This window comes from Rhinopithecus roxellana, chromosome 18 (genome assembly GCF_007565055.1).
Source record: "Rhinopithecus roxellana isolate Shanxi Qingling chromosome 18, ASM756505v1, whole genome shotgun sequence".
Lineage (NCBI taxonomy): Eukaryota > Metazoa > Chordata > Mammalia > Primates > Cercopithecidae > Rhinopithecus > Rhinopithecus roxellana.
In genome coordinates, this window is record NC_044566.1 from 21,586,782 (window position 1) to 21,730,960 (window position 144,179).

The following is a 144,179-nucleotide window of genomic DNA, read 5'->3' on the forward strand; positions in this document are numbered from 1 at the left end:
ATGGGTTGAGGTATGGTCCTTTTGTACCCAGTTTGTTTGGTTTGTTAGTTGTGGGCATTTGTGAGACAGGGTCTCTCTGTGTCCCTTAGGCTGGAGTTCAGTGGCACGATCTCAGATCACTACAGCCTCAACCCTTCCAGACTCAAGTGATCTTCCCCACTCAGCCCCCTGAGGAGCTGGGACTAGGCACATACCACCACACCAACTTAATTATTTATTTATTTATTTATTTTTATAGAGATGGAGTTTCACCATGTAAACCAGGCTAATCTCAAACTCCTGGGCACAAATAATCCACTTGCCTCGGCCTCCCAAAATGATGTATTACAGGTGTAAGCCATGGCTCTCAGCCTTACCCATTTTTTGACAGGTTTTTTGTTTTTGCTTTTGTTTTGTTTTCGTTTGTTTTTCTATCATTAAGGGTGCTAAATTTTATCAAATGGTATTTCAACTTCAATTAAAATGATCACACAGATTTTTTCTTCACTCTATTAAAATAATGTATCACATTGATTGAATTGTTGCTTGAAAGTACCATTTTAGAACATTACGACACATTTGCTATTTATATTATCAAGATAGTATTATATGTAAAGGTCTTTTGAGCATTTATTGCAGAAACAAAATATAAAAGTTAAAAATAACATAAGGGGCTTATTATCACTTTCAAAATGAGCAAAATAACCATTATATTAAAATGTACTCTATCATGAAAATTTAAATAATGTTCTATATGAACCATAGATGTTTTCATGATGTATGAACTCTCACACAAAATAATCCAATATATCTACTTCTTAGAAAGTCAGAAATTACTGTCAAGAATTCCCTACTTTACAAATGTCCTACTCATTCTCCTTCACACAAAAATAAATAAAGCAAATTACCAGTAAGTTAAATACATCACCTAAAAACATGAGTGTTTTCTTCATTTTAATTTTTTCTAGTTTTATATTTGCAAGTCCCTGTCTCCCAAAAAGCCCAGGTGCCCAAGACTTTCAAATGTGTAAGACCTTTGTTAAATGTCATAATTTTCGTTTCTATTTGTCTAACTAATGAATCACCACCTATGTGGGTAGCATTATTTCTAAACATACTATGTAATTTGTGAAAATACAAAATAAGAAAACATAGTAACAAACTTTTCTAATAATTGGGTAGGTTGTTAAAGGACATTCAATTATTTAAAATAATTTAAGAATATAGAAATAGTGTATCACTAAATATATATTAGGATATTAAAGTTCTTTAGCTTCCAGACTGAAAACTTCACAGAAATGTAGTTAGAAAATGCAGTAGTATTAGTTTAAAATGTGCTGTATAAACAATTTTGCCATGCTAGCCTACAAAACTTTCCAATATATTATCATGATTCTTATTTTACATTGTGAAAATAAATACACACATATATTATACAAATTCCCCAGTTTCAAAGAGAAATTAGTAGCACAGCAAACATTTGAATCTGGCTCTTTCTAGGTTTAAATTATATGTTCTTTTTATCACACATTCTACCTAAAATGCATATTGAATGCAGTTTCAGATTCAGGTATGTTTGCAGATAAATAAAAAAAAAAAAAGGTTAAAGTTGTTGCAATTGTGAGATAAAATATTTTACAGCATTAATGAGTAGAAAGTTACTCTAGTTAGAATTTGTGAAAACCAACTGTTCTTCAATGTTGAATATATGTGAATAACTAATTTATTATTTGTTATACAATATTTTATGAAAAAAGTTTAGTATCAACAAAGATTATAGAACTGCTACTAGGTGAGTATATAAGTAGAAATATTTTATCTACAAGAACTTCAAAAAAATAAACTTAAGGCAGAGATTGTATTTACCTATGAGTTACTTTACGTGGCTCTTAACTTGGTGAACCATAAAAGAAACTACTTTGATATTAAAATATAATTACTATTAATAACTCTCAGGAAACCAGCCAAGTGTACCTTCCTTTTCAAGAAGATATGTAATAAATTAAATACATGTAAGTAATCTCAAGTTTGTAGTAATTTTATCCCAATGAGGAAAAAGAACAGTGGACTCTGCTTAAATTTAGAATGTAGAAACATGATTACTCTTGCTAAACTGTTGGTAAAAAGCAAATTGAAAACTAATACCATCCTTGAGTTCTTACTGGTAAGTTTTATATTTTTGTTTATTCCATTTGGCAACCCTTATGTATTGAGCTGTATTTTTCATCCATCTCTATGCTACCTGTTGAGGATACAAAAAAAATGTTATGATATTCTTTTTTTTTTTTTCTAGAAAGTAACAGAACAGAGAAGGAAAAAAAAAAAAATTATTTAAGACTGAATAGTGAGCTGAGTGCTGTGGCTCAAGTCTGCAATCCTAGCACTTTGGGAGGCCGAGGCAGGCGGATCACATCACCTGAGGTCAGGAGTTCGAGACCATCCTGGTCAAGATGGCAAAACACCATATCTACTTTAGAAATACAAAAATTAGCTGGGCATAGCAGCACATGCCTGTAATCCCGGCTACTTAGGAGACTCTGGCAGAATAATTGCTTGAACCCAGGAGGCAGAGGTTGCAGTGAACCAAAATTGTGCCACTGCAATCCAGCCTGGGCAACAGAGGGAGACTCCATCTAAAATAAATAAATAAATAAATAAGAAAAGAAAAAATCCTGAATAGCTTATAGGTCCAAAAATAATATCCTCCATAAGAAAAACTGAAGATGATATAAGTGTATTTTAAAACTCATATTTTTTAGGAGACTGAATGTTTACATGCATCCAAAATTAACATGTTGAAATCCCACCCCCCAGTATGATGGTATTTGGGGCTTTGGGAAGTAATTAGGTCATGAGGTTGCAGCCCTCATGAATGGGATTCGTGCCCTTATACAAAGGACCACAAAGAGCTCTCTCACTTTCTTTGCACTATCATGAGAACACAAGGAGGTGGAGTCATTTTACCATTCAAGTACTAACTAGACCTGACCCTGCTTAGCTTCTGAGATCAGACAAGATCAGGCACATTCAGGGTGATATGGCCATAGATGAGAGGTCAGTATTCTGCATCCTGGAAGAGGGACTTTACCAAAATTTGACCATGCTGGCACACTGATTTCAGCTTTCAGAAATGTGAACAATAAATTTCTGTTGCTTAAGACTCCTAGTCTATGTTACTTTTGTAAAGCAGCTCACATGACTAAGACATAACATAAACCATTTCCTACAATTCTCTTTGAGCTCCAGCTACATTGACCTCCTTGCTGTTTCTCAGGTACAACTAACAAGATCCTGTCTTTGCCTTGGCTATTCTCTGGAATACTCTTCTTTCAGATATTTTCATGACATCTGCAATTTTATTCAAATATCACCTTCTCAATGAAGTCTACCCTTTCCATACTGTTGAAAATTTCAACAAAATAGTTATATTTCTGATTCCTTTTCTCATCCTTTACTCCACTCTCTTTCTTTTACATCAATTATTTTGCTAATGTATGTAATTTACTTTGCTTATTTTCCTTTGCCTCAGTAGAATATAAATTACAAGAATAATGAGATCCTCATCTATTATTTTCATTTTTGTAACAAGTTGTTAGAACAATTATGACTGAATACATAAAGCCATACAATTTTATTCCCACTTGTCAATCCTTTCATATAAGACACAGAGAGACAATTTTCCTTAAATATTGATTTAATGACTGGTGTTCTACATAATCTTTCTTGAATCAAACTCACCTATGTTGTGTCATCTAAAATTTTGGGTTGTAATTTTATTGAAGAGAAGCAAAAATGAAAATATTAATATAATCTATAGATAGACACAAAGAAAACATATATGCATATATGGAAAATATATCTCAATAAAATACCTGAAATTGTGGGCCTATTATATTGTTATCCTAAATGTTTCCTGAGGAAAAGATCTTAACCTTAGAGTATGTTGCTTCCAAGACATGGTTACATATCAAGAGCAGGAGAATATGACTTATACAAAGTCAAAACATTCCACTTAAAATGAAAACAGAACAATAAATAAATAGTTCTCATATTTTTAGGATTTGGAAATTTGGAAATTATCTTCTGTTTATGCAGTGTTATAATAAATATGCTCATGTTCCTTTCATACCTGAGTGAGAATACCAATTACATTTATAATAAAAACTAAGTATCATTAAATAATATTTAGCTGAACATTCATTCCAGTGTTAAAAGCATGTGGCCATTGTCTTAGAAAGAACACCTTTAGTTCTTCTCTAATTTAATTATTAACTTAAATTACTAAATTTATGTTTTGGAAGAATCCATATCATGACAAACTTTTTCTTACTAAAGCCAAACTCTCTCTCTCTTTATATATATATATGCACTGACAGAAACCTTTAAAATGATTGTTTTAAACCTACATTGTTTTTTGACATTCCATAATCATTGTATGACAAGGTAAACTTTATAAAAGAGGTCAATGAAATTTTTTGGCTTTTACTTTTTGGATACTTTCCAAGTTAAAGATCTTATATTTTTTATCATGTGTTCCTTGTGTGGAATAACAAAAATGTTCTCCTTAGTTTCAATACAAGAATCTGTTTTTCTCTTAAATCAATGATTTTGTCTTGGAATTGTGATAGGCTGAGTAATAGTTCCCCAAAATATCTGAATCCTAATCCCCAGAACTGGTAAATGTGTCTTTATATACCATAGGAAATTTTGCATATGCGATTAAATTCTTTTGAGGTGGGGAGACTATCCTGTGTTATTCCAGTGGGCCCTAAATGTAATCATATGTGTCCTTATAAAAGGAAGAAAGAACAAAATTTGACCACAGAAGAGAGAAAGTGAGGGTACCACAGAAACAGAAGGATAGAAAAAGAGAGAGATTTGAGAATGCTATGCTGCTGTCTTTGAAGATGAAGAAAGGTGCCATGAGCTTAGGAATGTAACAATTGTAACTCTCCAGGCTGAAAAGTCAAGGAAATTGATTTTTCCTTAGAGCCCTCCAAAGAAAATGCAGTTCTGTTAACACTTTGTTTTTGGACACGTCAAATCCATTTCAAACTTCTGACTTTCAGAACCATAACTCAATAGATTTCTGTTATTTTAAAACTTTACATTTGTGGTAATTTGTTACAGCAGCAATAGGAAACTAATGGAAATGCTGAATCATTTAACTATTCATACTAGCTTTTGTTACTTCTATAACATTGCAGGACCAAATTGCTCCCCAAATTTATGTTATTTTATTTTTCAGAAAGGGATCTTGCTCCATTGCTCAGGCTGGAGTACAGCATTATGATTATGGCTCACTGCAGCCTCAAACTCTTGGGTAGAAGTGATCCTCCTGCCTCAGCCTCTCAAGTAGCTGAAACTACAGGTGCATGCCACCATGCCCAACTTATCACAATTTTAATGAGCACACTTGGTTGGTCTGAATAGCAAGCATTTCACCCTAGACAAAATTCTTAGTTTCATCTAAATTTTCCTCCATTATTTATCACTTCTGCTGATTTTCAATCCTATCTGATAGTATTTTGTTGTATTATGTTCGTTATTGTTAGATCAGCTAAAGACATCTAGCAATTTCATTTGTTGTCTTTGATTTCCTATCTTATCATTTTAATCTCAAGAATTTGGAACTTTGTAATGTTATTTCCTAAAATATGATGGTTCATAGTAAACTTTAAAGTATCACACCATGGGGAGTTTTATCTCCAGGTGGTGTAAGACACTACCTGGTAGTAAGTTAAGGACTTAAAAAGATACCATAAGTCTTACACACTCTACAGTACTGTTAATAATTCTGAAGCCATAATGCACTAAATATACTGTTATATATTCAGGACAAAACAAGCTTCTCAGCAGATTTCAGGACCTATGTATTTTATTTTCTTGCAAAACAGTAATGAAAGAAATGATGTAAAAACAAACACCCATTGATCATGCACTTTGTGTATATTATTATTTTGTTGAAGGAAAAAGTATTTTATGTCAAGGAGATCAGACATCATTCATCTTTCATAGATTTAAAAACACATCTACACTAAATTCCATCAATGTGCAGAAGATTTTAATCTCTATTTTTAATTTAATATTAAGGAATTGGAACTTAAATACTAAATGAAACTATTTTCATGCCCAATTGAACATTTCACCACATTTTCTTCTAATATCTTTATTGTTTTGACTTTCATTGTTAGGTTTTTATACACTGGCAATCCACACTTTTACGTAGGGTAGAGATAAAATAATGACAATGTTTCTGAAGAGATGCTTTATGAATGGAATCTGAATGAAAATGGAAACAGTCTAATATTAAATAGATTTTGATATTATTAATTATGAACCATATTTTCAGTCCATATTGATCTGTTAACATTTATATTGTCTTCTCTGTGTGTACCCAGTTATTAGAATTCTCCTTTTCTATCTTTTGAAATGCCTTTGAGTACCCAAAGGTTTCTGAAAAAGTATTCAATTTTTCAAACTGCGTTCTTGAGATATAACAAAGGCATGCTAATTCAATTTCACTGCAAAAACTATCACTCAGGTAAATAACCATTTATCTTTTCTTAAAAAATGAAGTGTTGTTTATCTTCATTACTTCAAGTTAAAAAATGAGGTGGATAATTTTACTAGGAAAATAACATGAAATTATTTTGAATGTTTCAATCTACTATTATCCATTTGGTAAATTGTCTTTTAAAAACAGTAAATGCCAATGTGCTCTCGGTCGATCTGTAATTTATTCTTTTTTTCTCACAGTGGGACATCACAATAGAGAAATTAAGTAATTAAAATGAAGAGAAATTTAAGTTAAAATTAAAATATCACTTCATAATAGGTTAGAAAATTAAATAAATCTTTGGATGGAACTTTAGGAATACCTTTTATGTAGCAAAAATTAAAGTTTATGCTTCATTGACAAGATGAAAAGTATATACTTCCCAAGGTGCAAGAATGTCTGTCTATGTTATTTTCATTGTCTCAGCACCTGGACCATGATGGGCACACTATATGTACTTGATACACCTGTTAATTAGCCAAATAAATAAATAAATACAATGATGAATGGACAGCTGGCTAAGTGGTTGGATTAATAGACTACACTTTTAACTCTGTAATTTTATTTATTTCTACATAATTACTACGTAATTCTGAAAGAGGACAGATTGGAGCAGTCAGTGGATACTTGAGAATATAATAAAATACTAAGGATCTTAATAAAAGTAAATGGCCTTGGCTCTTTGATCAGCAAATAATATGTTATTAACATAAAAATAAATGCCGGGCGCGGTGGCTCAAGCCTGTAATCCCAGCACTTTGGGAGGCCAAGACGGGTGGATCACGAAGTCAGGAGATCGAGACCATCCTGGCTAACACGATGAAACCTTGTCTCTACTAAAAAATACAAAAAACTAGCTGGGCGAGGTGGCGGACGCCTGTAGTCCCAGCTACTCGGGAAGCTGAGGCAGGAGAATGGCGTGAACCCGGGAGGCGGAGCTTGCAGTGAGCTGAGTTCCGGCCACTGCACTCCAGCCTGGGTGACAGAGCAAGACTCCGCCTCAAAAAAAATAAAAAATAAAAAATAAATATATTGACAGTGAAAAAGAGAAAACAATGGGAAATATTGTAGAGGGAAATACACTGCTTTTCTAAAAAAACTCATAAGACACACTAATGGTGGTAAGACTAGTTTTTGTTGATAGCAAAATATTTTTATATCACTATCTATCTTGATAAACCTCAGTGATAAGCATACAAACATTTATTGTATTTATATATACTAAAATGAACACAGATATTAAAATTTAAAAAATATAGTTCAATTAACAATCACTAAAAATATAATAAAATGCTTAGCTGTATGTTTAAAAAAACCATGCAGTACTTTTGCATGAAAAATACACAACCCTGATGAAAAATGTTAGAAAATATTTAATCAATGGAGAGACATACAGGCTCACAGATTGAAAGATTTAACATAAAATAAAGATGGCAATTTCCCAAAGTTGTATATGGGTTTAATACAATCACAATCAACATCTCAGCAAGATTTACATTAGATATTGATGTGATTATTTGAAAATTTATATAGTAAGACAAAGAAAGTAGAATAGCCTAAACAATTTTTTAAATTAGGGATAGTGGGAAGGAGTCACAATACTCAATTTCAAGACTTACTATTCAGCTACAGACTAAGAATGTATGGTATAATTAGAGGTATAGACATATAGATCAATGAAACATAGTAGAGATCCTGTAAATAGACCCACACAAATATGCCCAACCAATCATGATAAATAAACAAAAGCAATTTAGTGGCATAAAGTTAGAGTTTTTAATGAGTGGTGGCAGAGGAATTGGACATTCACAGGATAAAATTATAAAACAAAACAAAATTTTAAAAAACTTGACCTCATTTTATATATTTTACAAAAATTAATTCAATATTATCATGAACTTATACAACAAAATAAAATTCTGAAACATTTAGAAAAAAAGATGAAAACACTTTCAGGATTCAGAAATAGGCAACTATTGTTTAGAGTTTACATCAAAAGCATGATCCTTAAAAGGAAACATTGGTAAATTGGGCTTCATCAAAATGAAAAACTTTCACTTTGTGAAAGACTCTGTTAAGAGAAGGAACTGACAACACACTAGAAAAAATAAATATTTTCCTAATTCACATCCCAAAAAGAACTGCTGTCTAAAATATATTTTAAAATTGTCAAATCTCAACACTAAAAAGTCAATATGATTAGAAAATAGGAAAACATAGTGAGACATTTCAATGAAGAAGATCTAAAGATGGCAAGTAAGCACATTAGATGTTTAATATTATTAGCCACTAGAGTAATTCAAATTAAAACTTCAGAAGACAGCCCTACACACATCAGAATGGATGAAACAAAAAATATTGACAACACCAAGTGCTAGCAAGGACACATAGAAATGACATTACTCCCACCTTGCTAATGGTAATGTTAAATAGCAAAAATGCTCTGAAAATATTTTGGCAGTTTTTTAAAAAGTTAAACATGCAACTACAGTACAAACCAGTATTATAATCCTTGGCATACATTCAAGAGAAATAAATGCATTTTTACACAAAGTCTACACATGAATGCATACAACATCTTTATTATTAATAGCCCACATCTGGAAACAACCTGAAGGCTCTTCAAAGGGTCAATGGTTTAACGATATTTATCATATTCATCCCATGGAAGAGTTCTCAGGAGTAATAAGGAAAATCACTGGGACACATAACACATAACATTCCACAGAATTATGCTAAGTAACATTTTGTCTTGCAAAATGACAAAGATATTGACATTGATATAATAGAAATACAGGACACCATAAGAATTCCACATGTTACCTTTTATAACCAACCTACTTTCCTCCAACCTGAACCCCTGTCTAAAATTTGTAATCTATTAATCTATTCTCCACCTCAACAACTTTGCCACTTTGAAGATATTACATAAATGAAATTCTAGAGTAAAACTTTTTACGAGTGGTGTTTGTTACTTAGCATAATTCTCTGGAATGTTATGTGTTATGTGTCCCAGTGATTTTCCTTATTACTGCTGGGAACTCTTCCACGGGATGAATGTAATAAATATTGTTAAAACTCAAATGACTAGTCTTGGGGGGCTCTCCAGGTACACATTAAATGCTTTGAGGACCATGTTGTTAGGTACAATGGAGATTTTTGTAAGTTTTTTTTGTTGCGGTTGTTTTGGTCAGGAGTAGAACGCTTAGACTTAATAACAAATAATTAAGTAAATAAATTATCGAAAATACTTAAAAAGTATATTTTCAGCTGGGCGCGTGGCTCACGCCTGTAATCCCAGCACTTTGGGAGGCTGAGGTGGGCAGATCATGAGGTCAGGAGTTCGAGAGCAGCCTGGACAACAGAGTGAAACCCTGTCTGTACTAAAAATACAAAAAGTTAGCCAACCGTGGTCGTGGGCACCTGTAATCCTAGCAACTTGGGAGGCTGAGGGAGGAGAATCCTTGAACCTGAGAGGTGGAGGTTCCAGTGAGTCAAGATTGTTCCACTGCACTCCAGCCCAGCCTACAGAGCAAGACTCCATCTCTACATAAATAAATAAAGTATCTTTTCGGACATAAATATCAACAAAAATGACAGCTACTCATTTTTAATAACAATTCCTTAGCCCTATATCTCCAGCAAATTATTATAAAAATACAACGTAAAAGCAAGAATTGGTGACATAATCAAGTGTCACAATTTATACTTCAGGAGATATGATTACTTAAGGAAGAGAGAAAAGGTAGTTTATTCGCATTTTTATTTTACTAATAAGATTATCAGATTATTATATGGCTAAGGAATTAAACACAAAGCAATGAGAAAGCTATAGTACAATAAAATTCTGCCCAAATGCATACTAATGTACTTATTAAACATCATCCAACATAAGACAGATGATTAAGAGTGATTAAAAGTAAGTTTTTGTCTTCATTTGCTGAAAATGAATCCATTAAACAGGGAAATTAGTAGGAAATTAATTTTATATACAAATTATTTTCTCTTTAAGCACATGTGAGACACAGAAGGTAAGAATATGATGACAAAATATTTGGATATTACTTGGAATAGAAAATAATAACTAATGAAAGAGAAAATACATTTTATTTCTTCACCTCAAGCTTCTGCAGAATTTAAAATATGTATTTTTGTGTTCACTTTTGTGTATCTTTTCTGAGTAATAGATATCACATGATTTCCATGATTATTAAAATACTCAAACATCAATTACGTGTTTCAGTGTTTTATGTTTTTTTCTTTGCTTGCCTTTCTAAACTGCTTTAAAATATATAATCATGATGTGTACAATATGTGACTTTATAAATATATGAAATTTTTTATGATACGCATTCCTTAATTTTCTATTTTTAATATATATTATCTTGTATTGTTTACTTTTATACTATTAACTATATTGCCCTATTACTGCAATTTATAATTTTTAATCCCTTATATCTTGAAGAGTTTAGACCACAGGTTTTCCTGAGTGCAACAATTTTCAAATTAATCCATTTGGGATTATGCAAATTTCTAACTGCTAAATTTCTGGCTCCACTATAATCACAATATTAGTACTTTTACTGAATTAGATTAAACATTCAGAATCCCAGGATAATAGGAGTAGATTAAATGCATATGATTTTGAATCTAATTAATTTCCCCATCTACTTCTGGTGGTCGCTAGTGTTCTGTGGTTTGTGGCCACACAGCTCCAGTCTCTGCCTCCATCTTCACTTGGTCTTGCTTTAAGTCTCATTATATACTAATCTGATACATTATATACTCAGCTGACACTCCTTATTGGTATATTAATTTTTAATTAAATTTAAAACTGCTTGCTTTATCATGGTCGAAAATATCCAATATCCAGTAAAATGTATTCATCTCAGAAACTTTTTATAGAGATTTCATAGAAAATATCAGTTTTAAAGGAACTGTATATTTATTTTTAGTCATTACATAAGAGAATACCACTATATGATATGCCTCTTGTTGTTGAAATTACTAATCCTTAACAAATAAAACTGTTCATACAACTTAACAGGTAGCATTTTCCACCTATACCTCTATTGCCCACAGATGGAAGAACAGTCTCCTATTTTTAAATACGAAAAGCTCATTCATAATAAACTAATGAAGTTTCATGTTTTGATTCTTCAAGGAGTATTTGAATCTCCTGTCATTACTGCTCTAATTTATAACCTCTCTAATTCACAACTCCATCTTTTCCTTCTCCAATTAACAAACACATCTAGTTTCTTTCATTTTACTCATCATATCGCACAGCAATTATGTTTTATCTTTCTCTTTTACTATATTGTCATTCCTTTGTGAGTAGAAACATTATTTGATTATATATTAGTGAATCTTATCTTTCAGATATTTAACAGCACTTCTGATATAGCTGACGGTTAAATATTTGTTAAATAAAGCATAAAAGACATTTTGCAGAACTCAATGTCCAACATGTTGTATTTCATTCTTCTGCTAACATTTTGTATGTGTTTCCTAGGGCTGCCATATTAAGGTACCACAAGGTAGGTGCCTTAAAACAACAGAAATTTGTTCTCTCACAGTTCTGGAGATCAGAAGTCTGAAATAAAGATGTTAGTAGGGCCATAGTACCTTCTAAGACTCTAGGGGAGAATCCCCTTTTTCCCCATCTACTTCTGGTGGTGGCTAGTGTTCTGTGGTTTGTGGCAGCCCAGCTCCAATCTCTGCCTCCATCTTCACTTGGTCTTGATTTCTCTTTAAGTCTCATGATATACTTATATATTCTTACAAGGATACAGTCACTGGATTTAGGATGAAACCCAAATCCAGGATAATTTCATCATGAGGCCTTTAACTAATTACCTCTGCAAAGACTATGTTCCGGTAAGGTTGCATTCTGAAGTTTCAGGAGAACATGAATTTTGAAGAGACACTATTCAGCCTACTACAATGTTTTACATTGATGTGAATTTAGTTGCTGTGTCAAAATATTACTTGATCATTAAAAGACAGAATTTTATTTGATTTAATACATTCTTTGTATCATAATAAAACTAAAAATTTCAAAGGATGGAATACAAAAGATAACAGTACGATAGATCATCTATTTTCGCTCAAGTTTAAGATGTCAAATATCCTGGATCATTAAGATTACAGGGGCCGGGTGCAGTGGCTCATGCCTGTAATCCCAGCAATTTGGGAGGCCAAGGCGGGTAGATTTCTTGAGGTCAGGAGTTCGAGACCAGCCTGGCCAACATGGTGAAACCCCATCTCTACTAAAAATACAAAATAACTAGGCATGCTGGTGCACACCTATAGTCCCAGCCACTGGGGAGGTTGAGGCAGGAGAATCACTTCAACCCAGGAGGTGGAGTTTGCAGTGAACAGAGATAGTGCCACTGCACTCCAACCTGGGCAACAGATCAAGACTGTCTCAAAAATATACATATTACATAAAGGTATAAAGGTTTTGCAAAGTTTTTCTTTTAGATCTTGTAAGTAGACAGAAAGGGAGGTATGTACAGGATATTGGATATACCCTAGAGGTATTTTGAGTTTGTCCCCAGAACACCTCAACATTGCAATAAAGCAAATCACATAAAATTTTTGGTTTCCCAGTGCATATAAAAGGGATATTTAGACCATTCTGTGATCTATTAACTGCACAATAGCATTATGTTTTGTCTAAACAAAATAATGTATATATCTTGATTAAAAATAAAATCTAGAATAAAATAAAATTAAAAATAAAATTCAAAATGCTAAAAAATGCTAAAAATCATCTGAGCCTTTAGTAAGTAATAGTCTTTTTGTTGATGCTGATGGCTGCTGACTGACCAGGGTGGTGGTGGCTGAAGGTTGAGGTAGCTGTGACAATTTCTTAAATAAGATGATAATGAAGTTTGCCTCCTTAATTGGCTCTTTCTTTCACTAAAGAATTATCTGTAGCATGTGATGCTTTTACCACAGCATTTTGCTTGCAATAGAACTTTCAAAATTGGAGTCAATCCTCCCAGAGTCTGCTACTGATTTATTAACTAAGTTTATGTAATTTTATAAGTTATTTGTTGTCATTTCAACAATGTTCACAGCGTTTTTACTGGACAATTTCATCTCAAGAAACATTTTCTTTCCTCATTCGTAAAAAGCAACTCCACATTCCAGTCAAGTTTGATCATGAGATTGCAGCAATTCAGTCACACCATCAGGATCCACTTCTAACTCTAGTTCTCTTACTATTTCCACTCCAACTGCAGTTACTTCCTCCACTTCTCAAAGTCATCAGTGAGGGTTTTAATCATCTTCTTCCAAACCCCCGTTAAGTTTGATATTTTGACCTCCTCCAATGTATCGCGAATGTTCTTAATGGCACCTAGAATGGTGAATTCTTTTCAGAAGGCTTTCAATTTACTTTTCGCATATCAACCAGAGGAATCACTATCTCTGCCAGCTATAAGCTTAATTAAGGTATTTATTTATCAAATAAGACTTGAAAGCTAAAATTACTCCCTGATTCATGGGATGCAGAATGCTTGCGGTGTTAGCAGGTATGAAAACAATATTAACCTCCATGTACATCTACAACAGAGCTCTTGGGTGAACAGATTCGTTGTCAATGAGCAGTCATATTTTGGAATTAATATTTTTTTGAGCATTAGGTCTCACCATTGGGCTTAAAATACTTAGTAAACCATGCTGAAAACAGATGTGCTTTAATTCAGGATTTGTTTCATGCTGAAAACAGATGTGCTTTAATTCAGGCTTTGTTTCATTCCATATTAGATTTGGCATAATTCTTAGGGCCCTAGGATTTTCAGCATGGTAAACGACTATTGGCTTCAACTTCAGATCACCAGTTGCATTAGCCCCTAACAAGTGAATCAGCCTGTTCTTTGAAGCTTTGAAGCCAGGCATTGCCTTCTTTCCAGCTGTGAAAGTTCTAGATGGCACCTGTTTCCAGTAGAAGGTTGTTTTATCTACACTAAAAATCTATACTTTAGTATAGCCATATGTATCAATTGTCTTATTTAGAGCTTCTGAGTAACTTGCTGCAGCTTCTCCATCTGCACTTGCTGCCTTACTTTGCACTTTAAAGTTAAGAGGGAGCTTATTTCCTTAAACCTCATGAATCAATCTCTGTCAGTTTCCAACTTTTCTTCTGCAGCTTCCCCAGCTTTCCCAGCTTTCCCAGCTTTCATAGAATTAAAGAGTTACAGTCGTGCTCTTCATTAGCCTTTGGCTTATGGGAATGTTATTCCTGGTTTGATCTATCCAGAGTAGTGAAACTTTCTTCACATCACCAATAAGGCTGTTTTGCTTTCTTGTAATGCATACATGGAATAACACTTTTAATTTCATTTTAGAACTTATTTACATTCACAGCTTGGTTATCTGATGCAAGAATCCTAGCTTTTGGCCCATCTCATGCCTTCCTCATTAAGCTCAATCATTTCTAGCTTTTGATTTAATGTGACAGACAGACTGATCTTCCAGTTACTTGAACACTTAGAGGTTATGATAGGGTTATCAGTTGGCCTAAGTTCAATATTGTCTCTTAGGGAATAGGGTGGCTTTAGCAGAGGGAGGGAGAAAAGGAATGGTCTATCAGTGGGACAATCAGAATGCACACAATATTTATTGATGAAGTTTGTCATCCTATATTGGCACAGTTTGTGGTTCCTTAAAACAATCACAGTAGTAACATCAAAGATCCCTAATCAAATATCACCAACACAGATATAATAATCATGAAAGTGTCTGAAATATTAAGAGACAACCAAAATGTGATAACAAGACATGGGTGAACTTACGTTATTGGAAAAATGGTGCCAATAGATTTGGTAGACCTAGGGTCGCTATAAAAATTTGTACAACAGACTCTTATGTGTGAAGTACAAAAAAGCAAAGCACAATCAAACAAGGTATGTCTGTGTCTTTTTTGTCTGCATCAATGATAAGTAATCTTCTTAGAAAACTCACTTATTTCTTTGTGTTAAGATGGCCTGTCACACTCAATGAAGTTAAATATTTAGTTACATGTTGCATTAGTCAAGGTTCCCTAGAAGGACAGAACTAATAAGATACCTATATATGGGAGTTTATTAAGAAGTATTAACTCACATGATCACAAGTTCCCACAGTAGGCCATCTGCAAGCTGAGGAATAAGGAAGCCTGTCTGATTCCTAAAGCTGAAGAACTTGGAGTCTGATGTTCAAGGGCAGGAAACACTCAGCATGGGAGAAAGATGTGGACTGGGAGGCTAAGCCAGTCTAGCCATTTCATGTTTTTCTGCCTGCTTTATATCCTGGCCACACTGGCAGCCAATAAGATGGTGCCCCCCTCTCCTCAGGTTAAGGGTGGGTCTGTTTTTCCCAACCCACTGACTAAAATGTTAATCTCCTGTGGCAACACTTACAGACACACGCAGGATCAATGCTTTGCATCCTTCAATCCAATGAAGTTGACAGTATTAACCATCGCAAGTCCACCTGTTGTCTACCTGAACCTATAGACATCTCCTGAGATCATACATAATCTTCAAATAAAGACAATAATAAGGTCATACTTATGCCTAACATAATACAACTATCCTTCATACAACCAGAAATGCACCAATCCCCAACCCAAATGCTATTACATAAAGTTAACAATATTTAAATGCTGATATGAAGTCAATAAATCTTATGTCACCATGCTAAAGAAAAAAATAAAATGAAGATATTTTCATAGTACAACTGTATACATGCGCAAACATGTTTTTAACAAAAGGAGGAAATACTCATGACAATTACTGTTCTCATTTCTGCAGCTGGTCACATAGTCACAGCTGGTATTGATGACCACTTACTTCTACTACCCATTCTATATTCCCTTTGTCTGCAGCAAGGACCTCAGCAGGTCATAGATTTTTTTCCTGTTGGAATGACCCAAACCTTCATTCCTGAAGGGTCTGGGCCATTTGTAGTCCTGCCTGGATTGGGCTGTTGTAGTTTCTCATTGACCTTAATCACAGGGCATGGTAATACTAAGAGACGCCCTAATGGATCTCCTATATTCCATGCATATTCTTCCTTGCCTCCATTCTGGGTAGCCGACTGATTTCATCTTGATAGTCCAGGTCAATTACCCCAGCCAACATTTTAACTTCCTTCTTAGCCGGTGACTTAGAGGTAGGAGGAGTCCAAAGTGTCCAGGCGGGAATCTTACCTCCCAGATTAATGTAATCATTGTTGTGAGTCCTGGTGGCAGCGTTCCTCCCTCTGGAACTAACACCTAAAAGCCAGCAAAACGTAATGTTGCTTCCTGTCCTCGTGACATTATGATCTCACCACAATAACCTTCACCCTCCCAGTGAGGGAACCAACGTGGGGGTTCTGCCAGCTGCTAAGTATGCCTATTCCAATTATGCATTCTGGCACTGAGGAAATGACCACAGGAGAAGTCTGGAGACCCACCGGACCCACTGTAAGTCGGACCTAAGATAAAACCCCATTAATTACATGACCTTCATAAGCCCCTGCTCTAACTGGAGGACCATAATGACCTTTTGGTTCCTCCAGAATCAATGTCAGTTCTAGCCAGTGTCCAGTATCCCCAAAACTGTCTGATCATTTCCCTTTCCCCAATGCACAGTTATCCTAGTAAGAGGCCAGAAGTCTTCTTAGGGAAGAATGGGAGAAAGAGTAACAGCATAAATTGTCAGTAGTATGGTGGGGTCCTTCTTCAAGGGGACAGGGTCTCTCCTTCATTCAAGAGGTTCTGGCTCTGTAAACTGGATCAAGTCTGGAAGTTGACTGATGGGGCATGATTCTCTGTTTTTATAATTCAAATTAGTCTTTTATTCCATTTAACCTGGACGTTTTCTGCTTATATAAATTAAGTAGGAATGCAATAGGCTTCCTATCAATTTCACTTCTAGGAACACTGTGATTAATTAGCCAATGCCAGAGCTCTGCATGACTCGGACTGCCTTGCCTCTGCTGTCCATTACGGTAGCCACGTTCACATTGCCTTTGACAGCTAAGTACCACTACTTGGCCCCTGCCACCTCGGGATCTAATTATTCCCATTGTATTTAAATTTTGTGGTTGAGTGACTACAATTGCTGTTATATCTGACATACAGCAAGGAGCTACTACAGGGCTCTTCATAGATGCAGGTGCTACACTCACAAATCTACTTTGCAAATTATTACTCAAGGGTATATCTTCTGGACACTCCCAGCTGAAATGACTAATCTAAAGTGACTAATCCACTCCACCATCCCATTGTCCCTAAGTCATCTGTCTTCTGCACAGGCATTCCCAGCTTGCTCACACTGGGTCATCTTTTAATCCATATTTCAGCCAACCAAGCAAATAAACCATTAGAATCTTTTTTAACTCCATGAGCAGCAACATTAAACGCAGAGTCCCTACTTAGTGGGCCTAAATCAATAAACTCAGCCTGATCCAACTTGATATTCCTTCCACCATTATCCCACATCCTTAATATCCATTCCCATGCCTGCTCTCCAGATTTCTGTTTATATAAATTAGAAAATTCAAGCAGTTATTTTTGAGTGTAGCACACCTCCTCATGGGTCACACTCTTAACCTCACCTCTAGGGGCCTGCTGGGACTTTAGTTATAGGTCTAGGAGCCAACACGGTTGTTGGGGGTGGCTCCTGAGGAAAATGAACATTAGCTTGCTTGGCAACTGCCTCAGACGGCACCATCACTGTTGCCTCAGGCAGCATGGGGTTTATCTTCTCAGACAAACGTGGAAAGGCTGACGGCATCATGGATTGAGGAGGGGATACTGCCACTACTGGGGATACAGAAGCTGTTTCTTCTGATCAAAAGTTTCATCAGAGTTTACAAGCTCAGTGTTCCCAGTTTCATCAGGGTCCTCCTACACATTCTCATTCCAAAGAGCAGGGTCCCATTTTTTTTCAATCAATGCCCTCACTTTAACAGTAGACACCTAGTGAGGCTATGCATGCACCTTTCATTGCAGGTCAGCCACTCGCATGATAAGAGCTTGTGTCTGATTTTCCACAATTTCAGCTCTTTCTCTACAGGAGATAAGACTCTCACTCAGGGAAACCTTAGCAGATATGAAGTTCAGTATCTGCTTCTGAAACTGGAGTTACAATTCCTGAGTTCACTTTTCTTCATCACTTTGTCCAATGAAATTAGGAGCAACCCACCAACTTCATTATGTTCATTTTTTCTCCAAATATAATCAAAGGTATTATGTATAGAGTTATTAAACTCTGCCTCTCACAAGCAGTGAGTTGGGAATGTCAAATGCATTTATTTTGCATAACTCTAAACAGTTCACACCAAGGACAATCAGTGTTCTCCACTCTATTAGAAGTAGAGTCCTTAGCATTTTGGGGTCTAATCATATTAAGCAGCCAACTCCAGAAACCCCAAAACCAACAAAAGAGTTTCATCCTTAACATTCTATTCCTCTAGAACCACTCCTGGTACCAAAATCTGTATTTGTCAGGGTTCTCTAGAGGGACAGAACTAATAGGATATATAAATGTCCTGGAGTTTATTAAGTGGTATTAACTTACACATTCACAAAGTCCCACAATAGGCTGTCCGCAAGCTGAGGAGCAAGGAAGCCAGTCTGAGTCTCACAGCTAAAGAACTTGGAGTCCAATTGTGTCCGGAATTGGTGGGTTCTTGGTCTCGCTGACTTCAAGAATGAAGCCATGGACCATCGTGGTGACTGTTACAGCTCTCAAAGCCAGGGTGTCTGGAGCTGTTTGTTTCTCCCTGCTGGGTGCGTGGTCTCTCTGGCTTCAGGAGTGAAGCTGCAGACCTTCGCGGTGAGTGTCACAGCTATTAGGTGGCACCTCTGGAGTTGTTCCTTCCTCCTGGTGGGTTCATTGTTTTGCTGGCTTCAGGAGTAAAGCTGCAGACCTTTTACGGTGAGTGTTATAGCTCATAAAGGCAGTGCGGACCCAAAGAGTGAGCAGCCCCAAGATTTATTGCAAAGAGCAAAAGAACAAACCTTACACAGTGTGAAAGAGAACCCAAAGGGAATGCGGCTGCTGGCTCCAGAAGCTTACTTTTATTCCCTTATCTGGCCCCACCCACATCCTGCTGATTGGTTCATTTTACAGAGAGCTGATTGGTCCATTTTACAGAGAGCTGATTGCTCCATTTTGGCAGATGCACAATGCTGATTGGTGCATTTATAATCCCTGAACTAGACACAGAGTGCTGATTGGTGCATACACAATCCTATAGCTAGACATAAAAGTTCTCCAAGTCCCCAACCGACTCAGGAGCCCAACTGGCTTTCCCTAGTGGATCTCGCCCCAGGGCCCTGGGTGGAGCTGCCTTGCAGTCCCACGCCACATGCCTGTGCTCCTCAGCCCTTGGGTGGCGACCCGCCGCAGGGGGCATCACTCAGTGCCGGCCCGGGGCATGGGAGCCCACCACGGAGGGGGCGGGGCTCAGGCACCGAGGCTGCAGGTCCTGAGCCCTGCCCCGCTGGGAGGTGGCTGAGGCCCCAGAAGAATTTGAGTGCAGTGCAGGTGGGCCAGCAGTATTGGGGGACCTGGCACAACCTCCACAGCTGCTGGCCCAGGGGCTAAGCCACTCACGGCCTGGGGCTGGCAAGGCCAGCCAGGCCACTCCAAGGGCCCTCTGAGCCCACGCCCACCTGGAACTCGCCCTGGTCCGCGAGCATCGCGCACAGCCCGGGTTCCCACCTGCACCTCTCCCTCCACGCCTCCCAGCAAGCAGAGAGAGCCGGCTCTGGCCTCGGTCAGCCCAAAGAGGGACTCCCACAGTGCAGGTGGTGGGCTGAAGGGCTCCTCAAGTGTGGCCGAGGCTGAGGAGGCACTGAGAGCAGGTGAGGGCCTCCAGCAAGTTGTCACCTCTCACAATGTTTGAGGGCAGGAAGCATCCAGGCCGGGGAAAGGTGTAAGCTGGGAGGCTAAGCCACTCTAGCCTTTTTACGTTTTCTTTTTTTCTGCCTGCTTTATGTTATGACTGTGCTGGCAACTGATTAGATGGTGTCCACCCAGAGTAAGAGTGGGTCTGCTTTTCCCAGCCCACTGATTCAAATGTTAATCTCCTTTGTCAACACCCTTACAGACACACTCATGATTAATACTTTGCATTCTTCAATCCAGTCAATTGATACTCAGTATTAATCATCATGTGCTTTGAAGAAATAAAGTGTTAACATTCTAATAAGTTATTAATAATGAATTATTGACATTTGAAAACAGAAGAGACTGTTTACTTTGTGGACACTGAATGTACAGATAAGAATTAGCAGCAACGCAAATGAACGATGGTGTCTAAATGGAGAATAAGGGCAAAATAAAATCAAACAAAGCAAAAGTAAACAAACATGCAACAATAGCAGAAACAAAACTTGTTTTCCTGACCGTAATTAGCCTTTAAGAGTAATAATGCTAATAGAACGTGACAGATGCTTGGTTGATCAACTCCTTCAAATAAAAAAAGTATAGACAATCATTTAAACAGTAAACCGAATATATCTCTACTCCCTTCAAAAACTCAACTAAATTTGTCAGAACAGCACAATAATGAGACAAACCTGTGACACACTTAGAGAAAGTAAAAAGCATATGAATAATGTTAATCAATGTAGCACAGAAATATCAAGAAGCAAACTGATTGGCAGAACACCATTATCAGAAATTGGGTTAGTATCTTGAATGTAAAAGAAAAAATAAGTTGTTTTGTTTGTTTGTTTGTTTTTCCCAAAGAGTGGGGTGAAATTTTGTTTAAGAAGCAGTTATTTCTCCTGATGTCCTTCCCATTCGTCATAACTGAGTAACTGATTCTATCTTAACCAGGCAGATGATTAGAGATTAATTGTTCATAAAGAATGAATCAGAAAGACTCTGAAAAGGTAGAATCAAAGCAGAACCCAAAAAGCTTTCTGATGAGGGGAACCAAGTGAAATTCTGGAAGTGAAAGTGGAACGCTTTCAGTCCTATTTGCTGACTCAACCGCTAGAAACAATCTTATAACCTTCAATTCATGAAGTCTAAACTCCAAATAATAGGAAACAAAAATAAAGATAGGAAAATAATTTACAAATATTTTTAAAAAATCTTCAAACTGAAGAATATGAAAAGTAGGAAGGGCATTATTAGGAACATACACAATGAATGAAAATGGTCTTGCACTAGGATACACCATCATGAAACTGATGATTTGGGACATAGACAAATTTCCCACAAGTTTGCAGAGAAAGGATTAAAAAAAAATTGATACATGCAATACATATAAAGCATTTAAATAGTGTTTGGAAGATGGTAAATACTAAACATACATGTCTGTTTTTATTTTATTTTATTTATTTATTTTTTGAGACAGAGTCTCACTCTGTCGCCCAGGCTGAAGTGCAGTGGCATGACTTCAGCTCACTGCAAGCTCTGTCTCCCAGATTCAGGTCATTCTCCTGCCTCAGCCTCCCAAGTAACTAGGCCTACAGATGCTCACCACCATGCCCAGCTAATTTTGCTTTTGTATTTTTAGTAGAGACAATGTGTGTGTTTTTAAAATAGTAGCAGTAATAGTAGTTATTGTAATGTAAAGTATTTACAATGAAATATTTCTCAACGTACAGTTGAGGAGTTACTTCTTTAGAATATCTGATATTATTTGGAATTGCTTAATAAATACAGGATTACTTGTGTTAAAATATATTTGCAATAATGTTTACTTTATCCATTAAGATTCTGAAATTAAAATGCACACAGTGTCATGTAGAGCAGTGTAAGATTATATTTGTAAATTTATCTTTAAATTGCAGATATGGCTTTGCTAGCTCTTTGTAGAGATGAAATTGTTTCCTGCTAAAATCACCTGAGGATGAAATTAAACATATTTTAACTGGGCTGTACCCATGGGAGGTCTCTAAAGAGTCTGTTTGTATAAGAAATGTATGAATTACTTTTCTTACCTCCTGAGGTGCTCCGTGATGATGACCTCTATTGAAAAAATATTAAGTGCTTTATAACTCCTTAGAACAGAGAAAGTTAAGAAAAAAGTTCAATGAATAAAATGAAACAAACTTAACCTTCAGAAAGCATTCAAATGAGAAGAGTTTTTGAAATTTTTGTTCAGTTATTTAAGCCATTAATTATTAGTAAGAAAGCATGCTTTTAATAGAAAGGGTTATCTTTGTGTGCATGTGCATATGTTAATTTAATGGGTTACAAAAAGAAAACCTCTACTTGTATCACAGCTGTTGACATATGACATTCTCATTTTTAACATACATAAATATTAAATTTTGCTACTTTAGTGCTACTTAAGAAAAAAATTACTTCCATAAATGGAATGACACTGAATTTTGCAAAACTTAAAAAAAAATAGGTATTCGTAAAATACCAAAAAAATTAAGGTAGCACTGAATATATTCATTTTGATTTATAAGTTTATGCTATATTTTCCAGACCACAAACATTAGTACTTTTCTTATATGACTTGAAATCTTACCTTCTGTTAATCTACACAACGTTATATTACAATATTTCTATATTTACCTAATTGTTTCATTGAGATAAATACATTGTAATAGAGTTGTGAAATTTTCTGAATTTCATAGACATAAGTCTCTACTTACGTAAAATTTAAATGATCTTATTATATGAATTTCTACTTTATAAAATGATAGCTATGATTTCTAATAATATTATATATTAATATGCATTACAAACTGAGCAACAAATATGGATTTCATGTAAATATGTTCCTTGCTTTTTATGATTCTTATGTTTTAAATATAGGATAACTATCTTATTTATTTAAAAAGAATGCAATGAAATTAGCAAGAATTTATATTTTAGAAAGTTAATATGGTACTTGCTTTGGATTGGCTGTGTCCCCACCCAAATCTCATCTTGAATTGTAGCTCCCAAAATCCCCGTGTTTCATGGGAGTGACTTAGCAAGAAGTAATTGAATCATGGGGACAGGTTTTTCCCATTCTGTTCTTACGATAGTGAATAAATGTCATGAGATCTGGTGGTTTTATAAAGGGCAATTTACCTGCAAATGCTCTCTTGCCTGCTGCCATGTGAGGCATGCCTTTGCTCCTCCTTCACCTTCCACCATGATTGTGAGGTCTCCCCAGTGATGTGAAACTGTGAGCCCGTTAAAGTTCTTTTTTCTTATAAATTACTCAGTCTCAGGTATATCTTTATTAGCAGTGTGAGGACAGACTAATACAGTATTTTTCCTTTAAAAAGACACTTTATCAAGGTGAATGTCTTAGAGATCTGCTGTACAGCCTAGTGTCTCTAGTTAGGAATACTGTATCGTATATTTAATATTTTAATGAAATAATACTTCTTATGTAGTGTTCTCATCACAAAACATAATAATAATGAATAAAGAGAGAGAAAAACTTTTGGAAGTGAAGGATATGTTTACCACAAGGATTGTGATAGCTTCTCAGGTATAGACTTGCCTCCAAACTCATCAAGTTGTATACATTAAATATGTACAGCATTTTGTATAACAATCACATCTCAATAAAGTCATTTGCATAATGACATAATAATTCTAATTATTTCCATTTTTCTTCAAATTTGGAATAAAGCTGCTGTTTTATTGTGCTGGATATGTTATCCTTTGAAAACTGTAGTACCAATAACATAGCAAGTAAGTATCTGTAAGTCTTATGTATCAATGCCTTCCTACAAATGGGATTTTAAGAAATATTGTACAAAATTGTTGTACCATAAAACTTCTGTGAATGAGACTAAACTAGAAAAAAACTATTTTAAAATTCACATGGAACAACAACAACAAAAGGCCAAATAGTCAAGGCAATCCTAAGCAAAAAGAAGGATGCTAGAGGCATCACGCTAGCCAACTTCAAACTATGCTACAGGGCTACAACAGTAACGAAAACACCATGGTACTTGTACAAGAACAGACACATAAACCAATGGAACAGAATAGGGAACTCAGAAATAAGACTGTACATCTACAACTGTCTGATTTTCGACAAATCTGACAAGAGCAAGCAATGGGAAAATATTTTCCTGTTCAATAAATGATTCCCTACTCAATAAATGGTGCTGGGACGACTATCTAGCCACATGCAAAAAATTGAAACTGGACCCCTTCCTTACACCATCTGCAAAAATTAACTCAAAAAGGATTAAAAACTTAAATGTAAAGCCAAAAGCTATAAAAACCCTGGAAGACCACCTAGACAATACCATTCAGGACATAGGCATGAGCAAAGGTTTCATGATGAAAACACCAAAAGTAATTGTAACAAAAGCAAAAATTGACAAATGGAATCTAATTAAACGAAAGAACTTCTGCACAGCAAAAGAAACTATCAACAGAGTAAACAGACAACCTACAGAATGAAAGAAAATTTTTGCAAGCTATGCATCTGACAAAGGTCTAATATCTGGCATCTATAAGGAATTTAAACAAATATACAAGAAAAAATCAACCCCATTAAAAAAGTGGGAAAAGGACATAAACAGACACTTCTCAAAAGAAGGCATACATACGACCAGCAATCATATGAAAAAAAGTTCAACATATCTGATCATTAGAGAAAGACGAATGAAAACCACAATGAAATACCATCTCACACCAGCCAGATGAATAGTATTAAAAAGCCAAAAAACTACAGATGCTGGCATGGTTGTGGAGAAAAATGAACACTTTTTCACTGTTGGTGGGAGTGTAAATCAGTTTAACGATTATGGAAAACAATGTGGCAATTTCTCAAAAATGTAAAAGCAGAAATGCCATTTGACCCAGCAGTCCCATTACTGGGATTACAGTCAAGGAAACATAAATTGTTCTGTTATAAAGACACATGCATGTGTATGTTCATTGCAGCACTACTCACAACAGTAAAGACATGGAATCAACCCAAATGCTCATCTGTGATACTCTGGATTAAAAGTAATATGGTACATAAACACCATGGAATACTATGCAGTCATAAAAAAATGGGAGTATGTCATTTGCAGGGACTTGGACAGAGCTGGAGGCATAATCTTTAGCAAAGTAATACAGGAACAGAAAACCAAATACTACAGGTTCTTACTTATAACTGGGATCTAAATGATAAGAAAACATATAGGGTAACATAGAGGGTAACAACACACACTGGGACCTTTCATATGGTAGAGGGTGGCAGAAGGGAGATAATTAGGAAAAATAACTAATGGACACTAGGCTTAATACCTGGACGATGAAATAATTTGTACATCAATCCCCTTTGACACATGTTTACCTATGTAACAAACCTGCACATATACTCCTGAACTGAAAAGTTAAAAAAAATTCTGTGAATGAAATACAGCATATGGAATCCTAAAATATAAATTATAGTTAGAAAAAAGTAAAATACAATTGTTTGCACAAGCTCCATTTATATATAAATTATCTGAAGGCAAACACAAACTGAAGTGTCAGTGAAATATTTGTGATGATGTACAAAATAAAATAAAAACTGTAAAGAATTGTAAAATTCTAGTAGAAAGAAAAAAGATCAAATTTAGTAGCCTATACAATGCAGGAAGGGGCAGGAATGAGTTTTCCATGACAGGTAGGACACTTTATCTTCCAGCCCCTAGAAACTTTCAGGAGTGGTGGTGACACATATAAAGAATAATTAGGGTCAGGCATGGTGGCTCACTCCTGTAACCCCAGTGCTTTGAGAGTCTGAAGAGGGCAGATCACTTGAAGCCAGGAGTTTGAGACCAGCCTGGCCAACTGGTGAAATCCTGTCCCTAGTAAAAAATACAAAAAAATTGGCTGGGCATGGTGGTGCATTCCCACAATCCCAGTTACTCAGGTGGCTGATGCAGGATAATTACTTGAACTAGGGAGGCAGAAGTTGCAGTGAGCCAAGATTGTGCCACAGCACTCCAGCTCAGGTGACAGAGTGTGACTCCATCTAAAAAAAATAAATAAATAAAATAAGATAATTAAAAATTAAATCATGAGATTATTTTACGTGGAGAGTTTCAAGATAAGGTATTTGATAACCAAACTAGAAAATACTTGCATTAAGAGGTATTAGTCTGTTTTCATGCTGCTAATAAAGACATACCCAAGACTGGGTAATTTATAAAGCAAAGAGGTTTAATTGACTCACAGTTCCACATGGCGGGGGAGGCTTCACAATCATGGCAGAAGATGAAAAGAGAGCAAAGGGACTTCTTTCCTTAATTACACAGGGCTTAAGACTCTCACACTGTTCTGACCAAGATGGCTGTAAGGTTCTCCTCAGCTTGACCCAACTTCAGACTATTTTCTTCTGGACTTGAAGGAACCTGATGTCTCTTTTATTAGATTACTTTGCCCTTTGAATGAAAACACACCAATTATATTTATGTTTATGAGTTCATAATGTTATTATACCAAAACAAATAATGGTTATTAATGTTATTCAAACATCATCGTTGAAGAAAACTTTGTAGATAAACTCATCATATTAAAAACTCTAAGTAAAGAGATTTGTATAAACGTTTTTCTTGCCTTTTCTATACACACCGAGCTTGGTGATAACCAAACAGTTTTTGAAGGAAAGTTAATTTTCATAGAACTATTACAACTACTATCTGATAATAGTAGCATCTGAGGATGCTTAAACTGGACCTGGTAGGAACCCTAGCTGCTGTTCCCCACACAGTCCCCCACTCCAGCAGGAAACAGCCAGAATGATCATTGCCTCACTTTCATAACAGCAGTTAGGATCTCCATTCCTGAAGGGACAATGAGAGGGGAGGAAGAAACTGGTCAGGTAGGCAGTTAGAGTGGGTCCTTGGTAAAACTCCTTTAAACAAAGAGCATCCTAAAAATCAAACTGCAGGCCCAAATAAGAAAGAGCTCATATCCTCGAATGGAAACACCTACTCTGTAAACTGACATGAACTAATTCCACTCCTTTTGTGGACACATTTCTCTCTCCTTGGCATGTCTTAATCTCTTTTCACCTATTTTACATATTCCTACACTTGTAGAATTGGCCATGGGGCAAGTCTTCATTTACATAGAGATAATCATCACTTCAGCCCCTGATTGTTCCCCAGCCACGGTCCCAGGCCAAGCTTTCACCTCTGCCTCCAATTGGTTCTTTACACTATCCTACCTCTTTCTTTTTTTTTTTTTTTTTTGAGACGGAGTCTTGCTCTGCCACCCAGGCTGGAGTGCAGTGGCCGGATCTCAGCTCACTGCAAGCTCCGCCTCCCGGGTTTACGCCATTCTCCTGCCTCAGCCTCCCGAGTAGCTGGGACTACAGGCGCCCGCCTCGTCGCCCGGCTAGTTTTTTGTATTTTTAAGTAGAGACAGGGTTTCACCGTATTAGCCAGGATGGTCTTGATCTCCTGACCTCGTGATCCGCCCGTCTCGGCCTCCCAAAGTGCTGGGATTACAGGCTTGAGCCACCGCGCCCGGCCGCATTAGTGTTGCTTTCTCCAAGATGGTCTGCAGACCAGTCAGCACACTCTTGCCCTTCCAAGTCCATAAAAACCCCAGACTCAGCTTCATAGCTGGCAACCCTTTTTTGGGCCCACTCTCTTTGCTGAGAGCTTTTCTGTCACTTAGTAATCTGACTTTGCCTTACTCACTCTCTGTTGTCCATGCACCTTATTTTTCCTGGTTGTGGGAAAAGAACCCAAAGCTCACCTCCAAGGGGAAATGACAGGGGGAAGTAAAAGAGCTCTAAGACTCTCTCCCACTCTTTGAACAACAGGATTGAAACAACTGCAACAATAATAGGAGAATTTATGTCAATAAATTAAAATCAAATGTGAAAATAAGAAGATATTTCTCCCTAGCATTTCACTGAAGCTCATTAAGATATTAATCAGAGCCCCACCACTGCCCTCCAGAGAGCTGGGACCATAAGGGGGATGCACGGTGAGGTCTGGTTTGCAGTCGTGGAGCCTAGGGGCACCACCTGGGTTGGGAGGCCACATAGAGGTGGTGAAGGTTAACAGAATACTTAAGTGCTGAGGTGACTCAGAGCAGAGAGGTAATCTGAGTTGGTGTGGAGTGAATCAGGGAAGGTTTCCTGAAAGAGTACCCATGCTGGATGCTCTTCTCAATCAGATCTGTATACTAAGCCTGTGAGCCAAGGTTTGTACAGAAAGATCAAAATGGTTTCAATGCCAGAATAGGGTGAAGGCAAGAATGTCCGCCTCACAGGAGCTACCAGTTTTCTAGGGAAAGTGCTTCTGGAAAAGTTGCTAATATCTTATCCTAAGGTGAATCAGTATATGTTTTGGTGAGGCAGAAATCTGGACAGACACCACAAGAGCGAGCGGGAGAAGTCCTCAGTGGCAATCTGTTTGACAGATTGAGAAATGAAAATCGAGATTTTAGAGTTAAAATTACAGCAATTGACAGTGAACTCACCCAACCTAAACTGGCTCTCAGTAAAGAAGATAAAGAGGTGATCAGAGATTCTGCCAATATTATATTCCACTGTGCAGCTACAGTAAGGTTTAATAAAAGTTTAAGAGATGCTGTTCAGTTCAATGTGATTGCAATTGGGACAGTTTCATTTGCATAACAAATAAAGAATCTGGAAGTGTTCATGCATGTATCAACAGCATATGCCTACTGTAATCAAAAGCATATTGATGAAGTAGTCTATCCACCACCTGTGGATCCCAAGAAGCTGATTGATTCTTTAGAGTGGATGGATTGTGGCCTAGTAAATGATATCATGACAAAGTTGATAGAAGACAGACCTAACACACACATATACACAAAAGCATTGGCAGAATATGTTGTACAACAAGGAGTAAAGCTAAATGTGGAGATTGTAAGGCCATCTATTGTTTTTGCCAGTTGGAAAGAACATTTTCCAGAATGGATTGATAACTTTAATGGACCAAGTGGTCTCTTTATTGTGGCAGGGAAAGGAATTCTTTGAACAAGGCATGTCCCCAATAATGCCCTTGCAGATCTTGTTCCTTAGATGCAGTTGTCAACAAGAGTCTTGTGGCAGCCTGGTATTTCGGAGTTAATAGATCAAGAAACCTCATGGCATATAATTGTACAACAGATAGCACTAATCCTTTTCACTGGGTGAAGCTGAATACCATGTAATTTCCCACTTTCAAGAGGAATCCTCTGGAGCAGGCCTTCAAATGGCCCAGTGTACATCTAACTTCCAGTCACCTTTTATATCATTACTGGATTGCTGTAAGTCATAAGGCCCCAGCATTCCTCTATGATATCTACCTCACAATAACTGGAAGAAGCCCAAGGATGATGAAAACAATAACTCATCTTCACAAAGCTATGATGTTACTTGAGTATTTCACAAGTAATTCTTGGATTTGGAATACTGAAAATGTCAATATGTTAATGAATCAGCTAAACCCTGGAGATAAAAAGACTTTCAATATTGATGTACAGCAGTTACATTGGGCAGAATATATAGAGAACTACTGCACGGGAACTAAGTAGTACATATTGAATAAATAAACGTCTGGCCTCCCTGCAACCAGAAAACATCTGAACAAGTTGCAGAATATACCTTATGATTTTAATACTATCCTTGTGATCCTCACCTGGCACATTTTTATTGCAAGATCACAAAAGGCAAGAAACATCTGATACTTTGTGATTAGTCTGTGTTACAAGTTTCTGTCATAGTTTCACGCATCCAGCACTATGAGATACTGAAGACCAAGAATTCAGCATTAGAACATCTATGCATATGGTGGTCTAAATGCACAAAAGCTAAAATGTACTTAAGTCATTTCGCCTTTCGTCAAGACATTAAACCATCTTAGATTGGAGTGTAAAGTAAATTATAGTACATTTTATGTAACATTTTAATGTTTATGCTCATAAAACCTAGTAAACACACTGTGTTATGCCAGCTCTAATCTACAATAGCTAACCAAAACATGACTTAATATTTTGAGCCCCAGAAGAAAGGGGTGGGATGAAGGCAAGAGTGGGGAAACAGGAACACTGACCAGTATAACTGCAATTCTGAAGCATAATTAAAACATGCCTTAACATATAGTGATTTTCTAATTCTAATGTTCAGTGCAGTGGAAGACATTTATTTGGACAGTAATACTAGTTAAGTTGGTAGATATTTGATTCTTCAGTGTTTGATTTTTTTTCATTAGTTGAAGTGGGTTTTAATTTTGTAATTTTGTTAAAATTATAACCCACCTATTTTCATGTCATCATGTAAGTTAAATGATATCAAACATGAAAGACATGTTCTCATTTTTCTTTTCTGATTAAATGTCTGATGCATATCATTTTTCTATAAGCAATCAGCCGCTTTTAAAATCAGAATGCTATATTATTTTAATGACCATACTGGATCTAAACAGGTTTGAGAATCCATGTAACAATATATGCTATGTGTTTTTTTGATGGAAAGTGAAAACAAATTCAGTAAAACTGTTAGTATCAAAAAAACCAGAAATACAGTTTTCTTGCCCACATTATGATCAAACAAAAATCCTGTGAGGTTGTGTTTACGTTTTGAAGCAGGAGAATTTCTTGAGACTTTGCTGGAAGTGGGAGTATTCACCATACTTGCGTTCTCCTCCCTGTATAAATTTTATTCATAGGACTTTAAAAAGGCATGTGCTATCTTTCTGATGAAAACTGAAAGTCCATTATGGAAGAATGTATTTGCAGGTAGTAATAACATTAAGAAAATGTTCTCGTGTGTAAACGCGTACTAATTTTGACCTTGAAAGATGAATTCCTTCAAGAAAAATAACATCATGCTTAAGATAATGTGTATGAAATTAAATAAAAGACTTTATTTACATACCACATAAAGTAGCAAACTGTTGAATGAGTTTGAAGATATTTATTTTTTATGCATGTGGTTTTAGCTTTAGAAAGAAATGCATTATAGAAACAAGTGATAGCAAGAAAATTGATGTATATTTTAAGGATACATTAAAATTCTCTTTTAATCATAATAGTAAACTCTACTTACTGTTTTAAGATACATTTGGTTTAACAGCTTATTCATCATAACACTTCTAATTAAGTTGATCAACTTGTACTGTATTAAATAATCACCAATGTATTTGGAGTATGTTTAAAGAGAGCAGTTCACAATACAAAAAGTTACATGGAACTTTACATCTTAAATTTCTTTGTCAATTTAAATGCAATGTATAAGAAGTCTATTTTGCTACTGTGAAAAAAATTAAATGTAAAGGAAATCACCTACTTTCATGCAGGTGTATAATCTTGTAAAGGAAAAATGCTTCCATGTTGAAGCCAGACTTTCTGTAGTAAAACTCTTAAATATTACTTTAAAAGAAATATGTGTATATATATATCTCTATATTCTTTGGAATGATACTAAAGTATCTGGCCTTGGACCTACCTTATATAAAGGTATAACATACCATGACAATGTCTGAAAATTGAATAAATAATGATGCCTTCGATTTAAAGTGGCCAGCATAATATATATCGAGTACTCCATCTCTCCAAATGTATTTCCATAATGTGTTGAAAATATGCTAATATTTGTATGATTTTTATATTTCTGCCAAATAGACTTAGAATCAGGTGAATTGTCTTTGTGTCTTGCAAGAGTTGGGGACAACTTGGGCAGGCCTATGAAGTACACAGGGAGTGCATGTCTTCTGAAACTTTTTTTTTTTTTTTTTTTTTTGGGTTTTTGGGACGGCGTCTCGTTCTTTCACCCAGACTGGAGTGCAGTGGCACAATCTCAGCTCACTGCAAGCTCCGCCTCCCAGGATCACGCCATTCTCCTGCCCCAGCCTCCGTAGTAGCTGGAACTACAGGCGCCCGCCACCATTCCCAGCTAATTTTTTGTATTTTTAGTAGAGACGGGGGATGGTCTCGATCTCCTGACCTCGTGATCCACCCGCTACGGCCTCCCAAAGTGCTGGGATTACAGGTGTGAACCACCGCGCCCGGCCTGAAATGCTTTATTGTTCTTGTAATCTAACTTAAATGTTAACTGGTAGGGTGCTGAGGCCACTGCGTTAATTCTGTGTGTTTAGAGTTCTGTTGTCAAAAGTAAACTAATGAAGAAATTAGTTTGTCTTTCTGGAATTTAAAGTTCTAAAATTAGTATAAAGAGTATATAGATCGTTAATCCCCACAACTAGACTTTGAACTTAAGTCACACTTAAACATTTGAGAAATCATTCGTGTCATTTACTAGACATGATTTTTAGTTCTGTTTGATTATGTTTTCTACACAAACTCATTATTTAACAGGATAGCCTACTAAATTAAATGTTTCTTATTTCATTTAACTCATTTGATTAAATTGCATTCTAAAACATTTGGAGTTTTTCCCCCTATTCACCCTTAATCCTGGCATATGCATTTGTAAATTGTGATGATATTGGGACTATATTTAAATTTGATTTGGCAACATTAACATGTCCTAAGACTCAGTGCAAAGAAGCATGGCAATACGTTCTTTGACTTAAGGAGTGCATAAAATAATCATTTTTGAACCTGCATAATAAAGCTTGAAAGCAGGGAAAAGAATTTCCTTTTCTGCCTTTTTTATGTTTTTTGTTTGTTTGTTTTAAATGTAAATTGATAATCTTTTATAAGAAGTAAATAAAAGTATTATTGGGTGTCTTTGATTGCAAAGCAAAAAGTAATAAATGAATCCCTATATCTCCATTACAGTATTTATTGTATTTTTATGTTCTGAAAATTATCCGTGAAACAATATGGATAAGATTACAGGAAGTAGTCCTTACTTACACTTCTTGTCTGTTTGGGGTGTACTTGTTAATTCTTATGTCCTAATTTTATTTAATTCTGAGTTGCTCCCACGGCATTTTAGGGGAAGCATACAAGCAGGATGAACACTTTGTGTTAAAGTGTTATTTTTATGTATTACCTGGAATGAGGAAGGTTTTTTTTCTGTTTTCTAAAAACAGTAACCAAGAAACCTCCAGGGTGTCATTAGGTTCCAGCTGTTCTCCTCCACATTGAATGATATCCTGTTAATTTATAGGTATGTTTGTAGTAATTCATATGTCTGTTAAGTATAAGAGATAATTCATTAGTAATAGAAATTAACTGAACCCTTTTGGAGCAGGGGAGAGTACCAGGCAGGGGTGGGGTAAGTGTAAATGGCCTTCTGAGCATGCTCTTCTAGGCTGACTGCCAGCCCTGACTTGAAACCATTAGCACTGACTTTCTCTGTTTAGAGAAAAACTTTCCAACCTTTTGCACGAGAAACAAGAAAAAGGAATATATGCCACGTAACTGGATTACAGAAATGAGTTAATTAATAGTCTCTCTGATAAAAGATATATGAAATATTTTCTTATGGAATTAATATTTTTGGTTTTGAAGCATTTTCTTGTGGTAGAATGTTTTTGTCTTTTTTCCTGGTGGTACCCTTTTAGCACATATCTTTGTTACCCTTAAGATCCTAAACAAATCATCTTTGTCAGTTAAGCATAGTTGTGCAAAAATTGTTAAATAATTCCTTTGATTTGTCTTTATTAAATAAAAAATATGAGAAAAATATATTAATCAGGGAAGCATTTATTACAATAATTAATATAATTGCTGTTATTTAAATATAGTATTTTAGAGGCCATTTTATTTACAAAACTATCCAAACAGCATAGCATGAAAAAAGGGAGCATTAACATAACGTTTTTCAATAAATTTATTGCACCTTTGCCCAAGAAGTTTAAAAAAAAAAAAAATGGTAAATAGTGTAAAGTCATGATATAGAAGTTAAGAAGAAATTATTTAGGCAGATAGTGAGGGTAAGGAAATTAGTCTTGGTAAGGTTTTCCTTTTAATGAAAAGCGGCCCCCAAATCATTTTATTTTCTAAGAGCAACCAGTAAAATCAAGCTGCAGACACAAACAAGCAAGCTGGAAGTTTGCTTGGGCGAATGCTGGCAGCGGTGTCAATAGGAAAAGGCTACCTGGGAAGAGGCATATTCAAAATGGTGGTTCCATCTTCCTTTTTCTTTGTCAGCCACGTGTACAGTAAGACGCCGACAACATGGTGCCAGCCAACTGGAAAGTCATTTTGCATAATAAGATTATGCAAGATTAGTATGTCACACTTGGTCCAACCAATCTGTGGGCCTTAAGTAAATCAGAATCCGCCTCCTCAAGCCTATCTATAAAATCTGGTGCACCCCGCAGTGGGCTAGATTTCCCTTTGATGCGCCCCTCTGTCTTCTGAGGGAGAGCTGTTCTCCTTTCTCTTTCTTGCCTATTAAACCTCTGCTCCTAAACTCACTCCTTGTGTGTGTCCATTTCCTTTATCTTTTTAGCGCGAGATGAATAACTCCAAGTATTTACCCTCCATAAAGGGCATCCTCACTTGCAAAAATATTTCCTAATTGTATCAAGATAAGGATGTAATCACTTCAGTGCATGCCTCAGACTACAAAATATATTTTTAAGTGCTACATTTATTTATAGTGCAGCCTTTCTCTAACATATTCAATGTATTCAATAACCTATATTTAATTTTAAGGGAACGTGTATTACTTTAATGTGCAATTCCTATAAAAGGATAAATTAGATACAGAAGGAGCACCAATTTACACCTGTCCTTAAATCTATAACCCTTTGAAATAAAGTGTCAAATCGATTTTAGGTAGCACGAATAAACTTCAAAATTGGGTTTCACATGCTGGTTTGGTAAATGTAAAATGTATGTTAAACACGTGGTTTAGATTATGAAAGACTAGAACATCATGCCATCTACAGACAAGTAAATACTTGTAAGCACTTCTAAAGTGATGATAGCCTCCTACACAAAACAAACATTAGTAGAAAGATAAGTCTGTGGAACAATGGGCTTCATTGCAGATCTTGAGTTTGCATTTTCAGTTAAAAATGTTTTGTTAAAGTCCTAATTATAATTTATCTGGAAGTTGTAATGAATTATGATTTAGTCATCCAAATGTCTTTCAGTGTATGTATGCAGGGTAGTGGAAAGTATATAAATCCAGAAGTAGTATAATTAAAAGGATAATGCCTACAATCATAATATATGAATATTTACAGGAATTTTCTTCACTAAATCTGATACATGAAAAATATATGCAAACTTATTTTTATTGGCTTTCTTATATTACAAAAAACTACCCAATAAGTGTTAATTATTACTTTTAGGGCAACATTTATTTATTTTTATTTATTTATTTATTTTTTTTTTAAGATGGAGTCTCGCTCTGTCGCACAGGCTGGAGTGCAGTGGCGCGATCTCAGCTCACTGCAAGCTCCGCCTCCCGGGTTTACGCCATTCTCCTGCCTCAGCCTCCCGAGTAGCTGGGACTACAGGCGCCCGCCATCTCGCCCGGCTAGTTTTTTGTATTTTTTAGTAGATACGGGGTTTCACCGTGTAGACCAGGATGGTCTCGATCTCCTGACCTCGTGATCCACCCGTCTCGGCCTCCCAAAGTGCTGGGATTACAGGCTTGAGCCACCACGCCCGGCCAACATTTATTTTTAATTGCAAATATTTTCATTACAAGCAACAGAAGAGTTCACTGATAAAGATGAAGAATATATACAGAAAAAAAAATACATAATTCCTTAGAGTAATTTTATTTTCTCTTATTGGAGTTCACTCAGTGACAAAAATATTTTATTCCTTTTAACTAATAGGCATCATAACAGTTATTGCAACATATTTTCATTTTTGTGTTGCCAGTAAATATATTTTTGTTCATTTTGTTTGGGAAGCACCAAGAAAATATGTAATAATTTTTCATAAAATATTTTAAATAAAAAAGTTATTTCCATAAAGAACACATGCAGAAAGTAAGCTGGTAATTTTTGGTTGAATACCAAGATGAGCAAAAATGTGCAATATTGTGCATATTCTGTCACTAATTTCCAATTGCTCTGTAAGTATGAAAATAATGTCTAAGTTGCTGTAATTGCTCAAGAATTATAGAACTTTCAATTACATATTTGCCATATGAAAATAAATGTACATGTGAAGAAAGATCTGAAGAATGTACCAAAATGTATGAGATGCAGAGAAATATACTGTTGTTTCCACAGTAACATCATGTTCAGCCAGTTGGAGCACCATGGTAGCTATAAGAGGAAAAATATGGAGGACATAAAAAAATATAAATTTACAAAATTAAAAGATTCATATTGGTAAAGTTGGCACCTTGATTTGGGGGCTGCTTTTTCATTTCATTATAAAAATCCACATTTTCCTAATTCTGCTTCGGATCAGGACTCTCCTGGGTTTTACAGAGTTTGGTTTTCTATTGTTCCACATTTTATGAAGACCATTGTCATTTTTGAAATACGCTAGGATGGTCTCTATAAAGTTGTTGTAATGATTAAATAAAATGAGACAATTTATGATAAAGTGTTCTGTAAATCGTAAAGAGCTACACAAATTCATCATTTTAATTTTTTCAAATTCTGACAATAAAACTTTGACCCTTCTTTTGTTAGTTCCTAATTTATAATACGTCTTTGCATAAAAATAAATTATTTAGTTTATTGAATTTTGAACCAGAAACTCATACCTTTAAATTTTTTTCTAAATATTTAACTTTAGATTTCCTTTTAACAGTAGAAAAACTAAAAATTAATACATAGTTTACATGAAGAATGTAATGGAGGCAGGAAAAAAGTGAGGCTATGTGATATCAGTCTTCTTCGGATAACAAAAATTTAACTGAATCTCATGGTCCAATGCCGTAAGGATAATTTCTTAGTTTTTTTCCTGGCAGAGCTGATGTAATAAAGCAGGCTTGAGATTAGCTATTTCTTCACATGATGATTAAATTTAAAGAGAGTAACATTTTAAACATTGCTTTATGTTTTTAGTTTAGAATTAAAAAAAACAGTTGAATCTTCAGTATTTAATTATAACTTTTCTACCACAATTTGAAAAGCATTGAAAATTTTATGTGAGTCTTAGCTACAGAGTTAAATGCTACTTTTATCTATAGTCATTTTTCTCTGCATGTTGATGTCAAGACATCTAGGTCAACTTTCTCAACACAACAGAAAAAATATATTAGAATTGTTTATTTATTTTTTATACGCAATTATTTATAACATGGTAGTATAGAATAGTGGTTAAGCATTTAGTGTCTGACATGCCCTGCCTGGCTCCCAATCATAGCTCAGATATTTATCATTTGCAAGATGGGGTGAATTACTTGTGCCCTCTGCCTCATTTTACCATCTGCAATTTTGAAATTATCATTTGTAATTGGAGTAATTATTCCTGGTAATTCGAAGATTGAATGAGTAAAAATGTGCAAAATAATTAGAATAATGTCTAGCATGATAAAATACCCAATAAGTGTTAATTATTATTTTTAGCACAGCACTTATTTTTAACTGAAAACATTTTCATTATAATTAATAGAAAAATTCACTGCTGAAGATGAATAATACACACAGAAAAACAAATATATTATTCTTTAGAATAATTTTATTTTTTCTTATTACAAGAAAGAAACGATTACTTTCTCAGACTTGTCTATAACATGTCACACGCGTAGTATCTATTCCAGCCAATTGTGCACTTTTAATGCTAAAGAAATCTTTGATCGCAGATCTTCATTTGATTCTCATAGCATTTTTCCATAGTTCGTTATTTTTACCTTATTTTCCTGTATTTTAATGTCTATTATTTCCTCATGAGTAAAGTATATTGCAATTCTCAGAATACTGTTATCCAAGGTAAAGACTGTATGTTTCCTTTCTGATACTTTGAGAGATTACTAATTTTTAAGTAGAATGTTTGACATTTCCCAGATGCATTATCATGAAACTTTTCTACACTTGAGTTTATTGGCCTTGTGCAAATTATTAATTCAGGTAATATATAGCAGACACTGGTAACAGTTGAATAATAAAGTAAAAACAGAATGATGATAAATAGTAATTGTTTTATGTCTCATAAACCTGGGTTCTAATTTTGGCTTCTGTCAATGATTAGTCATATTAATAGGGCCAATCATCTGAAAATCTATATCAATATAACTGTAATTAAATAAACAGAAACTTTAGAATACATGGTAAATAATGGTTTTAAAGTTGATAAAATACAAATGAAAAAACACATTAATAAATAAGTAGAATTAAGAGCAAAATTAATAGTAGATACTTATGATTCTATAGAGCTTTGAATGCCTTTTGCTAAGCAGTTATACCAATTCCTTGAAGCTAAAAAAGTCAACAACCTATTATTAAAACCTCAAAGAGTGCATTATCATCTTGTAACTGGCCAGAAATAAATTAATAATCCAGATTTTAAAAATATGTATTGAAACTTCATCCTCATTTTATGCATGGATGCCATGGTGATGCGAAAGATTTTATTTTGCAAACCAACTAATCACCGAGGCCAGGGAAATGGAATTCTTTGGCTTCTAGGTCCGAGGAATCAGGCTCGCTTACTGCTTTTGTTATAATAGAAAGAAGTAGCTTAAGGCCCTTCTCCAACCCATTAAAAAATGGGTTTTCTATGGGAAACTGAGGTTCTGCTATCACAAATAGAGAAAGTGATGCTGGTTGATTAAGAAAATATATATCCAGTATCTATGGAAAATTTTAGATAAGGTATTAGATCAACTATTTGGTAACTAATTTAAAATAACATTTTTTAAGAAGTTACTTTTTATCTATCATACTTAGATGCCTGAGTACATGGTGGCAGGTTAATTACTGCTTCCATTTGCCTTGAAATTGCCCCAAACATCTTAAAATTAAAGGAAAAAAGTGTGAATTACTTCTCTTCTAAATATTGCATCAGGTTTTAGCACACAGGCACTTCCCCACCTCACTGTCCTGTTGCTATTGACAATTAATTAAACTGGCAATTATAACTACTACTGCTTTTGCAGCTGCTCTTAGAAAATTTTAGCTGATGTTCTGATTCATCTATCTATTGGTAGATCAATCGATTGATTAGTTTCCTAATAACAGCCCAATGAGAAAGAAACTGTCATTATTCCCAGGTGAGTGAAAGGAGACACGAAGAAGGCAGGCAGTATCAGTCTGAAATTGCACAACCGGTAAGTGTTGGAGACAGGCTTCCACTCACACAGCGTGACCCGCAGACCCTGCAGTCTACAACACCAACCTCCAAGCTATTCTGCCTACTTCAGTTACAGAGGTTGGGAGTTGGGAGGTGAGAACAGTAATTTGTTATATAATTGGTTTGCCAAGATATTTGGGGAGAAGTATACAATGATATGTTCACAAAACACTTTTATCACAATGTGCTCTATTTGTCAAAACGCTACAGAGAGGAGATGAATTCAGAAAAAGAATTCACCACTTTGCAATAGACAGATAAAAGAATCCAACTTTTTTGAACTTTAAGTGTTGTTGGAAGAGGCATCTTTCTTATTCCCAACTATTTAAAACTAAAACAGAGAAAAACTTTGATCAATAAAAGCAGATTGAAGCCCATCTTTGTTTGGAAAATCAAATTAAAAGTATGATCAATATACTTGCTATCCAAACGCTTTAAGATGCCTCACAGTAAAAGTCCATCTAAGTGTGTGGAATGAAGTGTATTCTTTCAACTGGACAAAACTGCTCAGTGAAAAGAGGACAAAGTCATGGCTATATCGCAATTCTTGACAAGTCTAAAGTACTCTCAATTAATTTTAGAGATGGCAAAATGATTCGATTAAATTGGCAGTTCTAGGAAGGAGGAGATTCAGCATTCAGACAGGCAGTCTGCCCAACATGCATTCTAGTGAAGTTTCAAAAGTAAAACACATACTAACAATATGCAGGCTACCATAAAAAGAATGAAGGTTGTATTACACCTAATTTCACATCAACAACATAATTTGGCAAGAGAGAATAAAATAATGGTTTCAGAATTCTAAGCAAAAGAAATTCTGGATCTAAAATTTGGTATTCCATCAAATGTCCACCAAGAGGATAAAAGAAATATTTTCAGATATACTAAGACTCAGAAATTTTACTTCTTTCAGAATGTTACTTAATGAAAAAGTCAAAAGAGAATGCATTCTGGAAGAGAAAAGAAAGAATCAAGAAGAAGAAAATTTGCCTTCCAAAATGCATTCTACTTCAGAGTATAAAGAATAAAAGCACTATGATAAGAGCTGTGCACCTCTCCTAGAAAATGACTGTTTAAACAAAAGTTCACAAGATTCTGAGAATAATTATTCTGTAAATCAGTAAATTTTCTGAAGCCCAATTAGGAATCTGGATAGTAGTAGGAATGAGAAATAAGCAAATTATTCTTCTGTCAACATGAAAAAATAAACACAATTAATAAATCTCATGGGTCTGAGAATCTATAAAAGATAATTCAGATAAAAAAGCATAGACATGATATAATTTTGAGTTATTCTTATCATTTAGAAAATACTGTCAATCTGATAGTAATGCTTTTAATATTTAACTGCTAAGCCTACTTTTGGTGATAAATCATTTTGCGTGTTTTTAAATAGGTCTAGTCCTCTAAATACATTTATATAATTAAGGCTTTGTAAATGCTGTTATCAGTTTTCAATTATTTAAACAAATCTTGAAACAAATCGTAAGTTACTGTTGTATTTACAGAACAAACTTTTCGTATGTAAGCCTTAGCAATAGAAAAGGGAAGGGATAGCTTAAAGAAGTTTGACGGTAAATAAGAAATCAGTCAATTGAGGATCTTAAGTTGATCTTAGTTAACAGATCAATAAATACAAGACACATTATTTAAAATTAATAATTAAGAAAAAGTATATAGAAAACAAAGTCAATATAAATCCGTCAATCAAAAATTCTAAAGCATGAAGGAGATGTCAAATTATCTGTATAATATAGTGATTTGATCATATTTTGTAAGAAAATGACTAAAAATAAAAAAAAACTAACGAAGAATACAGTAAGCAAGTTCGACTTTGGGATAATATATTAGTTTTCTAAGACTACCACCAAAAGTATCACAAATCAGGGTTTTCCATAATCTCCTTCTCAGGTTCAATAATTCTATAATTTTCTGCAACAGTTTATAGAACTCAGGAAACACTTTACTCAACTTTACAAGTTTATTATAAAGAATATTATAAAAGATATGAATGTACAGCCAGATGAAGACGTACATGGAACAAAGTCCAGAAGGGTCCTAATACAGTCACTTCTGTCCCTGTGGAGCTGGAGTACACCACCTTCCTGGCATGTGGATGTGTTCACTAACCCAGAGGCTCTCCAAATCCGACAGGTTAGGAATTTGTATAGAGGCTTCATTCTTGTGACCATGATGGATTTACTCAATCTCTAACCCCACTTCCCTCGCTAGAGGATGTGGGGGTAGGAATAAATGTTTTTAGCTTCTAATTATGGCTTGGTCTTTCTCGTGACCTGCCCCCACCCTGAAGCTGTCTGGGAGCCCACCAAGAGTTGCCTCATAAAAATGAAAATGTTCCTGTCACCCAATAAATTTCAAAGAACTTAGAAGATCTGGGTAAGATGCTTCTATCACTGCCATCACTCAGGAAATTACAAGAGTTTTAGGAATACTGTATAAGCAACCAGGTGCAGAGATCAAATATGCATATCTTATTGTGTCACTTACCTGTAATCTTTCTAGCAGATCTTTCTAGCCCAGCCATATCCTTGATGTTCTCTTTCCAAAATTCTTTGGTATTATTTTGCAATATAAATAGGCTGGTAATTTTCCAAGTCTTCAAGTTCTGGTTCATTTTTGCCTAACAGTTCTTCAATTTATCTCTCTCTTCACTCAGGTTGCTATAAGCAACGAGGAGAAACCAATAAACACCATCAATACTTTGTTTAGAAATCTCCTTAGCTAATTATTCAAGTTTACCACTTAAAAGTTCTATTTTGCACAGCCAAGTTCTTTGCCACTTCATAACTGGAATCACTGTTCAGCCAGTTCCCAATATCATATCTTCATTTCTGTCTGAGACCTCACCACAAGCATCTTTAACATTCATATATCTACTGATATTCCATTCATGATTATATATGCATTCTCTCTGAAAATAAAAGCTCTCAGCTCTCCTTTTTTCTGTGTACTCACCAGAATTACCTTTAGTTGTCCGTATTTCTACAAAATTTCTTCCAGGCAATGTAGGTTTTTTCCCTAACATGCACCTCAGTGTTCTTCCAGCCTCAGTTACCCAGTTCCAAAACCACTTCCACATCTTTAGGTATTTGTTACAGGAGTACCTCACTCCTGATATCAAAACATGTATTTATTTGGTAAAACTGCAATAAGAAAGTACCCCAATTCTGGAAGGTAGCAGTCTGAGATCAAGATGTTGGTTGATGATCAAGATTGAGACCTCTCTTTCAGCTTGTAGAGACTGTGTATCTCCTTGTCTTCACGTGGTTATCATGCTGTATCCATCTGTGTCCTAAATGTCTTTTCTTATAAAGGCACCAGTCATATTGGATATCAGAGCCTACTTTAATGACCTCGTTTTAACTTAACTGAAGTATACCGATTTAAAGACCTTATTTCCAAATACAGTCACATTCTGAGGTTCTGGCTGTTAGGATGTCAACATATAAATTTGGGGAGAACACAATTTAGCCTACTAGAGGGCTATGGTAGAGTTTGGCAGTGATTACCAGATGTCTGTTCCACATCCATCATTTTCTTAGTAACAGAGCCACAATTTTATAACAACAGGCAATATTCCTAGTTAAAGACTATAGTTTTATGGCTCTATTGTAGGTAAGTTTGGCAAAATATATATTAGAAATGTTACCTGCAAATTCCAATTGCTGTTTGGGGAATAGCTCTTTGCTTGAAGATGGAAGTCAGTTAAATATATTGTGCCTAAAACATAAAAGTGTCCAATGTCTCAACAGGTAGCTGTCACACTATCCCTGGAGAACTGATAACCTGAGATAGATTTGGTACAATTATTCTGAATATAGCAACTTAAAACAAATATTCATTTCCTGTTTGCAGGTTGGCTGGTGGACTGCATTTTCACTAATCTGAGCTGGGGGTCAGCTGGACTTCAGACTTTCAAGTCTATTCCAGGTGTCTTCATTCCAGGATCTAAGCTAAAGAATTTACAACTTCCTAGTATGTGTTCTTCTGACTGGGGACGGAAGACATGTATAGAGAGCTGTGGAAAATTTCCATACTTCTTTAAAACTTTTCTTGGAAGTAGCATAGTAGAATTTCCACTTATATTTTATTGGCCAAAACAAGTCATATGGTTAAGTCCAAGTGATGAGGCACTGAAAAGTTAGAAACAAAGGAATGCAAAATTCTATTCCAGGGAGGGAGGAAAACATTCGGAACAATATCCACAAGTAATCCAACATTCCCCAGTAGTCTAACACCCTGCCACTTATAATAGATAAAATAAATGTTTATTTTGTTTAGATTCCTATGATTTACTTGTTACTAGTAGCCTGGTACAATTTTAACTTATAACCAGAGCTACAGTCTTTTGAATTTCACTTGTTAACTCTTCTGTGTTAACAAGTTATTTTATGCTGTACATTTTACGTTTCATCATTGTATTATTAATGTAAAAAAGCCTTTTTTCAATCCCAGAACAAAATTTGAACTGACCTGTAGATGCCACAAAAGGGAGGTTCCACCAGACAAGACTTTAGGAGAGTATGTTGATGGAAAGAAGATAGCAACCATAGGATTCGGTTGTAGACATCCAGAAGATGGTGCAAAACAGTAGCTGCATTTCCGCAGAAGCCCAATGGATGTGGACAACAATGGCATAACAGAGGTAACAGGCTGCCATGAGCTTTGTAAAAACAAATTCATGACACTAATTGACTTATTTAATATGAGAAGAATCAAGATTTTGCACACTTAAGTTGAGGACAGATTTAAATTAGCCAACCAAATAAATGTATGTAATATAACAATACCCTTTTTGGAAGCCAGGGAAGCAGTATTTTTCACTGGTAGAGGTCAAAAAATTCTCCCTAAGTGAGTGTTGTATACTTTGTGAATGTGTGAACATATGAATGAGTTAAAGGGCAAGTCTTTTGGAATTTTCTTTGTAACTCTGAGTAAAACAGTAGTGTCAATATTTCCTTGGGTTAATGTAAGCAGATCTGCCATTAATACTAGACAAAAAAGGAACTAATTCATGAACTTTCTCATATTTGACATATTATGGTAAATTATGCTGAATGAATTTTAAAAATTAATAATTTTGAAATGTAAATTTAATTTACTTAAAATATATCAGGACTGTATTATAGTTTAAAAGTCATGAAAAATTATGAGATGTTTACCTTTATTGACAAAATTAAAACTATAGAACTTTTGAATCAGCAATCTTAATTTCATACTTCAGTGATAATTCTATGGAAACAGTATTTCCAAAGAGATGAATTAATCTATGTAGCCTATTAAAGTTGCCTTGTGAGAGTGAGATAATTCTATAAATATATAAAGAAGTTTATAATTAAACAAAAATAACCTTTCAGAATGTATTGATACTGCATGATTAATAATTGCTTTCTAAATTTATGATGCTTACTGTATGTACTTGTATTACATTTCAAATATTAACATAATTTTCTCAACATATATTTTAAAATATGTTTTCTATAAGATCCATGCTAGAGAGTATAAGTCTCTATATGAAGCTGACACTGTAGAACCTTCTCCTTTTAGGGAATTTATACTACAATCTTAGACTGCCTTCTGATGCTAATTTAATCTTATTTCAAATAGAACACTTAATTAGTAAAACAAATCCAACTTTTACAGCATGTTTGGATGAAAAAACAATAATGACTACATCCAGAGAAAAAGTATCCAATATAGAAAACAACAAGTTTATCTATCTTTCTCTACTTACATTCTTACCATTGTTTTATAATTCCGAGTTGGATCTGTTTCCGTACTCAAAAACGGAATAGTACTTGCCACTCTTCAAAGACAGGACACTTTTTCAGAAATGTGTGTCTTTTTTCCTGTGGTTTTCTCTTTCTATCTTCCACCTATTAAAACATAGATAGCATTCAATACCTCGGTTAAGTATGATAGTTTATGTGAAGCTTTATATGACCATAAAATTCATTAAATTTCTTCCTTTGAAGTTTATATATTTGCACATCTCATCTAATTCCTACAATAAACCTACCCCCTTTGGTAGGCATAAACACCTTCCACTTTATTGATAAGAAAACAAAGTTATATAAATCATAGACCTTTATCAATGTCATTGAACAACAACAACAAAAAAAATGTATTAAAGTTTGCTTTTATTCAAGCCTGTGTCAGTTAAAATTCTAGCTCTTTCTACTATCCTAAACTAAAATGTTACTTCTCTCCCTCCCTCTCTCTCTCTCTCTCTCTCTCTCTCTCTCTCTCTCATTCTCTGTTGCTTTTATGACAAATGGATTGCCTTCCAGTTCCATGTGGTGTATCATTTTCAGTAACTTATTGATGTGTTTTCTGTGAGAAGAAAACATATTTTGTGATATCTATAGACCCAGCACTCAGCAATTTCCTGACACACAGTAGGTGCCAAATGAATATTTATTAATCTGACCTGGAAAAAGACTCTATTTATCAAGACGTGGTCCCCTATCTAATCTATGGAAAAGTATCTTTTGCATTTTTGGAAGATTTTCTGGGAAATAAATTGCTTTTGAATGCTCACATTATTCCAGTTTGGCATGCTTGGAAGGATTATGAGAAGCCCTGTAACTAATATAATAAAAGTAGGATGACTTAAAGATTCACTGACTTGTAGAGCTTAAGAAAGCATTTGGCAACCTTAACTTAGCTCACTGATGGGAACTAACACTTTTCATAGTTCTGTCAGAATGCCTAGGTACTTCTCTGAGAGATGCTGCAAGAATTTTTATACATCAACCGTAGTAGATATAAATTATTGTTGTTTCCTTCATGTCTTAAAATGCGTAACTGATACTGATCTTCAGGGATTGTTATCAGATGTATTTCATGGCCATTACCATGTATTCGGGAAATACAAAAAGAACATCTTTAAGTGCAGTGGAACACCACAGTGCACGGCATATCAAATCATTTACACTTTTTGGCAGCTTCCTGGAGTATAGCAATGTCATTTCCTGCCATTAACAGATGGAGTCTCAATGTGAAAACTGCTACTGTAAAACCTGCAATATGTCAGGTTAAATATTAAGTGAAATCAATGTTATAGGGTGCTATCATCTTACATATTAAAATTGTACATAATGTGCCGATTATAAGCTTCATGAATTCACTTATTTAAAAAATAAGATTTATGGCAAAAACTTCACTATAGATAAGGCACATTACGAAAACAAACTTATGTCCCTGATGTGAGTGACAGATGCTATCAAAGCTGTACAACATCATGCTTCTCTGATTTTCAAATTAAAGATGTACAAAACAAGAGCATTTTTATGGGTTGCTGTTAAGGTTGATGAACCAAGAAGTTGACAGCTTTTAAAAATGTTTTAAGTGTGTATAATTATGTGCATTAACATCAAGAATTTCTCTTCCTGCTTTTTCTGGATAAATGGTTTCGTGTCAAACACATTGTTTCAAATTTCAAAATTTTAAAGGGCGAGTGGCTTGAAATATATGGGGCTAAGACACATATTTTTGTCCTTAAGTTTAAATTCAAATATGTTTGTAATTATGAAAATAATTTGACTGCCAAATTAGACTCAGTTCAGAGATTCTGCCCATTATCTTAATTATTCAATAAATAAACAAAGGAGAAACAGGGGTCAGAGTGATTCCTTCCTTCACATATCAGACATAAGCTCTTTGGCCCTGGGCAATGTATGGGGCCTTTAACAGCGGATACAGGTTAATTACTATTTACATGGTAAAACAGTGCTACTGTGTATCCCAGACTTTCTAGACTTGGTATAGCTTATGGAATATGCTACCAAAAGCCATACCTCATCAATCCCTATATCCTAGTTTTGCTTTGCCTATGCAATGCTAAACCAAGGGTATCCTGCTAAATGAATTTCCTAAAAATTCCTCTTCATCTAAAATATATTTTGCCTATTTATAGGAGATTGATCATTAGCAGCTTTTTTAAAAAAAAATAAGTTGGGTTATCTGCTTTCATTCCTTTCAGGTAGCACCTTCCATTAGTTAATCAAGAAATAAGTTAAAGGCCATGTGTATTACCTTCTTCTCCAACCATCAGCAAGTCAGTGATTAATTTTGTATAAATTCTGTGATCAGGTAAAAAAGAAAGCTACTACTTTGATAAGGGATCACAATATGTATTCATCAAACAGAAAAAAGGAAAGAAAAAATATAGTAAATCAGTTTTAATACCTATGTTTATTTAATTAAATTTAAAAGAAATGAAATGGTTCTAGACCACATTAAGTATTTGATAAGCTTATCAACATGCATGATATAAACATACTTATATAGAGTGATGTCACATTCTTGTAAAATCATTATGATTTTCAGACAACAAAAAAACTGCAATTTATAGAGCAATTCTGGCAATTGAGTCAGACAGTCTGAGGAAATGATTCAAGGGAAAAAATTACCAAGTACCAGACAGGCACTTAATTTGTAGAAGCAATTAAAAAGTTAATCAGACCTCATCCTCTCATTCATATTACACAGACCTTGAAAATGTGCAATTTGCATTCCTCATTGAATAATAGTAAAGTGTTCGCATTTACCTTGCCAGTGTACAGAGCTGGCATCGTAGATAAGCAACCGGTGTAGTCACACAAAACCCCAGTGTAGAAAGAGTTTAATGCTCTGTGGTTGCCATCTTGAAATTCACAATAATTTTATCTTTGAATGTGTGCTTTGTATGTGAAGTCAGATGAGACAATGAAGCATATGCCGGAACTTGGAGTCTCGGCTCACACATGGCTGTTCCACACTGCCTTCCTCCACTCCTGGGTTGGGTTCTTAGCAGCCTGTTTCCTGACTTTTGGTGCTCCATGCCCTACCCAGCTCCCTCTTCCATCAGCAGCCTGTGATTCTGCCACTCTCTGCCCCAAATGGAGTGTGGGTGTGGTCTTAGGGGAAGTTGGGACCATCTTGGTGGGGAGCAAGGGAGTATCTGGCAGCGCCACCACATGTTCGTCAGAAGAATAGGTGGGAGCCTCTTGCTCACACCCACACCAGGTACTAATTGTGTTGTATAACACAATGCAATAATCACAGGAAGCAGTTGCCAAGTTGAAGGCTATCCTTCATAACAACAACAAAAATAACGTTGGCTTTATCAAAGCCTGAAAGCTTGCTTAAGAGACTCCAAAATTCTAAGACACAGGCCTCAGAGGTGTTATCTAGCTAGGAACAGTATCTGTGGAGTCCAGAGGAAGGGCTTAATAGAGATGAGATTCAGGTCAGCGCAAGGGCCATTGCTAGGGGGAAGCTTGTAGGACTAGCAAGTAAACTGGAAGAAGCAAGTCTTTTTTCCCTTTTTGGCTTTCAAGGTCTCCATCTGAAACCACCAAATAGCAAAATATAATGGGGAACCATCTGTCAAAGGAGGAAGGTGATGTGAGCATTGGGGTAAACAAAAACTTCGTCTCTAAACTATCTGCAGCCTCAGTGATCCTACCCACACTTGCATTGATTGCTGTAATGTTTCATTAACTTTTGCTAGTGGAAATGGAAGTGTTAACAGGTGACCTACGAATAGATCGTCCCATACCAAAGATATAGGAACAAACTAATTTCTCCGTAATAATTAGGACAAGCTATGCTAGCCCATGTAGTAACCTTCTTTGCCTTTGGCCAGAGATATACGAGACTAAAATTAATAAGTGTATCTTTTAACTTCAGGTTCAATTTACATCTTATAATTAGTGACATAAATGAGGCTTCAATAATCCGTTCCAGGAATGTGGATATATGGCAAATCATTTGAAGATCAAAAATTTAAGTCCATTGATAAACTCTTTGTTCTGTTAAATAGTATGTACATATTTAAATCTGAATGTTGTGTTAGTTTTCTTCTTTTTTTTTGGAAATGGTCTAGATATAAATTTTATCAGATGATGTCTTAACGTTAAAAACATTTTGATTTTTATATTGTTGTATTATTATAGTAGCTACGTATGCCTTTTAACTGTGTATTTCTGTACTAGTCCATTCTTAACACTGTTATAAAGAACTAACTAAGTCTGGGTAATTTACGAAAAAAAGAGGTTTAACTGACTCACAGTTTCAGGCTTAATAGGAAGCATGACCGGGAAGCCTCAGGAAACTTACAATCATGGCTGAAGGGAAAATAGAAGCAATCACATCTTACCATGTTGGAGCAGGAGAGAGAGAGAGAGAAAGGGGGAAAGTGCCACACACTTTTAAACCATAAGATCTCGTGAGAACTCACTCACTATCATGTGAAGAGCAAAGGGGAAATCCACCCCCATGATCCAATCGCCTCTCACTAGGTCCCTCCTCCAATTCAACATGAGATTTTGGCAGGGACACAAATCCAAACCATATAAATTTCTTTCTCACTTTTAAATGTGTTGCACTTTTCTGGACCAGAAATAATGGGTATATAGGCCAAAGTTAAAGGTTTTGATAACCTTCTGTAGTTCTCACTTCATAGGTACAATGCCTTTAACTGATGGTGCCTTTTGGAGTAGAGTGGGATAGCACATGTTCTTAATTTTGCAATTCATTTTACTTTCTGTAGAAGCCTTAATTTCTACTACTTGCTATTTTTCCCCTTTCTTCCTAGTTCCACTGGACATCTTCTCCTTCCAAGTTGTATCACTCCCAAATGTAAAAGATTGCTACTTCTGAGTCTAGTGTTTTTGTTCTGCATTGTTCCACATGTATGATATTTTTGAGGAAATGTTGAGAGATTTGAAATCAGGCAACTGTCGTAATTCTGTAGGAACCCAAGCATTTCAGGTATTTTGAATCACACAAGACAGCATTATTTTTACTATTATTATTTAAGCTTTTGTCGTCAGTCGACATTCACTAAGAGTTTTGCACATAATTGCCTGTTTGGGGGTCATAAGTTTCTTCAAAATATTCACATTTCTATTTGGAATGGTTTATTTTCTACCTGAAGTAACAGCATTAGTATGACTATTGCAGGTCTATATATGATTAATTTATATTTATTTGTTCAAAAGTATCTTGAAATTTCACTTTGAGGAATATTTTTATTAAATTTAGATTTCTGGGTTGAAAGATATTTTTTCATCATTTGAGATAGCAATTTCAGGCTCTCCTGAGCTCCATTGTTTCATCTGGAAAATTACCTCTTAAATTTAGCATTGTTCCTTTAAAGTAATATTTCTGTGTAGCCCACATTTCAAATTTTATCTTTTTTTTAATGTTTACATACTTTGGTATGACAAGCTTAGATGCAGTTCCCTTTTTATTTATTATGACTTTTTATTTATGATTTGTAAAGATTGCTCTATCTCAGGATTGATATTCTTTAATAGTTTGAGAAAACTTCAAACACAAGTTTTGTATTGTTTCAATTCTTATCTTCCAGAATTTCTTCTAGAACTATGTTAGCTTACACTGTATCAGATTTCTTGCTGTTTTTCATGTGTTCTTTATGTTTCTGACATTTTACTGTCTATGTGAATATTATCTATTGATATCATTTTCAGTTCACAAATCTGTCAAATGACTCATCTGTTAAATTTTTTTATGGATTTTTTTAAACAGTTATATTTTACAACACTTAGGTTTAAATTTAATATTTAATGGATTGCAATTCCTGGTGAAATTCTCTTTTTATTTACTTCTTAAAAATATTAATCACAGTTATTTAAATATCACATTAATAAAACTTTAATACCTACTGATATGGTTTGAATCTGTGTCCCCACCCAAATCTCATGTTCAATTGTAACCCCAGTGTTGGAGGTGGGGCTTGGCAGGAGATTGTTGGATCATAGTGGTGGAAGTTTTATGAATAGTTTAGCACCATCCCTTTGATGTTGTTCTCATAATGGACTTTTCACGAGATCTGGTTATTTAAAAATGTGTGGTACCTTCACCCTCTCTGGTCCTGCTCTTGCCATGTAAGATGCCTGCTCTCACTTTGCCTTCTGTCATGAGTGAAAGCTCCCTGAGAAGTTGCCAGAAGCTGATGCTGCCATGCTTCCTGTAAAGCCTGCCAAACCATAAGCTAATTACATTTTTTGTCTTTCTTTTTAAATTACCCAGTCTTAAGCAGTCTCGGGTGTGTCTTTATAGCAGTGTGAGAACAGACTAAAACACTACATTATCTCTCATTATTTTTCATTTATTTTCCCTAATGACATCTATTTTTTAACAAAATGTTGACAATGCATAATTTTGTAATTTCCATATCTATGGTTTTAATGCTTTAATTAAATATTTTAATTAATATTTTGATATTTATAAAACAAATAAAATTTTAAATTATAAGCTACTGCCAGTACTTATAGATAAAACCAAAGATCTCTCAAGAATTTAGAAGTTAGGACAGAAATTTGCTTTCCTAGTGAGGTCTATAATATCAGCAAAATAATGTATTAGTATGATTGCTGAGCCACAGTGTAGTATTAAATACTAATACTTAAGTAACTCTTTTATATGAACCTTAGAGCACAAAATTCAAATTCAAAACTCTTCAAATCCCACATTCTACACATCTACTTTGGCTCACTCATGATTGGCAAAATTTAGGTTATAGGGAATGTACTAGCAATGAAACATAAATAGCTTTATCTAATTTTCTTTAATCTCATTAACTAATAAAAAAGAACATTCCCCATAAAAATCTTAATGAATGAAAGGAACATATTTTTGTAGTACATTTGGTAAACAATGAAGTGATCTGACAAATATAAATAACTCTCTGCTCAAGACTTCCTAAATCTCTTGCTATTGGTCTCATGACAAAATGCTTTTATTTTCGTTGAGTGAATTTATTGGGCTATCATATTATCTATGTTGAGTTAAAGTCTTTGGTTATTCAACTTTAAAAAGATAAACTATCAAAAGAATTACGCACCTGTCCCCTAAAAAGTCACAACAATAGGACAGAGAGTTCATACATACCCAAACCCAGTTTGGACTATTTGCATCTTACATTAGTATGGTACATTTGCCATAATTATTGAACTAATATTAATATATTATGTTAACTAACATTCATATTTTATTCAGATTTCATTAGTTTTTCCTTGCTATTCTTTTTCTTATTCAGGATGTTATCCAGAATATCATATTACTTTTATTTATTATGCTCCTCTCAGCTGTGATAGTCTCTTAGACATTTCTTGTTTCTGATGACCTTGACAGTTTTGAGTATTGCCAGTTGAACTGCTTTAAAGAATGTCCCTCCATTGAAAATGGTCTGATGTTTTTCTCATGATTAGACTGCGGTTATAGGTTTGGGTGAGGAAAACCATATAAATAAAGTGTCATTTCATGGTATCATATAAAGGAAACATACTTTCAGTGTGAATTAGCACTTCTGTTGTTAACCTTCATCAACTGGCTAAAGTAGTGCTTTTCAGATTTCTAAAGTATAAAGTTACTCTTTCTCCCCACTTTCCCTACTGGACTATTTGAAACAGTCACTATGTGCAGTTCATACTTAAGAGTACAGTGTGGGCCTGCTATAATTGCATATTTCCAATTTCTCTTTTCTGCCTCTTGTGATATTTCACTTATTTGTATGTAAAACATCATTTAACACATTACTGTTATTAATTTAAAGTTATTTTTTAGATCACCTATGACTAAGTTAACATAAAATAATATGTTATATTTATTTAATTCTTCTCTGATACTCTTTGTAATCCTTCTCTGATGTTCTTTGATTCTTGCTTCAGAGCCAAGTTTCTAAACTGTATTATTTTATTTCTTCATAAATTCTTTAACCAATTTTGTAGGGCACATCTGCTTATGATGAATTACCTTGGCTTTCAATTGTGAAAGTCTTTATTCTTCTGAAACTTTGAAGGATAATTTTACTGGATATAGAATTTCCTGTTGGTGTTTTTATTCATTATTTTATTTCTGGCAAAACTTTAAATTTGACTCCACTTTCCTTTGTCTTGCATGGTTTCTGGCAAGCAGTCTGCTGTAACTCTTCCTCTTCCTCTTCTATAAGTAGGGTAGTTTCCATTCACTATCCCTAGCCTCTTTTGAGATTTTCTCTTTGCCTTTGGTTTTCTGAAGTTATGTCTTATTACTAGCTATGTTTCTTTTTTTATTTTGCTGGCTGTTCTCTAAGCTTCCTGGATCTGTGATTTTATGTCTGTCATTAATTTTGAAAAGTTTTCATTCATTGTTACTTCAAATATGTCTTCATCTCCTTTCTCTCTTTCTGCATTTTCCTCTCTGTCTTTCTCTGTCTTATTTTTTTTTTTTTTCTCATCTGCTATTCTATTTCCAGGCGGGCTACTCCTTTTTATATCATTTCTTTGATATTGTTTATTATTATTGTTGTTGTTTTCATGTGGGAATGTTTCTGTTTATGTATCTTCTGGCTCACTAACTCCTTCTTCAGACATGTCATGTCTACTGATGAGCTCATCAAAATATTTCTCATTTTGCTACTGTTTTTCAGTTCCAGGACTTTTTTTTGTTTTGTTTTGTTTTTTTTTTTTGAGACAGAGTCTTGCTCTATCACCCAGGCTGGAGTGCAGTGGCATATTTTTGGCTCAATGCAACCTCCACCTCCCAGGTTCAAGCTCTCCTGCCTCAGCCTCCCCAGTAGCTGGGACTACGGGCATGTGCCACCACATCCAGCTATTTTTCGTATTTTTAGTAGGGATGGGATTTCACTATGTTGACCAGGCTGGTCTTGAGCTCCTGACTTCAGGTGATCCACCTGCTTCAGCCTTCTGAAGTGCTAGGATTACAGGCATGAGTCACTGTGCCTGGCCAAGTTCTAGGACTTTATTTATTTATTTATTTATTTATTAGAATTTCTCTCTCTCTTCTCACATCATCCATCTGTTTTCTCTCATTACTTTTTTCCCATTATTTCTTTTAACATAGTAATTATAGTTATTCTAAATTATCCATCTTATAATTTCAATATCCGTGCATTTTCTGAGTCTGGTTGTCAGGGTTGCTTTTCTCTTCAGATTATATTTTTTCTTGTCTTTTACAATGTTTTGCAAGTTTTTCCTAAAAGCTGGACATGATGTATTGGGTAATGGGAACTGACATAAATAGGCATTTAGCACGAAGTTTTATGTTAATCTGGGTAGGAGGTGGGTTGGGTTAAAAGTTTTTTTGTAGCTGTAGGTGCTAAAATCTACAAATTTCCCTAGTGTCCTTGTTGTTGTCTCCCTCTTGACTTTGGGTTTTCTAATCATTTTTCTCAGAAAGAATCTGTGTCTTCTTTCTCTTTTACCTATAATCCACTGTTATTATACTGGTGTCTTATTCTAGTTGGCTGTAAGGTGTGTAAGAGGAGGATACTCTATAATCATAAGAATAAATCTCAGTATTTTCATGAGCCTTCACAAGTGTTTCTCTGGAGATATAATTTCCTGCCTTATCTCTGATGCCTCTTTCATTTCCAGGCTGCAATGTTCCCAATGTATTTCATTTAAGTTCTTCCCCATTGTGACTATGTTTTCCCTAATGTTTTTCAAAAATGTCTGCAAAATGCTATTCACTTAACAGAAAATAATACAAAATAATGTAGAGATCCAGAACCACAGTATAAATGGTAATTCCTGTTAAAGAGCGGCTTCAATTTTTAATAAATGATTTTCACCATCCTTAAGAATTCCAAGCCAAGGTAGCACAATAGAAATAATGTCTCTGAAAGCCCCAGTTCTGTTCTATCAAGTAGCAGATTTGTATGAACTATTAAACATCATGGTACATTGCTATAGGGTATTTTTCTAACAATAAGTCATGTTTCAATGGATGTACCACGTTCTTAAATTATTTTTCTTACCATTGCACAGAAACCTGCACTCAAGCAGGGCTTTCAAATGAACAACCAGAACCAATGCTGCAATTTCTTGTTTCACTGGATTAAAATTATCAGGCACTTTTAAGATACCTATGTTTTTGTAATACTTACAATTTGACTAAATTTCAAATATCAAATAAAAATGTAGCAATTCTAAAGGAGGACAAAATATGACTATTTTATTCATAATTACATTATCTCCAACATTTTTGAATTATTGATACATCAATGAATTAGCCAAAAACATATGATTTAAGAATACATTTTAAACTGCAGGGCAAAGAACCTGTAATACAGATACACAAAGGAGTGAGATCAATAATATCACAAGGCATAAGTTCTACATGAGAAAGATATTGAGATTATATAGCTTTATTTAAATGAGGGGGATTGTTTTGGAAAAAGGTACTTGGATCTTCCAAAGTCAATTCAGGAAGATAGCATCACCCCGTAACATTCTTAACCACTTCTGGTTGATACAGTGGTTAACATATCAAACAGAGTGCTGTGTCATTTTCATCCCATTTTGGAAATTTCTCTTTTATATAGATTATCAGGATATCTGGGGTTTTTATCAAATCTGAACATTTATCAATAACCCACTCATAAAATAACTAGGTTTTATTTCTGGACTTGGGTTTTAAGCCAAGCAATCTGTTTTTTAATTTTCTTTTCTTTTCTATTCAGTCTTTCAAATAGCCTGTCTTCAGTTGTCACTTCAGGATATTTTTTAGTCTTATTTTATAAGTGGTCAGTCAATCATGGTGGTCCAATTCAGCAACCACTCTTAATGTAGGAATAAACCAGCATGGAGTGTCCAGTGTAGGTTTAAACCAGCAGCAGATGCAATATCAGTAGATTTTGATGCTGTTTTGTCAGAAGCTGATGTCACTCTTTAATCACAGAGTTTGGAAGGCTACGTGGTATTTCACTGTGAGATGGTAAGTTTTTGTCAATTCGTTGCAACCACTTTGAAAATCAGACTACTATATAGCCTTGCATGACTTTGCTGATTAGACTGTCAGCTCACCTGTTTTTAACTTTCCTTCTGCATTTTTCTGAGAAGCTAATAGCGTGAGTAAAAGCAAAACCAGTAGTTCCATTCTCTTTCATTCCAGCCAAGTATAAGGTCTCTGGGCTCCTCTGTTTGGCAATTTTTCACTGTAGCCTCTCTAAAAGGCATTTGACTAAATAAGTCACACCGGTAGTGATAACACCCTCATCAACCCAGGCACAGCGGTATTTCTGATCAAGTCCATTACAGGGACGATGCGGGGAAAAGGTATTTTTTTCTGTTGGCAAGAAGTTTAACCTCACACAAACCTTCATTTGCCCCCAGCAAGAAAGAGATTTATCCCCTGTCTAATGTCATAGGATTTTGCCAATAGACTATAATTTGTTTGGCCCCTTCATCCAAGCATCAAGATCTTCATTTTACAGTCTAGTTAAAATTTACTAATTAAGGGTCATAATTTAGTGCAAGGACAAATGTGTCTGAAAAGGTGTTACTGACCCTTTATGTTTACAGTGCAGTCCTATAAACCTTGATTGCTCTATTTAACATAGAAAAGAGACAAATTGATTCATCTGCGACCACTAGGACTTGAACTATCTAATGGGTATTAATGTCTCTTGTATCCCCTAACCAATTAGATTTTTCTTTTGGCTAATTAATTTTTATAGGGCCCATAAAATCTTCTTACTCTGGGGATTGTAGGCAAGTTTATATCAAAAGGCATTAGAACACAGGGAATAAAATCAAAGCATGTTGAGTTGAGCTTATATATCTCCAGTTATTTGTTATTCACAGTGTATTCATTTACGTAATTGGTTAAAATATATATGGTTAAAATATTTCCGTACCAAGGTAAAATTTCTCTTACATTGACCATAACCTCTCCCATCTGGGGTACTCATTAATTAATCAATTTGGCTGAAGGATGCATATTTTCTCATTCTGAGCATCCTGGAATGTTCTTTCTAATAAGCTGACACCTGATGTTTTCATCTGGTGGAAGGTCAATTTGCAACTTGCTTGATGAAGTAAATGTTGTATAGGACATCAAAACAATCCCAAACATTATAAAATAAGTTCCTTTGACAAAAAATAATCACAAAACTAAACAAAAATAATATATTGAAGGGAACCATAATGGGGTTCCCGTTAAGGAGCAATTTTTCTTATCTCTCTAGTAAAGACATTTCAACTTCCCTAAGTATTGTAAACAGAGTTAATGTAGGGTAGTAAATACACCTAAATGTCTCAGCTGGGTTCCTTCTATTGGCTGTAGTCTCTGCACCATTAGAAATTATATCACATTGTTATGAGGATTTGTATAATAATAATTGAGGGTTAAACAGGTAAGTTGAGTTCCTATTCTATTTTTATTTATTTTTTTTTTTTACCATTACAAAGCTATGCATCTGCACTGCAGCTGTATGGCCTCAGAAGACTAACACAAATATTGTTTCTCAACAATTGTTATATGGTCAAAGTCTTACTGCTGTGACATCCCAGATGAGGGCTAGGTGAGGGGCAGGTAAAGGATGCTCCCTAGGCAGCGGCTTGTGCAGCAAATGGAGAGTGTCGCCATTCCCTGAGATAAGACACCTACTCTTAGTATAACTGGAGATGAAAATGACATGGCAAGTTCTGTATATGTAAATTTTGAGGTGAAATTAGCAAAGATAAATATTCCATAGGTAAGCTGGTGTTCACTATTTGAGAGATATGAGTATATGCATGCTAGTTGAAATTGTAGAAATGAATGAAGTTCCACAGGAAGATTAAGTAGAGTAAGAATAGAATGTTTTGTTTTTTACTTAGTTTTTATCTTTTCTTAACCAGGTCCCGTGAGATAAGTACATCTCAAGGTTTAAGACAGTCACCATTACAATGAACTAATCTCCTGTGTAACTACAGTGGTATTAGCTATGTTGACACAAATAATTTAGAATTAATGTCATGACAACTTACATGAAATACAAAGAAAACCCTTCAACAATGTAATTCTAAATATCACTGTCTATTTTGCTATAAATTTGTAGATTTTACTTCTATATATATGTAATTAATTAATTAATTTGTTTGTTTGAAACAGAGTTTCACTCTTGTTGCCCAGGCTAGAGTGCAATGGAACCATCTCGGCTCACTGCAAGCTCTATCTCCTGGGTTTAAGTGATTCTCCTGCCTCAGCCTCCCTAGTAGCTGGGACTACAGGCACCCACCACCATGTCCAGCTATTTTTTTGTATTTTTAGTAGAGACTGGGTTTCACCATGTTGGCCAGGCTGGTCTCGAACTCCTGACCTCAGGTGATCCACCCGCCTCGACCTCCCAAAATGCTGGGATTACAGGCATGAGCCGCCGTGCACGGCCTCTATGTATATTTTAAACCCAACAGTATATTTTGTGTCTCAAACATGCAAATGTCTTTTAAGTAAATTAGGACAACAAATAGTATTTTATATTTGTGCATATTTATTGTCACTGGTGTCCTTTAATATTTACCCTACATTCAAATGTCCATCACGTTCCATTTCCTTCATCTTAAAAACCTCCCTAGAGCATTTGTTTTAGTGAAGGTCAACTGTTTTCAAATCCTCTCCAATGTGGTCTGTCTGAAAACGCCTTTATTTACTTGCATTTTCTAAGGATATTTTCATTAAATATATGATCCTGAGTTTGTTCTATCATTGTTCAGCACTTTGTGCTTTTTTCATTAACCTCTCAGAAGTAAACCATCATTCATTTAGTAGCTTTCCTATGTATAATAGGTCATTTTTAGCCCTCTTCGGGCGTTTTCAAAAATTTTATTATTTTATGTTCACCATTCAATTATAATGTGTCTAGGTATGACATTATTTGTATTTAAAATGCTTACAGTTAATCAATCTTGGAATTATAGCTTTGATGTTTTAATTTTAAATTTTGGGAACATTTTGACTTCACTTCATTAAATATTTTTCCCCCTTTGCCTCTGTCTCTGTCCCTCTCTCTTTCTTCCCCCAACTCCCTTTCTTTCCTTACTGAGTATCACTGATGCTCTGTTTCTTTATTTTTGACTATTTTCTCGCATTCCTGCCAATCAAACAATTCCTACCAATATATCTTGAAGTTTATTGACTCTTATTTCTGTTATCTCCAATCTGCTGTTATGTTTATACAGTAAATTTTCAATATCAGATAATATATGTAGGTTCCATCTGGTTCTTTTATATCTTATTATTCAGTGTTTTAATTTTGTCTAAACCAAAGTTACTGGTAGACTTTTTTGACCCTTTCAGTGTGATTTTAATTTTTGTTGGAACTTGCTTATTTTTGTTGTGTCTTTAGTCACTTTTTCTTATCCAAGGGTGTAAGTCCTTACTGCTAAGGCATGACTTTTCTGAGGTGTCTGCTGAATGTGCAGTGTACACAGTGAGGTCTCTCTAGCCAGGCTGGGACAGGATCCCTGCACTTCCCAAGCCTGCATGACCTCTGACACCTCTGCTTGGCTCCCAGTCCCTCAGAAATAACTCATCAAAAAGCCCCAGGAACATTCACCCTGCCTGCGTGCAGCTAATTCCCCAGCCAAGAACCAATGGTAACCCCTGCTCACCCTCTGGGGCTTCAGCACTGTGTAGTCATGTTCCCTCTCATATTCTGCCCATAAATTCTAGCTTCAGTAGCACCGAAGTCCTGCATTTTCAGTTCAGCAAAACTGCATACTACATTTAAGCACGACGCCCCAGCTCACGGACAGTGTGTGTGTCTTTTTCTTCTTCTAAGGATCACAATCCTGATCTGGATGCAATCTAGTGTCTGAAAATAGCTTTGTCATTATTTTTCTAGATTTATGGTTGATCTGATAGGAGGGAAAACTAGGGTAAGTTATTCCAGTGTGGTTGTACATTCACATCTCTTGTAAAATTTTTTTTTCCTACATGGATTTCATAATTTGAATCTTTGAGTTGCAGTCTTTGATGAAAATTACGAAATCCTTAGTTAGTATTGTAACCACATACAAGTCCCGGTGCTCACTGCCTGAGAAGCCTATTAAAAGGTAAGGTTTAGTGAAGGGAAAGCAGCTTTGTTAATCAAATAGCAGTTTGGAAATGGCCTGGCTCATGCCTCTAAAACACAATTTCGAATGAATTTAAGAAGAGAAACTAAGTATGAGAAGCACACGAGAATGGTCCAGGATATGGGGTCTGCATGTGTTGCTTCAATAACCAACTTGAGTTAGTGTCCATCTGAAGTACAGGCTGACACCATCTCAGCAATGACTGGGTTGTAGCGTAATCGACTTGAAGTGATCTCTAAATGGGAGGAAATTCCCCAGCTGAGTATCCAGTCCTGGTTCATTTCAATATTAACCCTGGAAATTTTAAGGCAGCAAATAATTAGATAACCAAACGCAGTGCCAGGAAGGGAAGGGAAGGATTTTTGAAGCACATCTCAAAGCTAAGACTAGAGAAGCAGAAAAATGTTTAAAAATGCATCTTGAATCTAAACTGCCTGGTTACATTATGTCATCAAATATTATTTCTGTGCCAGATTTTTATGCTCTCTCAAAATATGGTTATATTAGATTTGTCTCACTATCTACTGTTTCTTGCTCTGTCTTCTGAAGTTGTCACTGGTTTTCCTTTGTTGCATTATTTGTGTTGAATTAAGAAGAATCTTTTAGCTTGTTAATTTTCAAATTTGTATTGGAGGCTATTTTCACTACAAATTATCTAAATTTTTTCAAATATGTTGTATATTCTTTATATTTTCCAGTTTTGAGCTACAATTGTGAATATTCTTTTACCTTCTTGAAGTTAAACTGAAACAGAATTATATTTATATTAGTGCCTGTGTCTTAGCATTCCAATATCAGAAAGCAACTTTTGTTTCCCTAGACATGGAGGCTGTCAGAGCCCTCTGCAAACTCAATCGTCTTTCAGAATAGGCAAAGGGCTCCACAATAAATGTGGCTCCAAATACTAAGTTCCCATTTTTTGTGTGTTTTTGTGTTCTATCATTGTTGGTTCAATATATAGGTAAGATTTTTCCCAGGAATCTTTATGTAGTGCCTCATATACATTTTATTTATTAATACAGCTATTATGTTTACTATATTTTTAAAATATTTATTTAATGGACAAATGATATGAACTGATGTCATGCCGGAATATATAGAAAAACAATGGCATGATAGTCCATGAAAATGTACTCAGTACAATTAGAAGTAAGAGAAATACAAAATAAAACTACAATGAAATACCACTGCACACCCTCTGAATTAATTTAAAAACATTACAGAATACCAGTAAACATGTGAAGCTATAGGAACTCTTCTGAATTACTTGTTGTTGTTTAAAAATTGAGGACCGGAAGCAGTGGCTCATGCCTGTAACCCCAGCACTTTGGGAGGCCGGGCAGGAGGATCACAAGGTCACGATATCGAGACCATCTTGGCTAACATGGTGAAACCCTGTCTCTATTAAGAATACAAAAAAAAAAATAGCCAACTGTGGTGGTGCACACCTGTAGTCCCAGCTACTTGCAAGCCTGAGGCAGGAGAATCGCTTGAACCTGGGAGGCAGAGATTGCAGTGAGCCGAGATCACGCCACTGCACTCCAGCCTGGGTGACAAAGTGAGACTCTGTCTCAAAAAATTAAAAAAAAAAAGTTACATGTGTTTGATTTTTAATGATATTGAAAACATACTTTTTACATTTATTTTCTAGTCATTTGGTGCTAATATATACATATTCAATTGATTTTTGAATGTTGAATGAAATTAACATTAATTCTAAATGTTTAGATTTTTTTATTTTGTGCATATATAATCATGTACCTGCTAATATTAGTTTTTTTCTTTCTGAAGTTAATACATTTATTTCTGAGATTTATACATTTTATTTATTTTAATTGCTATAGTTCCCAGAGTAAGAATACTAATATAATGTTGGTATTCTTACTATATCAACAATGGAATTGTTGAGATGGACAACTTTATCTTGCTTTTGTGCTAGTATGGAAAGACAGAGACATTATATTTTTATTTAATTTTCTTGCCATTAAGAAATAAATGATTAACAAAAGTTGAATTTTGTCAAGTAATATTTTCTGTACCTATTAAGATAAACTAAGTTCTTCCTTTTATTTTAACATAATAATACATTTAAACACATTAGTACATTTGATATTAACACACTAATATGTGATAATAAGGTAAATCATAATGATTTAATTTCAAATGTTGAAACCTTATGTTTCTAAAGCAAGCTCCGCTTCTCTATTATATATTATTTCTTCTGTATATTGTTACATTTGTTTTGCAAGAATCTTCTGTTTATGATATTTTGCAACATTGTTTTCATCTGTGTTCAAGAAAGATATTAACCTTTAATTTTTCTCTAATATCCTTGTCTGATTTTGCTTTTCTTTTTTTTTTTTTTGCTCTTTCACAAAATGAATCAGAACATTTTCTCTCTTTTCTATTACCTGGAACACTTATATAAGATCAATATTATTTTTGAAAACTGTTTAGATAGTCCCTAGTGAGTATATTTGGAGCTAGAATTTTCTTTGTGAAATTTAGAAACTGAAATGTAACTATTTATATTTTGAATTTATTTTTTGACTGGGTGTGTATTTTCCAAAAGATTTGTCCATTTCTTGTCATTAGAAGACATGTTGTAATAAAAGTAGACACAATCCAAATATTGCTCAGCTGGTGAATTGATAAACTGAAGTATATTCGTACAGAACAACTCAGAAATTTAAAAAGGCTAAATCATTGATATTTGCAACAACATCGGAGAATCTTAACTGCTAGAAGGCAAGGGAAAGAAGCCATCCTCCAAGCCTACATATGGTATGATTTTATTTATATGATATTCTAGAAAAGATCAAACTGTAAGGAAAGTGTTTTTGAGTGACTGAGATTGGGAGGAATGGGCATACAAGAATTTCAGAAACTCTTGGAATTGTTCTTTGTATTGGTTTTGGTCATGATTACACTACTATATACATTTTTTTTAACCTTCGAATATTATATACTGTAAAAGAGTGCATTTTTCTTTATGTAAACGATATTTTTAATATAAAAAAGTACAATGAAACAAAAACCCTATGCTTTGAAGTTATGCTTAACATCTTGTCAACTGTAGTATCTGTCATGATATTTCCTTGTCTCCATCATTTATCAGTCTCTATGACATTTCTTTTCTTATTATAATTTGGGTTAAGTAATATATGTGACACTTGAACATTATGAGGCCAATGATGATTATAAAAATTGTAAAGTTGTCTGGCTTTATTTGCTTGCTTTGGAAACTCTAAGAAAAGGAAGTAACAGGTTTAGGTCAGCCAACTCTCAAGCCATAACATGCTCTGAAAAGCAGAGGAGTTCTTGGTAGCATTAAGGAGGCATAAAACTCTTATAGCCTCAGGCCTGACTGTGGTGAAAATCAGGCCAGGAATTCAAAGGTAAGGGTAGGAAAGCTAATAGGAGATTGAACGCTAAACCATGATACATATCCTAGGTCAAAAATAGTGTCATGATTGGTATGAGCACATACCCTTATTCTGGTATGTGAAATTTTGGACAGCAGACTGAGAATTTTGAATGCTCAGGTTTTCTTGAAGCTTCTGTTTAAGTAGCTACTTTATTTCTTTGTGAACAAGAGCAGGTTCCCCTTATCTCAAAACCTTGCAAAGATCACATTTGAAGAAGTTGCTTTACCAGATGACACTTTTCCTCTTCCTTTCTCCAATTTACTAAAGAGAATAATTCGCATTGTTTTTAGACCAACTGTTCTGTGCAGGAGACGCATGAGGGGAAAAGAAAAGGTATACTCAATACTTTTAAGGGTAAGCAGCCTTTATGCAAAGTATATGGCAATATAGATATAATAAGCAAATGATATAATAAGCAAACTGATATGGAAAGGGGAGAAGGGAAAAGATAATGTATATATTTACACTCACTATACTATGGAGAAAGCATCACCAGACCGAGAAGCAACAGCTTGGGCTCCAGAGTCAGACACTACACTCACCCAACTATGAAGGATTCATCACCAGTCCAGAAAGCATCAGCCTGAGCTCCAGAGTCAGACACTGCACTCACCAGATTATAAAGGATTCACCACCAGACCGGGAGGCAACACCTGGGCTCCAGAGTCTGCCACTCATCCGTGCACAGACAAGAGAGGTCTCATGAAGCTTTGGCGCAGTCTGGGACCCTAGTTCTTTTTGTAACGAGTTGCTTGGCATGAAGCCCAGTCACAAGGGCCCTTCCCAGCTGGGCTCAAGGAACACAAAAAGGTCAACTTGCTTTTGTGACTGCCTGTTGTTTTTCAATAACTAACATATAGGAATAGATTGAAATAGAGACTTCTAAGAAACAGTGTTGGATGAATGCCTCAAGGGGCTCATACAGCTTGTTCCAGAACTTGGTGACCATTGTTTGTGTCCATGTTTAATTGAGTTTAAATTTAATATTTAACTTCTCTTCCACACCAACCTCTGTGGAGAGAATCTGTATCAAGTAAGAAGTAATGTAAACTCCAGAGGAAGTCTAGGGCATTGCTATCATGTATTGAGATGAAATTTAAGAAAATATAGTTAGTTTTCAAAAGATATTTTTTAGAAGTGGCAGAATGTAAAGTTGGATGGCAAAAAAAAAAAAAAAAATTAAGCTTACTTTTATTCTTCCATTATACAAGATTTAATTTTAGCCAGGATATTGGAGCTGTGCTAACATGTTGCCAGAATGACTTATTGAAGTTTGGATATGATGAGCTAGATGGACTTGACAAAAATGCCTTGCCATAGTATTAGAAAGAGTTGAAAAGCTATGGGGGTTGATATATTAGAAACAACTTTCCTGTGAGACCAGAGTCATCAACTGACTGACATCAACAACAGACAATCGCAAAAACAAGTTACTCAGGGGGGCTCAGAGGACCTGCCTTTCAAAACTGTTTGTCTTAGCATAGGGTCACCTCAAAAGCAGCAGCCATGGTTAGTTCATTCATGAGACTTTTGCAGCAGCACTTAAATGGCTAAAGAGGGAGGCTGGCTGACATTTAAGCTAGCCAGGTATACTATCCACTTGGCTGTCTCGTGCCTCTTTTTTTAGTGGATAATCTCTGGTCGAACGAAAGATCGGATATTTCGAACTCAGAAACACAGTCTGAATGCATCACCATTCTCAACATTTTCTTTTCTCTTTTCATTTGTTTTTCCTCCAAGTCCTCGATCAACCAGGCAACCTATTTACTATTTACCACCTGGGACTCCATCTTCACCTGTACCGTGGGTTGCTTCTCCCTGAATTCAGACAGAACGTCTATACACTTACCACTCTCAAATTTGTTCATATCCTTTTATCATCATATTATAGGCCCAGTCCCTGACTAGGTCAACTGCGACTATCAATGTATTATATCAATCCATTGATGAGCCAGACCCAATTAGTTCCTTCTTTGGCGATTGTCCTAGGAGAGACATTATGTGTCCACAAGCGCAAGCTGAGGAAGAGGCACCAATTCAACAGCTAGATGCTATGGGATCTAAGCCACCTACTTATATAATTTATTTTTAACTTCTGGATTTGTTTGGGCCTAATTCTGGACATGCATCTTCAACACACAATAGATTATAGCTGTTCCCATTCAACTGAGTGACTCAGTGAATCTGTGAAATTTTAGCTCATGATGCAAAATACCACTTGTTACTTAATGCAGGGTAATTAGAAACTGCTGCTTTCAAGAGTGATTGACTCTGTCATAGCATTATGTTGCCTCAGAATCCTAGAGCTCTTTCTGGAAGTCTTATTTTTTTTTTTTTTTAATGAGGATGACAAGTGGCCTGAGACACCACTTAGCATCCCCATTCTCTTTAGATCTTCTGCATCATATGACCCAAGTTGCAGAGCAGATTTCACAGCAACCTGAACCTCCTCCAGTAACCTTTCTCCTTTGAGATCTACTAAAACACATCTAAATCCAAGGCCTGTCTCTTATTAATTGTGAGACACTGAAAAAAATTACCATGTTTCATCAAGGCTCTGATTTCTGAATCATAAACATGATGAAGAAGACTGTCCTATCTTCTGAAGTTATTGAGAAGAAAATTATAGGCACAATATTTTTAAATGACATTTTACCACTGACATAATCTATAACAGTTTAAATTAAGCTATTAAAAAAATTAAGACTTGTCTCATTGGAGTCTAATTACTAAATCCAATTGATATTTTTCAGGATATATTTATTTTAGTTCACCTTTCAATAATTTCTTACTTCTTATCTTACTATGGATCCTTCTTTATTTTTTAAGGCTCTTTCCTTTAATGTGACCTAAAGAATCTTTGTTTTCTGGTTTTTCTTCTTCTCCAGAAAGTTATTTATAAGATAGTGGTAAGATTGTAATTTTTGGTCTCATTCTTTTTTGGTAGCCCTTCTTTCTCCCACACATAGAAAGAAGATATCGCTAAGGTTTCTGTCTGTGACCTTTTTCAAGTCTCAATCTACATTCTTCAACTTTGGATGATATAATATATGCCCAACATCTTGCTTTTTACCTATACATTGAAGACCTTCAAATTTATATCTCTATTCCAAATGTCTCTTCCCAGAAGCAAATTCACATGTCATTCAAGATCTTGCAACATTGTCTTACAAACTTCTCACAGTTTTACATGCAATTAGCAAAATTATTTCCACTATGTTTCACCTATATCAGATTATATGAAAACATGCATTATTTTTATCTTTCTAATTTAAATAACCTTTCTTATCTGTGGTATCAAAAATTAAAACTCAGCACTTCTGAGGACTCTCCCTCTCCAGGGCCTGATAAAGTTCAGAGGAAGTAAATTTTCCAGAACCCTGTGGTTCAGTCCTGTAATCTTAGTTTACACTGTGCCCTGCAGGAACATATATTGTCTGAGACCTGAGGTTTGTATGCAGGTGGATGCTTTGGCTGTTTCTGTGTTATATCTGGATACAAGGAGATTTGCAGAATTTGGCAGTACCTGGTCAAGCCAGCCTTCCTGGACCACAACCTGCCACCATCCTCCTCCAAGATCCTAGATGTTCTACACCATCTTTAAAAAGGAATGTTAATAAAAACCTTAACACCCACACATTCAAAATCACAATCTCCTTCCTATTTTGGCTCTTGAGGGCTCTCCTTTCACCCTCATTGGCAGTTTCTGCCTCTTTCTGCCAATCACTTTCTTTCACAGCTTCCAGCCCTGCAAAATTCTCCGTGGTCTCCCCATCTGCCCTTAATTCTTTGGGGTGGGAGTAGTTGAATAAGAATTGAAATGTTATCTTTTTTATTTTCTTTATAACATATCTTGTTTCATCAGTATATAATGCTGCTATTAATTTAATCAGCCAAATGTGAGACCTTAAGAATCATTTGATGTTTTTCCTTCTCAGTTCATCATCAACTTTTAATGTTTCTACTCTAGATGTCTCTCAAATCCTTCCTCTGCTCACTGTCTTTACTGCCATGAACTTAGCGAAAGGTCCCATTATTATGCCCTTATTCATCTCCCTGCCTCCAGCCTCAATTCCTTTTAATCAATGTTCTAAGCTCTCGATGGAGCAATATTTCTAAAATACAGATCTCATCTTGCTGCCACCTACACCACACCCACCTGCTTTAAACCATTTATTGGATTTTTTAAAAAAATTTCCTTTGCCTAGAATTTAACTAATTACCTAGTTAATGATAGTTGCTATGTACTGAAGATTCCCTCAGTGCCAAGCATGAGTACAGGCTGTATATTCTTGATCTCTTTTGGTCTACTATATCCTTGTGATATATATTACCCCATTCTAAGATGATGAAACTGAGAATTGGAAAGCTTGATTAATTGGCCCAAGTAATCTACTTTTACTGATGGAGATAAAACTCCTATCCGGATCTCTCTTAATCACTTATCACCCACATATAAATCTTCCCTACTGATCCACGTCTTTGCCAGTTCCTGTCACACCACATGTGTTCTAGTCAAACCAAAGTACTATTTTGTTATCCATTTGTTTGCTTCCCCAAGAGCCTGTCATAATTTTATCCCTTTAAATGTGTACTTCACTCTGTTTGTAACATTGATCATGGGTTTCTTTCTTAGCCCAGTCCAAATTGAACTTAGGGCAACAAAAGTGTCATCAATGCTAGGAAAATGTCATCAATGCTAGGAAAAGCAATGTTCATGTTAGGTGCCCCTCTTAAGCAACTAGAAAGTCCTATGCACACCACCGTCATTTGCTCTCTGCTGTTGCCAGTTTTTTTTTTTTTTCCTTTGAGTATTTTCACAGTAGGAAGGGATCTTCTTGAGAGTGAGAGCTCTCTTTTTCACTTTTATATAACACCAGAAAGATGACAATTGGTAATAGGCATATGGACACAAATGAAGACAACTTTACTAAGTAAATGAAGAAACGAGTAAATTAATGAATTTTGATGTTGTTCAGACTATACTGACCTTTCATTCTTTAGTTACCATGCAGACTGGTGATGACATCCTTCATGAGTCCAGTGATGTCTTTGGATCATGATGTTCTTTTTTCGATTGTCTCACTGCCTCTGTTAAGGTTTCTGTATAGGTTGCAAAAACCCAAAGCTGTAATTTGCTTCTGTTAGTTTCCTTTTTGAGTCCCAATGTTCTCAGTTCATTCACTTCAAACTTTCCCTATTTTATTGGAATCATTAATGACCTAGTATTTCATTATTATTTTTGCTCTCTATTCATGAATCAGTCATCTTCTTTGACAAGCTGGATGAACATTTTTTTTTTTGAAATTTTAAAATTAAGACAATATTAATTTTCTTGTCAACATACCTATCTGTGGTCAGCAGAATTCTAGGATGGCCCCTAAAATTCCTGTCGCCTGATGGACACTCTGTGCATTCCCTTCTGCTTGACTATGGACAGAACCTCTAAATTTAAAGGGATAGTAACTCTTGTGATTATGTGACATTATATAAGACTCCATCCATTACAGCAGACCTGAGGGAGAGTCTCCTGCTGGCTTTGAAGAAACAAGTTTCCATGCTGTGACAGAGGCATGTGGATGGAATCTGAGAGCAACCTTCAGGGGCTGAGACTAAACTCTGTCTGACAACTATCAAAAAACAAAGTGAGGGGGCGAACTTTGGTTCTACAAACAAAAGGAACTGAATTCTATCAAAAAAAACATGCCAACTTGAACAGTGGACTCTGAACTTCAGATGAGATAGTAGTCCCTGCCAACTTTGAATTCAACCAGAGAGACCCTGAGCAGAAGTCCCTGCTTACCTGTGCAGCACTCCTGAACCATGGAATCGGTCATGTAATAAACGTGTGTTCTAAACTGCCACGGGAGTGGTCCTCTGTTATGCCACAATAGGAAATGAATGCACTAGTCCTCATTTCTGTCAATAACCCTGTGGATATTGCTGGTATCGCACTTTCATGCGTCTTAGTTAACAACGGGACAGATTGTATTGTCATTGTATTGGTCTCTTCCTTTTTCTAATGGAGACTAACCTCAATGCTGCCTTTATACTGTTTTTCACAGATCTCCATGAAATCTGAGAGGTTTTGCTTAACAATGCTTTACTCTGCTCCACTGGTTAGATACAATCCTGTCTGCTTCTAACAAATTGCCACCATTTATCAGCAATTAACACCGGCCTAAAATAGAAGGGAAAGAAACCCCAAGGATTAGAGAGGAAAATTTCACTTTCTGACCTTCCAATCTGTGCTTAAAAGGCAAGCATTGAATTTGTGTATTGCTAGAGTGTTATTAAATGGAATCCTTAACTTGAATAATACAAATATATATTTGCATAGTAATTTGAACATTAATCTTCACAATACAATGAGAAGTCATGAGATATATTATTATCTTCATTATATCATGTATTTGATTTCAGCAAGGTTATTTAAAGGATAGTAATAAAGCTGATTGTGGAGTTAGTTTCTTTTACTATAGAATTCCTACGCATGCTGCATGCCTGCCCTGCTCCCTAAGAAAATATAATCACTTATTTATGTTTTTTGTTTCAAACATCATAGTATTCATAAACTCTTACTGAATTCTGTCTTTTTTAAAATGCTGCTTCTTTTTCCAAATATTTTTAGAAAAATTTTCAAATATGTAGCATAGTTGAAATAATATTATAGTGTCCATTAATATATCTGTCAAATGTCTACCATTGACATGGTACTGCATGTTATTTATATCTATGCAACATTTTATCCATCTATTATTCCATTTTATTTATGATGTCTAAAAAGTAAAATTTAGAAGTCAGTTCAGCTTTCCATAAATAGCATGCACATCGTTACTTAGAATTCACCATTTTAATTATTTTTCTTTTGAGATTTTACTTACAATAGAAAGCACAGATCTTAAGTGTACAGTGTCTCAGGTTTGATAAAGGTATGTACCTTTTTAAGACACCCAGAACAAACTGATCTATTGTTCCAGATTATAAATATTAAGATCTTTTGTGTAACATCTACAACAATATTCCTCTAGCCTTAAAGTACTTGCCAAACTCAAAACTTGCTTAAACTGTCAGTTTTCCTTCTTAACTTGAACCTGCAGAACATACTTTTCCAGCCTTGCTTACCCGGAGGCCATTTGCTTTAGAAAACTACTTTGCTTAGCACCACACATTCTTGTTTCCTTGTTCTTTTTACTCCTGATCAACCTGCTTCCCTGAGACATATAAAACGTTTGCTTATGGTCAGAAGGCAGGGGAGTATTACTTTCACAGTGACCCTCAAGTTAACCATGAATAAAGACCTTCTTTTTGCAGATCCACTCTGTGGTGCTTTGTTTCAGGGCATTTTGACAAGTGAACATAAAGTTCTTTGCTTTAGATCACAAAATGGTACTAAGTTATTACATAATTAATGGGAATGCTGTTTCCAATTAACCAGTATATAGATGGTAAATTGATCAGTAGATGTGCCTTATTTTCGTATGTATATTTCTGTTTTTGTTGTTACCGTTGTTGTTGTATTTGCTTTTTTTTTCCGTTTGCTAATACTATCTTTTTTATTTTATTAAAGGAAAAACACTTCTAAGCAGGAAAGAACACAGAAAGACATAGGAAGAGCATGGCAATAATCCTAATACGACAGAAATTTGATAAAAATTGGATTTTAGACACATGTCCTTCTCTATCAGAAGTGAAAATAATCCCCAAATAGGCATTTGAGGGTGAAAAGAAATTGCAAGTGAGTAGTAAAAAAATGTGAATGAATGCATGTGAATCCTAGTGCTTTTAAGTGTCTGGATCAGTCAAGACTCGGTTCATAAAAGTCTATTTTTTCTTTTTTGGGGGGGACTGAGTCTTGCTCTGTCGCCGAGGCTGGAGTGCAGTGGCACGATCTCGGCTCATTGCAAGCTCCCCCTCCCGGGGTCCATGCCATTTTCCTGCCTCAGCCTCCCAAGTAGCTGGGACTACAGGCATGTGCCACCATACCCGGCTAATTTTTTTTTTGTTTTTGTATTTTAGTAGAGACAGGGTTTCACCATAATAGCCAGGATGGTCTCGATCTCCTGACCTCGTGATCCGTCCACTTTGGCCTCCCAAAGTGCTGGGATTACAGGCATGAGCCACTGCACTGGGCCATGTCTAGTTATTTTAACCAAGAGCTTGTTGCCTATAAAATTTGTGAAAATTTCAAAAGTCCAGATTCTAGGCTGAATCTCAAAGAAACTTTCTCAGAACATATACAACTTGCTCTAGGTTACTCTTTGTATGTTGGAAGCAATAAATCAACAGTTGCCTAAAATTCTGTGTCAGGGCTGAGAACAAGACACTTCACAATATGGCAAGTTGGTCATTGAGAAAACTGCAGGGGCGAGAAGGTTACTCTGACCACCTCCCACCTTTCTCCCCTGATGCATGGTCTAAAGAAAATTCTTTGGCCCTCCTTACCTGGTAGTAGGTTGTAAGAACCTCATTTCCAGGGCGTTCTACCGTATGTCCACAGGCCAAGAAGAATCTGAACATATAAGCCTTGCTAAGTTCCTCCAAGTTTATCACCAGTAGTTCATACCCCATTTTTGTCCAGTCATACTTCTACACAACTATCCAGTTTTATTGAACCTAATATAAAAATAGAGTTTGCCGTGGATCCTTGGGTCTTCACTTCTGAAGGCTCCCATGTCACATTAAACTTTGGTTAAATAAATTTGTTATGCTTTCCTCATGTTAATCTATGTTCTGTTATAGGAGTGTAAGCCATTAACCTTGACATGAGTGAGGAAAATAAATTCCCTTTTCTCCCCTATCACTATCAATGGCTTCTTGCCATCTTGGAATCCGGAGAATGTATAGTATAGCTCCAATGCAGGGATTAAAAGAATAAAGAAGTTGTCACTACAACTACTTCTGCCCTTAGTACTGCTTCTGCACACCCATAAATGTGGAAAACTCTCTCTCTCTCTCTTTATTTTATTTTATTTTATTTTTTGGCAAACTTGCTTTCTAAAAAAACAGAGTGAACAACAGATAACTCCCGTGAATTCTAACTGGAGAAAACAGATTCTATTTAGAACTGAAAATGGAAGTACAAACTAGTATGGGAAATAAACCTCTTAAGACCACAAATATCTTCAACTAGAAAAAAAGCAGGAATGGTTTGAGTGAGCATATTGCCATAAATATTTTAATCTATGTATGGCTAATTTTCACTTTGTCGTGTTACATGTTCTTAAATCTAATTACATAGTTGTGTGGTTTATTGTACATTTAAGAATGCATGCAGGAATATTCAGTTTTTAACTAAGAAAAAAGGTGTCCTTCACAAATATTTTTTTGAACAGGTCATGTTCACATAATTTAAAATAAATTTGAAATTAAATTGAAGCAGTGGATGGCAAGGCAATGGATATGAAATTAAAATGACTGCTCCTTTTGAAGTTAAAAAGTATATAAATTAAAATACGATTCCAATGGACTGGTGTAACAAGACCTTAACTAGTGCCTAGAAGCAAAAACAGTTTCCACTAATTTAATTAGAAAAAAAATCACATGAAATAATTGAACAAAAATGACCACTTATTTCCCAAAGAGTTTCAGCTATAGCCTTTGAAATCAGGTCATAAGTGGAACTCCAAGCTTCTCTTTTCTTTATAGAGCTAGTTGATGCCAAGTGGCAAAAACTGAGAACAAAGGGGTTAACCCAATTTCAAGTTTGTCTTTGATGCACTTCTGAATCTCCTCTTGTGGGAAATGAAAGTGAATTGCTTTAAGTAGTTACAGAGTGGAAATAGATCAGAACAATCAATCTCTGGCCTTGGTAAGAAGATGGTTTAGCTTATTTCTTCTTTGGAACAATATGTCTTGGTTGATTGTATCTGTTTGAAACAAAAAGACCTACAGATATCTGAAGCAAATGCATCATCATTCAACAAGTACAGTCATCTCCATAGAAAACTACTACTGGGAGATTTTATGTTAATCACAATGTCAACAGGGTTTATGTTTACTGGAAAATGTTTCTGTAAATTAGTATTCCCTGTTTCATGTGCTTCTTTATTGAATACTAACAGGCTAGAAAAAGATACAAAATTGGGCTCTAAGTTAATATGCAAGTTTATAATGGGAAAATACTAAATCAGGTTTATAAATAGAAAGAAAACCTCTGTTTTCTTCTTGATAATGAGAGATATTTCATTTCTTATGAATTGCCTCCCTATTGAATAAGGTTTAAAGTGCACACAGTACCCATATGGTCCCCAGAGATCATTTATCATAACTCTTTTCAAATATAACCTCTCTTTCACCTACAAAGAAACTTAGACAACAAAGGCCACTCCTTATGTTCAGCAGAGCATATTTGGATGCAATCTACTATGGCGGAGGTTATGGAACCCTCCTGACCTATAACTAATTCATTATCATAATGCCAAATTTTCACATACACCCACATAAAAAATAACTGGAAAGACGTGCAACAATTGGAGCAATAATGGTAACATCAGCACTGACTTATTTAAAAAGTTCAAGATTATTAAGAACAGAACAGCAGAATACTTCCTGCTTCTTCCTATGTACTTTCAAAAAGAATAGTAGAACAAAAAATCTGCAGCTAAAATCTACAACTTAACTGGGGGAAAAGGTGTCCTTAGGAACTTTAAAACGTGAGAAAATGGTGAAAAACCATTGGCTGCTACAATATCCACATGGCAGCAGCATTTGTTTAGGAGAAAACAGAGCTAACTAAGGCAGCTGGACATCTGTTGGCTTGAAAATAAGATATTAATTTCTGTGCATGAATATACTTAAAATGTTTAATTTAGAAGTTTTTAATTATAATTTAAAAATATATAGCCATGGAGAATATTAGTGAACCACCTTGTTATTTTGAAAAATTGTAAATAAATATCAAAAAATTAGCACTATCCCATTTTCTTGTATGAATTGAACTTTATGGAACCACGTATTTAAAATGAGATACTTCAATTTATATAAATTGTTCAACTTAAAAAATATGATAAATTACACTGTCATTATTTTGCAACCGCACACGAAGAAACTGATCTGTAATTATTACTATTTAAAAACATTGCAGAGAGAAAAACAACATAGTAGTGTTTGCTTCCTGAAAGGAATACACAACGTATAAAATAGTATTGAGCTCTATTTTCTCCCAAAATGTCATACTTTGTTTTGAGCATGACTCTATAACCTTTGTCAGAACATACAAGAAGCAGTGAAAATGTTGTATGACACTATAGGGGTGCTATCAGAAATGTCAACATAATGCGACTCTCTGTAGGATAAATGACCACCTAGAAGTAATGGCATAAATTTTAATACGTTGTGAAAAAATTTAGTCTACAGATACAAGAAGCTAAGAGTAACTTTGGCAGGATAAAAACGGAGAAAATCTAATCTATGCGTACCGTAAGAATACAGTCAAACTCAATGATAAAATTTCAACAGCAATCAGAGAGGTTAAAAACACTTTAAGAGGAACATGATCATAGGAATGACGGCTGACTTCTCATCTTCGATGCTAGAAAGCAAAGCAATGCTATCTTTAAAGCTCGTGAGAAAGGGATAAAGTTACCTTTGAATACTCTATCAAATGAAATAATATTCTAGAAATAAGGATGAAATAATGACATTTTCATATAAGAAAAGCTAAGTGAATTCATTTTTACCTGTGCTACTAGAAATGCTAAATAAAGCTCTTCGTGCTTAAGGGAACAATTAAGTGATAGAGACTCTATCAATAGAAAGAAATGCAAAATAATTGAAATAATAAAGATATGGACAAATATAGACTATTTTAATTTTTCCTTCAATTCATTAAAAGTACTTTAACTCTTCAAAGAAAAAAATTAGAATGTGGTGCACTGTATATTTAGAAGTAAAACATGTTACAATAATATAAAATATGGTAAGGAGTGCAATGGGATGATACTGCAATTAAGTTCTTAGAATTTACCTGAAATGGTACAACATTACTTTTAGTAGACTGATAGATTCATTAGACATGCTTTAGCCTCTGGAGAAACCACTAGAAAAATATACAAAAAATTTCTTCTAAAAAGCAAATTGCAGAAATAACAGAATATTCAAGCAGTTATTTTTAAAAGACATAAAAGAAAAAATAAGCAGATAGCAGAAACATAAACAAATTGAAATAATTTTATTAAATATAAAGAACTAAATACTGCAATTTAAAGTGATTCCATGTCAGACTTGCCTATTCTATGCAGAGATAAGCTGAATGGAAGAAGATGAAAAAAGGATAAACCATACCAAGTAGAAGTTCAAAAAACATTGGATATATTAATATTGTCAAAAAAAGACTTTGAGGCAAGGAGTGTTACCACAGATTAAGAGATAACATATAATAAAAGAGTGATTTCTTTAGAAAAACCTGGCAATACAAAATTAGTGCATATCTAATAATAGAGTAGGAAAATATATGAAGTGACAAAAATAAAAAACAGAGAAGGTCACAATCATACTTAGAGGTTTTTAGCACTGTTTCGTCACTAATTAATAAAACAAGTACACACAAAAAAAATCAGATTTGGGGCCGGGCGTGGTGGATCACGCTTGTAATCCAAGCACTTTGGGAGGCCAAGGCGGGCAGATCACTTGAGGTCAGGATTTCAAGACCACCCCGGCCAACATGGTGAAACCTTGCCTCTACTAAAAATACAAAATTTAGCTGGGTGTGGTGGTGTGTGCTTGTAACATCAGCTACTCGGGAAGCTGAGTCTTCACTCGAACCCGGGAGGAAGAGGTTGCAGTGAGCTAAGATCATGCCTTTGCACTCCAGGCTGGGCAACAAAGTGAGACTCTCTATCAAAAACTAATAATAATAATAATAAGATTTATGTCTTTGGAACAACATTGTCAGCATGAACTAATTTACATTTATAAGATATTATTCCCACCAACTGCAGAATATACATTTTTTTCTAATGCACATAGAACATTCAGTAAGCTCTACTATATTTGGGCCATAAAATCAGACTCAAATTTCAGAATAGTAAAATCTTATACAATATTGTTCTCTGTCTGTAATGATATAAAATTAAACTGGGCACAGTGACTCACGCCTGTAATCCCAGAACTTTGGGAGGCCAAGATGGGTGGATCTCCTGAGGTTAGGAGTTCGAGATCAGCTTGATGAATATAGTGAAACTTCATCTCTACTAAAAATACAAAAATTAGCTGGACATGGTGGCAGATGCCTGTAATACCAGCTACTCAGGAGGCTGAGGCAGGAGGATACCTTGAGCCCAGGAGGTGGAGGTTTCAGTGCACTGAAATCATACCACTGCACTCCAGCCTGGGTGACAGAGGAGACTCCATCTCAAAAAATAATAATAAAAATAAAATAAAATAAAAAATTAAATTAAATTAAAAATCAATAAAAATAAATTTTAAAAGCATCAAATATTTATAAATGAAACAAGAACCTATTGAAATAACCCATTTGTCCAAGAAGAAACACAATGAAAATTTAAAAATATTTAAAATAAATGATAATGAAAACTGCACTTGTCAAAATTTGTGACACGCACTTGAAGGAGTACTTGGAAGGAAATTTATAACTTACATGTTTATATCAGAAAAGGAGAACAGTTTAAAATTAAGGAGCTTATGTCCTTATTAAGAAGCTAAAGAATTATATGATCGTCTACATACCCAGAGAAAATTTATATGAAAAAAACTCTACTCCTGTTCATAATAGAATTACTCATACAAAAATAATTGAAGAAAAATATCTCAGCCTAAGTATGGGCACCTGTAAAAACTTATAGCTAACATCGTACTTAGTGATGATACATTTCTTCTGAGATAAGACAAAAGGCATATTTTCTCTCAGTGCTTCCATTCAACATTATATCCATGGTCCTGGTTAGCACCATAAAGCAAGAAAAATTAAATAAATAAATAAATAAATACATCTTTATATAATAACAGGAAAAGGAAGTATTTTTACACAGGAGGTATAATAGACTATTAATGAAATCTTAAGGAGAGTACTAAATCTTTGAATTAAAAAATGAATTTAGACAGAATAGAAGGTTTATGAAGAAAAATCAGTTGTATTATATATACTAATGACAATTGGAAAATGAAATTATAAAAGACAATTTACATTAACATAAAAAGAAAATACTAAGAAACATGCTTGTTAAATGTGCAAGACCTCTACATTTAAGAGATGAAAATATTACTTCTGAAATTAAGGACGCCAGTGAATAACACAATAAAATATATTTATACATTGGAAAATGTAATATTTCTAAGATGTCAATAATCTAAAAAAGTGTGCTATAGATTCTAAGGAAATCCAACCAAAATAACAGCATATGTTTAGAGAAATTGACAAATTATTTCTAAAATTTATGTAAAAATGTAAAGTACCTCAAAGAGCCAAAGATATCTTGACAGGAAAATCATAGATATACCTGACTTTCTGGCTATTTATAAGTCCACAATAATCATGCAAGTGTGTGGTTGATATAAAAGTAAAGAAATCAGCCAGTGGAACAGAACGGAGAATTCAGAAATTAACCTCACAAATGCTATCAATTAAACACAGACTTGCTAAGGCCATTCAACTGAGAAACGAAAATCTCAAAACATGGTGGTGGAATAAGTGGATGAGCATTGGGGAAAACACATACACACACACACACACACACACACACACACACACACACATCAAATAAAAAACCTTGATCCTTACTGCACAGCACAAGTAAATATTAATTTGGAATCCTAATAGATCTAATAGTAAAAGTAACCTTTTAAATTTCTCAAAGAAAACATAGAATACTTTTGCAATTATTTAGTAGTCAGCGATTTCTTTGAGAAACATAGAACACTAAGCTTTTATGAAAAATACATAAATTGGATATAAACAAAATTTAATTGTTTTCATTTTATAGCACCATTAAGAAAATAAAAATCGGGCCTCATATTGAGAGAAAATATTTCCATATCTAGTAGGTATAACACTTATGAAGGACTTATATCCTAACTTCCAACCTGTAACATGTAACCATATATAATATATATTATATATTATATGACATACATAATACATGTAATGACATAAAGAATATATAATCTCACCTGGTGAGCTGGCTCATGCTTGTAATTCCAGCATTTTGGGAGGCCAAGACGGGCAGATCACGAGGTCAGTAGTTTGACACCAGCCAGGCCAATATGATGAAACGCCGTCTCTACTAAAAATACAAAAATTAGCCAGGCATGGTGGTGTATGCCCGTAGTCCCAGCTACTGGGGAGGCTGAGGCAGAAAAATGGCTTGAACCCCGGAGACGGATGTTGCAGTGAGCCAAGATCGTGCCACTGAACTCCAGCCTGGGTGACACAGTGAGACTCCGTCTCAAAAAAAAAAAAAGAATATATAATATTATATATATGGTTGACATTTTGTTACTGATATATAGAATATTATATAAACTATATGTTTTATCATATCATATACTAAGTTATGTTATATATTACCTATTATATAATTTATAATCTGTTGCATGTATATTTACATATGGTTGTAGATAACCATACATAACTATATAGTTATATTTATATAGATAATTTGTAATTTATACAAAATTATAAATAAAGTAGCCCAGGGTGGTCTACTTTTTGGTGTCCCTCATCTGTCATACAAGTGGAGCAAGTGCAGTCAAGACTCCATCTGCCCTATATTTACATTACATTATACTGTAGTATACTATATTTTACATTAACTGTTTAATATATTGCATTCCTTTTTACATATTTATCACATATTGTGTCATATAAAATAGATATATAGAATATATGACCTATGTATCAAAAATTAGGAAGCAAAAACCCAATTTGACTTTGACCATGATGTGAAAAAATTAGAAAATGCATATACGTTGAGGATAACAGTAAAACATTTTAAAAATCTGCATTGATAGTTGTTTTATAAAGTCCAACTTACACCAACTTCAAGACCATGCAATTCCACACCCAACTACTTACACAAGAGAAACAAAGGTGTATGTCCAGAAGAACCATTTACACATTACTTATGTTTATAGAATCATTATTAATAATGGCAAAACACTGAAAGCAACTCAAATGTCCATCAACATTAGAATGGATAAAATGGGATACATTGGTATACTGCAATATCAGTCAATAATAATAAAAGACTGATACATGGGGCCAGGCACAATGGCTGACACCTGTAATCCCAACACTGGGAGACCAAGGTGACAGAATGCCTTGAGCCCAGGAGCACGAGACCAGCATCGGCAACATATATAGCAAGACTCCATCATCACAAAAATTACAAAAATTAGCCAGGCATGGTGGCTTGCACTTGTGGTCCCAGCTACTCGGGAAGCTGAGGTGAGAGGATCACTTGAGTCCAGGAGTCTGAGCCTGCAGTGAGCTAGGATAGAGCCACTGTACTCCAGCAGGGGCAACAGAGTGAGACCCCACTTTAAAATAAAATAAAATAAAATAGTAAGACTGATACATAGGAAGACATGGCTGAATTTTATAAACATTTTTGAAAGGAATATTTCAGTTGCAAAATAATAAGTCTGATTTCATATATATGAATTTCTGGATCAGACAAAATTAATTTTTGTTAGAAAATGTGAATGATGGGGTGACGATAAAAACTGGATGGAGGCATAAGGGAAGTCTATGGGGTGATGGAAATGTTTTCTGTTTTGACTGGCGTATAGTGTACATGATATACACATTAGTCAAAACTCAAGGAATTGTCACTTAATCTGTGCATTTCATTGTATGTAAATTTTACCTTAATTGAAAAAGTAGATGGAAAGAGGAACAGATACAAATATTAAGAATACTTAAACACCCTATTGCAATATATGGACTTTCTTTGTATTGAGATCCAAAAATATAATATGTTAAAATCACTTGTAAGACTCTTATAATATGAATACTGGCAAAACATTATGGCATTACTGTTCATTTCTTAGGGTGAAAGTGATATTTTCAGGACAGTTCTTCAAGTGGTTTTGGACTGAGTTAGTTGTCCCCACCTTCTTGCTTATAGTTCTCAACAATAAGTGTAGAATGTGCTAGGAATGCAATATCCTTAGACAGAGAGAAACTGCCTGGAACTTGTCTCTCTCTCTCTCCTAGGAAATGTAACATCTTGAGTTAGGGAGAAACTATCTGGAACAAACTGGAGCTTTGTTCCTCTCTCCTTTGGGAGCAGGATGGGCTTCAAAGCTTTGGCCAGTGAGTCACATGCTCCTGAGATAGTGGCCCAGGGTGGTGTACTCAGATGTTGTGCAAGTGGACCACATGCAGTCAAGACTTCATCTGCCCTGGGTAACTTTCCTGAACCTTGGGGATCAGCTCACAATGGATCCAAGACTTCTTATTTCCCTTCTTACCCATCTATAATTAATAAACCTGCTTTAAATAACTTTTGCACATGAATATGTTCCTTCTCGCATTGGTAACAGTGCAGCCCAGGCTGCAGCGGGTGGAAGGGTTTGGACTCCAATTCCTGGTGGTTCACATGATGATGATCCCTGCAATCCTCCCCACAATGGGAGTGCTCTTTTGGTGAACCTGCTTCCCAGAGTTATGTTACATTTTTTAAAGCCTTTATATTTTAGAAACATATATTGACATACTATTTGGTGTCTGACATTTGGGAATACTAACTGCATTAGATGAAGATAAACTAAGATTGGCCATGTATGAATCATGGGTGTAATGAGTACATTATACCACACTCTATAGTTTTATTTATGCTTTAAAACTTATGTAATATTTTTGAAAGCATACCTTATTGATTGTGCATATATAGTGTAGCATTGTGGGTACAAATATTTAGAAGACTCAGTTATTTTCAAGAAACTTATGATTTAGATGAAATGCCAAGTGATAGTAAAACCAGCTGAAATAATTTTAACACAATTACTTTTGTATGATAAGAGATTTTTTGGGAAGACCAAAGATCCTGATTGGTTGAAAACCAGTCCCAAAGGAAAAATATTCTTGAGTTAGGGTGGGTGGAACAAGGGGGTTGAAGAGTGAGGGCAAGAATGTCACAAAAAGAGGGGAAGTCAAAAACAGAGAAAACACAAGTTGTAAACTTGATACTTGACCTTACACTGAATTTGCCAACAGAGAATCAGTTCAGGGACAAGCTCTACCTTGCTAATCAATGCACACAGCTTGCCTATGACTGTTCAGGATCCATGCTGCATACTATGATTTAATAAATAGAGAACAGTCAAGTCTTGGAAAAAAAATTAAGAAAGGAGTAAGATTTTTTAAATAAGGATAAGGATCTGAAAAATAAAATGAAATTAGACAAATTTGGATTGTAAAATGAGACAAATTTTTGCAGACGGGAAAAAAGACATGGGGGACAAAGAAAGTGGATGAGTCATTAGTAGGGTCGTGACTACCTGGAAGAATATATTTCGGCTTAGTAGATAAACCCTAGCTGTGATATAAACTCATGTTGGAAGAAATATTTTTTCCATCATTTTATTATGATGCACAGGGTGGCTATGAATGGATTAAAGATGTCCCATGATCTTTAACCACATTATCCGTGGAACCACTCAATGCAGCCTGGTCCAGCCAGGAGCATGTTCCTCCAGGAACTTCAAACAGTATACTATTTTGTCACAACGTGAAAGAAACATTGTGAAATATTGTTCTAACTGAAGGCTTACGAACTTCCAAAGGATTACTGGGCTACTCCATTTTTGGTCCCTGAATGGAGGGATAAGAGGCACCTGTTGAAGTGTGGCTGAGAAAAAACCAAGTTCAGGTATTGGGGTTCAGTGGCACTTTACCTTGGCCAGAAGGGCCAATTCAAATTTGGTTACTGGTAATTAATGTAAACACTCCTTTTTCAGCTTCTACTTTTGAATCTAATGCTTGTATTTGAGTGATTTTTCCCCAGGAAGAATATAATATATAATAGCATTATATTGATAGTAACTGTGTCTTATGTAATGATATTTCCATATCGTTTCCTCAACTAAGTATGTCAGCCTTTCTGCATATCAGCAAAGCATAGCCGAGCAAACCAAGACCAGAGTTCTGAATTCTTAGTAACTCCTTTTAGTCAGCTATTCTGTACACAAAGGCACTGTAGAAAGGACATTTAAAAAATTGTATGCATTATTACATTCCTTTGTTTAACTTTTCTCTTTTCTGTCTGTCGCATTACTTTTAAGTAAAAACAGTGGAGGTCATTGTTGGTTGGCTGACTGACCCTATGGACAACCACTTTCTCCAAATTTAGCTTCCAATCACTGGTCTAAAGTTGCTCAAATAAGTCTATTCGGGCCAATAAAATACAAAAAGCTTTGTGAAGTATGGCTTCCATGAAAGTCTATTATGGGGCAAATAGGCTGTGAAATTATTGTGTCCGTCTTTTGTTCATCTGGATTGCAATGCCCTAAGTGATGTTGAAGTGAAGCAGGCACCTTGCAACCACAGAAAAGCTCACTCCACTTGAAAAATAACAGAGAAAGGAATTCTAAAGGATGCTTACGTACCTGCTAACACTGGAACTCTTGTATTAGCCCAGGACTATTTCAAACTTCTGTATATGTAGAGGCAGAAAAAAGAATATCTGTTTAAGACAGTTTATCAGGTTGGTGGTTGTGAATACTCAGTTCTTCTGTCTGAACAGATTTTTAAATGCTTCTGTTACAGGTTCAATTTATAGTCTCTCTAAATTTAAAAAAAGAAAAATACTCTAGTTGGTCAGTCTACTGGCTTGTTTTAGGAGGTAAGAGTGATAGTTTTCTAAATAATCAGTGGGGACATTAAGGTGAAAAGGTTTTCATTGCCTGCTTCATCTTCAGCATCACTTAGTGCACTCCAGGTCAGAGAAGAACAAAGGACAAAATGTTTTCACAGCCTATTTCTCCCTTTATGGGTTCTTAGAAGCCTCATTCTGTGAAGTCAGCTTATATCTCACTGGTTAGAACAGAGTTATCTGGACACCCCTAAAGCAGTGATTACTATTTTGGACACTGTTAGTGTCAGGAAAGAGAACAGCAGGTAATCACTGGTGAGGCAAACCTTGCTCAATTTCTCCATGAGGTGCTGTGTCTATATGTGCACGTGGGGTCAATATTTGAAATTAAGACAAGTCTCTAATGAAAACAAGTCTAGAGCCACATTTCGTAGTTCAGCGTGGTCCCACACAGATAATTTCAAATTATTTTACAAAATCCTGCTAATAATGAATGTCAGAGTATAATAGGCTAAGAAACTGGACTTATTAAAATAGCAAATTTATTGAAATCAGAAAGCAAAATGAATATTGTGAAAGAATAATTCAGTGCCTAAATCAAAGTTTTTGTTAAAAAGCAATATACAATTTTTTCCTACTTATCAAAATTACAGGTCAGACTCCCAAATATTTTTTGACATTTTTATATTTTCTAAATTCCTCTACATATGTATTATATTTAGAGAATAATTTGAAAGATAGAGAAAAAACTTCCTTTTGGGCCAGGCCTCAGACTCACTAGTAGCTGGGATTACAGGCACATGCCACCAGGCCCAGCTAATTTTTATATTTTTAGTGAAGACATGGTTTCACCATGTTGGCCAGGTTGGTCTTGAACTCCTGACCTCAAGTGTTCCACCCACCTCGGCCTCCCAAAGTGCTGGGATTATAGGCGTGAGGCACCGCACCTGGCCCATTTCCTTCTTGTTAAATTGATATTGTAGATCAGCTCACTCTGCCATTATTACTATTTTCATGCTATGACATAGGCAGGGAGCATATATCCAGAGAATTTATAACTTACAAGTCAAGATTAAAAACTCAAGAATAATTTTCTTCCCAGAATTCATTGACTCAGTTACTACTGTTCCAGGTAAATTTTTGAGTTAATGTACAGTTTGACTTCTTTGCAGCCCATTCTACTTAAAAGAATAAAAATTAACATTCACAATTTGGAGGTTAACAATTTGCACATTCCCTATCCATACAGAATAGGAATAAGGACAAATGGATTAACTTATTTCCAAAAGCAAGTTGCTTGCAGAAATTCACATTGCTCATACTATTTATTTATTCTTTCAAAAATACTCATTGAGATCCAACAAGAGCCAGAAATTATATTCAGCACAGGTTATGAAATGATAAAGAAAAGGTATCAACTATACCAAGAAACCTATATCAGGGCTGCCCAGTTTTCTCCTGGGCCCACAAGTATAGTAAAACCTGGCAGCACAATGTGGCAAGTGCTAGGACAGAAGTATACATGTGATACTATGAATGGACTGAGGACAGAGAGTTAAATGTTCTGGAGCTGGAAAGGAGAGGCAACGGTGGTGAGAGGTACCACTAAATCATTTTTAGTGGAAGTGATGAAAGCAACCTTGACCTTTAGTAAACCAAAATTGTCCTGAGTTTATGGCTTAATAATAATGTATTCTCAACAAGAAAAATTTCTTACAAACCCATGCTGTATACATCTATACAAACACAAAGAAGAGATATATTAAAAATGTACATGAGTTAGAAGATATTGGAAGTCAAAGTAATTTTATTCAGCAGTCACAATATTATAGAGTTCGTCATTATGAGTTCTGGGTAGCACCCAAGTTGTTTCAAAGTTAGATTACGGATATTGTCTTTAACTTGTGTTTGTACCTTTCTTCCCATGACAATGACACACTATTATCAATAAGACTACAAAATCTTTTGAAATAGCTGGATTTAAACAATACATTAACGCACTTACCTTGAAATATCATTTCCTATAGTTCCTCTTCCTCTTTACTTCTACTGATTCCTACGTATGAATCAGTCTCTTGTTTTGTTATCTCAGTTAAGAGCAACATTAATTTAAGAGAAATTAGGTAAAAGAAAAAAAAAAAAAGGCCTATTGACAATTTTTGGGTTAACTTGAAGATTGTTTTTGTTTGTTTGGTTGGTTGGTTGTTTTCTGGAGACGGAATCTCACTCTGACTCCCAGGCTGGAGTAGATGCATTGGCGTGATTTCTGCTCACTGCAACCTCCACTTCCCAGGTTCAAGCGATTCTCTGCCTCAGCCTCCGGAGTAGCTGGGTTTACAGGCATGCACCATCACGCCTGGCTAATGTTTGTATTTAAAGAAGAGACAGGGAGTTGTTGGCAAGGCCTGAGTCCTGTCCTCTTGCTCTCCTCCCCAAACAGCGTGAGCTTCACCACTCGCTCCACCTTCTCCATCAATGACCATTCCCTGGGCTCTGTCCAGGCATCCAGCTAAGGTGCCCGGCCAGTCAGCAGCACCAGCATCTATGCAGGCCCCAGGGGCTCTGGTTCGCGGATCTCTGTGTCCCTCTCTGCCAGCTTCCTGGGTGACATGGGGTCCTGGGGCCTGGCCATGGGGATGGCAGGGGATTTGGCAGGAATGGGAGGCATCTAGAACGAGGAGACCATGCAAAGCTTGAACGACTGCCTGGCCTCCTACCTGGAGAGTGAGGAGCCTGGAGACTGAGAACTCGAAGCTGCAGAGCAAAATCCTGAAGAGCAAAATCCGGGAGCACCTGAAGAAGAAGAGACCCCATATCAGACACTGGAGCCATTACTTCAAGACCACTGAGGACCTGAGCCCTCAGATCTTCACGAATACTGTGGACAATTCCCGCCTCCTTCTGCAGATCAACAATGCCCATCTTTCTGCTGATGACTTTGGAGTCAAGTATGAGACAGAGCTGGCCATGCGCCCATCTGTGGAGAGTGACATCCATGGGCTCCACAAGGTCACTGATGATGCCAATGTCACTTGGCTGCAGTTGGAGACAGAGATTGAGGCTCTCAAGCAGGAGCTGCTCTTCATGAAGAACTACGAAGAGGAAGTAAAAGGCTTACAAGCCCAGGTTGCCAGCTCTGGGTTGACCATGGACGTAGATTCTCCCGAATCTCAGGACTTCACCAAGATCATGGCAGACATTCGGCCCAGTATGATGAGCTGGCTTGGAAGAACTGAGAGGAGCTGGACAAGTACTGGTGTCAGCAGATTGAGGAGAGGACCACAGTAGTCACCGTGCAGTCCGCTGAGGTTGGTGCTGCTGAGATGACACTCACGGAGCTGAGACATACAGTCTAGTCCCTGGAGATCAACCTGGACTCCATGAGAAATCTGAAGGCCAGTTTGGAGAACAGCCTGAGGGAAGTGTAGGCCCGCTATGCCCTGCAGATTGAGCAGCTCAATGAGATCCTGCTGCTCCTGGAGTCAGAGCTGGCACAGACCCAGAGAGAGGGACAGCACCAGGCCCAGGAGCACAAGGCCCTGCTGAACATCAAGGTCAAGCTGGAGGCTTGCCACCTACCACAGCCCACTGGAAGATGGCGAGAACTTCAATCGTGGTTGTTTTGTTTTATGCCACCACCGGTGCAGGCGCCAGAGAAGAGGCAAGTAGGCAAGGTAAAAAATAAACTTTATTAGCTAGCCAATGTGAAGGAGGAAAGAGCGAGGTTCACGGGTTTCCGGCAGTGGAGGCCAAGGAAGTCGCTCCTGTGTTCTCCGGCAGGGTTCCTAGGTCCGCATATGAGGAGAGGCTGAGGAAGTTCGCGCGGCACGTCTGCCGGGAGTGGCTTTTCTGTCTAGGGCTTGGGAATGGGAGGGCAATAGGCGAGACACGGGCCTGTCAGGGGCGTTCAGTAGGCGCGGCCAGGTGAGTTTCGGTTTCCCCGATCGGAGGTCACGTTGGGCCTGCGCAGTTGGTCTGCATTTTTCCAGGGCGCAGGCTGCATTTTCCCGCCCACGAGTAAGTTGGTGATGAAGAACCTGCAAATGCGCCATCTTAGTCGTCTTTGTTCGCAGGGTACTCTTTGGGGAGTAGGAGGCCAATAAGAAGTTCAGAGGTAAAAACAAATAAATTAATAAAAAAAAATAAAGTAGAGACAGGGTTTCACTGTGTTGGCCAGGCTGGTCTCTAACTTCTGACCTCAAGTGATCCACTCTGCTTTGGCATCCCAAAGTGCTGGGATTACAGGCATGAGCCATCGTGTGCCACGACTTGAAGATTTTTCTGATAGAACTGCTTTTTTACAGAATATGTTATTTCAACTATTTTCCTTAGTCAAAAAGATGAATCCCATAATAACTGAAGTTTAAAATGTATGGATATTTTTGGAACATAGAGACAACACTCAAGTTTTTTGTGATATTCATTCATAAAGAGCTCATAGATCTCTGTTAAAATTTTGAAAGTGATCAAACACAATCACTTTATTATTATTAAAGATTATAATAAAATGCCAATCATGACAAATTAGTTTTTGATAACTACTAGGCAGCATTGTTTGAAATGATTTAGGATTAATATTTAACTGTCTATTCAAAATCTTTTATAGTATAAAAGATTCTTTATGAGCTTGTTGATTTTGATGTTTGAAAAGTGCTTACTACAGTTTCCCTATTATTAAGACAAAGGAAGAAAAGAAACTTGGTTAAACCAGAGAGAATGTTAAAAATTATGACCGGGGAAGTTTTATTTGTGAAGGCTTTTATAAAATATTTACCCACAAACAAATACAATGAAGGGACCACAATGTTGCAACACTCAGATTCTTCAGATGCCAATCTCAGTCAGAGCTGCCCTAGGCCTTACTCAAGAGAAAGTTACACATCAAAGGAAAGGTGATAAGGTTCTCATCACACAGTTAAAAAACCTTGCAACTCTCCTTGACTTTCTTTTCTCAAGATGGTTTTGAAGTGATTGAAATAGGTAACATTCTGTCCAAATAGTGTTACGTGAAAGGAATTTCTAAAGGAAATCTAGCTGCTGCCAACAATTTGCCCACATAATTTTCTTTTGGTCTTTGTATGTAGCATCGTTATTCAAGTAATATTTATTGATTTATGAACATTCTTAATTGGCTAGGTTCTCTATGAGTCATAATTAAGAAAATACAGTACCTCACATTAAAAAATGTTCTGAAACCAGAAGTTTTTATTTTAAAGAAATACATAATTTTCAATAATTGTCAGATTATTATTGTACATTATTTGCCTTCAAGTGCTGAGTATTAAGAAAAGAGACAAATGGGCCAGGCGCAGTGGCTTATGCTTGTACTCCCAGCCCTTTAGGAGGGCTGAGGCGGGCGGATCACGAGGTCAAGAGATCGAGATCATCCTGGCCAACTAACATGGTGACACCCTGTCTTTACTAAAAACACAAAAATTAGCTGGGCATAGTAGTGCATGCCTGTAGTCCCAGCTACTTAGGAGGCTGAGGCAGGAGAATTGCTTGAACCTGGGAGGCGGAGGTTGCAGTGAGCCGAGATAGTGCCACTGTACTCCAGCCTGGGTGACAGAGTGAGACTCCATCTCATAAAAGAAAAAAAATGACAAAAAAAGAAATTAAAAAAACATTTTGCCATTTCAAGATTGTTTTTTATATTTTCAAAATGCTGAACAATTATGTATATTACCTGGCTGACTGGCTATTTTATTCAAGCACTTAAGGAAATAACCATACTTTTTTTATCACACACACTTTCTCCATTGGTTTGGGTGTGTTCGTATAGTTTTTCTCTTCTGTGGAAAGAGATGACTGCAGACTTGATTATGAAAGAATCATACTTGCATGGGAAATAAGGTTTTACTGCTCTATGAAAAAAAATTTTTTTCTTCCTAAAATCTAGCTATGTAAAAATTTCTTTTTTTATTTTTCTTTTTTTTCCTCTGTCACCCAGGCTAGAATGCAGCGGCGTTAGCTCAGCTCACTGCAACCTCTGCCTCCCGTGTTCAAGTGATTCCCTTGCCTCAGTCGCCTGAGTAACTAGGATTACAGGTGTGCACCACTACACCCAGTTAATATTTCTATTTTTAGTAAAGATGAGGTTTCACCATGTTTGCCAGGTTGGTCTCGAACTCCTGACCTCAGGTGACCCAACTGCCTCGGCCTCCCAAAGTGCTGGGATTAGAGACTGAGATGCCGTTCCCGGCCTGATGTAAAGATTTCTAAGAATATTCTTGCTCTTGTATTTGGAATGTAAGAAAACTTGATGTATGGGATTATTTCAATATTAGGAGAGACTTAAAACTTCCTGATTTATAAAAGCTTCATCTTTTTAATTTTCTGAACCTAATTATGGCACTATATTTATGGATTAAATAAGAGAAACAAAACAGCTTAAAATTCACACTCTTATAATGTCTTTTTTTCCCAAACATTTTAGTTCTATATTAGTATGTTCAATACTGTAGCATCTTCTTTTAAAATAAAAACTTCTGTTGATGTAGTGGCTATAAGTAACACTGTACACCTGGCTATTAGACTAGAACTAAGATCATATTCAGAATTATCCAGCATTGAATATCCAATATACCAGTATATTCACTGCTGGCCCCAGTGTTATCTCAGAGAGAAGTGCCTTTTTGAGAAATAGGTTTTCATGGTAACAAATCCACAATATTTTAGTTCGGAGAATTATGAAAGCTGAAAATACTTTAAATCATGTTGAAGTTTAGAAACATAAATGAAGGCTAAAATCTAATTTCTGATATCAATAGGAGTTTAAGAGATAAAAATAAATACACAACATCTTTATCAGTCTTAAGGAGATGATGTATCAATAAATAATGGGATCCATTCTCTCGGTCAGCCTCCAGAGGCCCCTGGAGGTTTCCTACCTAGAAGGCCAAGAAAAGTATACTTCCATCTACTCAAGCAATTTACTCGGCTGTTGCCAAAACTTTATTCTGGGCTGTGTTTGGCAGATAATAAAAGCAGTTCTTTGTGTACACAGAAATTCATCGTATTTCTTAAGCCTCATGTTGCTAGTCAATGGTTATTAGAGGCTCGCAAGCATGTCGTGTATGGGGAGCAAAGGAAGCTGAATACGACCTGAAGTCAAAGGCAGTCCTTCAAGAAAACCATACAGTTTTATTTTTTAATCACTGCCGACAGTGCTCCGTTTCAGTGCGGTTTACGTTCACTGTATTTTTTTGTTCCATTTCCTGTTGTTAGGTAGCTCTCCTCCATTTCTTTTTCTCTTTCTTGCATAGTTTTTCTTTCTGATCAGTATCTTAACCTCTTTCTTCCTGTATTTTAAACTCTCTGTAATAATCTTATTCCTGCTTATAGATAACAGTCTTTTCAGATAGTTTTGAATTTTCATGTTTCTAACCATGGCTTTATTTGTAAACTACTTTTAAACTTATTGAGCACAATCGTACCACATCAAACTTCAGAATAGCTCTCCCTTAGGAGTTAACAGCCCCCTGATGTCTTGGTGACCTGTCCCTGAAAACAATGAGTCACCGCAAATACTCACTTGAGTGCATTAGGTACTAATTCCATGATGTCCTACTTCTCTTTTTACTAATATCTTTGCCCGAACACCGACTTTCCACTCATATTTATACCAACCAGTTATAACGCTCATAATGTTTTACACATCCTAAGTCTGAAATACATGGGCTATCATTAGCAATTCTCCTTAAGCCTTGGTCAGTTTTCTAAATGTTCCCATTACTTCTCCAAATAAGTGAGTTTCTGATAAAGACACCATCTTCTCTGCAGCTTTTTCAGGTGGACTCTTTTCTTTCGTCTCCTAACTAAATAGCTCAGGTTTTAGTGGTGAGGTATAGGACTCACACTGTTCTTCATTACCACTTTCAAATCATTTTTCTATCTTCTGCCTTTAAAACTCACAACTCATGTGACCCAGATGTCAAATGATTATACCATCCCATATTTCCCTATGTAGTTATCATCTACCTCCTGATAATTCTCCTCATTTACTAAAATATCTAGTCCTTCTATTATTAATCTTGGTGATATTATCATCATTCCGATGAAAGATTCAAAAACTTTTCCTCTCAGTTCCTTAACCACTTAGAATTTAATAACATTTCTCCAACTTAGCTCAGCCATTAACTCCCATGGCCACCTCTATTGTCAGTGCTAATGTATCAATTCTAGTCCTATAAGTTCTTGTAAATTCTCAGACTACAGTACTGAGAGGTGAAGCTGACTGGGCTTCTGGGTCGGGTGGGGACTTGGAGAACTTTTCCGTCTAGTTAAAAGATTGTAAATGCACCAATCAGCACTCTGTGTCTAGCTAAATATTTGTAAATACACCAATCAGCACTCTGTCAAAACGGACCAATCAGCACTCTGTAAAACGGACCAATCAGCACCCTATAAAATGGACCAATCAGCTTTTGTAAAATGAACCAATCACCAGGGTGTGGGTGGGGCCAATAAGAGAATAAAAGCTGGCTGCCCGAGCCGGTAGTGGTTATCCACCTGGGTCCCTTTCTATGGTGTGGGTGAGGAGGGCTTGATGTTTTACTGTTAGCAATAAATATTGCTGGTCAGTGATTGGGTCTGTGCTGTTTTTAAAAGCAGTAACACTCACCAGGAGAGTCTGCGGTTTCAGTCTGGAAGTCAGTGAGACCAAGAATCCACTGGAAGGAACCAATTCCAGATACAGTACTATTGCCCTTGCAATTCTTTCTGTCTGTCTGTCTGTCTGTCTTCTTTTTTTGGAGATGGAGTCTCGCTCTGTCCTCTGGGCCCAAGTGTCGTGGTACAATCTCGACTCCTCACTGCAATTCTCCCTTCTGCATTTAAGCAATTCTCCTGTCTCGGTTTCTCGAGTAGCTGGGACTACAGGCATGTGCCAGCGTGCCCAGCTAATTTTTTGTATTTTTAGTAGAGACAGGGTTTCACCATGTTGATCAGGCTAGTCTTGAACTGCTGACCTTGTGATCTGCTGGCCTCAGCCTCCCAAAGCGCTGGGATTACAGGCATGAGCCACCATGCCCAGTCTGTTTTTCATCTTAGTTTATTTCGTGTATAGTGCCTCCATAGTAGGTAGATTGGGCCACGTGACCAAATTCTGGCCAGTGAAATTCAGTGAAGGGTGGGGGCGGGGGTAACCCTGTAGAAATGAAGTTTAGCGAAAGTCGACATGAGCTCTCTGCAACCCCATCCCTTGCTACTCCCAGCCACAGGGATGATTAGGATGATGTCTGGGACTCCAACAGCTAATTTTTGTGTTGGGTTTCTGTTTTGTTCTATTTGAGCAGTCTTTCTTTGATAAATGCCTTTCATCATTTTAATCTTTTTTTTTTCTCTCCTCTTTCTTTTTCTGTCATTTAGCTTATTGGCAGAAGAATTCTTATCCAAGGATTCTGATGCTCTAAATTTAGTTTATTTTTCATATATTTTTTGAAAATTTGTTGGTATTTGTCATATTTCCAGAAGATTTCCTCCACCTTATTCTGCAACCCTCTCATGAAATTTAATGAGTTTTTATTGAAGTACTAATTTTGTATGTATAGGGCTAACACTTAACACTAAAAGGCTGAAAACTGAAAACATTTTTCTTTTGGAAATTAGAATTGTGACTGAGTAACAAATAGAAACCTGTGAATAGTTCATCACCAGCTCTGAGATGGTATTTTGCACATATATGTGATAGGTTTGAATGGATGAACATATGCAGTTTGACATTTGGGCTCATATGTCATCACAGAAAATACCAGTTAAGGGTTAAGCTCTCTGGTCAGGCTCATTGCCTCATACCTGTAATCGCAGCACTTGGGGAGGCCAAGGCAGGTGGAGTTTGAGGTGAGGAGTTTGAGACCAGCTTGGCCAACATGGTGAAACCCCGTCTACATTAAAAATACAAAATTAGCTGGGCATGGTGGCAGGCGCCTGTAATCCCAGCTGCTTGGGAGGTTGAGGCAGGAGAATCCCTTGAAATTGGAGGGTGGAGGTTGCAGTGAGCGGAGATGGCACCGCTGCACTCCAGCCTGGGTGAAAGAGTGAAACTCTATCTCATAAAAAAAAAAAAAAAAGGGTTAAGTTCCCCCATCTCTTCTCCCACAAATACATGAATATATATTTTAAAGTCATATTACTATACACACTATTATGTATTTCTTTAAGAAATAATTTTGAATTTTAGAGCTATCATAACAAATGATGACATAACACATTAATATTTTAACTTTGGTATTAGAATTAAAAATATATATACCTTGGTTTTAACATACCTTAATGCATTTTTCTAAACAAGAAAAATTAACATTGTATCATTATAGTTCACATGACTACAATTTTAAAAAATCCAAATTTGAATATAATATTGTATATTTCTATATATTTTACATTTTCATACATAATTTATCCAAAGTACTTCACAAAAATGTTATGCCATATTTTCTATTTGATTAAATGGAAAGCAATAGAAGAAATAATACTTTTGCAATTGGTAAAATACTCTCTCATACATAGCAATAAATGTTTTCATTACAATCATTTTATTTTGTGTATTATAGAAGATATTTCTCATATCTTTATCTCTCATGTACTTTAATATAGATAAAAATTGAGGTTAAAATCACAAAATGTACTATCAATGAAATAGCATTTTATGTTAAATTGTATTCATTTGCATTTAGTTGGATGTCTTAGATGTAGTTTTTAGTAATATGAAACTGATGAAAAAACTGACATATATTCACAGTCTTTGGAAGGCACAAATCTTTACCTTGTGCAAGAAAATAACTGGACCCTTGTTTTGTGGTAGTTATGAGAATATGATAAGAGCTATGAGCATTTGTAAGAAGCAAAATATGGAACAAATATCTTTCATTACCATACTTGTAGATTTTATCAATCAAATGTTAAAATCTTAAGTTGATTCCAGGAAGAAAGTACTGCTAAAGAACTGTTTACTTATTAGTAGTAGAGATGGACATCTTTACAAAGTCCTAGGTTTGTGCCAAAAAAAGTCTTCACTGTGGTAGGAAGGAAGTTACTAGTAAAGCTGTTAAAAGCCTCTGGTAGAGGTGAGTCTCCACTGTTTCCTTATTTGCATGCTCTGACCAGCACTGCTGGATGCTGGAAGAGGACACCGCAGACTCCCGCCTTTTCTCCACAGACTCCCGCCTTCTCTCTGTGCAGCTGTCTTATCTCCATATCTGTGTCATGAACTCTAGCCACCTTACTAACTATGACCAACTTTGCCGGCTCAGTTCAGGGAGTCTGCCAGGCTTGGACTAGTTACTCGCTTCCTGTTATGGGGTAGAAACTCTCAAGACTAGAAGCTGAAACCATTGTAGGATTTACTTTGTTGAATTCCGGTCTTTCAGGGCTCACTGTCCATTGTTGCCTGATGTTTAATGTCTTGAAAACCGTTGTTTCATGTATTTTCACATTTTTTAGTTGATTCATACAGTAGTAAACATCTTCGTCTGAAGTAGAACACTTGTTTGATTATGTCTTATTTTTCTGTCTCTATTAGAATATTTTGGGAGAAAATGGGGGAAATACAGTAAAAAAGGGGAAAAAACAACTCCAGTAATATTTAATGTAGTTGCACCTTTACTCTCCCTATCATTTGATCATAGTACTATCCAGAAGAGAGCTGTAACATATCTTATTTCTTCCATCTCCCTAATCTCTTCACTTTCTTAGTGTTATATTTCATGCATTCATTGATTTATTCAGCAAATACTTTTTGAATCTCCATTATGTATTTGGCAAGGTGAGAAGGGCCTTTTACCAGAAGATTCCTCGGATAATTTTTATGTATTCCCCTCAATGATCTTGAGAAGACCGTCTCTGTGTTTACAACTACATTTGTAATGGAAGGGGGAAATTAAAGTACAAAAACTAGAGGTGTCGTTGTCATATTTGCATTGTAGAAAGATAATTATGGCTGCAATATGAAGTATGTGTTAATAGGTCAAAGATGCTTGGGAAAGAAACCAATAGGAGGACTGTTAAGATGACCCAGTCAAGAAATATTAAAGACCTATATTTGGGCAGTAGTAACAAAAATGAATAGGAAGATACACATGTGAAAATTATTTAGCAGATAAAATTAAAAGTACATGGGCCGGGCGCAGTGGCTCAAGCCTGTAATCCCAGCACTTTGGGAGGCCGAGACGGGCGGATCACGAGGTCAGGAGATCGAGACCATCCTGGCTAACACGGTGAAACCCCATCTCTACTAAAAAATACAAAAATCTAGTCGGGCGAGGTGGCGGGCGCCTGTAGTCCCAGCTACTCTGGAGGCTGAGGCAGGAGAATGGCGGGAACCCGGGAGGCGGAGTTTGCAGTGAGCTGAGATCTGGCCACTGCACTCCAGCCTGGGGGACAGAGCGAGACTCCATCTCAAAAAACAAACAAACAAAAAAAAGTACATGATGATTTATAGTATACGGCATGAAAATATTAGGAATATTTCTATCTAAGAAGATAGAAACAGGTTTCAAGAAGGGCTGCACTGTTTCTATCTTAGTGTTTTAACTATAAGTAGGCCATCAAATATTTAATTAAAATATGAGAATGATTTTCTAATCTCTCTTACTCTAATCCATTTTTGTATATGGGGCAATAATCATTATAGCCATTATATGAATGTTTGAAAAGACAATGTGGGATAATACATCAAAAAATATGAGTACAATGTCTAGCACATAAGTGATTCCATATTTTAAATATTGATACAATTTATTATATTTTTTGTTAATTGAATAGCATTATAATTTTTTTTTAGTTATGGCTTTAAGTCACTTTCAAGCTATACTGATGACTTGAATATTTAGGCCCCTCAGTAAGGCATAGTGATTAATATAAATCAAAGTAAAGTTTGCATTTTGGTTAACACATTTCAATTTGTTAGTTTGAATTGGTTCCTCTGAATCAAATTATCTCTACATACTCTGCTCGATTTGGGTTTTGAGAACTATACAGTTGAAGCTAAAATGGACTAAGATGACCCATCAAGATACTCTGAATGTTACTTCTGTAAACTAAAGAATATATTTTTCAGAAGCCATATTTATTTTATTAATTGCAGCTATGATGACATTAACAACTCTTAGAGAATCTTAGAATATGGAACCAAGACTCATTAGCTCCAGTAAAGAATTTAAAAAGCTTTCTTTTCCAAGATACTAGTATTGCTCAATAATCATATACATAGTTACAGTATGACATAATGAGGACCTCAATGAACTCTCTCTCTCTCTAAAATAATAAAAATACTAGCAAAACCACCTAAAACCTACCATAGCAGAACTCTAGTCATTAGAGTGATCCTAGAGAAACTATTGAATATGACAGCGGGATCTGTGGTGCTTTAACTTGAGGCTACTCCTATCACTCCTTTTTACCCCAGATCAATGGCACAGTAGCAAAAATACAGCAGTACTACAGACAATGAGATTTAACCTCTTCTACAGTTCCCTTCAAAGCATCACTCCCAGAGCACAGGCAATATTTTGTTTGAACTTGCAGATTACTACAAAATCTCTATTCTCAGACTGTGGCGATGTTTTGTGTTTAACTCAGAGAACTCAGCGCTGCTGCACAGTGGTGGATGAGAATAAAACATTCAGCAATAATAGCTGAATATTTCAATAACCCATTTTCAGTAATGGAGGAGGTAACTAGGCAGAAGATCAACAAGGAAATGGAACACTTGAGCAACATTAGAAACCCCTAGACTTGACAGACATGTTTAGAATACTACAACCTACAACAGCAAAATACACATTCTTCCTAAGTGTATAAAATCATTCTCCAGGACAGACCATATGCTAGACCAAAAAATAAGCCTTCATAAATTGAAGGGATAAAAATGATACAAAACTTAGGACAAATTATAGAAATCAAGGCAAAGCAATACTGGCATAAGAATAAACATACTGATCAAAAGAATATGATTGAGTATGCAGAAATAAACTCATGGTTAACTGATATGCAATTGACCATAAATCAATTGAATAGAAATTGACCAAGGATGCCAAGACAATTCAATGGAGAAAAAAGTAGTATTTTCATACATAGTGATAGGACAAATGAATATCCAAATCCACAAGAACAAACCTAGACTTCTATCTCATCTTACAAAAAAATTAACTCAAAGGTGTATATAGACATAAAGTAATTGTCAAAATTATGAAAGTTACAGAAGAAATCATAGGGGTAAATCTTCATGACCTCAGGTTAGGCAGGGATCTTTTAAATACCACACCAAAAGCACAACTGGCAATATAAATTGAAAAAAGGTAATTTGGATTAATCAAAATTAAAAACTTGGCCCATCAAAGGTCATAATCAAGAAAGTGAAAAGTCAAGTAGAAAAATGAGAAAATCTATTTTCCTTTTTTTTTTTTTTTTTTTTGAGATGGAGTCTCACTCTGTCACCCAGGCTGGAGTGCAGTGGCCTGATCTCGGCTCACTGCAAGCTCCGCCTCCTGGGTTCACGCCATTCTCCTGCCTCAGCCTCCCGAGTACCTGAGACTACAGGTACCGGCCACCACGCCCGGCTAATTTTTTGTGTTTTTAGTAGAGACGGGGTTTCATCGTGTTAGCCAGGATGTTCTCAATCTCCTGACCTCGTGATCCACCCACCTCGGCTTCCCAAAGTGCTGGGATTACAGGCGTGAGCCACAGCGCCCGGTCAGAAAATCTATTTTCAAATTACACGTTTGACCAAGGCCTTATATCTACAAAACATAAAGTAATTCTATAACTCAACAATAAAAACAACAAGTAATGAAATGAGCAAAGGATTTAAATAGAAATTGCTAAAAGGAAAAAAGAAAGAAATACAATTGGCCAATAAACACATAAAAAGATGCTGAACATCGTTAGTCATTAGGAAAATGCAAATTAAAACCAAAAGGAAATACCATTTCTCATATGATGGAATGCTTAAAATAAAGGAGACAGACAATAAGAAGTGTTGATGAAGATATGGAGATATTGGAAGCCTTATACATCACTGGTAGGAAGTTAAAATGGCATAGCCACTTTGAAAAACTTACACTTCTTCCAAGAACTTAAACATAAATTTACCATATGACCCAGAAATTTCACTCCTCAGTATATACCCAAAATAAATGAAAACTTAGATACACAAAAAATCTTATAGGTGAATGCACATAGCAGCATTATTCATAGCCAAAATATGGGAAAAATGAAAATGTTTAATATCTATTAATCAATAAATATAACATGTTATATCGTACACTAAAATATTACTTGACAATAAAAATAATGAAATATTAATCCATGCTACAATAAAGATGAACCTTGAAATCATCGTGTTAAGTGAAAGAAGGCTGTCACGAAGACTACATAAAGAACAATTTTATTTATGTGAAATACTAGTCTAAGTAAATCCAGAGACGGAAAATACATAATTGGAACTCTGGAGCTGAGGCTGGAAGTGGGGTCTCGAATGAGAGAGTACAGGGTGTAAAGCCAGAATGGAATATGGCTGCTAATGTGTATGGGGCTTTTTGGGCACCAGTTAGGTATTCCAAACGTAGATTCTGTTGATGGTTGTACACTCTTTGACGATGCTAAAAATCATTCCACTATGTGCTTTAAATTGGTGAATTTTGTGATATGTGTAATATCTCAATAAAGCTATAAAATTATGCATTAGGCAACTATTTGAGCATGCTATTTTATTCATTTAGGAAATGGAAAATTAAAATTGATAGTTTCTCCCACGGAGAATGCACAATAATAATAGCGAAGTAAAAGACAACTGGAAAACTGCTGCAAATTCAAGAGACTACATACAATTTCTTTGAAAATTTTCAATCTCCTTCTGTCCTTAAAACTGCCTTTCAACTTTTTGTACCAGGAAAACATTTAATGCATAATAGTAGGAGTTTCATAAATTCTTTTGATGAATGACTATATTAATTTGTTTTATGGAAAATGTATTTGTTTTACATTACACTGTGAATTGCAATGTTGAACTTCACAGTTTGATGAAATTCCATGCATTCGTTTAATTTTCAATATGCTTATTCTTTCTTTTTAATTTGACTTTATGTCTGCTTAGACTACTACTTTATCTCACTGTGAGCAATTACTGTTATTGGGCCTTATTTTGTTGTTGCTAATAAACATTTATTGAGCATCAAAGTCATACATCTATTATACACATAATATATCATATAATATATGCAATACATTATGTTATATATAATATGTAATATATGTATACATATATAATACATAATGTAATACAAAGTATTTGTATATTTTTATTATATATTATGTATTATTTTAAAGTCAGTCTTTTTGTTGTATCAACATATTGTTGTGATTTACAAATAATGATCTCACGCATCTATCACTTTGGAGTATGTGGAGAATACAATTTTTCACATAAATATATGCCTTTTTATATGCATTATTCCTTAGGAACTTTGTTTTTGGCTAAATATTTAAAAACATTTCCAAAACTTTTTCAATTGCTTAATACTTTTTGCTATGTGGAACAGAATGACGATGATGCTTGGAACATAGGGTTAACGTGATATGCTTCCTGCTTTAAGTGACCACCTAAACTCTGTGCTTTGTTGTCTGTATAAATTCCTTTACTTTCAGTCAACTCCAAAAGATAAGAGTTCCAGGTTAAAGCTGCAATGTTCTCTCTCTTTCCAGCCTGAATGATTCCAGGTGAGACCTTCTGATTTACTGTCCCTTCTAACCAAGCTAATTAAATCAATAAAGGTAATTTTATGAACAATTCTAAAACCTTACATAGCTGACAAGCAGTTCTGTCATTCTCTCTTCAGGTTAAGTGTGTAAGCTATAGGACACTCAATATCTTACCAGGCAATTTCCTTGTATTTCTGGTTCTGTAACTGTGCTCTAAGTACCAAGTTTGAAGAAAATGTTATTTTATGTAAAGTAAAGGGCACTATTTTATGTTTTCAAATTAACAAAAAGAAAAATACTTCCCAGACGGGGTTTAAAATATAGCAAACCATTGCAGTGATTTCTACGGTAGAAAGTTACGGTAGTTTTGGGTGTGTTTTTTTCCCCACTAATGTCTAAATACTTGTGAGAATTAATACATATTTTCAAGAAATGTTAATGAATAGAATGTAGGAATCTAAAATAATAAGAATCATATATACAAATTACACATTCAGATAAAACAGATACAGAATAATAAACAGGTTATCTTTTCAAAAACTGTGTTATTACTGATGATAAACTAATTTAAGAAATTTTCTTCTAAATATATGATAATTGATTTATAAATCAGACTACTAATTTTTCTTTAAGTTTTTTTTAGGTGATTTACTTTACCATTCACTCAAACATAATAAAGTAATCTTGGTAAATTTGACTCAAGAAAATTCAACTAACGGCATTCATATTTATGAGAATTTTCAAATTTCTGTAATTAATGTGTTTTTCCTTTTTTAGGTGTAAAGTTCTTTTTGATTAATTTCTGAATTAAAATGATTTTCTCAAACAAAATGAGTATTCCAATGAATATACATTTACATTTTTATCATCTGATATGTTTTATTTTGTGACTGAAACATTTTTTGCTTAAGCAGAAATACCCTCCCCTCTTAAATGGGGAAAAGTAAAAATTACTAAGAATAAGGTATTTTATTTCTTACTAGTGGAATGGTTAATAATCAAAATATAGTTTTATAATTTAATTTACTGTTAATCCTATGTTCAGGAAGAAGGACAACTTTAGTTGATGCTAGAATTAGGAAGAAAACTAAAAATTAGACAAATATTTTCATTGTAATTGGGGAAGCATGTTGAACACTGACTATGTACCCTCCAGGAAGCTGTAACTTTCATTTATTGGCACACAGAGACTGATTCCAGGACTTGAGAAAAAAACTGCATTAGTCCCTAAAATTTTTTGCAAATTAATAATAATGTTGATATTAAAGACAATCTCTCCATAGTTTATATTATTTTATATATCTATTCCTATGATGTTAAATTCATACAACTTGAAGAAATACTAATACTCTTTCTTCTGTATCTATGGTAAAACTAACTTGATTCGAAATTCATTTAGGTGGGCATATATAAAAGTATTTTAAGAGATTGCTATTTTTTGAAAAGACTTGTCTTTGTGTTCTTACCCTTCTAAATCTTCCTGAAATTTAAGTCAATGTTTTATTTTTTCTTTTTATTTTTTTTATAATGTTGCCCTGTTATCAGTGAGGATGAATAATTGTCAAATCTTTTTCTAGAAATGGATTTCTAAGCCTGAGAAAGGCCTTGGCAGATTATCAGTCCTTTCCATTTATGGCAATGGTATTGGATAACATTGAAGGTCAATCAGGAAATCCATGAAGAGTCTAGAACCAAAGGAGCAGCCTTTGGAAGGGCCTTGAGAACATTATTGGGTCACTTGAAAGGCTTTTTCTTTTCAGTCTAAAGAATTTTTTAAATTCATTTTGTGATTTCGCCTACAGCTAATTCATAGAACCACTGGACAGATAAGCAAACAATAGTCAATTTAGTCAAACGTCTTAAGTTGTGACAGAAAGCTTCACCCCTTACAAGTTGGTTATCTTCTCCATTAAAGCATAATGGGGAGTATTATTTAATATAATCTAATAACCCTTCCCATAATACTTTCCTAATATTTTAGTTTATATATTGAAAGTTTATTAAAATGAAGTCAATATAAAATAAATTAGCAATAAATGATTGAATTGTCTTTGCACTTGTTACAGGTTGGCATTGGTGACAGATGAGACACAGTATTATTTTTGAGCAACATCTCCTTTTTTACATAAAGAAAATAAGTTGATTTAATTGTCTTATCACTAATAAAACTATTAACTACAGTCACTTGAGTGAAATTTCTAGAATTAAAGAGAAGAAACATAAATGCATTCTTAATAAATGGGCACACTTTATACCTTGTGTCTATATTAAATTAGCAGATAATATGTGGTCAGCAACAAAAAATACCAGTTTTATGAATTGTCCTTGTGCCTATATTAAATTAGCAGATAATATGTGGTCAGCAACAAAAAATACCAGTTTTATGAATTGTCCTTATGCTAAAACGTATGTATTAAATCTGGCCGGGTGCAGTAGCTCACACCTGTAATCCCAGCACTTTGGGAGGTGAGTGGATCACTTGAGGTTAGGAGTTTGAGACCAGCCTGGCCAGCATGGTGAAACCCCATCTCTACTAAAAATACAAAAATTAGCCATGTGTGGTGGATTATGCCTGTAATCCCAGCTACTCAGGAGGCTGAGGCAGGAGAATCACTTGAACCTGGGAGGCAGAGGTTGCAGTGAGCCGAGATCATGGCACTGTACTCCAGTCTGGATGTCAGAACAAGAGTCCATCTCAAAAATAAATAAATAAATAAATAAAATAAAAAATACCAAAACATATGTATTAAATCTGATTACTTAACACATTGTTTTGGTTAGGAATTTATTTCAGTGCTATATATAATGTAATGTTTTTCAATAAATTTTCATTTAGAATTCATCCTTTTCTTCATAATTGCTGTGATCATTTATCACATTATACACAGTTAAGCTGATTTACACGCAGGTATTAAAACTGCAGCATTTAGACTCCAGATCCTTCCAGAAGTTAGTAAATATAAATCATAAGGGGAACATATCCACCATATAGATTTTGTTAAAATAAAACAATAAAAATCATGCCAAAGTTCATTGCATTATTTTCATTAAAATCATACGAGTTCAAATTTTGAATGCCTGCTGCTGGAAGTCTATAAAAGAAGTCATAGATTACATCAATAAATAATGACACTTTGCCACAAATGATGAATAGTTTTAACTCTCTTGTTCTTTAATTTATATGTATTTTAGGCCTATTCTCTCTGTCTCTCTCTCTCTCTCTCTTTTTCTCTCTCTCTCTCACACACATACACACACAGACATACACATACACAAACACACATATGTGTGATTTACAATATTCATAAGTGCCCTGCTTGTAAGGTTTTCGTCCATGCCATGAGACTTATATCCTAGACGAAACCAGTCTGAACTGTGAAAATCCTCATTTCCACTGGGAATTTTATTTTTAGATTTTCACTCTCCATACATCTGCCTTTGAGCAATTTTCTGTGCTTCAAGCATGAGCAAGCAATATTAATCCAATTTCTAGTTTCTGTGAGGCACATTATGTTAGATCATATGCACTTCAGTGCTTCTTCTTGGAAACTTTGTGTTTACTTAACTGTTTCACTATCAGCCTTTATCCAAAGAGTAGCAAAACCAGGTTAATTTTATTTTCTATCTTAGGAAACAGCCCAGTGATTCAAGAACAATGGAATCATATGATAAGATGAAATACTATCTGACACAGAGCAAAATTACACATTGATATTTGAGTGGATATCAATAAACTATAAAAGAATAGCTTATGGCTCTAATGCTCAGATACCTAAATTATGTTTGAGGGAGCAAATGAAAACTTCTTCAATTTTAATAAAATAATATAATTCTATATGAAATCATTATAATTTGTTTACATTTACTTTCATCTCTTCAAAATTATCAATATGTCTACTCAATGGGTGAAATTATTCTAGAAATAGGGTCATGTGAATTTGAAACCTGTAATAACTTTTAAAAGCCAAATGTAAATATTGTAGAATTTATTCTTTGTTATTTTCCAAATATATCCACTGCCCCTCCTTGCAACAAAAAAGCACATTATGTCTGCATGATGCAAACCTTTAAATAACTATTGATAATTTGATTAAACATTAGATTGTATTAAAAATAAATCTGAATGAATGAGCATTTTAATATTCTTTAAATTTCCTGGGTCATTCCAAAGATATTAACCAAGTTAGTTGCTTTATCTAAAGGGAGTACAATTTAAACATATCAATCCATCAACATATTTTTAGTAGTGCCACAAATAAACAGCTGGTCCTGAAAATTTCATGTAAGCGAGAACTTAGAACATATGTTCTTCAACTTAGAGAAGATTTAATTCAATTTTACACATATTTGTGTAAGGACTAAGTAATAGGTACAAGCTATGGTAGTTACCGCCCCCCACAGAAAAATCACTGCATGGTAATAAAAGGAAATAAAAAGAAAATAAAGGCTCATAAACAAAGAAGAAATAAAATATATTCAAATCTGCTTTAGGTTTAAAAACGATTTGCTTCACCTTCACAAGCAAATTATTTTGCTCTGCCACAGAAGAATAAATGTTAAATAGATCCTTGCAATGTGAAGTAATTAATGCCAGAGCTGAGCTCAGATGCTGATCTTTTTCCTTAAATTTCAGGACTATTCTCAATGCATCACTACTGTTCAATAGAAATATTAGGATATTACCTAGGAGGGAGCACTTTGATCTATTATCGGCTATTCTCACACATTTGAACCCTATGGTGAATTAAAATGACAGACAAAATTGAAATGTGTTACAAAGAAAACTTATTTTAAATGGGTGGAAGGAGAAAGGAAGAAATCAGAGGAACAAATCAAACAAAATGTCCTTGAGCACCAAGGACAGAGTGTGGAATAGAGATGCTAAAGCCAGAGCAGAAACACAAGCAAATTTACAAGCCTTAGGAATAAAAAATAAGACTACCAAAACCAGGAACACAATCTGGGTTGATCACTGTCCCAAAAGGAAATAAAATTTAACCCATTGAAAAGATTTCTCAAAAGCTTCAGGCAGAGTTAGGGAAACAAAAAAGGTACAGCAAGTGAGGCATCCAGATACTTTAGCAATGTCAGAGACCTTTCTGCCCACAGATTGAAGAAAAAAAGGATAGGAAACATTTTTACAGTTCCTAAATGGGAACTCGAACTACTGGCGAAAGGGCTACCCAAGTAGTTGTGGAGAAAAGCAGCTGCAGACAAATAGAAAGAAAGAAAGAAAAGAAAAAAGCATCCTCAAAGCAAAGGAGAATGGGGGATCTTCACTCTTGCCCTCCAGTCTCTTGTTGGTGCTGTCCCTGTGTTAAATCTAATCATAAACCATCCACCATCGGGTCCCTAGGGACAATAACGAAATGGGGTGACACCTGAGGTGATGAGAGCAAAAATGGATAGGGCAAGCAAGTAAAAAAAATAACCACATAATTCATCTATGCTCAAATTTTCAAGGTTCACCATGAAGAAAAAGACCAGTTTTTCTATTATGGCTAAATTTTAACTTTTTTTAAAAAAATGTATGGGTACATTAAGAGTTGTATAGGCCGGGCACAGTGGATCACTCCTGTAATCCCAGCACTTTGGGAGGCTGAGGCGGGCAGATCACCTGAGGTCAGGAGTTTGAGACCAGCCTGGCCAACATGGTGAAACCCTGTCTCTACTAAAAAATCAAAAATTAGCCAGGCATGGTGGCACACATCTGTAGTCCCAGGTACTTGGAAGACTGAGGCAAGAGAGTCACTTGAACCCAGGAGGCGGAAGTTGCAGTGAGCCGAGATCATGCCACTGCATTCCAGCCTGGGTAACAGAGTGAGACTGTCAAAAAAAAAAAAAAAAAAAAAAAAAAAAAAAAAAGAGTTGTATATGTTTATAGAATGTATGTGATGTTTTGACACAAGCATACAATGGGTAATGCTCAAATGAGGGTACTTGGGATAGCCATCACCTCAAACGTTTACCCTGACTTTGTGTCGGGAACATTCCGCATTCCATATTCACTCCTCTAGTTATTTTGAAATACACAACAGGGTCCGGCGAAGAGGCTCACGCCTGTAATCCCAGCACTTTGGGAGGCTGAGGCCGGCGGATCACGAGGTCAAGAAATTGAGACCATCCTGGCCAACATGGTGCTATCCCGTCTCTACTAAAAATACAAAATTAGCTGGGCGTGATGGTGCAAGTCCGTAGCCCCAGCTACTCGGGAGTCTGAGGCAGGAGAGTAGCTTGAACCCGGGAGGCAGAGATTGCAGAGAGCCGAGATCGTGTCATTATACTCCACGCACTCCAGCCTGGTGACAGACCGAGACTCCATCAATAAAAAGAGAGAGAGAGAGAGAGAAAAAAAAAAAAAAAGAAAGGAAAGAAAGAACGAAAGAATGAAAGAAACACAATAAATTATTATTAACTGTTGTCACATTTAGCTACCAAAGTTGTCACATTTAGCTACCAAACACTAGATCTTATTCCTTCTGACTGTATTTTTATACCCATCAATCATCCCCTCTTTAATCTCTCCTCCCCAGTACCCTTTAGAGCCTCTGGTAACCATCATTTTACTTTTTAACTTCCATGAGATCAAATTTGTAATGCCAATGTATGAAGGAGAACATGCAATGTTTGTCTTTCTGTGTTTGGCTTATTTCCCTTAACATAATGTAACATCCTCCAGTTCCACTGAGGCTGTTGCAAATGACAGGAATTCATTCTTTTTATGGCTGAATAATATTCCATTGTGTATATATACCACATTTTCTTTATCTATTCATCCATTAATGGACACTTAGGTTGATTTCACATCTTGGCTACCATGAGTAGAGCTGCAATAAACACGGGAGTGCAAATATCTCTTTGATGCATTAATTTCATTTCTTTTGAATGTATTTGCAGCAATGGCATTGCTGGATCATATGGTAGTTCTATTTTTAATTTTCTTAGGAAACTCCATACTGTTTTCCACAGTGGCAGAACAAATTTACATTCCCACCAACAGTCTATGAGCATTCCCCTTTCTCCATATACTTGCTGCCATCCAGTTTTGTTTGTTTGTTTTTGATAAAAGCCATTTTATCTGGAGTGAGATGATATTTTTGACTTGCATTTCTCTGATGATTAGGGAAGCTGAGCATTTTTTCATATACCTGTTGGCCATTCTTATCTTTTGAAAGATGTCTATTCAAATATGTTGCCCATTTTAAAATTAGATTCTTAGTTATTTTGTTATTGAGTTTTTGAGCTCCTTAAATATTCTGGCTGTTAATCTCATATCAGTTAATAGCTTGCAAATATTTTCTTCCATCTTGTTTCTGGATAGTTTCCTTTGCTGTACAGAAGCTTCTTAGCTAGATGTGATCCCATTTGCCCATTTTTGCCTTGGTTGCCTGTGCTTTCCAACTCTTACTCAAAAAGTCTTTGCCCAGACCAAGGTCCTGTAGCATTTCCCCAATGATTCCCTCTAGTAGTTTTGCTTCATCAGGTCTTAGATTTAACTCTTCAATAATTTTGAATTGATTCTGTATATGAGGAGCAATGGCAGTCTAGTTTGATTCTTGTGCCTGTGAATATCCAGTTTTCCCAGCACCATTTTTGAAGATACTGACTTTTCCCCAGTGGATGTTCTTGACACCTTTGTTGAAAATGAGTCGACTGTAAATGTGTAGATTTATTTCTTTGTCCTCTATTCTGTTCCATTGGTCTATGTGTCTGTTTTAATACCACTGCCATGCTATTTTGGCTACTATAGCACAGTATAATTCGAAGTCCGGTAATGTGATTCCTCCAGTCTTGTTCTTTTGGCTCAGGATGACTTTGGCAATTCTGGGTCTTCTGTGGTTCCATGTAAATTTTAGGATTTTTTTTTCTATATATGTGAAGAACATCATTAGTATTTTGATAGGTATCACATTGAATCTCTGCTTTAGGTAACATGGGCATTTTAGCAATAAGATTTTTCCAATCTGTGAAATATCTTTATCTGTTAAATATATTTTAAATATCTTTCTATGTTCTCTGTCCTCTTCAATTTTGTATGTCAATATTTTATAGTTTTCCTTGCTTCTTTCCTTGTCATTATGTTATATGTGATTTCGATAAAGGTGCTTTCTTGTGTGGATACTTGTTCAATTTGTTACTTCTGTGGGGTAGACAATCACTAGAGGGTTACATATGGCCATCTTGCTCCACCTCCTTGTGGTAACATTTTTATAAACTCATTTAATTGAACTATAAGTGGTGTAGAAAGCCTATTTCTAATTTTGCAAATTACTGGCTCCCCATGCCAGCTATTGCCTGTGCTTTGGAAGACAGAGCCACAATGTCAGTGGCATTGTTACTTTAAAACAAAATATACAGTAATTTGGGGGATTCGCATTACTTCATTTTTGTCAACTTAATAGGTATTGAATTTCATCTTTTAGTTATTTTATTTAATATATCCATCTGTAGGCCAGAATTAACTTCATAGCAAATAAATTTTATTTTATAAAACATTTGCTTATAAATAGAAATTTTAAAGAAACTACATATTATTTTTGATTTTGGTGCAATTTATTTTGAAAAGTATAACCCAGTGCCCAAAACGGGAAGACTATGTAAACTCAGGAGTATTTCATTTTCTTGGTTTTATGGTGGTAATACGTCAAAACATTTGTGTATATTTTTTTCCTGAAGCTCACAAAGATCACTAGATACAAAAATGGCAAAACCAGTCTGGGAAAGCCAAAAACAAAATAAGGAAATGGAGAGCTGACTCCTGTCCAACTTCTGTTCTATTAGTCATAATTTTTCCTATAGTATTATCCATTAGGATACTTCTAATTTGAACTAATGCTTCCTGAGTCTGCTCTTACCATGACATTTCTCATTAATAATGCACTCATCAAAAAACTTATATCTTTCCCATGTTTTAAAATTAAATTAGTGATAGCGGAAATCATTCTTTTTGAGAGGAGCATGTATGTGAGCTCAAATCCTGTTCAGCCCTCTCTTCCATCTCTCTGTAAATAAACATGTCCATACACTCATATTCTTGCTTTCTCATTTTGGACTTGTGATAGCAATACTTGCTAGTGATCAGTTTCCCTTTCCTTCTGAGGTTAAAGCAGATATTACTGATGCATGGGGAGTCTTTCTCATTGAATGGTGATACAACCAAAGAGTATTTTTAATCATTCATCTGCAGCCTGAATAAATTGATAGGTGTTTGCAAGAAAGTTGAGACCTATTGCTCTTCCCTTAGCTAGTTACTCATCATGGAATTTTGGGCTGAATCTTCAGATATAAATGGGAATTAAAATGCCTATTTTTAAAGAATGTGTTTATATTTTATAAGATGATGTATGAAAAATGTCCGATATTTTAAAGACACTTAGTAAATGTTAGCTTAGTTCCTACTTTCTCCTTCTACCATAAATATCAAGATATTCACTATTTCATTGTGTGCACACCATGTTGCTAATTTTTGTATGTTTAATATTCATATGCTCCAATTCATTACTTTTATATGTATTTTATTTAAATAAATTTATCAAAGTTAATATAACATTTCGTGTATGACTAATTTACCATACATATGTCTATGTTTAGTTCAACAGCTCAATTCAAAAAATATTTTTTGAGCACTTACTAATTATTGTTGCCTCTATGAGAGGTACAATGATGTTCAACGAAAACTTAGGTAGAATGACTGTGCTCCAAGAGTACGAAAATTGATGAAGAAGAAACAGATACATACATTAAACATATTTGAAATCTTTGTTGATATTCGCATTGTTTTTAGAGGTATTTTAGAAAAATTATCTTCCTTTACAGCAAATCTATTAAGGTTGCTCCCATCTAAGATTAAGTGTCACTAGTCTAGTCATATGCAAGCTAGAATAAAACCATGTAGACATTACAAGCACACTCAGGAGTTGCCTATTTTTGCAGTTTCTTCATGCAATCCAGGAGTGGTCCTGGGAACTTTAAATCTGGATCCTGTAGTTGTTACCCAAAGGTCAGATGGAGTCACAAACATTTTGTTTCTCCAACTTTCCAATTGTTATCTGTTATATCTGTCTGTCTCTGTTTCTCTCTCAAATGCATTTATTCATATGCATAGATCTTTCAAAATAGTACCAAGCCTACATAAGAAAAACAAACACGTTTTTAACTGCCTCATAACTCACAAGTTCACATAAGAGCAACAGAGTTAGCATAGTCTCATTGTTATGCAGCGCCATGATAATTCCTCTCCTTCAGCTCCCCACCCTCCTTTTAAAACATGTTATTTCAGGTCTACCTGGAATAATAAATGGCTAATGCTAAACTGTATATCTTTTACAGCCTGCTACCTTAGCTACACTAAGACCAGGTGGAAGCTTTGAAATTACTTCTTATAAGTAATTGATTACATTTTCAGCCAAGGGTCATTCTTCTCCCCAGTTTCTCTATGGGAAAGAGACACTCATTTTCTTCTTCCAGTTATAAGAGCTTTTCAAGAAGGAACAAGTGATCGGTGATTTTGATTACTGTAGAGAAAACTAGTCAAATAAGGACTCAGAAGACACCATTGCATTTGTTAATTAGTAGGTCATTGGTGAATTGAGCTCTCAAAGGCTGTAGTTTCAGCAAATTTGTAGGAGGAAAAGTAACAAGAGTAAGTTGAGACTGGAAGAAAAAGCACTTCCAACAGTCCCTACCGCAGTGGGGAAGCTGGGAAGTCCATGCGTGGCGTTCGTCCGGAGCTGCTTTTCTAGGAGTGGGAGGGCAATAGGCGGGGCACGGGCGTGTCGGGGGGCGTTCCGCAGGTGCGACCAGGTAAATCTTGGTCTCTTCAGATTGACATCACCTGGCGCATGCCTAGTCGGTCTGCACCTTCCCGGGTCGCCAGCTGCATTTTCGTCCGCGCGGGAAAAGTTGGGGGGGGGATGAAGAACCCGGAAGTGCACCATCTTGCCTCCGTTCATCCAAACAGGTAATAGTACTATTTTGATCATTTTGTCAGTGAAAAAATAGAAAGATTAAGAATGGAGATTGGGGAAACACTGGTTTAAAGGACTATATTTCAAGCTATCAAAATGAGAATGTTTACTATCCCTGACTAATAAGCCATTGCTAGAGAAAACAAAAACAAAAAATACCCAAGAACCTGAATTTGTAGAAAATTATTTTCGAGGCCGGGCGCGGTGGCTCAAGCCTGTAATCCCAGCACTTTGGGAGGCCGAGACGGGCGGATCACGAGGTCAGGAGATCAAGACCATCCTGGCTAACCCGGTGAAACCCCGTCTGTACTAAAAAATACAAAAAACTAGCCGGGCGAGGTGGTGGCGCCTGTAGTCCCAGCTACTCGGGAGGCTGAGGCAGGAGAATGGCGTAAACCCGGGAGGCGGAGCTTGCAGTGAGCTGAGATCCGGCCACTGCACTCAGCCCGGGAGACAGAGCGAGACTCCGTCTCAAAAAAAAAAAAAAAAAAAAAAAAGAAAATTATTTTCGAGAGGCACTTTGTGTAGAAGCCAACTTCTTATCTGGGATGGTTAGATCACTAGTTTTTTTTGTTTCTGTTTTTTAAATTGTTGGAGACGGTGTACAAAATATTTATATGTTGGTCTGATTTGTGAGATGATCTTGTTCATGTGTCCAAACCATCACTGAACTACTACAGCTTGTTGGAATGTTCATCATACCTTAATCACTTCACTCTTAAGCTTGGAGGAAGGACTTCTTAAGCATCTGTGAGTGTATGGGGGCAGCCATGGCTTTAGAGGTGATAAGAACATGACCACTTCCATATTTCTGGCAATGTTCTAAAGGCTAATACCTGAGTTTGTTAAAAGAACACCACACGTTTCATATAATGGAGACCCCATGGTTCACCTCATCTCCACACTAGTTGCATTCCACACACTAAGGATTCCCCATGGAAAAGGCATGAAAGAAAACTGGCAACTCAAGGGAACTTTCTTTTCTTATATCAAAGATGGTAACAATGAATCAGGCAGCAAGCCTCCTCTCTCATCTCTTTTATGGTTTTCTTCTAAACTTAACTCTAAAAGCCTCATTCATCAATGAGGCCAACTGAACCAATCACTCTTGCTTCTAAGCATTGCATAATGAGAGTTAGGGCTGGTTGAGGCAACACACTGACCATCAGTGAATGTGGGCTTCAGGGTCAGCTCACCTCAGTTAGAATCTTGCTCTGTTTCTTGCTAGGAGGGCACTGTCAAATCACATAACCTACAGAATCCTAAGTCTTCTCATCTGTAACATGGAGGGAATGGTAATATCTTTACCCTAGAGTTCCTGTGAAAAGTAAATGAGATAATTTCAGTGATTTACTTAGCATAGTCAATGGCACAGAGTAAACAATCAATTAAAAACTGTCAATATTGTCTGTCCTCTTATTTTTTTCTACCATCTTTATTAAAAATAAATTTATATACATTTTCCCAGTGTTCAGCAAAGCATAGCTTCTGTTTGATCACTGACTAATCATGAGTTCCTGGCTCAGATCACATGAAAATCAAGTCCTGAAATCTTTGGGGAAATCTACAGAAAAGCAAGGCTGGCCAAGATTATTAATAACCAGATAAACAATAGAAAAACATAGATATTTTGTGTGTCTATTATGTGTCTGTTTGTACTTTTGTTAGTTGCATTTCTAGAAACGGAAATTGCAAGAGTAACAATGAGAAGATATTAGCAGTATTATATACTAACAGATGAGGTGCTTTTGTCTATGTTTGCTTTCCAAACAAGACTATATGGAAAGAAAATCATTTCCTAGTATAGTCTATAAAATATTGTTACCTGGAATTTCTTCCCAAGGAAAAGTTACATCGTCAAATATAACTGAATAAAAATTTTGCTCTTTGTTCTTTTAGAAATTTAGAAAGCACATTATATTAAATACTCTTATAACTTTTTAAAATAGAAATTACTTGATTTTATCTAAAATTTACCCTAAAATGCTGAAATCTCATAGTACTAATGTTTTGTACAACTCACTCTGTAAAATGTTGGAGTAGTTTGAATTCACATTTCTTGTTCCATCTCTGGCTAAACACAGATAAATTTCTATTATAAATATAGAATACCTACGCTCCTGCTGAAAATTTGCATGACTGGAGTAGAAACTGACTGCAATAGTAAAGATAGTGTTGAAAAAGACACACAGAATGAGATCTGATGAACTGTGCTTTGTACAGGTCAGTGGTCGGAACTATGGGAAAAGAGAACCTGTTGCAAAACTCTTATTTTTAAAAAATAAAATACAAATATACTCTGCATTCTACCTCAGGAAGTCTTTCATATTCTGCAAAATATGATTATGCTGTACAATATTTCTACAGTCTTCCTCTAAGAGAAGAGGTTTAGGAGGAGCTGAAGTCATATGCTAGCCCTTACAGCTCAGACTCCATCAGCGATGTCTGATGGACCATCAGCAATGTCTCCATGCTGTGCTATTACACTGCAATTTGACACTGCATTGTTGGAAAAGAAAAACAAATTATAAGACTGTGCTTTTTAGAAAGCTGCATTTCTAGATAAAAATCTCCCTTCATGTCTTTTGTTCTATAGTGATTGAAACATTTATAATATCAATTTTAAGCAAAAAGCTGTTGGTCATGATTTAGCACCAATTACAATTATGAATGCCCTATATGTGTTTCTTTCATCACTATGGTTTTTGAGATAGAAAATACTTTGAAACCTCAAGAAATTTAGTTGAACTTTTATTTTTCCACTAGTATATCATATTATAAAAGGCTGTTTTACTCTTCAAAATGTGAATATAGACTGTTCTCTTTTATAAAATAAGAGGAATTGATTTTTTCTGCTCCTATATTATTTATTCTTTTGATTTATTTGTTGTTACTCAAGTGAGTTTCAAAGATAAGAAATATAAGTTTTCTATCTTCTGCAACCTTATAGATGAGTAAAGGAAACAAACTTTTAATCAAAATAATTCCCAGAAGCTGGTGAAGTACCACAGTAAATGAATGTGCCAAGTGTCATGTATTGTGGTACCATGAAGGTTGAAGTAAGCTATTCTCCTTCGTATGGAAAGAAGCATAGAGTGAAGTAGACTAGGTTTGACCTAAGTTCGATCTTCACAGAAAAAATTACTAAAATGGGGCTTAGCAGGTGAATAGAACTCAAGTATTATAGGATATAAAAGGCAGAGAATCACAGAACCATGTGAACTGCACAGAAGCTTTACAGTTTTCACAATATAAACACTTGGAGCTATGCTAGGAAAAATCTTAAGTTTATAAAATGGAAAAATTAACTATATCTATATGCAATTAAGATGCCAGGTGGATGGTTCCAAGCTGACACATAGGTTTAAATTCTGGGAGTTCAGATAGTTTATTGCATCATTAACTCACCTGGAACACATAAATATTAGCTGATCTGGAACACTGAAGAAACAACTATTTTAATGAAAACAAGATATAATTTTGATAATGCTTTGTTTGAGGTGCTTGTGTGCATGAAGATGGACTATCTACTGGAGGAATTAGACATTTATTTAATTCTTAAGAAAGAGACACAGGCTATGGTGAAAAAATTGGAAGATATTATCTAATTTTTAACAAAAAATATTATAACTATTTTAAGGTAGGCACTTTTATAGGTTCTAGGAAAATATCTTGTGAACATGGTGACAGATTCCTTATATCCTTGGAGTTGCCAATCCATTGAATGAAAGGAAAAAAAGGTTTCCATGTGCGTAGTAGATCACGTTTTTCCAGATTATCCAATTTTAATGTTTCCTTTTATTTGAACTATTTTACCACTCAGTCAACTTATAGATATCTGATGGCAATGCAAAATAATTATTACTAATAGGTATACAAAATTCTGCCCATTGGAAATTCAGTTGACTTCCTTCCACCCCCATGTAAAAATCCTTCATTGCCTCCATTTACATAGTCGTTTGAATTCCTGAATTGTAAATGTATCTGTTCTTTGAATTCTCCATCTCATTGGTTAAAACATCATCTCAATAATTAGGTAAATGAAATATTTAATATATTTTTTATTTTATATCTGTACAAATCCTTCCATAGAAAATAATCCTAATGTAGAGATTATAGAAATTCAGCATGCATTTACAATACAATGAACGCTTTGAAAGGAACTACAAGTCTAACTGGAAAGTCTACCACAGGTACATTAGGCCATTTCCTCCCAATGAGGCAATACAAAGCCTAGGGCCAGAAGGTTTAGTAGCAATTAGCCAGCTGAATAAATGGAAATTTGAAACAGAAGAAACAAAGTTCAAGGAGCTGGAGGCAAATAAAGGAGTTGCTGAATTTAAAGATAGGATTCCATTATATTTGGATAAAAGAAAGAGGGAGAGCTTAAAATACAAAAAGGCAGTCAGGGCTAAAATCAGAAGCTCTTCCAAGAGTATCTACTTTCTCTCAAGGACAACTAAATGATTGTGTTAGTCTGTTCTTGTACTGCTATAAAGAAATACCTGAGACTGGATCATTTATAAAGAAAAGAGGCTTAATTGACTCACAGTTCCACAGAATGTACAAGAAGAATAATGCTGGCATCTGCTCAGCTCAGGGGGAGGCCTCAGGAAACTAACAATCGTGTTAGAAGGGGAGGGAGAAGGGGAAACACACACATCACAGGGCCGGAATAGGAGTAAGAGAGAAGAGAGGAAGTGGTACACATTTTTAAACAATGAGATATCATGAGATTTGACTCGCTATCATGAGAACAGCACCAAATGCATGGTGCTAAACCATTCATGAGGAACTGCTCTCATTATCCAATCACCTCTCACCAGACCCCATCTCCAACACTGGGGATTACAATTTGACATGAGATTTGGTAGGGACACAGATCCAAATCATATCATTTCACACCTGACTCTTCTCAAATCTCATGTTCTACTCACATTTCAAGACTAATCATGCTTTCCCAACAGATCCCCAAAGTCTTAACTGATTCCACCACTAACTCAAAAGTCCACAGTCCAAAGTGTCCTCTGAAACAAGGCTAGTCTCTTTCTCCTATGAGCCTATAAAATCAAAAACAAGTTGATTACTTCCAACATACATTTAAAGTATAAACATTGGGTAAATATTCCCAATCCAAAAAGGAGAAATCAGCCAAAACAAAGGAGCTATTGGCCCCATGCAAGTCCAAAACCCAGCAGGGCAGTCATTAAATCTTAAAGCTCAAAAATAACCTCCTTTGATTTCATGTCTCACATCCAGGGCACACTGATGCAAGTGGTGGGCTCCCAAGACATTGGGCAGCTCCGTCGCTTTGCAGGGTTTATCCCCTGTTACTGCTCTCATGGGCTGATGTTGAGTGTCTCTGGTTTTTCTATGCACATGGTGCAAGCTGCTACTGGATCTACCATTCCAGGGTCTGAAGGATGACAGTCCCCTTCTCACAGCTCCACTAGGCAGTGCCCCAGTGAGGACTCTGGGTGGGGGGCTCCAACTCCACATTTCCCCTGCACACTGCTCTAATAGAGGTTCTCTATGAGGGCTCCGCCCCTGCAGCAGGCTTCTCTCTGGACATCCTGGCTTTTCCATACATCCTTTGAAATCAAGATGGAGGCCCCCAAACCTCAGCTCCTTCATTCTGCATACCTACAGGCTTACCACCATGTGGAAGCCTCCAAGGGTTATGGCTTGAACCCTCTGAAGTAAAGGCCTGAGCTGTACCTGAGCCCCTTTGACCCATGGCTGGAACTGGAGTGGCTAAAATACAGGGAGCAGTGTCCCTAGGCTGCACAGGAGAGTAGGGACCTGGGTCTGGCCATGAAACCATTATTCTCTCCTAGGCCTCCTGGCCTGGGATGAAAGGGGCTGTCACAAACTTCTTGGAAATGCCCTCAAGCCCTGTTTCCCATCAATCATCTTGGCCATTATCTCTTTCCTCTCTACTTACTCAAATTTTTGCATCTGGCTTGAATTCCTCCCCTTAAAATGGGCTTTTCTTTTTTACCACATGACCAGGCTGTAAATTTTTCCTAACTTTTACACTCTGTTTCTCTTAAATGTAAGCTCCAATTTCAGGTCATTTATTTGTTCATGTGTATGAGCTTAGGTAGTTAGAGGCAGCCAGGCTACCTCTTGAATGTTTTGTTGCTCAGAAATTTCTTCCACTAGGTACCCTAAATCACCACTCTGAAGTTTGACGTTCCATGGATCCCTAGGGCAGGGGCATGGTGCAGCCAGTTTCTTTGCTAAGGCATAACAAAAGTGACCTTTGCTCCAGGTCACAAATAGTTTTTAATTTCCATCTGAGACCTCTTCAGCCTAGCCTTTGCTGTCTGTATCACTATCAACATTTTGTTCACAACCATTTAGCCAGTCTCCAGGAAGTTCCAAACTTTCTCTCATTCTCCTGTCTTCTTCTGAGCCCTCCAAACCCTTCCAGCCTCTGCCTTTTACCCAGTTCCAAAGTCACTTACATGTTTCAGGTATTTTTACAGCAATGCCCCACTCCTTAATACAAATGTTCTGCATTAGTCTGTTCTTGTACTGCTATAAAGAAATACCTTAGCCTAGGTATTTTGTAAAGAAAATAGGTTGTCTGGGCATGGTGGCTCATGCCTGTAATGCTAGCACTTTACAAAGCTGAGGGGTCGGATTATGAACTCAAGAGATCAAGACCATCCTGGCCAACATGGCGAAACCCCGTCTCTTCTAAAAATACAAAAATTAGCTGGGCATAGTGGTGCACGCTTATAGTCTCAGTTACTCAGGAGGCTGAGGCAAGAGAATCACTTGAACCCGGCAGGCAGAGGTTGCAGTGAGCCAAGATCGTGCCACTGCACTCCAGCCTGGGTAAGACAGAGTGAGACTCCGCCTCAAAAAAAAAAAAAAAAAAAAAAGAGAAAGAAAATATGTTTAATTGGCCCACAGTTCTGCAGGCTGTACAGGAAGCATGATGCTGACATCAGCTCGGCTCCTGGAGAGGCCTCAGGAAACTTACACCTATGGGGGATGGTGAAGGGGAAGAACACACATACACACACACACACATATATATAAAACTACATTTCTATAGGTAAAAGAGCTCATTTACACACACACATTTCTCGATGGTGACAGAAAAATACATTTAATGGTGGCAAGGTGGAACCTGACAACTGATTAGGAATAAGTAGAGAAGAAGCATTTTTTAACATATTTATAATAATAGCATCTTGAACGCAGGGCTCAATTCATACATGTTAAATGAGTGAGTGTGGGATGAAGAATCCAAAATGACGGCTAGAATTCTAGATTAGTCAACTGGGTGACAGGCAGTGCTATTTATTAAGAAAGAGTTTGTCAAATGAGAAAGAGTCTTAAATATGTTTGAATGTTGATAATCACCAATAAAAAGAAAAGTTAAATAATAAAGAAAAATTATAAGTAATATTCAGTAGGCAATCTAATATCAATTTATTCTCCCCTCTGAGTGAACATTTACTTGTTGCTATTATACTTATAAAGAACTATAATGGCAGCATTATTAGAAGGAATTCCAATTACCAAAGTAAGTTACCGCTGGATTATTTTCAAGTTAAAGTCTCTTGACATTCCAATACTTATAAGGAGGTTTTATCCAAGCACTGATTTTGTGTATCATTGGGATGAGATCACAGCTTTGGAATTTTTCTCTTTTAATTTCTAACCTCCTAACATGTGCTACTTTCATCAAATACCTAATACCCAGATAATTCGTATATATCCATTTTCACCAACAGCTACATAATTCTTGTCCCAATAACATGGTCCCCACAAACGTAATTCAAAATCCTTTACAGTTTATGAATTAATATTTCAACAAATATGGGCTTGTTTTGTTGTTTAAGAAACAACAAAAAGTCAACTCACCCTTGTTTTCATTGAGATAAATTTATTACTTATATGTTGCTTTCTTCCAAAAAGATTTAGGTGATGTAAAAAATATATGCATACAAGACAACTGCTAATATACAATGCTTATAACTAATGCTATGAAAATAATGGGGAACCCTACAGACCACCATATATGCCTATACAGTTTCTGTAATTGAATGTTCAATTGAGCTCTCAGCTTAGATAGAGACAAACTATAACAGTGGTTTCATATACTTTTCATTGTCAAATAAAATAAAAGATCAGTTCCTCAGGATCATTAGTATTATTTCTTAGAAGTGAATTTTAAAAGGAATTTGTCATTTGGAACCCTATTCAATGTATACTGAACATAACAGATAATGCAATTAAAACTACTTTTGCAGTAGAATGCATAATTCTTTTCAAAGTCAAATAAAATAAAATATTCAAATAAAATGGTGAATGTTGAATTTAACCTGGGCCCTGTGCTCATAGAAAATGGTTATGGTTAGGACATCTCCCTATTCCTAGAACCACTTTTTTTATTTTTATTTTTATTTTTTTTTAATTCTGGAAGAAAACCAACTGCAAAAGAACCACCCTTCCCTATGTTATTCATTGTCTCTTCTTTTTCACCGCTCCAGGAAGACTCGCAGATGTCTTTTTTGTTCACCTGCCTCTATAAAATCCAAGATATCCTTCTTTTTATTTGAAATCTTTCTCATTATGATCATCCTTCCTATGCAACAGCCTGAATAAAATAATCTTAATCATGCAGTGCATGCTGTCCTTCAAGTTACTTTGAGGCTGCGTGGGAATTGGGAGTATAACATTCGAGCATTACTGTTTTCAGGGTCTCAATTTTAGTCACTTTCCTAACTCTTTTTTCTTATTTAAATATAGTTTAGACAATATGTGAGATAACTAATTCCTAATAATTTTGAAAAGTTTAATTTTTATACATTTATTTTATGAATATCCAGACTTCAAGCATTCCCAAAGCTTAATGTTTTTTACCTATATGTATTAATTATTCTAAATCAGAGAGAATAACAGTTTTATGAAGATGAATGAATAATCAGGTAAAACTGAAGATAGAAAAGAAGAAAAAGAATAAAAGAATAGCTTCAAGGTTTTTATTCTCTTCAGATCTTTAGTGTTGATAGCTAATTGTTTTCAGAATCTCTCATCTATGTGCTAACATTTTCTAATAGCTATTTCCACAGAAATGAGTTCATTATGACATTTCTATTTGCATATTCTGGTTTAATTGCTTGCACTATCGGTCCTTTTCTGGTGATAACGGAATATAAAACAAGAAACTCCGCTCTTAAACATTTATATATTTGAGTGCTGGCACATCCTGTTCTTAGGTACAACTTTCAATTCCCTTCTTTACTTCATTGTCCAATTTACATATTTTAAGCACTGTTCTTCCCTCCAGAAAATATCAAAGATTTCCTTCACTTTGTTTCCTTCCAATCCGAAACTAAAATGAACTGTTCTGGAAAACACAGACAATACTCTTTTCACATGAGAGACGCTCTGGGCTTTTCCATCTGAACTGGCCTTCTGCTAAAGTGCCTTAAGAAGAACCTCTGCAGAGTTCATACTAAGCAGTCCCCACACTTTCTGCCCATCCAACCTCCAATCTGAATCCCAAATATTTGATAATCACTCACAAGATTTTTCATGGCAACCATATAAGAGAAGTGAATACAATTACACCATTGTACAACATAAAAGATTTTATTTACTTACCATTATAGAAATTAATTTGTGACCAATAATTGAAATTTCAGTTAGAATGAGAATAAACATTTTACGCTTATTAGAATTACTATTATTACTATAAATTCACATTTTTTATATATATATGTATATATATATTTTTTTTTGAGACGGAGTCACGCTTTGTCGCCGAGGCTGGAGTGCAGTGGCGCGATCTCACTCACTGCAAGCTCCACCTTCCGGGTTCAGGCCATTCTCCTGCCTCAGCCTACCGAGTAGCTGGGACTACAGGCGCCCGCCACCGCACCCGGCTAATTTTTTTGTATGTTTTTAGTAGAGATGGGGTTTCACCATGTTAGCCAGGACGGTCTAGATCTCCTCATCTTGTGATCCACCCGCCTCGGCCTCCCAAAAGGCTGGGATTACAGGCCCGAGCCACTGCGCCCAGCCTATTATTCTCACATTTTATTGTAGGAAAGCAGATTTGTTTCACATAAGACATGGTGAATTTTATTTGCTGGGATCAAAGGAGACATCACTTCTGTTTCCTCTTAACACAGAGTCATTGTTTTGCTGTCACAGTGACTGTAGGTACTGTAAATGATCCACAAACAGCTTTGAAAGAAAAATAAAATATATAAGTCACACATTATATTATCTTTAAAGGTTTCTTTCCTTTCATATTACAACTAGGTCTCAAGAGCAGCATTCCTGCATTGTTTAGTCATATTGTAAATGACAATGCAGAAAAAAAGGAGGTGTAGAAAAGGGGATACAAATTTTAGCAAAAGATTAAAAATCCAAGCATGTACAACATATCATGTAATTATCTTGATGAAAACTGGCATACATTTCATATAAACATTTCATTAAAATGCTAAAAAAATGCAAAAATATTTTCTCCTTCCCAGCTGAAGTTATTTTTATTAACTACTTCATCGTATGCAGATACTCATTTTAGGTCTAATGTTTACTTGTCAAGTTGCTAGTCAAGTAGGAATATTCTTGGGCATAATACATCATTACAACCTTACAACTATTTAGTTAATTTTGAGTTTATCATAACCTTGATGTTCATAGTAATTTCAGAGGGAGTATTTGAAACATCAGATAGTTGCCAATTATAAGTAACACTTTTAGAAAACAATTTTTATTAAAGTCAAATTAGATGCTTATGCTGATAACTTACTCTTAAGTTGTTCATAGTTAATCTCACTAGAAAGTATTACATAGGATGCCAAAAATTTGAAGGAAAAAAATTATATGTAATTAGTACAATGACCTGAACGAAAGAGGGAAAGACTATTGTGAATATAAACTGTCATTAAAGAATCCGTCTATTGATGGACTTATTGCTAATTTTAAAACTTAAGAATAAAAAAAGACCCCAATAAAACTACTGAAAAACAACAGTGCCTGAAAATATAAGCAGTCCCCTTATTTTACTTAGATAAACTGAAATTAGAAAAACTTATCCCCATATATACCTTGATTTAGATTTTCCAGCAAGAGTGATTAAGCTATTTTTATTTATTTTTTGACAGAAAATGGGTAAAAGTGAAGAAGTCTTTAAGAAGTCTTGGAAAGCAATCATCATCTCTCTGTTGAGTCTGCTCGGATGTCTCACAATGGTAAATGCACATTCCCTTTGACCGGTATTCTCATTTTTTTACAGAAATAAAATAGGCAGTTAATTAATAAGCTTCTCAAAATATTGTTTGTGTAAATAAAAACAAAAAATACTGTCAGTACTCATCAGTGGGCATACAGTTAGATAAATTATACTATATCTATTTATAAAGTACTTTGAAGAATTTTAATGAAGTAGACCAACATGTAAGAAAATAAAAGAGTATTTTATTTTATTTATATATATATTTATTTATTATAACTGAAAAATTAAATAATACGAATCCTGTATTCACTATTTATAAGAAAAATCAATTTGTAGGGGTGTGTGTATATGTAAACAGAGAAAGAGAAAGTAGATAAAAATCTCTACTTTGAATTCAAGTGTTAAAAATGTGACTTTAATATGTTTTATGTAATTAAATTGAATATTTATTTTGTTAATTGGTGGGAATTTAATTTCAGTGAAACTGGGAGTTTATCAGTCAATTTGTCCTAATCCATCTCTCCCCAGGTGTTCTGTCTAAATCTGGGACTAAGGCACTGATGAAGAGTGTAACTCTTGTTCCTCAGAATCTGTCTGTGTTGGAATATGCAAGGATTTATTCATCATTACATGATCTATTGTCACTTCAGACAGTTGAAATGTGTGGTTCCCTTGGCTGTGAGTGCAAAGCTCTTTATAAGTAAACGACCTTTCAGTACAGAGTTAGAAGGATGCACATGAAGCAAAGTTAGCCATGTTGCACATGGCCAGGTGTCACTCCCTTCCCAGCATTCAAGAACAAAATGAGAGTAAAGATATAAAATCACTCTTTGATACTGAAATGGGAAAAGTTCCCTTATCCACCTCACAGGGCACGCGATGGGAGTGGGTTCCTTCTCCAGTGCCCCACTGCTCACACCTCTAGGAGAGCATACACACAGGCAGGTTGCGGAGCGCTGACCCCATGGCAGTGTCTAGGGGTGAATGTTTACAGCTCCTGAGGCCCCCGTGAGCTTGTGTTACAGTGTGCTCTTTCAGTTTTGGCGTCCGAAGGTGGCTTGTGTCAATCAGCTTAGTTAGATCCTCTGCCTTATTGCAAGGACAGAGGGCTTTCTGTATCCCAGGTTCTTGCCTTAGCATACCAGAAAAATCAGATCACACGTGGGCTTGGAGAATGAGTGCAAAGTTTATTATTGAGTGATGGTGGCTCTCAGCAAGGTGGATGGGGAGGCCAGAAGGGGAATGGAGTGGGAAAGTGGTTTTCTCCTGGATTTGGGGTGCTCTGTGGCTGCACTCTCGTTAGACCACCTGGCCAGATTCCCATTCATGTCATTCCACTGCGGATGGTCTACCGGCGTCTGCTGGTGCCTGTAGGCGTGCTAATGTGGTTTTTATAGGCACAGGATGGGGATGTGGCAGGCCAGGGTATTCTTGGGAAATGCAACATTTGGGCATGAAAACAAAAATGCCTGTCCTCACCCGGGTTCATGGGTACAGGCCTCTGGGGAGCCCTCACCAGAGACCCGCCCTTCTCTACCCAGCACTTCCCTGCCTCCCTCCTGTATCAATACCACAAGTTAACAACAGCCAAGATTAGTTCAAGCTAAGATGGGTTCAGGGTAGAAACGCAGGAAAATTCCAACAAATGTTGCTGTGAAAAGCTCTAATAAATACAGCCTTTAACATAAGACAGAATTATTGTCATTTAGAGCTACAAATACCTAACATTTTCATTACTGTTATTTAACATCTGAAATGATGTAAAATTGGTTGCTAGCCTATGATTGAAAATTTCTTACAGAATATTGTCATGTTGGTTTTGCTATTGAAAATAAGAAATTAGAATTATACTCAGTTTTTAGATTTTGAATTTTAGGTTCAAAATTCTAATTTGAAATTTTTAAACAAGAAAACAGCATGAAAATGAATAATAATTTAGTTCTTGATCACTGAGACTTCACTTCTTACCTAAGGAAAAATAGTTCAAGGCAATAATGCTTGTCAGTTTCTCCAAGCCATATTTGAAATTATAATATTGAAAATGAGCACCTATATGCCCTTTCTCCAGGAGAAACAGACCAGTGAGAACTATGCCCTGATTTAATCATCAAATGCTATGAGCCATGGGGGAGAGAATGAGAAAAGAGGGAATTTTAAAGCATGAGGCACTATTTCTCCTTCTAGTGGCAAATACTTGTTCCAAAGAAACTCTGATACCTACGTTATCTTATGTGACATTTTCTATAAGGTGCTAAAATGTGTGGCCCACAGTAGCTACGCCAATTTCCTAGTCATTATTTAACATTCCATCTATTTCATTAAACTTTGCTTGGACAATTGGAAGTGAACTGTGAGGCAAGAGAGAAGAAAGTTTGAGCCAAGTCTTCATTTCATTCTATGTCCGCTCACGATATTTCTAACATCCATATTAGACCAGAGTCCTTTTAAAAATGTAAAGTACTAAAACTTTTCTATTTGAGCCAAGTGCAGCACTTTGGGAGATGAGGATGGGTGGATTGCTTGAGTTCAGGAGTTTAAGACCAGCCTGGGCAAAATAGTGAAACTCTGTCTCTACAAAAAATAAACAAGAATTTCCAGGCTTCATGGTGTGTGCCTATACTCCCAGCTACTCAGGAGGCTGAGTCGAGAGGATCTCTTGGGCCCAGGAGATCAAGGCTGCACTGAGCAGTATTTGTGCCACTGTAGTCCAGCCTGGGCAACAGAGAGACCTTGTCTCAAAAAGTAAAAAAAAAAAAAAAAAAAAACACAACAGAAAAAACAAGGTGGGGCCAGGCGCGGTGACTCACACCTGTAATCCCAGCACTTTGGGAGGCTGAGGCAGGTGGATCACAAGGCACGAGGTCAGGAGATCGAGACCATCCTGGCTAACACGAGGAAACCCCATCTCTAGTAAAAATACAAAAAAATTAGCCGGATATAGTGGCACACACCTGTACTACTAGTGTACAACTACTAGGGAGGCTGAGGCAGAAGATTTTCTTGAACCCGGGAGGCAGAGTTTGCAGTGAGCCGAGATTGTGCCACTGCACTCCAACCTGGGCGAAACAGCAAGACTCCGATTCCAAAATAAAATAAAATAAAATAAAATAAAATAAAATAAAATAAAATAAAATAAAATAAAATAAAGGAAGAAAAGAAGTTCTACTTGATTGAATTATGTGCATGAATTGGGGAGGTTTAAACTAGAGTAGTAATTGGGTCTTTGAGGAATTGGATGTGTGTTGGGGGGCAGATAATACTGTAAAAGATAAAAGTGGAAAAAATGACAGGAAGCATGATTGGGCAGGAAGCATGATGGGGCAGGGTGAGCCTTAAATAATGACGCAAATTAAATGAAACATTGGTCAATCCAGTGTGGAGCTCTGGAGCAAAGAATGCTTTTAGTGGAGTCCAAACTTGGGCAGAAGTGGTCAGGCTTTATCTGGCAGCCTGGCTTTCCTTAGTTATCGTCTAGGGAGTGCTAGAGAAATGTGTGGCTTGGGCTTAAAACCAATGGTTGTTAAAAAAAAAAAAAAAAAAAAAAAAAAAAAAATCATCGTAGCAGAAAGCTGCTTCATTTGCTGTAGTCCTTATAGCTAAATGGAAAATTATTTTTGAAGGAAGATCCAAGTCAGGCAGACATATGACTGCTATCTTTAGGTTATTTTTAACTCCTCAAGATAATATAGGTTTCATTCAGGCCAATCACCAAGCTTACTGAGTAGAAATATGTTTCTGAACAGGAAAGTTACAATTCTTTTCAATTGAATTAGCTTTTAACAATTCACCAATGTGGGAAAATTTTCCAAAGCCTTATAAATTATTTTATTTGCAGATATACTATGGCATATCATGATTCCCACAAGATACAGTAAGTTGTAGCTGAACAAAAAACATCTTTCCTCCACATTTTTACCAGTATTACAGACGTTTTTCTGAGCAGAAAAAAAATGTAATGGAAATGTTGGGTTTGGACTCTCTGCTTGTCTTCCCCTAGCTGAGAAATGTGTTCTCACACTGCACACTTAAGGGAGCATGATTCAAATACACACCACAGTAAAATGAAAATATTTAGTCTCACTTGTTAGTTAAAATGGCAGCTGTTAACTGCCATGAATGACAAGAGTATTCTATAACTCCAAAACAGTTTTTGATACAAAGGTATGACTGTTCCTATTTTTAATAGTGGGCATTTCATGAATTTCAGAAAAAAAACTTTGCAAAATTGTTTACAGTAATCACTGAAAGAGAATGCTGTGTTAATAGAGATTTGAAAAGTGATTATAGAATAAGTTTCTATGTGCAGGAATAGGGAATATAAGTCATTATTTCAAATCCTAGTAAAATAAGGGTATTAAAAAACTTTATCAGGCCAGGCATGGTGGCTTATGCCTGCAATGCCAACACTTTGGGAGGCCGAGGAAGGCGGATCACAAGATCAAGAGATGGAGACCGTCCTGGCCAACCCAGTGAAACCCTGTCTCCACTAAAAATACAAAAATTAACTGGGCGTGGTGGTGCGTGCCTGTAGTCTCAACTACTCGGGAGCCTGAGGCAAGAGAATCACTTGAACCCAGGAGGTGGAGGTTGCAGTGAGCTGAGATCATGCCACTGCACTCCAGCCTGGGTGGCAGAGTGAGACTCCTTCTCAAAGAAAAACAAAAAACAAAAACAAAAACAAAACATAACAAAAAGAAAAGCTTCATCATTAACTGCTTATTCCTTTCACTAAAATCAGGGCAAATTTCTGCTTCTGACTATGACATACTAGATTGAAATAAGACTAAATAATACCAGCAAAGAATATCTAGAAAAGCTAGAAAACATGCTTAAACAATTATAATATTGCAAAAAATTGAGTTGAAACCATGAGAAATCTACCCTCAAACAGAATTTTAGGACTCAAGTTATCAGAAGAGAGCTCCTAAGAGAAAGTGACAGAAATTCCTTCAAAGTATTTGCCAAATTTAAGTGGGAGTTAGAAAGTCCAGCAGAAGGTGGTCAGTAATGGGCTGCAAAGCTAATCATGGGTTTTGATGATGCCATTGGGCTATGGAGACAAAAGTTACAGAATATTCTGGTTGAAATAAATGACAGTAAAACTAAATAGTTTTATATATATTAAAGATATAGAAAGTGTAATTTAAATATTTTTAAGTTTTCAAGTTCCAGATGATGATTTCTGTCCAATATCTGTAAAGTTGTATGCCACATAATGACATTGCAGCCGATGGTAGACCACGTATGTGAGGGTGGCCTCATAAGATTATACCATATTTTTACCTTACCTTTTCTATGTTTAGATATGTTTAGATATACAAATACTAAGCATTGTGTTACAATTGCCTGCAGTATTCAGTACAGTAGTATGCTGTACAGATTTATAGCTTAGAAATAGTAGGCTCTACCATATAGCTTAGGTATAGAGTAGGCAATACTATCTACATTTTTGTAAGTACACTCTGATGACCACACAACAATGAAATCACCTACTGGTTCATTTCTCAGAACTTACCCCAGTCATTAAATGACACATGACTATATTATGGAAGAAGCAATGGGAATAGCAAAGGCTTTTTATTCTGAACTTGTTGTGGTAGGAAACTTAGCAACCTTCAATTGAATTTTGGCTGAGACTCAAATGTAGGCAGAAGAGTTGGAAACGTTCATAGTGTAGAAATGGGATGATTTCAGTTACATCTGACTGGAGGCCATTGATGGGGAAGCTGTTCATGGGTTAATCAGAAGAGGGGCATACTACATTATTGACTAAGGGCGCATATTAAGCTTTTTATGGCTGATCCTATGTATTAGTCTATTTTCACACTGCTATGAAGAAATACCTGAGCCTGGGTAATTTATAAATAAAAAGAGGTTTAATGAACTTAGAGTTCCATGTGGCTGGGGAGGCTGCACTATCATGGCAGAAGACAAAAGAGGAGCAAAGGCACATCTTACATGGCAGCAGGCAAGGAACATGTGCGGGGGAACTGCCCTTTATAAAATCATCAGATCTTGCAATGTCTATTCACTATCACAAGGACAGCATAGGAAAAACCCATTTTCATGATTAAATTACCTCTCATGGTGTCCCTCCCATAACATGTGGGAACTGTGGGAATATACTACAGGATGAAATTTGGATGGGGACACAGGCAAACCACATAGTCCTAAGTTAGAAGAGGAGACATGAGAAAAGCTGTCAGCTGTTAATCAAGTCCTGGCCATTTAGATCCAATTGTTAATAGAAGTTACTGTTCAGCTTTCTGAGTTGTCACTAGAGAGAAATCTGGCTTTCAACAAGTCTAACTTACAACAGGCTAACTTCCTGGTTTTTTATTATAAAATGGGATCTGTTTTCGGGGTTGCTGCAGGTTGTGGGTCAAAATTCTATTTTTATATGTAGACTGTTCAATGTCCACCCATCTCATGTCACAGAAAAAAAAAGAAAAACAAAACAAAACAAAACAAAAACACTGGCCGTGCAGCGGTGGCTCACACTTGTAATTCCAGCACTTTGGGAGGCTGAGGCGGGCAGATTACATGAGGTTGGGAGTTCAAGGCAAGCCTGACCAACATGGTGAAACCCTGTCGCTACTAAAAATACAAAAACTAGCTGGATATGGTGGCGCACACCTGTAATCCCAGCTACTCGGGAGACTGAGGCAGGAGAATCGCTTGAACCCAGGAGGTGGAGGTTGCAGTGAGGCGAGATCATGCCACTGTACTCCAGCCTGGTTGATAAGGTGAGGCTCTATCTCAAAAACAAAACAAAACAAAACACAAACCAATATCCTAGCAAAGTAAATACAGCTATATATAAAAAGAATAATATAAGCACCATGATCAAGTGAGGTTTATTTTAATATTGTAAGAGTCAAAATCATTTAATTTACCACATTTGCTACCAAAACACCAGGAGTTTGCTCTAGGTTCTGCTGCTTGCCGCACCGAAAGCCAATGGCTGAGATGAAAAGTAACGCTAAGGAAGTGCCAAGGAAGGCTTTAATCCTGTGCTGCACTCAAGGAGATGGGAGATCAGTCTCAAATCCATCTCCCTGACCGACTAAAACTAGGGGTTTATGAGAGAGAAGAAATGTAACAATGTGTAAGAAAACAGGAACTATGGAGGGGCCAGGAAGCGATCATGACGAATGAAGGATTTTGCATCTCATTGTCCTGATGCAGTGATCTGGTGAGTTTCAGTTCTTTGATACTTTCTGAGAGGGCTGGGGGTCCTTTCCCGAGGAAAAAATTGAGATTTAAAAAATTTAAGTTTCAAGTGTTAAGACTAGAAAGGCCAAATTTCTTTTTTTTTTTTTTTTTTTTTTTTTTTTTTGAGACGGAGTCTTGCTCTGCTGCCCAGGCTGGAGTGCAGTGGCCGGCTCTCAGCTCACTGCAAGCTCCGCCTCCCGGGTTCACGCCATTCTCCTGTCTCAGCCTCCCGAGTAGCTGGGACTACAGGCGCCCGCCTCATCGCCCAGCTAGTTTTTTGTATTTTTTAGTAGAGACGGGGTTTCACCGTATTAGCCAGGATGGTCTCGATCTCCTGACCTCATGATCCGCCCGTCTCGGCCTCCCAAAGTGCTGGGATTACAGGCTTGAGCCACCGCGCCCGGCCAAAAGGCCAAATTTCATGTTTATTTCCAAATAACTGTCTATGGTACTATTGGGTCAATTTCACATTCACAGAAAAATGAAAAATAATGTTCTCAACGAATAAAAATAATTTGAAAAAGTATAATGCTGTTTAATGATACAACTTATCAAAAAACTAATCAAAACTAAGTTAGTACTTGATTGAATACATGGCAGAAGGTGTAGGTATATCAGAGGCCAGAAATCATGGGCCATTTAAGCATCCTGCTTACCACACACACCTAACAAATGTCAGCATTCAATATATTCAGTGGTGAACTATTAAAAGCTTCTCTCCTAAGACAGAAGGAAACATGAATCTCCCTTCTCACAAACTCTATTGAAAATGCCACTGTAACACCTATCCAATTCAACAATGCAAGAATGAGAAATGAAAAACAAGGATACAAAAGAAGAAATAAAATTCTCATTTTTTTGTAGACTCATGATTTTGTATACAAAATATTTTAATTAATCTTTAAAAAAACAATTAGAATCTAATTGAATTTTTGAAGTGTGCTGAATAGATCAATATACAAAATTCAAATGTAATTTAGTATTCCAATAATGTATAATTAAAATGAAATTAATAAATGAAACCATTTGCAATAGCATCACAAACTTCAATACCAAGGAACAAACCTAATAAACATTGCACAAACATTCCACTCAGTCAACAATGAAATATTATTGACAACAAGAATACAATCTAAATGTTATCACTATCCATGTTCATAGACTGCAATCCCCAATGTTGTGAATGTCAATTCTCCGAAAAATGCTTTGTATATTTAATGCATTCTCAAACTCTCAGGTTTTTATATACCATTTGACTTTTTAGAACATTACATGCTGATTTTAGAATGTATATGGAAGTCATAAGAGCCAAAGAAAACCAAGAGTCTGAGGCATCAGTAATTAATGCGATACTGGCATTAAAGAAAAAAGATATGCAAATACTGTTGAGACATATGAGAAAAGTGGTCAATCTCATTTACCACTGAGAAAATTCAGTTTAAATCCCAACGGGAAATCACACCAACAGAAATGACCAAAATTAGAAGACTAACAAATGACAAATTTTGGGTGATAGTGTTTCTATTTGTGCTGACACTGGAGGAATTTTATACTAATACAATCATTCTAGAAAATTTAGTAGCATATTATAGATTATTTGTATCTTCCAGAACCAGAAGTTATTTTTCCTACTATATAGCAATCAGGTACAAGTAAAAGCGTGTACCAAATGACATGCAGATGTATGTTCATGGAAGCATTATTTACAATAATCTCAAACTGGAGATGTGGCAACTGCTGTACAACAGTAGAACACATATACTTTTGTAATGATACAATATTATATAATACAATTACTAAGAAAACGTGCTTCATTAAGTGGTTGAATCCTTCTCCCTTCTTCTCTATCACACATACTCACATGCACACACACATACACACAAATAACCTGAAAGCTAGACAAAAAACTCAATATTGTAAAAGGAAAACCCAACCTATGGTGCTAGAAGTTAGGCTAACATATGCTTTCAGAGAAAAATGGGTCTACAACTGACAGTTCTGGAGTGCTGGCACAGAGGAACTGGACTATCACATTATTCTTGTTTCGGGAATTGGTGGGTTCTTGGTCTTACTGACTTCAAGAATGAAGCTGCGAACCCTCATGGTGAGTGTTACAGTTCTTAAAGACTGTGTGTCTGGAGTTTGTTCCTTCAGACGGTCACATGTGCCTGGAACTTCTTCCTTCTAGTGGGTGGTCTCACTGTCAGGAGTGAAACTGGAGACCTTCATGGTGTTACAGCTGTTAAAGTTAGCGCATCTGGAGTTGTTCATTCTTCCCCCTGGGTTCGTGATCCGTGGTCTTTCTGGCTTCAGGAGTGAAGCTACAGACCTTTCCGGTGAGTATTGCAGCTCATAAGGACAGCGAGGACCCAAAGAGTGAGCTGCAAATAACAAAAGAACAAGGCTTCCACAGCCTGAAAGAAGACCCCACAGCGTTGCTGCTGGGTGGTTCAGGCAGCCTGCTTTTATTCCCTTATCTGGCCCCACCCACATCTTGCTGATTGGTCCATTTTACAGAGAGCTGATTGGTCTATTTTACAGAGAGCTGATTGGTCCGTCTTGACAGAGTGCTGATTGGTGCGTTTACAATCCTTGAGCTAGACACAGAGTCATAGAGTGCTAGTTAGCTAGATACAGAGTTAGCTAGATACAGAGTTAGATAGATACAGAGCACCAATTGGTGTATTTACAAACCCTGAGCTAGACACAGAGTGCTGATTGGTGCACATAGGATCCTCCCGCTAGATATAAAAGTTCTTCAAGTCCCCATCCAGTTCAGGAGCCAGCTGGCTTCACCCAGTGGATCTTGTACCAGGGCTGTAGGCCCAGCTGCCCACCAGTCCCGAGTCACACCTGCACTCCTCAGCCCTTGGGCTGTCCATGGGACTGGGCGCCAGGAAGCAGGGGGCAGTGCCCATCCAGGAGGCTCAGGCCGCGGGGGAGCCCACCACAGCCAGAGGAGCTCAGACATGGCGGGCTACAGGTCCAGAGCCCTGCTCTGCTGGGAGGCAACTAAACCTAGCTAGAATTTGAGTGCAGTACCTGCAGGCGGGCACTGCTGGGGGACCTGGGCACAACCTTCACAGCTGCTGGCCCAGGTGCTAAGCCCCTCACTGCTTAAGCCCCCCCCCCCCACCTCCACACTCACCGGAAGTCACACTGGCCCACAAGCTCAGACTCGTTCCTGCCGGTGCCTCTCCCTCTACACCTCCCCGCAAGCAGAGGGAGGAGGCTCCAGCCTTAGCCAGCCCAGAGAGGGGCTTCCACAGTGCCATGGCGGGCTGAAGGGCTCCTCAAGCACTGCCAGAGTGGACTCCAAGGCCCAGGAGGCACCGAGAGTGAGGGCTGCTAGCACATTGCCACCACTCATTCCTTGATCTGTCTGTTAATTGCCTGTACATATTTACTTTGGAAAATTAAACTTCATGCCCAAGATTTCTATACTTTTAAATATATTTTATACTCAAAAACCTAAAATCTCAAACTATCATGGGCTTGACATAATTCAAACACGTTTTCATACTTTTGCTGATAAAGAAAATTTCAAGTTTACTATATTTACATTATTCTGCTAGCTCACATTATTAAACCAAAAAACATATAAGCATCTGACATTTAATACCTTTCATATTTGTAGGACACCCAACCATACATCTTCTTTGGCACCCCATGTAGGAGAAACTCTATTCCAGCTGTTTCTTTGCCTGTCTGAAATTTATTCCTGAATAAGATCCAGCTGGCTTCAATACAAGTCTATTTTTACTCAGGTGATGCTTAGAAACACTCATCAAGGTCTTAAAATAGAGGCTAGTGGTGAGACTCAACAAACTACAAGTTAGTTTTTCATATCATTCACACTCAAATGGTGTACAGTCTGGTCATCCATAACATCAAATTGATGCCAAGGGTTAAAGTGCTGTATCCCAGATGCTTCCAACTACATCAGCATTTTGATCAAAGTCAAAGGTCCTATACCTGTAATACACTTTTTTGACATGTTTAAACAGGACTCTGTCATAGTCATAAATGAAGAGCAGCAAAAAGTATTCCCAGAAATGGTGGTGGCATTACCTGGAAGTAAGGGTGTCATTATCCAAGCTTCAGAGCAATTTTCCAGTCAATGTATTCACAGATAACCTAACTTTTATCTCCCTACACATACATAAGCCCAGCATTTCTATCTCTATCGAGATAGAAATCCGGAGAGATTTTATTTGCACATCTCTCTTCTTCAAATTTGTAATTATTTCACTGATTTCAAGTTGGCAGATCTAGTTTTATGTCTACTATCAGTTTTACCTGCATATCTGTAAACACTAAAGCCACAGAGGTAATACGAGTTGGGGTCATATTTGATTGACTAAACAGTCTGACTTTATGCCATCCATGTCTAACCAGTATATTAGATTCCATGGCAGGGAAGAAATATTAAATAGGTTATCAAATAATTACAGTTTAAGTGCTACTGCCTTTTTTATTATTTGTATAAATTTATAGGGTACAAGTGCAATTTTGTTACATGCACAGATTGCATGGAGGTGAAGTCAGGGCTTTTAAGATATCCATCACCCAAATAATGTATTAAGGCATTCTTAAAGACGGCTTTTACTTTCTCTTTGTCCTTTCCAAATGGGTGTAGGAGAGCCTGTACATTGCTGAGTTCCACTTTAAACTGCCAATCCTACATCATCCGTTCATGTTGGGTGATTATGCCACCTTAGTACAGTACCCTCTCCAACCTTATACCTATGATCTACTATCCTCAACATTAGGAAAATGATTTATTCCTTTTCTAGTTGAAGATTTTCCTTGTGAGATATTTCATGTTAGGTATTTCCTAATAGCCCACCCACTATTTTGTAAAGCAATCTGTTGATAAACCAAGAGCCACGAAAAGCTGGCCTACATATATATTTTTAAATGTTTTTTAAATTATATAATTTACTTAATATTCATAAACACATGCTTTTGAAATCTCCTAAACAGATGGAAACTTCAAACGAGAGCAGACTCAATTCCACGTGGTAAATGCTATCCATAGACTGAGCAGCAGCTACTTCTCTCAGAGGGGTACAGGCAGCCCCTTACCAGCATCCACCATTTGCACAATAATTGCATAGCCATTTATTCTTGTCATGTGTCATTTACTTATGTTTCTTCACTGGCCGCAATGTGCATTTGAATTGGTAGCTCCTACTGAAATCCCTAGTAGCCTACCTATTAGCTCTTGTGGTTCCCCTCATGAAGAGAAATTTAGAAATTTCTTTTGCCCATGAAACTAACTTTTTATTACAAAAAGAAATGATTTGTCAATTAGTTAATAAAATCAGTTTAATCTCCCCTTGGAGCTGAAGATGTTTCATCTCTTCCAGTCTTAATTTCCATGATTTGAAACTACAGGTGTAAATGTTGTCAGAAAACATTACAAAAGAGTCCTTCAGATTCTGGTTAAAAAAAAAAAAAAAAAGATTCAATGTGTTTGTAAGTTTCAGGGTTAAGGAAAAAATGCCAACTAATGTACCAGAGCTGCATAGTTTCTCAACTTGTTCTGCTTAATTTTTGTTGGAAATTAGTGTCTAAATTATCGAAATATATTTTTCTCCTTTCCTTCTGTTTAGCCTAACAAAATAGTATCGTGGATGATAATGTGGCCTCCAGATTCAAGCTTAACCTCTCTGACTCTTCATGTTAAAATATAATTATACTGTGGTTTGTTTGATGGATTCTCGCTCTGTCGCCCAGGCTGGAGGGCAGTGGCACCATCTCGGCTCACTACAAGCTCTGCCTCCTGGGTTCAAGTGATTCTCCTGCCTCAGCCCCCCAAGTAGCTGGTATTACAGGCGCCTGCCACCACACCCGACTAATTTTTTGTATTTTTAGTAGAGACGGGGTTTCACTGTGTTAGCCAGGATGGTCTCGATCTCCTGACCTCGTGATCTGCCCGCCTCGGCCTCCCAAAGTGTTGAGATTACAGGTGTGAGCCACCACGTCCGGCCTTTTTTTTTTTTTTGAGATGGAGTTTTGCTCTTGTCACCCAGTCTGGAGTGCAATGGCAGGATCTCAGCTCACTGCAATCTCTGCCTCCCTGCAACCTCCACGTCCCGGGTTCAAGTGATTCTCCTGCCTCAGGCCCCCAAGCAGCTGATATTCCAGGCACCCACCACCATGCCTGGCTAATTTTTATATTTTTAGTAGAGATGAGATTTCACCATGTTGGCCAGGCTAGTCTCGAACTCCTGACCTCAAGTGATCTGCCCACCTCGGCCTCACAAAGTGCTGGGATTACAGGTATGAGCCACCACTCCCAGCCTATGGCTTTAATAATGAATGAGATAATATGCTTATGAAGTTACATAACAATATATAGTACATAGTCAGGGCCCAACACATCTTGCCTATTTTATCAGGGAAAAAAGCAAACACATGCACACAATCTTGCATAGGGGTGTGTGTGTGTGTATATATTTATGTATTATACATATAGGCATAGTTATATGCATATATATGTGATCATATATAATACTTATAAAACATGCAAACAGTCTCCTTTTTGGTACAGAAAAAAACTAATGAAAAAGTGCGGGCCAATATACACTTAAATTTTAGCATTTCACACTTACTTAACATACTGAAATGTTGAATTGAATTAAATATTTAAGCAACAGTAGGACTTGACAGCTTCTAAAAGTCAAAGTGGAAGAGAAAAGTATCACTGGGGAAACCGTAATGTCGAGTGCTTAATCTACCTTGACTATTAGCTGAAGAACCATTTTTTTCCCCCCTTGAGACAGAGTCTTGGTCTTTCGCCCAGGCTGGAGTGCAGTGGTACAATCTGGGCTCACTGCAACCTCCACCTCCTGGATTCAAGCGATTCTCCTGCCTCAGCCTCCTGAGTAACTGGGATTACAGACACACACCACCATGCCCAGCTAATTTTTTGTATTTTTAGTAGAGACGGGGGTTCACCATGTTGGCCAGGCTGATCTCGAACTCCTGACCTCGCGATCTGCTCACCTCAGCCTCCCAAAGTGCTGGGATTACAGGCGTGAGCCACTGTGCCCGCCCTAGCTGAAGAACTCTTAAGCTGTTCGAGATGAATAACTATCAATTACTTGCCTCATTCTGCGTTGTTTAGATGACTCTATAACTCTCCTGTTTAACCAAATGTATGACTCACTTCAGCATTAGATCTTAGGTTGGCATCTTACATTTTTGAAATTATAGAATTTTATTAGAAAGTTTCCAAACAACACCAATGTTATTTCTTCTGGTGAAATTTGGAAATCTTTGTGTATGTCTAAAGCAAACGTGGCGACACATTACAATCTGAAGAATAATATATTTTTCACTTAAATATACTTAAGTATACCATATTTATTTACAACTTTGTATACATTGTTTGTTTTAAGAAATAAACTTACAAGGACAGAAACAATGTCGTCTCAAAATAAAAGATCTCAAATATCTGTACCTTGATATTTAAAGGCAGTAAGTAAGAAAAAATAATTTTCCTAAAAAATGAAAACTGTTTTCTTACTTTAAATTTCAGTAAATGCAATGCAATAAATAAAATGACTTTAAGAAAATGTGAAATTTAGGAAAATTTTATAACTTTTTTTCTATTTGAGTATGATGAGTTGGGTCTGGATTTTCTAATCACATTCTGAGACTGTAAGCTTCTTAAGAATTAAATTTTTTTTTTTCTCTGTAGTATCTGCTCAGGTACTAAATAATAACTGGCAGAAGTAATTAAGCAAAGTACTTTGAACTGAATAATCTGTTTGCTGACATACTTTCATTTCCTTTCAAATGTAAGAGAATTACATGATAATATTTTATTTCTAAAATAGAATAATGAATAGTGGAAATCAAACACTTTTCCAATGCCAAATACTATGGAATTAGTGTATCAGAGTTTGAGTGAATGAATTGAAAAAATAATGTTAATACATTTAAGGTAACAGTACATATACCAGTACTGTTCCTTTTCTTCCACAGCAGTAGTTCTCAATCAAGGGTGATTACACCTCCAGGCACAGGACTATTTGGTAATATCTGGATACACTTCTGGTTGCTGCATTATGATTAACACTGCTGCTGGCATCTGCTAAGCACAGGCAAGGAATGCCGCAAACATGCTTCCATGTACAAGACCGTTCCCAAAACAAATGAATACTTGAACCAAAATATCCATCATGCCAGGGTTAAGAACCCTATTCAATGGTCAATTGTGTGGACTTAGCAATTTCTGATCAAGGTAGCCAAATATTAAAGACAACCTAGACAGAGTTGAAATAAAATAGAAGGTCATTTGTCACAATTCATTTGATCCGATCTTTTTTATATAATTGAATTTCAGGTTCTGTTTGGTAAAGATAACTTGCTCAAGGTCATTAAGTCTATCCTACTTATCTATAGATTAATTTCAAGGTAAGGACACAGATCTCTTCATTTTTTAGGCAACAACAGCTTTTAAAAATGAGATATTTCAGAATTCAGGTCATCGCATCCAGAATTGATATTCCAATACAAGAAGATAAAATATATTCTGAAATCCTTGATTTCAATGATGATAGACACTTCATTGACATTTTTTTTTATCATACTCTGAAATGGAATTCAGTTTGGAAGATCGTTGAATGTATCACCTTCATAAGATTAAACATTATCAAAACATTATCAAAGTTATTTTAAAAGTATTTTGATGAAATGAGGGCATTTTGCATGGTGCTTTTTAATTGATAGATATTATTCGTATTTTATTTTTATCGTGGTACAAATTCTAGCTTGTTTTAAGATAATATTACATTAATTAAATTTATCTATGTACAATTAGTATGATTTTAATCCTTTGGTTTTTGCCAAGCCAGTATAGATCCCAGTAATCTTTATTGTTAGCTGGCATTGTTGTCCTTTTTAAAATTTTGCATCTGAAAACTTATTCTGGTTTTGGGTAGTGAGAAAAAGTATCTGTTATAGACCACGTTGCACAAAATGCTTTATAAATGATTTAGTTTTTGCTTTTGCTTTTTATGATACCTGCTAGTCTTTAGGAAACTGTGATTACTATAATAAGAAGTGAGACATTTCTTAAGAGCTTTAAATCCATCTTTTCCAGCTTAATAACTACTAAGCACTTAGGGTGAGTTGCTTGTAGGGGAATAACATCCAGTCCGCATGTACTGCAGTGGGGCTGGCAGTCAGGGTAAATCAACCAAGGGAAAGGAGAGAATGAGATAAAAGAAAAGTTGTATTATTTCAGAATTCAGTCCAACCAGGAATTGTACTGAAGTCAGACTTGACCTCAAGCCATTCAAATAAGAAATACAACAAGAATAGAAACTTCAGTCGGCTGTGACAAATTTCTGGATAACACTTACAACTTCTAGAATCTTCTCAAGTGCATTGTGATTTCTTTTGTGAGGTACAAGCTCAAAGCATAATGTGTCCCAACCCCTCACAGAGGCAGAGCCACATGGACACTGCAAGGTCTGTATGTTGGCTCAACTCCATGTCAGCATACCGTCAAAATAAAGAATGATGTATAAATCTGTGCATTGTGCCAACAACAGCATATAAACTACCTGGAGTTCATCCAGCTTTGCACAGAGGGCACCTTTGTACAGCAAACCTAGAATATACTTATGATGTAATGTTATTGAGGGATGCTATCAAGGGTAGAGATCTGTAAACTTTTTGACAAAGATATGTAGCAAATGTTTCCAAATTGTTATATTCTGTGTACCCTTTGTGTTACAAAAACTAGATGGTTTATGTTTGTTCTACAATTTATCCATATAAATTTGCTTATTTTAAAATATAAACTCATAATTGGGTGGAAATGTATCATGAAAAATGTCAGAGATATTAAATAGCACTTGATGTAGGAGAAAATCAGGCTTATGTAAACAGAAATAGGGTATCTCAATGAGAATTGTAAGAGAATAAAGACTACGCTGAGAAGGGCAAAACAGATTGATTCAGTCAGCCTCATGAGCTTTCCGATTTTTGCAGTACAAGGGGAATGTAGCTACAATTGTAATATACTAGAAACCACCATTTGAGAAATTTCTACAGGTTACCTGGAGGTATTTCATTAAAAAAACTTTAAACCAAAGTAACTCTGGGAAGAAGAGCACTCTAACAAGGATTGGATCTCAGCTAGCAACTGAGAATAGACAAGAACCCAAAGATTGCAAAAAGTCAGAGGGAGAAGTTAATGATGTAGCTGTCCTGCATGTCTTTTTGTAACCAAAGTTGTTACTTGTGATTTTCCACACAGTGATAAAAAGTGATATAATTTCTGGATACTCCTGATAGCTACCTGCATAGGCAGTGATCTCCAGGGCAAGGGTCAGGAGGAATGGAGAGGTACACGCAAGCGCACTGAACAGGGAGTAAAGGTAAGTTCAAGGTTTAGAGTCAGAAAGATGGAATTAGTCTTTACTAATGAATTTGCTCTCATTGGTAAGAAAATCAGGAGAAAGCTTCCTATACAATAAACTCCGATTCTGGAATATTTGTGCCCTATCCAGAAAGTCTAGAAGCATTTTCTTTTCAGGTATTTTAAGAAGGGAACTTAAGAGAAGGCAGATTTTCATATATTTTGGACATGACAAAAATGCTATGTATCTAAAAATGCATGAATCATAAGAAACATCAAAATACCATGCTCTAATGATATATTCTACTTTCAAATATTTGGTCATCAATAGGAATTAATAGAACAGCATTTCAACACTGCAATCAGATTATAAGCAGAGCTTGCAGCTGCATTGCTTGTCTAATCTGATATAAAATACCCTACATTTCAACCTGAGTTAGAAAAACTCCATTTATTACTTTGCTGCAGAATCTTTAGCTGTAGATACAGAATCATACCAGATAAAGTGTCCTTTTTGGATTTAGCTTGTAAAACTTCCCATATAGATGTTTTAAAGTTGAAATTGGTTTTGCAACACTGTGATTCATGTCATATTGGGATGTTTATTTAATGTTTCCATTGTTTTACAGAAAAAAAGAGAAATTCTTTAATAAAATCTGATCTTACTTACTTATTCACTGGTAGGGCCTAACTGTTTCATTATTAACTACAAGATGATGATTTTATAGCTGATATAATTTGATACCAAGTGTTTTAATTTGATGCCTCTGGCTAGATTTGTATGTCACACAATTTTACTAACTAAATGTAGTGATTCATTTTTAAAAATACCTTCAAAAATTCTCTTATTTTGGAATATTAGGTTTGTTCCTTTGCAGCAGCTACCTCCATATTTCTATCACAATATTTTTGATAGAATTTGCCTTATCTTAATAGCGACACACTGGCTTTTGTATGCTTATTTGGTACAATAGATGTGCTGTCAATTAATATTCACATTGCCTATATTTACATATTTTATTTTTCCTATTTTTATTTTGAAGCAAACTCAAACCGATGAGAAACTTGCAAGTACAATATAAGAAATGTAGTTTCTTTAAACATGTTTTCATCCATGAGTATGTTCCTTATATTTCCTGCTATCATGTCATTCTAGTGGTGACCTTGCCATGCAATCACATTGCAACCTTTTCATCAGGAGCTGAGTGCCTCTAGTTCTTGTCTGTGTATGTTCTGTCCGCAGACCCTTCAAACAATTTTTGCATCATGTTTAGAGTTTGTGATTGTTACCTGTGAGAGGGCTACTCCAGTAAACACAGCTCTGTCATAAACAGAGCCTGACAAGGTAAATTTTGTTTTAAGACCAACAATTATAAAAGCTAAAGAATAATTCCAATATATAAAAATAGAGTTCTCTAAATTTTCAGCATTTTATGAGAAAATTGGAAATGGATAGCTTCACTTTTCAGTGAAAATATTAATTGTCAACCAGTATAATCATGAAAAGGCAGGGAAAACATGGACTTGAAACATCAGAATTGTTTTCTTTTACAAATTCAGTGAGCGTGGGCAGAGAAGGGAAAAGGCCAGGTAGAGACTCTTTTTTTTTTTTTTTTTTGAGATGGAGTTTCACTCTTTGTAGCCCAGGCTGGAGTGCAGTGGTGCAATCTCAACTTACTGCAACCTCTGCCTCCCAAGTTCAAGCAATTCTCCTGTCTTAGCCTCCCAAGTAGCTGGGATTACAAACGCCTGCCACCATGCCCGGCTAATTTTTGTATTTTTAGTAGACACGTGGTTTCACCATGTTGGCCAGGCTAGTATCAAACTCCTGACCTCAGTGATCCACCCGCCTCGTTCTCCCAAAATGCTGGCATTACAGGCGTGAGCCACCGTGCCCAGCTGGGAGAGACATTTTACAATACACCCCATAATACACCCCATTATCTGTTTTTTTTTTGGTTTTTTTTTTTTTCCTTTCTTTTTTTTTCTGAGACTGAGTCTTCTCTCTGTCACCCAGACTGGAGTACAGTGGCATGATTTCAGTTCACTGCAACCTCCGCCTCCTAGGTTTAAGCGATTCTCCTGCTTTACCCTCCTGAGTAGCAGGGACTATAGGCACGCACCACTACCCCCAGCTAATTTTGTTTCTTTTTGTATTTTTAGTAGAGATGGGGTTTCACCATGTTGGCCAGGCTGGTCTCAAACTCCTGGCCTCAAGTGATCCGCCTGCCTCAGCCTGCCAACACGCTGGGATTATAGATGTGAGCCACCATACCTGGTCAAACATCATTACTTTTAAATTTTTTGTTTTACAAAGAGGAAGAAATCTTTTAAAAATGTGTATTCCTCATGGGTCCTTCACATACATTATTTTAATTAATTTTTAGGACAGGTAAAATGCCTTTAAATAATTGCTACCATTTTATTAATGTTATAGAAAGAATAATCTGAGTTTCAGAGAGGTTCAATTGACTAATTTGAGGTATCAAAGATACTCATTTGAGAAAATCAGATTTGATCCTGATTTTGCTGAGTCTAGTGACCATAATGCCTTAAGCCCTAACTATATATATACACACACAGACATATATAGATATTTAATAATTCTCTGTTATGCCTCGGTGTTAGTTCATTAGCTATTGGTCCAAGACAATTATAAAGAACTATAATTTCAAAGACTGAGTGAATAATTTTCTTTTAGTAGAATCCAATTTTCATAATTTTGCTACATATATATAATACTGTGTGAATGGAGACAGGTGTTTTTCCACTATCAATGTATGTAAGAATCTATACATGAATATATTACATCATATTACATCTTCTTAATTTTTCATAATATTTAGTTTTCACTCATTTCAAATTCACTACACTAGCTGACAATTTTGATAGATGTAAATGAATTGAAAAATTAAAATGTTTAAAAGTTGAAATACTTGCATATAATGTAGAGAATTTTGATGAGAAATTTTCAGAAATATAACTATAGTTACAAAAAGTTTATACATTAATGCTAAAACTATTTTTTCTGTAAAGATTTTGTAAGATGCTACAGTTTTTCTATTAAAATTAGTTTTGGCTTTCGTAGATGAACAATAAAAATTTCTAGAAAATTAACAATAAGGTTCATCGAAATTGCTTTTCACATAACTTTAGTAGAATGTATCTATTAAGTGAAGGGATGTATATAAATATTATAACAATACTACCCTTACATAGCTGTTTATAGCTACAGAAGTGTATATGTCACAGTAATAACTGTGAGAGAACATTTTAAATGGTCTATTTTCAAGACATGATAAAGCTAAGTACTGGCAGCCAGCCTGCAAATGTAACAAACTGCACAGCTCATGTACCTAGAGGATCATAATAAGTAAACACAATGTAAAGGAGGGGTCAGCCCATAAAAGGGAAGAAATTTTCTTTATTGGGAAATTGAAACTTAAGCGGGAAAGGGGACCAGAGTGTAACCTTATAAGGGGGATAATGAAACTTAGGTGACATCCCAGAAGATTGTAACCCCATAGTACTCAACCAGTGAGGAACTGGGGGAGGGACTTGCATGCTAGGAGATAAATTACCAGTTGTGACTGTCCCAGGTGTGCCTTCCACCAGACACCCAATCTTGCAAGACAGTTATTAAAAAGTCTCACTTTCGCTGTTCTCCGTGCCTGTAAGTCCATTCTTTGGGTTTAGATGCGTGAGTGTGTTTCTCACAAACCTGGGGGCCCATCCAGGATCTCTGTGCCTATGTGGAGTAGGACTCCAGCTGAGAGGGGAGACATGTCCCACCTGATTTAGGTGGCCTACTCCGTCTGGGCAATACCAGCTCCCCACAGAAGCCATAGATCAACTGGAGACTGTCATTCGGGAGACAGTGGAGATGACACAGGGAGGAAAGCAGGCACCGTGGCAACGAAGGCAACCTCTTGCATGAGCCAAGATTGGAAAGTTGGACTGTAAGTCCTGCCTTGGTGGTCTGGGCATTTTCGGAGATCTCGGGGTGTGCAAGAAACCTCCAGTAAGAGGGGCT

The 144,179-nt window shown here is 36.0% G+C and overlaps 2 pseudogenes; both read left to right on the forward strand.

Moving 5' to 3' along the window:
- Positions 1-28,673: 28,673 nt before the first annotated feature.
- Positions 28,674-30,213, forward strand: LOC104677772 (annotated as a pseudogene).
- Positions 30,214-56,668: 26,455 nt separating this feature from the next.
- Positions 56,669-101,164, forward strand: LOC104677777 (annotated as a pseudogene).
- The last annotated feature ends 43,015 nt before the right edge of the window (positions 101,165-144,179 follow it).